We start from the raw sequence: 144179 nt of genomic DNA, 5'->3' as shown, positions 1-144179 counted from the left end.
TGCTACTGTTCTTAATATAAGACTGTCAGTGCTTGTGGCTCCTGGCTTCTGTGTCCTGCTCCTGCAGGAACTTGCTACATGAAGTCAGAAAAACTGAGGGTCTTTTTTGAAGTGACAAGATACTGTCCACCAGCTTCATTGTTGTCCCGATGCTTTAAAATTATCAAATACTGGTGAAAATCCCAGTTAAAAAGAAAAAATCTTTTCAGTAGCTTTGTTCTGGAAAAAATTAAATGCTTATGTTTTGCCCAAAGTCTCACAAAAAGATCAGAGCATTAATCAGGACATCCTACCTGGGGCTTCAAATCTGGATCCTGCTTGCTCCTATCGAAGCTTCCTTCTTTGTCACTCTCCCTTGGACTCCACAATGTCCCCATTCTCATGGAACAAAGCCCATCAGACAGCTGAAATGCAGAGGGCTGCCCATTCATCCTAAAGGAAGCCTTTATTCCCAAGACCTTGAGCTTTCACATGTTTCTGGTGCATGGATCAGTCATTGGCTGGGGAAATGCTTGCCTTGTCCTTGCACAAAGTGCACCCCCCTAGTGATGGCATGGGAGTATTTGCAGCATGTGTACAACCCTCGGCTGTGTTTCAGGCTACAGGAATTGCCCCAGCCAGAAGATCAGCCACTCTTATAGCAGAACAAAGAGCTGTACCCACAGCTTTTGTGCTATTGCCCTGGCCTTCTTGGTGTCCCAGTCAGCTATCCAAATTGAACCTGATAATTACAATGTTTTGTGTATCCATGAGCTTACGAGGAGTCTTCAGTGAAAACTGGACCAGTTTAAACATTTATGACCCAATTTTGTTCCTACTGGACTGGGCAGATTGTTATCTTCAATGGAAATAATCTTAGATGCTCTATAAGTGTCAGAGAACAAACAAACAGCTGCTGCCTCTAGAAAGGAGTGATGTATTTTGAGAATGGGGCTGGTAGCCAGGCATTCCAGACTCCTCAAGCGGGCCTTGGGGAGATCCTGTATTCTTGCTGCCTCCTAGTCCCCATGCAGCACAGACAGAATTGTTTTGCCTTCATTCATTGTGGGTGTGTGAAGATTAAATAAATCACATGAAAATTATAAGCAATAAAGTTATTATTATTTCACATAATCATCAGGAGCCTCTTGCTTCTAGTCAGTCCCCTGGCTTCTGATGTCTCAATTAAAAATTCATACTGGTGGGATGTTTTTTGCTGCATTTATGGCTCTGTACTTCATTGAGGATTTTGTGATCCTTGTTACCAATGAAGAAAGCTCCTACCTTACGTGATAGTCTAAAGATTAATTGCATACTTCATGGTAGTAAGTCGATATTGCGAAATGACAGGCTTTACTACTGTCAAGACTGCATTAAGTATTTAGGGCTAATAGGAGCGAAAGTGCCCTGCTTGCAGGGTGAGCTGCTAAGCAGCATCCCCAACTGGCCCGGTTGCCTGGTTTACAGAGGAAGCCAGCTGAGGCAAGGATGGGCTGGGAACCCAGATGCATCTCATTGACCTGGATGTGGCAGCTGTGCTCTTCTACCTGTACTTAGCCCACATTCTGGATATGGGTTAACCTAGTTGCCGAATATCCCTGTGTGTTTTTCAACCCACTTACTCTTTGTGAATGAGGCTACAGTGCTGATATTACCTGTGTTCAAAACACACTTTTAAAGCCAGAAAGAACAGTAGATGTGATCAAACATGTGAAATGACCCTGAAATGTTTTTGGAGGCCTACTTGTTCTTCCAGCATCCTTGAACTTTTACTTTCCAGCAGTGTGAAAACAGGTTTAGACATGGAATACTTGTTATAGAGATGTTAGCACAGAGTTTTGCTAAATAATCACAAATGAGCAGTTAGCAATTTGAAAGCACTCGAATTCTGAAATATTTATTTAATGGAACCAATATCCTACCTAATGTTTGCTATAGGTCAAGTGAAAAAATGTGGATAGAAACATCAGATATAATAAAATACATTTCAAATTCTACCCTGCTTTCTGATTTTTATGTTTATTTGCACTTTGTCCATGAAGTGCCATGTATAGAAGTTCATCTTCATAAACACTTAAACTTTGTGCCAAATTACATGCTACTGTAGTTACTCTGTATTCACAGTGATAAAACTGAAAACTGAGTTTTCCCTGTCAAAAACACTACTATTTATTCCCGCAATCATACATTTGTGCATGGAAGAACAGCATAAAACACAACTTTTGCCTTTCAACAAGAGAACAGAGACTTTTGGTCATTTTTTGGCACTTTTTGAGGAAAAGATCTCATGTATCTGTGATTTAAGTACCAAACATTGATCACAAGTGCACAGTCCCTTGGGTAGTAGTCCATAAAGATCCACCTGTCTAACTAGACTTTTGGAAAATACTTTGAGTAAAAAAATGTGTTTGTTAGTCAAGGAAAAGGCTCCAAAAAATACCTTATCTTGACATGCACCAACATGAAAGACTCATGCCACTGGAAATACAGTGTCCGCAGTGATCTTACTTCATTGAAACTTTAGAAGCAAACTAGTTCATGGCTTTTGCTGTAAATAGTGTAAACACCATTATCAGCACTGGTTTTGGGCAAAAATCTGGAAGCCCATGGTCCTTCCTGGGGCAGGGGGATAAAATCAATGAGGGGCAACTGTGCCCAGCAAGCACCAACAGAGCTTTGGAGGCACCTGAGTGCTCCAAAGTTTGTGAGACCTCTGGGCAGGCATATTAAAGTTTTGCCTCAGTACGTTATTGGAAATAGCTCTGTATGACTTGACCATGGCCACACGTGATAACCATGGGTGAGCAGGGAAGGAACCCAGGTCTTCTGCATCCTTGGCAAGGACTTCAGGTAATGCACCATCTTTCTTACCTTTTTCTGATGCTTTAACTCACAGAAGAAACTGGCACTGAGGAAACAGTGTTTGCTACAGCCAATGTGACACAACTATGAATTTCTTTGCTGGTTTGGTGATTTTTGTGTTAAAAAAAATAATAAAAATTAACAGTGCTGCAATTATGAGGGTTATAACAGAGTTAGTTACCAGGCCTAGGTTTTCAAAAGCAATTTCCTTAGTTTATATTATGTTTATATTTTTTTAGAGCTTGAAAAAATTCAGGAAATAAGACTTGTGCTATTTAAGAAGCCCAGTGTCTGATTTGGAAGGAAGACCCAGGCTATGCTACATTGCCATTAATGGAAATGAGAGTTAAGAGCCTAATCCTTTTGCAGCAGGGGAGATTAGAACATATTGTGAATATGATTTCAGTATATATACTAAGTTCCCCAAGGGTATCTCATCAACAGCAACTTCAAAAGTTACTTTTATGCCACTTCCACTCAGCTGACAAGAACACTTGACATTTTGAGAAGGTTTAGAATAGAAAACATTAGCAGTTCGTGTTGATCATGTAACTCATTGGCAAAAACACTACTGTTTAAATATCATGTTCAGTCATCGCTGGATTGCAATCTAATGAGCGTAAAAGATGAGTACTTCTCAAAAGTGACTTGTTTTGTAACTTTTACGGTTACAAACTTGCAAAATGAAAAACATGGACATTTACTTCCCCCCAGATATTATTTTCAATGACAGTGTCCTTTAATGCCTTGGAAAGGCACTCCAAACAGCTGTAAATAAATAGTCATGATTCTGTACTTTCTGCTTGGTCAAATCTTATTAGAAAATTTTCATTGTTATGAACAGGATGAATAATCTTACTAAAGTCATAGTTATCAAGTATGTTCTAGCTTGTCTTTGAGCACCTCCAGCTTTATGGATGTATTTAGCCATTATCAAGGAGTAGCATTCCAGGTAATCCTCAAAGTAAAAGGAAATGTAATGTCCTGTTTCCTCCAACTGACATAGTCACTGCTTGACTTTTCCTCTAATTGAACTGACCAGTTTTTGGAGTTCACTTTGGCATGGATCAAGGAGTGGGATTGCTGATGTCTTTAACTCATTTGTTTATTTAACTTCCCAGTGCATAATCAGTTGAATAAAAATGACCTTCCCCTAAATACATCTGAGTGGCTATACTATATTATACTAATGACTGTAATGTTCAGAAAGCCAAAGCAAGCATTTTGCCAGTATCAACAGAAATAATGAAAACACAGTTGCAGCAATGTACGAATTACTGCTGCCAGCTTGCAGTTCCCAAGTTAACTCCTGATGAAGTTATAAATTGTGACAATGAGTACTGTTTTCTGTCTTGAGTCACACTGTGGGCCAATTTCTGCTGTCATAAACTGAGACTAAAACCAGTACAATTAGATGGTTCTATTTCTATCAAACTAAAATCAGAATTTTCCTTCCAAAAATCAAGTAATGATGGTGTGAGATGGAGAGAGACATACATGGTGATTTCTGTTGCACGGTTTCAACCAGTTCAGAAGTTGGAAGGTAACTCAGTGACTCAGTCTGAGAATTAACTGACACCAAGATGTGCAGTTCAGAGCTTCATTTGCAAACAAGGAAGTCAAAGAAATCTAATTTCAAGCTCCATTGGAAATTGAGGGGAAGCAAACAATATCCGAGAGATAGAAAGCAAGGAAGGGATAGGATAAAAATTCATGGGAGATATAAGGGGTGGGGAGAGGAATGGAATTGTTTATCTGAATCCTCCCTAAATATCTTCAGAGACTTCATTCCAGACCATCCTAGTTTTAGCTTTTTAAAAACAAATCCTCCCTCTTATTTTAAGTAGGGCTATGCTAGAATTAGAAGCACTCATCCAAACCACCCAGGCTTTAACTTTCAGGGTTCAGAAAAAATGGGACCTGGAACTGAAACAGCTTTGGTTTGGCTTTTGCAAACCCAAACCACCTTTCTTTTTTCCCCCCATAGCTAGGCTAAAGCCTCAATCAGAGAACTAGCAGTAAATGTGTAAAAACAGCACACACTAAAAAGAACAACTGCAATTCAGCTGCCTCACACTATGCAGTGCTATATGGGATACTGGAAATATAGTTTCCACCCAGGAGCAGATAAGGAAGGAAGCAGGATCGTTTTGGGAGCATGGAGCTGTATTGATGTAACACCAGGGCTGTCGTCTCCGCAGACTTCCACTGACGTTGCATCCCAAATCTATCTGCACTAGATAGCTTGCATCTTGGCTGAGAACAGCTGAAAGTCTGAAACATTTTCAAGCATAGTATGTGTACCCTGTTTCACTTCATTGCTTTGCTTCATTACTGTGGTAATCTCCTTCACTGCGAGTGTTTATAGAAAGCTTGTTCTCCACGTTAGAAAACAAGAATTGCTTTCGTTGTTGGGCTTCTTCCAAGCTCCATCGTTAATTATAAACATATTTTCTTCAAATCTTTTTTCACAACCTTTTGTTTGGAAACTTCACTATTTAAAGACCTGGGTAACATCAGTTTGCCAAAGGCCGTATTGTCGAAGGGGAAGAATACCCAGGATGAAATGCTTATCTTCTTTTTCCCCTTGTGCAATAATGCCTCATTACTGCTCTTATTTGCAAAAGGGAGGATTTTTCTATTATCAGCATATCTCCGGTACTGCACTTTCCACATTTAATAGCTGTTAAAAGAAATAAATTTTAAACATGTTTGCTACAGATGAGTTTGGATTAGCTCCCGCTCAACCTCTAAAATCTTGGGGACTTTTTTAACAGTAATTTGCCAGGACTTTTTTTAAAGTTCCCGGAGCAGAGCAAGCTTAGTAACTCTAATCATAATGTAAGCATTTTCAAATGAGAGTATTCCTTCTGAAAATACGCCCACTAACAAACAAATTATGTGGAAAAAATTAAAAATATCTCAGAGAAATTCCAGGCAATCTTAGTGGATTTGTCATGAGATAAATCTCCATTTTGTAACTGTTCGACTGATGCTCTCCAGTTCTTTTCTGTAATGATTTGTTAGAGAATAATCACAATCTGTTTTATCTTTTCCAGGTAGAATATGGAAGGGTTGTTGCATGTATCCCTGGAGTGTCTTGGTCAGAGTTTTTACTGCAGAGAACAGAAGCCACATGTACTTCAAATACTTTCCTGCACAGGGTCAGCTGGATGCTCTGGGACATGTTTTGACATAAAAGCGTAGCATAAAATTGTAAAACCTAACAATGACTTCTTCACCATGGAAAACTTCTATACAGAAAGATGATGTGTACAGAACAGTGATTCAATATTAGTGTAATTTCCCGTAACAGCGAGCCAAATTTTAGGCCACTGCATAGAAGACAAACATCTTCTGATGACTCACCCTCATCTTGCTCTATCTTCATATATTACAATATCTCTGGTCAGTATCAGCCTTCGGTTGATGCTGCTGCTGACACATCTGTCCTGTTTTAATTCCCATCTATGGAAGGGGGTTAGGCTCAACTTACATGTGATGTGAAAACAGGTAGAATTCCCACCTGCTCTTTTACACTCTTTTTCCTATAGAGGAAAGGCTGGGGTTTGGTTTGGGCCTTTTTTTTGTTATAGTTTGCGTTAACATCACAGATAGACTCATGGGTGGGTACATATCCAATGTATATATTGCTCTAAGAGCAGGTGGGAATAGCTGTAGAGAATCATTAGTTTTATAGTTCCACTGCTGTTGCCAGAAAATTACATGCTGCTTTTCCCCAGCCCATTTTGTACAGGAAGAGCTGCCAGAAGCTTACCCACCATTTTAATGTAAGCTGTATAAGATCTTAGAGGTGGAAGTTTTGGGATGGTACATCCATCCACTGGTATCTTTGAAGGACAACCACTTGATTTCACCCAGAGTGGGTTTTCAGTCTCACTGGGGAAGGAGTTACTGCTACCAGTAACAAATATTAGTCCTGTTCTTTGTGGATACAGCTACACAGATTTGCTGGAGCCGGATGGATGGGTCTGTTCGTTCTTTGGTGGTGGAAGCAAGGACAATGCACGAACTGATGTGCCAGTACTTGGAAAATGCTAAGACTACACAGTGGCAGTGGTGGTAGGAGTCACACAGTAAATGTAGGATTACCTGATGACTTACCTTCTTGAGAAACCAGGATCACCCACTAGAACTGTAAAACAGGTACTCCAATCTACCACAACAGACAGAATTGGAATAGGGAATTGTGAGATTTTTGATATTCCATACAGAGGCAAAGGAAGGGACCTCAGACATATCTGATCTTTCTGCCTATCCTCTTTTTCTGCTGTAAGTGTAAGAGCACACTGTCCTTCTGGTGCACAATGAAATTCCCTCTCAAGTGAAGCATCTAAATCTACAGTGGTCTCAGGGGACAAAATATCTTGTGGGAGCTCAGTGGCATCCTAAGTGAAAAGAGTGAAGGTCTTGGCTTTGGTGGCAGATGTTTGGTGCTTTTACTGTTGCTGATGAGTTTTGGAGACTGGAAAACTTTCGGGCCTGGCCATTAGAATCATAGAATTGTCTAGGTTGGAAGGGACCTTTCAGATCATCGAGTCCAACCATCAACCTAACTCTTGACAAAAACCATCACTAAACTGTATCTCTAAGTGCTATGTCTACTCATCTTTTAAATACCTCCAGGGATGGTGCCTCAACCATTTCCCGGGGCAGCCTTTTCCAATGCTTAATAACCCTTTCAGTGTAAAAAGTTTTCCAAATATCCATCCTAAACCTCCCCTGCCACAACTTAAGGCCATTTCCTACCGCCTGTTACTTGGGAGAAGAGACTGACCCCCACCTTGCTATAACCTCCTTTCAGGTAGCTCTAGAGAGCGATAAGGTCTCCCCTCACCCTCCTATTCTCTAGGATAAACAACCCCAGTTCCCTCAGCCGCTCCTCATACGACTTATTCTACAGACCCCTCACCAGCTTCGTTGTCCTTCTCTGGACCCACTCCAGCACCTCAATGTCTTTTGTGGTGAGGGGCCCAAAACTGGACACAGTACTCGAGGTGGGGCCTCACCAGTGCTGAGTACAGGGGGATGATCACTTCCCTAGTCCTACTCACCACACTGTTCCTGATACAGGCCAGGATGCTGTTGGCCTTCTTGGCCACCTGGGCACACTGCTGCCTCATATTCAGCCGCCAGGTGACGAACACCCCCAGGTCCTTTTCTGCCAGGCAGCTCTCCAGCCACTCTTCCCCAGGCTTGTATCGCTGCATGGGGTTGTTGTGACACAACTGCAGGACCCAGCACTTGGCCTTGTTGAACTTCATACCATTGGCCTTGGCCCACCGATCCAGCCTGTCCAGACCCCTCTGCAATGCCTTTGTACCCACAAGCAGGTCGACACTCCCACCAACTTGGTGTCATCTGCAAATTTGCTGCAAACAAACTTGCACTTAATCCCCTCATCCAGATCATTGATAAAGATATTAAAGAGAACTGACCCCATTACCAAGCCCTGGGGAACACCAGTCATGACCGGCCGTCAACTGGATTTAACTCCATTCACCACCACTCTCTGGGCCCAACCCTCCAGACAGTTTTTAACCCAGCATAGAATACTCCTGTCTAAGCCATGGGCAGCCAGTTTCTCCAGGAGAATGCTGTGGGAAACGGTATCAAAACCCTTACTAAAGTCCAGGTAAACATTCCCAGGGAGTGGAGCAGATCAGTCTGCTGGGGTGGCACACACCATCCTCTATCATCCCCTGTTGCCTGCGGAGAGGCTGGGAGTACTGTCTTAGCATAACAGCCATGCACCTGGTTAGTTCCTAGAAAGGAGGATGCCTCACCGAGGAAGGATACAAGAGTTTTTGGAAGTACCCCCACCCTGTATTACTTCGGGGGCTGAGACTATGCATACCAGAGGGCCAGGGAGAGGAGAGAGGAAATGCAAGATGCTGTTGAGTGTTGCCCTGAGGGTGGAAAAGTATGTAGCAATGATAAATGTAGTTTGTCTCTGTGTGTAATGTTCTTTGTGGTGCGTGATATTTAAAGAATTACAAAGTGCACTTATGAATAAACAAATTGGAGCATTGCTGCGGGCATGTGGAGAGCACAGTATACGCATGTGATGCTACGTAGTAAATAGTACAATGTTGTCTTCATGGTATCAGGCCACATGCTTTGCATGGAGGACTTAAATATTTACTAGCAGTAAAATCCATTAGGAAAGGCAATTGTGTCTTCATATTTGCTTCCTCCAAAGCCATCCCATTGAAAATAGGCTGTTTCCTTCTCCAGACATTCCTTCTGAGATGACAGAAACTGCCCCCACCGCAGCCTTAGCACAGAAACATGTTGACTTAATGCTTTCTTTTCACTAATGATTTTGTATTTTGGACTTGTTGATGTATTTCTGCTGCTATCTTAATGCAAATCCCAATTTGATCTTCAATTTAGGGAATGGAAAATCCTGATAAACATCCGGACTGTTGTGAATGCAAAGGACAAAGCCTTTGTAGTAAAATGCCTCTGACATACGCCCATGAGAAGTGTTTGATGTGTTGTAAAAGGCATCTGTCTAAAAAAAAAATGTTTTTCCTCTTTGGCTTTGTTGAGCAGACTGTGGAAGTAAATGACACAAAGTAACCCTTCTTTTCCTCTCCTACTGCCCTCTTTTCTGTTTGATCTTGCAGTGATGTGATAATGGTGAGTCTGTAGCTTGAAAGTAATTTCTATAATGACTTATAGCATGAACAGAGGGGGGTTTATTTTCTGCTGCTAAAGGGAGATCAAAGTATGATCTAGAGATTAGACCTGTTTTGAGAGAGAATTGAGTAGCCTATTTCTACTTCTGTCACTGAATTGCTGTGTCAAACTGGGCAAGTCACTTAACTTCTCTGGGCCTTGGGCCTTTGCTGTGTACTATAGCATTCAGCTCTTGTGCTACTAGCAAATGTTTTGCATGGCTTAATCATAAATGACTGCCTGCACGCTAATTAGCCTCAGCCGGTGCAAAGTTTATTATCCTTCTTTTCAACCTTTACACCAATTCAGGGGATGTGATGACTGGTTGTCATTTAAGTTTGGTCACAGCTTGCAGGAGGGGAAGGAAGAAGGTGCTGAGGTCTGCAGAGGAGATGCAGGCAATGGCAGAGACTGTAGGCTGATGGGAATTTCTGGGCTCAGGGCTGTACTCTATGAAGGACACCGGCATCCGTGAAGCATTATTACAGCATTTTATCTTGGCCTGGATTAGTTTAAACAACAAGCTGAGCTACTAGCAGCAATATACACAGTGCAGGCCAACCTTCCAAATAAGTCCTGTGTCTCACATTGGCTGCACTTGACTTTTGCTCACCCCGTTTTTACTGTGCTGCTGCTCAAACTAGTTCAAATAACACTAGCTGAGGTATGCTGGCCACCTCTCGCAGCTCTAGTTTGGAGGTAGTGCATGCTCATGAGCTCAAACTGGCAAATGAAAAAGTAAGGTCTGTCAGTCTGCCAGTGTGCTGCATCTGCACGAATGCGCAATCCTCTGAAAAGCAAATGACTGGCCAAGCCCTCCAAATACCAGGGCAAAGTTGTGCCAACAGTTGTCTCCCTGACAACCGTGTGAGCACTCTTATATGTGGAAGAAATCAGTCACAATCAGTCTAGAAGGAAAAAACTTGTGGAAATCCCTTCTGCTCTAGACAAGGCTGCAGTTTTGTCGTCTGTAAATAGAGAAAATGGCCGGAGTGTCCCATCCTCTGGCAATACTGGAAATTTAATCCATAAGCACATGCAAATTAAATCAGAATTACTGAAGCTAAACAATGCTGTGTGCAAAAGCAGGCTCACTTCAGTTTTGCATTTTGTACGCAGGCAGCCTAAGAGAAAAGACTCCGTGCTACAAAACGTCTGCATTCTGCGTCCCCAGAGAATCAGCAGGAGCTGAAGAAGACTTCCAAATGTTGCATGCATCCATGAGGGAAACAAGGAATCTGCCTTCTCACAAGTTATCAACAGGGAAACTCAGGAATAAAGAGATTAACAAGTTCTCCGTGTGGTGCAATATGTTGTTTTTCTTCGTTTTGATGCACCTGAGAAAGAAGCAAATCACCCAAATATGCCTGTATGACCCAGAGGGCAAAGCAAACCCCATGAATCCCTGCAGCAGTTGCAACCGTGCCTTCTTGCCCCCTGCCCTTTGTCCTCAGGGGAAATGTTGGGTGGCATACAATTTTTAAAAAGTTAATGATAGGCTAGCACCTGAAAGCTAACACTGGGCCTTTGGGTTCCAGGAGCAGAGGAACAGGAGGGCAGCCTGATCATACCAAATGTCTGGGAGTACCTTACTCATGGGAAGCTCTGGCAGACTATAAAGTGCTCTGTTAATTATTGTTGACATTGCATAGAGAGCTTCATGCTGTTCTTTCTCTGCCTGCTTCAGCTTAATTTGTTTGAGAAAGTACTTTTTCTGTGCTGCAGATTGCGTAAATTCATATACTCTACTGCACTGACAGATGTGTCTTTGTTTTAGAAGAAGCCATTATTTTTTTCAGTGCTGAACGTGAATGGAGTATTTCACATTGGTGGCTTCCAAAAATATTTATAAAGCAAAGCTGAGCAGCTCAAAATATTTTGCCCTCCTACACTGACATTCACAAGCCTTTGTAACAGCGTTATCAAAAGCATTTGCAGTGGAACGTACATGAGTCGGCCACAAAGACTGTGTTAGTCAACAAATGACTGAAGGCACACATTTCAGTCAGCTCTACCCCACACATTGCATAGCAGATCCTGGTTAACACAACTGTAGCTAACGGGGCAATTATTCTATATTGTGGGTCAAAGACTATGTTATAATGATCCTTAGGTTTCGTAACTCCTGCTTATCTGAGGAAACATAGGGTGAAGAAGTAGAAAGGGACTAAAATTCCTCTTTCTCCCTCTTTCTTCTGGTAGGATATGGTTTGACTCTTCACCGACCTCCACGGGCAGTGCTTGCTCTGAGGCATGCCATAGCTCTGGTCATGGCATCTGAGTGGTGGCATTGTTTGCCTTACACATTTCACTACTGACGAAAGGTGTCCTTCAGCTCATTCTCCCATTCATTGATTCTTCCTGAACATGCTGCTAAGAAATGAAGCACGCTGCATCCACTTGAGCAGAGACAAATGTTGCCTATGAACATACAAATGCATCAAACTTACTCTTAGGTTTCATTATAAATTAAAATGACCTCTCTGCCAATTGATTGTAATGATTTCCATAATCTTCACCACTGTATTGAAACCAGGGCTTCCCACATATTTCTTCCCACAAGGAGTCATCCGAGTGAACTACATCTGCAATCAGTGCCCTCCAGCTGCAAGTAAAGAGCATGGCTGACTGACCTTGTTAGTACAGTGATGATAATTGACACTCATTGATTTGAATGATAAAAACATATGTATTCCATGTCCATTCTCAGTTTTATGCATTTTCATCTTTAAAGTCTTAAAATGTTGTATAATGAATAGCAGCAAGTCCAAGGAAAACTACTTGTAAACCTGCTAAATAATGTGTATCTCCATTGGCTTTGGTCAGCCCATCCCTGCCACAAGAAATCAAGGACAGCGAGGCTAAGTACCACGCTGGAACACTCTGATTCTCCTCGACTGACAAATGGTGAGAAAAGACATTTTAAACAGTGGGAAGTCTCCCTTGCTGAATAGTATAGCAAGGAGCTCAACAGGAGGAAGAGGCACTCCTGCCTTCCTAAATATGAGGCTGTGATGACGGAAAAAAGGTGGGCAGCTTTACTCAACAATGAACAGGAACTTCACCTAATCCCCCTTCTTCATTATGTAGGAGATAAAATATGCTAATATACCCAATGACTGTACTGTGGGTAGGATGCCATTTCCCTTTAATAGGTGTAGAAGATTCTTTCCTCATAATCCTTGCATTGTTTGGACACAATCCTTTTTCATACACTTGCATTTTTCCACTGCTAGGTGATTTTTTTTTCAACCTCTGGGGAGTGTGTGACCCTTTTGTCGTCTGTATGCAGTGTTAATTCTGTGGTATTTAAGTGTGTTAAAATGAACAGTGCCTCAGCTGAAGATCATTTTCAGTGGAGATCACTGATTGATTTCTTTTTTTTTTTTGTGAAAAGCCACTTATTTTGGTTTTGTGCATTTTGGAAGCTTGTGGATTGGAGTTTCTTCTAAAGCTTTGAATCAGGAAAGAATAGCACCCTTTCAAGCATGTGTTGCAATGTTTTTACTACCCTCTTGCTTATAGCTTGCAGCAGGTGAAAAAGCAGTGGGTGACCCAGAATGGAGTTAAAGAAAGAAATGTGGAGAAAAGTAACAGCAGACACATGCAGTCTTTTGTACCCTATAAAGTGCTAATACCCTTTAATGAATTTGCAACTTAATTAAAAGAACCAAACAAACTCAATTTTCCCGTTTGGTCAGTACAAAGTAAGAGGATATCAATCATTTTGATAAAAATATTATCGAGGAAGATGCTCCTTGAGTATTTTGTGGGCTGGGGTTGAACAGAAATGAGATACGGAGTTTGCCTGTAATGTTACCGTGCCAAGGGAAGCGGGAATTGATATGACAGATCATCTCAGACTATCTGAAGAATTGGGTTAAAGGATGAGGGTTGACAGGGATGCTCTTCTGGCACGAGGTAGCCCTCCAGATGAAGGATGACGTGTATCTGAGCAGAAGGCATTTGTTTTTGATGGCCAAGCCATGACTGTGAAGTAGTCTTCCTTTCCTCTGGGAGTTTATCTCAGATTTCACCAGCTCCTACTGCAAGTGAAGAGCACCTTTCTTTGACCTTGACATTTCTGGCATAAATGTTTAGGGGCATGTAAAATCCCAAAACAAATGCTCCTCTCCTTGGGGAAAGGATAAGTGAATGAACACATGATAGATAATAGTGACATTACTTAATGCATGACTGATTTGCACATTTATTCTGCTCTCACTCAGGTTGTTAGTAGCCACAGAAGAAAAACAGAGCATGTTATGACACCAGTGTGCCTGGTGCATTAGTGAGCAGGTACACAGGCATGTGCCTAGCCAAAGGCACAATGTTTGAATATGCTTGATTTCCCAAGGAAGCCTTGAACTGGCCTGCAAAAGTCTTGCTAGAGCTTTTGAACTTTGTAAAAATGCAGTTTCAAAATTCACCTCCTGCCCCAAAAGTACAAAGGAGGTTTTGCAACCAGGTCGTGAGATGCTCATCTTCCCATTGCAACATGGTGTCTCTGTCTTGAGAAAGATTTTTTTTTTCTTAAAAACATCCATGAGTTACTTGCTTGCATGCTTATGTTTGGTAGCTGTTTAATGCAGTACTCCTTAGGTGAACCACCTTCTATTGAGAACAGCATTGCCACTGTCCCTCACCAGGTGGGGACAACAAACACTGAGCAGCAGCCACAGGTGGGTAATGCACCCTGAGATGCCCAACTCCATGGAGAGACAGGAGAAACAAGAACTGGCCAAACTGGTTATAGAGGCCCAGATAGGGGCTCCCTGATGCTGGGTCTTGTTCAGGCAGGCTATGAAACCTGCTGTGGCAAGGTGGCTTCATTTAGAAAGAGCCTTGCCCTCCCATTTTTTTCATCCTTTCCCACTCCCATTTTTGTCCTGATTTCTTCTCCCCTCTTTAGAGCGTTTTGATTGAAAGAATACACTGGCAACGCTGAGTGCTGCATTGGAGGGAGGCCCCAGTTAAACTGGTTCCAGATGTGCTCGAACTGGCCTGGCGGTGTGCACTGGAGAGGAAAGTGTGCCTCTCCGGTTAGGAGAAGGCACCCATGTGCCAGGCGATGCACGTGGCTGCCTGCCACAGTTACTAACCTAGTATTAACTGCACTAATTGTGGACATAAACAGTGTTTAGTGCCAAGCATGTCACAAGCTGATTATAAAAGCTGTGGTGTAGGCAGAGTTTCAAATTATGCTTCACTTTTAATTTTAAGCGCCTTTCCTTTCCCCCCTCCCCCCCCCTCCAAATTCCTTGAATGTGCCTGTGTATTTACAAAAATACAAATGTGTACCGAGCGGGAAGGCTATCAGGTTGTAAATACCGTGAGAGGACCCGCTAATGGCTGGGAGCAAATTGCCAGCAGACGCCTAGAGCCGGGCCAGGAGCGCTGCAGCCTCCGGCGAGGGGCAGGTCCCCCACCGCCCCCCCAGTCCCCCCTCCCCGTCCCGTCCCGCCGCGCCGCGCCGCGCCGCGCCGCTGGGAGCAGCTGACCTACTTTTTCTGCATTTCTCTCCACACTGCCCGGACCCCTCCCTCGCTTGGAGGCTCAAAGGCTTTTAACCCTTCGGAGAGCAGCAGCAGCATCCTGCCCCCCCCCGGGGTGGGCGCCCGGGGAGGCGGCGGGCGCGGAGCGGAGCGGAGCGGGATGCGGAGCGGGGCGCGGGCGTGTCGGGCTGGTCCGCGGAGCAGCCTGTGGCCGCAGCACCATCTGTTGGAGAGCTGATGGTCCGAAGCACGGTTTCCATTCATTTGGTCATTGCTCTAAGCTTCCCCGGGATTGGTGTCTGACCCGGCCGTTATCTGCCGGTAATTAATCTTTAACAAAGCAAATAATACCCATAATAAAATATGACGTAACTGAAATTCCTTGTACGCACAGAAATGGTGCTGATGGCATTTCTGTCCCAAGCAGCCTCGCCTTCCTGCAAGGGGACAAGTCATCAAAGCGATTTGGAAAGGCTCTGCCCTTCGTGACTCATGTTCCGGCACTTTGTCTGGGAAAGGCTGTGCCGATTATCGTGACAAACCGCGTCCGGCGCAGCGTACCTGAACACTGGCTTGGTGCGAAGAGCACATGTAGGTGCTTTGCAGCCGGCCGTGTGCTTAGCATGGTGAAATAGTGCACAGTATGATTTTCGTTTGATTAATTGTAACTCACTTTTGGATTGCACTTTGCCTTTCTGTGTTTCTGGTAAAACAGTTGAGTCTTTTTTTCCTCTTTCTGGAAGAATGTGAGAGAAAAAGTTGCATGAAAGTTTGGAAAGGGAGGAGATAATACACTCCCAGTTTAAAATATAAAACTCTTCCTAAACAGGCCAGAGCTAAAATGTTCTGAAATTAAAAATTTGGCTTGACCTCACACCTTTTAGAGTATGAGAATTGTTGCTTCATTTGAAAAATGCATACTGGGTTTTAATAAAGATTATTGGACAACTCTGCAGAACTTGTCAGCTAAGCATTTTCTCAAGTGTATAAACACACCACTGAGTTTATAAAGTACATGCAAGTACATGCAGATAATGAAATGGGCACTTTGTCTGAAGAAGTTAAAGCTTCCATGGTGCAGCTGGTAAAACTTGGAACAAAAGCAAAACTGCTGGGGAAGGAGTTTCCTGGCAGCATGAATTTCATAGGTTCAGGGCCAATGGGCATCCATGGAGTAATTAAGCTCCATGGGCACTGTGACTCCAGAATAATGGCTGTGGGTCACTCTTTGGGCCATTGAGTTGTTGAAGTGTGGTGGGGATGGGCCCTGTTTCTGTCTTAGAGGAAGGCAAGTGCTTCTGTGTTTTGAGAGGACAGAACGTCTTGTGTGCTTGGCGGTGCTCCATTGCTTTAAAATACTTCCCACTGAGGATGTCTTGGCTGCTAGTGGCTGCTGGGGGGTAATGACCTATTTGTAACCTGTGTTTCACAGAAGTTTTATTTTGAGTGCATTATGTGGAGAGTTGCAGGGACATCTGGGCTTGATCTTCCCCTTCCTGCAAAGGAGGCACCCTCAGTCAAGCTTTGGGCTATCTAAAGGTGTTGAATTATCCTTAGCCAATGTAATAGTGTCCTGCTGTTAAGAGTAATAAACAAATCCCCTACTGACTGTCAGATCTTTCAGCAGCTTTGGTAGGAATAACTGCCAGGTGTCAGCGATAAGGCCATGGTCCTTGTCAGGACTTCAGGGTACTGTCCATGAGCTACTAGGGTAATTCCTGGAAAAGAAGGATTTTATAGAAGGGTTACGGGTATTTGTTCATCTAAATGGGTTAGGGTGCTTCTGCTTCCCGTGTGTCTTTCTCAAAACACAGTATGAATATTGGGTTGCAGATGGCAGTCATCCAGAGGTATAAATTAGAAGAACTACTGGGTACAGCCACATGCAACTCCCTGCCTCCTTTCCAGTTCTTTCTTGGTACCTATCTTGGTTACCAGATGGTTCAGTCAGGGTTTATTTCTTTTTTTTTTTATTTGCTTTCAAACAGTTGTATGCAAGTTGTATGCAGTGAACAGTAAGGTGCAGGAACAAGGAATTTGCACATTACATGGGGAGTAAATTTTAGGTACTTGTCTAAGCAGAAAAGTGAAGATTTTGCAGAGTAATTGGTAGGCAAAACCATCTTGGCTCGAATTCACTGATCAGTTTACTATCATAAACTGATCTTTAGTTTTCTTTTACACAAAATGAATTATTTTTTACTTCATTAATGATTAGGTCAAAACTGAGTAGTGACTGCTGGAGTTGGTCTTAGTGGCAGAGTTCATGGAATTATCTTATTTAGGGGAATTTTTCATGTTTAGGTTAACCCACAGAATCTGTGGTATGGGAAATAAAAATGATGTTGAATGAGTGCCACCAAGTGTCCTTATGCTGTATATGAAGGCCCAGGTCGTAAGTGGGAGAAACACAACATTGCACCACAAAGTTTTGTAGCTTTGAGAGGGACGTCACAGAGACAGCAAATTCTTAGAGTGAGAGGAGTTATAATTAATATCCCATTGAAGTGCAACAGTGATATCTGGAGATCTGATAAAGATGAAATGTCTGTGGTAGGGGCAGAAATACAGACATAACACTGGTTATCCATACAGTTTGTCTATCTGTTCCGTTTGGCGTTTCCTCTAAGTGACTGGTACTGCTCAGCATTGACACTGTGCTATATGTGACTGTGCTGCATTATATCAGATGATGGTATGATACACCTGATCTTCCTTTAGCAGGGCTGGTATGTGTCACAGGACTTCCTAACAGGTGACATAAGTTACAGATTTGGCAATTAAGATCTCCATTTTCGCCCTCCTTTTGCTATTATTGATCCCAATGCCAACCTATCAATAGATGCAGTGGGGGCAAGGCTGAGACTTGGTGTGTATGAACAGCAGAGTTTCAACAAGCAAAACAAGCTAAACATTGCCAAATGTCCTCCAAGACGGTTTCATCTCAGCTTCCCTGTAGATTAAAAGGATCTATATTAATATATCTGTACTTTTATAGGATTTATATTAGTATGTCTTTACTCTTACAACTTGATGAAATTTAGATGATTCAAGCAATGGATGCCTGAGTGTGCCAAAACTCCAGTTATGTTTCTCTATCCTGGAAGCTGGGGCAAAAGAGAGATGACAAAAAGCCTGCATCAATCACATAATCAACACAAAAATTTTGTGTTTCATGCTTGCCCATTGGAGTTCATTGTCTGAATTTCTACACTGCAGCCAGAGACTGTGTCTAAAGCAGCTACACAATAAGCATGAAGAATATTTTTCCTGTGATGGGTGGCAAACCAGTTAGCTTTCCTCAGCAATGTGAAGTGCCTTTTGTATTGGTGAAATAGCAAAAAGGGAGTAGACTAGGACAAAAGCCTAGCCAAAGATACTGTTTATTGCAGGGTTCTAGTGATGTACTTATTTGGAGATGACAGAAATATTTTAGGTCCCAAAATGTGCTGAAGTGTGCATGCAGAATTTTTACTTTTTTTTTTTTTTTTTACTGGCATATATTCATATATAGATAAACTGATCAGTGTTGTGGTAAGTGGCACCCATTAAATTCGGAGGAGTGCCAGGGAGCAAAAGGGAACACTGTACATTGTGGGGACTCTGAGGAATGAGTGAGCAGCAGACTCAGTTTAATCAGCAGCCCGTTTTATGTCTCATGGCCTTTCCACAGGAGTTAATGGGTGAACAGACTTCTGCTGGCACAGATTTTCCATTGTAGCACTTTCTGTTCTGCTCTGTTTTACTATTTTGCTGTAAATTAACTTTAAAAGGTCAAGTTTACCACTATCTGAGCATGCTGTGAAAAACCTCACTTTTGGAAAAGTGTGTAACTCTTCTTTGCATGATGAAGGGTGGAACTGGAAAGTACAGAAACAGGTATTAATGTAGTGGCCTTGAGCTATTTGGAAGGACTTTCACTTTTTGTATGGGTGATGTATATTTTGTGGGACCTATGGTATCCAAAGGGCGTGACACTCAAATCATTTTGTGTCTCAACATATAAAATATATGCTATCGATTTGGTATTTACCAGTATGCAGCGCTTTCTAAGCACCTTTGTCTGGTGTGGTAGATAACTAACCCCTCTGTGTGGCGGTAGGTAAGGCAAGCTGCTAGAAGTAATATGAGCAAGGTGAGAAGTACCTTTGTGGACTCAGATAAATGCCTAAGCTTTGGTTTAGACAAAATTACCCTTCTACACAGAACAATAAGGAAGTAGCTGTTCTTTTCCTCTTGTGTCCTTGCCAAGCATGATAGATACAATTATCAGTATTCTTGCCAGTAATTCACCTATTATCTCAGTTTAAAAGTATTTCATTGTTTCAAGGACAGTTTTTAATATACTGGAGAATATTCTTATCAGGCTGTGATATCTGGGCATGATCTCACCATTCATACAAGAAGAAAAATAATAGCTTCTTCTCTGAAATGTCCAACCTTACTACAGCTTTAGAAGCACTCTTCGGGGAGCTGAATATAAGGAAATGGCAAACTGAAAAGCGTTGCTAAGAAACAATTTCAGATGCTTCCAGATTTTATGAAAAGAAGGACACACCCACAAAACCAGACCAATCATTTACAAAAGGAAACTATCAGGTAGCTATTCTTCTATTAGATAACAATACTAGTTTACTAAACAAGGAAACAATTAGGAAATAAGAGCTTTGGGATCCAGTATAATTAATAAACATGAACGGAGAGGCTCCCCTGAGGAAAAGCTTTGCACAGGGCCTGAACTTTCAGTAAAGCTTCCACTTTAATAGCCTCATTGGAGAATCACTTAAACAAGTTGCATAGTTGATTGGACATGTTGCGTTGGAGAGCATCAGGTGGAAAACCCGCAGTAATGGTCTACTTTGGTGCGAGGAGAGTTTGTGCTGTCATGACAACCGATGTGTGATATGTGCAGGCATGCCCTGCAAGGCAGTCCCACACTCCCAATCCGTTATCCATAGCAAAAATATTCTCAGCTTCCACTTTTCAGCTATTAAATAGGTATAAGAGAACAACCTCACCGCTATAGCTGGTCCCAGATTTGTTCTTCCTTGATGCACACAGCTTCAGGTGTTTGGGTTTGTGTGTTATCTACCAGCATTTCTTCATGTCTCTGCTCAGCTTAGCTGGCTGTTAATGTTTGGTTTTACTGATGGTTTGGTTTTCCTTTGTTTCTTAGACTTTTAACAATGTGGCTTTTCTCATTCAATGTATGAAGGACTGATTTAATATATCTTAGTATCTGTCCACAAAAGGTCAGAAATGGTACAAACTGGTTCATTAATAGCTGACGCCCAAGTAAATGCCTTTTTTTTTTTTTTTTAAAATCTGAAATCTTGCACCGAACACAACTTGCTACAAGAAATGTTACCTGTGAACAGGTAAATGAACCTAAAAGCAGATCACTGGGCACAATTTAGCAGAGATGAAAGCCACGGAATACCTCTCAAAATGAAATGGCCAGTATGTTTTTGGTCCTGAAACAAACTGTGTTTACTTTAGTTTTTATTTAATTAAGTAACACAGGAATATATTGATGTCGTGACTCTATTTTCCCATGTTCTTCTTAATGCAATTATACTTTTATACATCTTTGTCTTTGTTAAATCTTTTGGTTTTTTTTACAAAACCAAGCAGTATATATTTTTTTTACACAGAATTATGTTAGAATGTAGAAAAAATTTTAAATAATTATCTGACACAGAGTTTCCCTCCTCCAACAATTTAAACATTTCCATTTTTAACTAGTAGCAACAACAGAAAATTACACAGGATGTTTATTTTGTTGAGGACAGCTTTAAAAATACCATGCTAACTTATGCTTAATCCAACTTCTTTTGAAGCATTTCAGTTAAGGGCTTTTGGAGTGGACTCTGAAATATTAGTTCACATGTAGGAAGATAGTTATTTTGACTTCTTTTTATTCTAAGGACCTCCCTTTGACTGTAGGGTGAAAAAAATTGGCATTCTTCAAAGAGCAGTTTCCTTTTATTAAAATCTTCAGCAGTCAGAGAAACAGCTTTCATTGTGCTTTATGCTGTCTGAGTCATGTGCTCAATGGATGATTGATCAACATTTAGTCAAGCCTGGACATGGTAAACTACAGAAGCAACATGATGAATGGAAGCTAAAATATGTTTCAAAACATGGTTCCTTCTTTATGATCAAAATGAAGGAAAATAATTCCATCGGGATCTCAAATCCTGGATAAAACTACCAAGTTAAATGTGACAAAGTTTAATTTAAGGTTACATTCTGACTGACACATAGACATCAAAGAGAAATGTCAAGCAGAAACAAGAGGTCGCCAAGTGGACAATGTTACACTTAACGAGCAAGTGAGCCTTTTGGATCCCAACATTACTCAAACATCTTGGAAAATTAAAAGGCAAGGGACACTACCTGACCGCACTCCTGCACTAAACTGACTCTTCTGCTGCCATCTACCTGAGCCCAGATCTTTGGGGACAGTCTCCAGAAGGAAAAAGGGAGTTCTGTCTCCTTGAATGTCAAGTTATTGACTGCTGTGATTTCCTCCTATCTTTGGCATTTTTCTGCTTTAATTACCTTTTCCTTTAATTTTTAAGAAACACCACATGGAGGTATGACCATATTCTTCTTCCTGTAGATGTTTTTCTTTTTACTAACTTCATATCTCATACTCCTTCACAAGGTGAGTACCTGCATTTACATGTAGAAATGGGATCAATTTATAGTGACCACACTTCTATATTTAATTATCTTTCATCTCCTTCAGTCCCATGTGTGTTCTTGTAGTTTTGGACTACAGACTTCCTGGGATAATTCCTTTCCCAGAAAATGAGGCAACATGAGCTTGACTAGGCTGTTAAACATAATGGCACAATAAATAATGAACAGCTTTTTTTTCTACCAGTAAGTAGATGCCTGATAATAACACCTTGTGATCAATGTCCCCAGGAGATAGCAGTTTCAAAGGTAACCCAGCAGAAACCCAATGGTTTCTTTAAAATATTTCTTCTGGTTGATGAATGCTCACAGCCTAGCACTGAGATGGGCGTTCTTACCATCCGTTGTGTACAACTTGCTCATTGCTAGGTTATGTGATTAATTATGTGATAGTGTGTGGCTCCTCAGCCTGACAGAGGAGCCCAGCATGCTGCTGGAAGGGTGGGGAGCCCCAAAAATCCCATGAGAGACCTGAGCCCCTGCCCCATCTCCCCTGGGCTGCTTGGGGAGCCAGATGCTGGAGGGATCCATATGGTGCATATATTTGTATATATTTTCCATTAACAGACCATGATTCTGACCATCCAGCAAGGGAACAGAACAGGGCTGTTAATAGGGTTTGTGTTGCATGAAGGCTGAGCATGCCTGTATATGTGGTTGGCCATGTGGGCATATAGCTATGCTCAGCCTTGTTGTTACTGGCTGGACCAGGGAACATGAAGTGGTGTCAGCCTGATCTCTATCAGGCCACCAGTTTTGTCAACGCCTAACTTTTCAAAAGAGCATGTCTGAAAGCTTAAAGAGCAAATCATATCTTTATACGCCTGGCTTGAAATTATATTTTAGTTTGCATGCATACAGTTACTGGAAGTGTTCTCTTGTATCTTGATTAAGAATAACTTTTAAAATAAGTGTGCTTTTAAATGAATGACAATTGCTTCCTTCAGTGTGTGCTCAAGGAGACTTGTCAGGGTTTGTATAGGCTACCTTACCTTTCCTGTATCCCAAGAAGATATATTGTCATGCAAGAAAATCCTTTGGTGGAGTTGAGATGCACATTATTTTGTTTGGTGGATACTGTTGCCCCCTGGAGGCCATTTCTCAATTATCACAATATTCGATTAGAACTTAAATTAAAACTTAGAAATGTTTGCTATTATAAACAAAATATTCCCCTTAGCAATTAAAAATATTGTGATTTTAATTAAAAGGGTTTATGAGCTTATCAGAGAAATAACTGATTTCTTACTATGCTAATTATTTTTCTGCATTTACTGTTTAGATTTGCAAATTACTAGACAGTGAAATTTAATTGCTTTTTAAGGGAAATGAATATTTAATTTGAATACAGTACTTGAGAAAAATAGTGATCTTGTGAATTTGTGTGTTTTAAGCAGTACAGATAATCAAACTAGGGAGTGCGAGTGTCTCCACGTGCACTGTAGACATGGTTCTACACAGTGCTGCTACTGTTCATGTAACTGCAAGAAAAAGGGTAGTGCAGGGCTGTGAGTTGTAGAGGCAGCCATGGACTGCATTCATGCTTTGTAGCTGCTGTATTGCCCCTGGTTGGAAACAGTGCCAAAGTCAAAGGCAGCTGACAGAGCTATGAGTTTTTCTTGGTCATTGGTAACAAAGGTTAAGCTGATGGCCAAGCAGGCAGTTACTCAAACTCACATCCAGCTCCTTCTCCACTGCATGGCTCCCTGGCAAGAGAGACCTCCTGGGTTCTGTGGAGGGGGCACACAATAAAGGTCACACCCCCAGGGTGACCGTCTCACAGGCATCCTGAAGCGGAAGCTAGATTTCTGCATTTGTGTAAAAAAGTGTGTTGTTTTTCCTTCATTTCTGCATCTTCTAGAGACTTTGAGCTCATTGCAACAGTTTGGTGGCTGACTGTCTGCAACTAACGTTCAGCCTAGACAGCAATGACTGTTAGTCCTTGGCCATTGGAGTCAAATCTGAACTACTGAGCTGATTGCATTGGTAATAATTAATTGGGCTCCCCATGCAGAACGATATTTCTCTATGTGAATAAGAGTCTGTTTCTAAATATTTAGTTCTTACGGGTGTTGCTAATCACTATCACTAGTGATATGAATAAAGTATTAATTTATACATGTCTACTTGTTTAGCTTTTGCAATTAGTCCCTTGCCTGCACTTGTAATTAATCTGTTTTTTCTTCATAAATGCTGTACCTCCTGGCCTTTTTTCTCTGCTGGTGCTCTGATTTTTGCTGCTTGCCCAGCCCCAGGGGGTGCTGGAGTTAGCTCTTGCTGTTCTTTGCTGAGCTTCCTGCCCCAGCAAGCACCAGCATTTCAGGAGATAGCCATGCCAGCAAAGCAGCAACCCCATACTAGCGCAGGGAGGAACAGGGATGTGTGTGAAGGAAGTAGGGCAAGGGCAATGCTTGGTACTGCTTCTCATACGTATTGCCTAACCCCAGTGGTGCTGATGTTAGGCTGGTGGAATGGTGGTCCAGCTAATGCTAGACCCATTCTCTGTATTTGACTGTCGCTTCCCATCCTCAAATCAATTCTATGCTTCAGGAAGGCCGGCAGCTTTCTGTCCAGGCATACAGAGAGCATTAATTTCTCCTTGCAAACTCCGCTTTGGCTGAAGGCTGTAAGTGTCCCTCCTTCTCCAGCTCTTCATTTGCTTCCTCTCCTCACTGTGGGTTCAGTACTCCCTCTTTGAGTGCAATCCATGTTATGCTTTGTAACCTTTATGCAAAATGTAATCCGGTCTGTTGCGCTGAGCTTCATTAGTGTTTCAGGTAAGCTGAGTGACAGTCTTAAGACTGATGAAAAGCATAGGAAGGGTGCCTGGTAAGGAGTGCAACAACTGGGCTTGCGCTCATTATTTTCTGTCAGTAATACCAGTACCACATGTGGTATGTTCAAGTATTATAATATAGCAGGGTAACAGCAGTTCAAATTATTATTGCTTTTTCTGAGCTTGGGTGTGAATAAAGATTTCATACAAGCTGAGATGCCAGGAATTTGTAGTTGAAGCTCTCTTGATGCATTCTCTAACTAATTAAAAGGATTAAATTTTCCTCAAGTGGAAATGCTCAGTCCGTGACATAGCTCAGCAGTGTTGATATACTGAAAAATATTTAAATTTTGGGGACAAGCTGACGGTTTGAATCCAATATGAGATTACTTACATACACCTCCACCTTGTTCTTACGTATCTCCTGCATACATTAATGATAAAGTTTAAAGAGTTACACCTAAACCAATGAGAATAGTCTATTGCTATTCTTTACAGAATTCTAGCTTTAAAAATAAAGACATACACAGAGAGAAAAGCATTTAGGATGCCCACAACAGTGAATGGAAAAGTCCTTACTCTCCAGCTTCTCTGCAGGTTTCTTCCTGGCAGTTCCTGTCCTGCCTTTCCATACCTAATCCTCCAGCTGGGCTCCTCCTTATATTATTTTCAGTAGACTTTTTTTTTCTTTTCCTTATGCTACTGTCTGCAGCTCCTGAGTGACTATACTTGTTGGGTGAATGAGGTTACACCCTAGCTGCCTCCAGCTGCAGAGGTGCTGGCACAGCCCGGGCAGATGGGGTCACAGCTGGGGCCCCAGCCAGTGGGCTCTGAGCAGCCACTTGCCAGGCAGAGGCATGGAAGAAGACCAGTGGAGCAGGAGGATGTAGCAGGGCATGGAGGAGGGCACTCAGAGACTTGTGGGCTGTAAACAAGCCAGTTCAGAGGCATGCGGGATAGGCAGCTCAACCTTCAGGGAAGATCTGGCATAACCCTCCAAATTTGTCAGAATAGGTCCGGTTGGTGAACCTTAAATCACAGTGAAAAGGGGCTTTCAGGGTTCAGGGAGGTTTCACTGAGTTAAAAATGGGTGAAATATGCATCTGCTGTCCTTTTGGAAAGAAAAAAAATAATCTGTGCATTATTCACAGGCAGGAGGCTTAAAATTGTGAGGGAAAAAACCAATATTTTTGCTTTCAAAATGTCATTTTTCTCCTGGTATGCTTGAGACTTTGGTCATGTCAACACTTGAGAAATAAAGCCTGCATACGAAACAAGGCCTCCTGTGAAAAAAAAGGGGCCCAGGCTTAGGACCAAAGCTGGAGGAGGGTGACTAAGGTCAAGTCGAATTAACAGCACCATCTGCTAGACGAGACTGGTCAGCTCACTGTCCAGTGAATGCAACCAGAGAGTCTTTACCACAAGCTTTAACACACAGAGAGCACTTTCCTCTGAAATTCTTTGAGAAAACTGAACAGCCATTATGGGGAGACTGAGGCACCAAAAGGCAAAGTCAGTCTTGGAGATAAATAATCCAGGTGTGCTATGTATTACTTAGGTTGGTTAAAAAAGAGGGAAAAAAAGGTAGATCTCAAAGATCTTTGGAGAGGAGAGGAAATTAAAATATCCATTTCTGTTTGAAATATACCTCTTTTTCCTGTTAAAACCCCCAGTTTTAGGAATTGGGCTTTAGTGGTGACCACAAGGAAGGTTTAGGCTAACCATGGTAGCACTGACAGCTAATCCCACCGTCTGTTTCTGCTTTGACCACAAAATGCAAACCCTAACAGGCCCAAAGGCAATGATGAGGCGAGGGCTGCCCTGCGTGCATGCTGGGTGGTATTTGCAGTTACAGGAATATGAATAAAGCGTGCTCCAGAGAGGCGTTAATTGCCGTCAGTTACAAATACCACGGCAGGAAAGAGAACTAAAACCGGCATGCAGTTTCTCATGTTGGTAATGGAGGGCAAGTATAGCCACAAACGGAAGATTTGAGAGAGAAAAAAGTATTTGTAAATAACAGTGAGGAGGAATTCTAAATTGAAGCAACCACACACTGACCACAGCATGTCCCTGGGGCCGTCCGCACCGCTGCTGCTGGGGCTGGAGTTTGGCTTTGTCTGCCATGGCAAACAGGTAGATGGATGGAGGATGCCGCTGCTCCATGTGTATGTGTGGAGCAGCTGGCCAAGGCGCTGCAAAAATTGGCGGGACTTCCACCACTTTTCTACAAAGTAAAAGGGAAAGGGAAAAAATTAAAAATCAAAAGGACTCTCTGACACAAAAAGGTGTCATGCATTGTGATGCACCAATAACCCCATCCTTAAAACCCCTGAGAATCTCTAGCTCAGTTCAGGAGTACTGCTCTTGCTGGGCCTGACTTGCTCAGGCCAGTAACCCCAAGTCTCTACACAGCTGTTCTGGTCTAAGTCAGTGTGATTGACTGGGGGAGAAAAACAAGCAAGGCCTTTGGAAGGTCCCTTCCATAAATTATTCCAATGAATTATTTACAGTTTACATTATCAGCCACACCCTACATAATATCATTAAACTTTACAAGGGTTTGGATGAACAGCTGCATCTTACACAGTATTTTTTCATCTTTACATGTGAGACACTGGGTCTTTCTAGGCTGTTCACTAGGCAATAACATTTTTTTTTTTTATTATTCAACCACGGGGCAAACTGCCATTACTTGCTTGAAAAATTGTACTTCTGTTTATAGTGAAGTATTAACAGTACTTCTTAAAAGCTAGCTTACTTTGGCCTTACAGGTGAGGGGGGTGTGTGTGTAAACTTGCTCTTACAACAATTTAGAAAATGAGTTTATTTCAGAGTTATGGTTACAGCTATAGTGCTAATGACTCATGACATAGAAATCTTTTGGGTGACACCTGTGATGGAAAAAGCTCCCTGCCTTCATTGTCATGTTAATGTGAGGACTTTTGCAGCAATTAGACCAAAGGCTCCAGGAGCTGCCCTTGTATAGAGGCTGGAGATGCTTTAAGCTTGGGCAAGTTTAGTCTGGTGGGGATATGGTGATGAGACTGGGTTTTGCTTACATGCAAGCTGACATAACCCAAGGAGAGTTGGTGCCTGGGGTCTGAGAGGACTTATAGGGCATTCCATATAGGGCTTTCCATATAGGGCCAAAGGTAGGCAAGGTCCTCTGCAAGGAACTTGGAAGAAGTCCTGTATCCCATAGCCACAGCTGGCTGAATGCAAAGACCAGTGAGAACAAAAGTAACATCGGATTTTCCTGTAATGCAAAGTGTGAGAATGTTAACCTGAATCCATATGCCTGGGTGCCAATGACAGGATGAATTTGACATGGCAAATGTACCTGGAGCAGCTGTTTAGCAGCCACACTTGAGCATCTGACAGGCTCTTAACCTCTCCCGTCTTTCAAACCAAGAGACAGAGCCTAGAGGTTCCTTTCCATCTCAAAACAGCTTCACAGCAGGGGGGGATGTGCCTGTGGTCCACCTTCAGGGCCCCTCCCACTCCTTGAAGAGAACCGAAGTAAGGATTTCCAAACCAGAGGCTGGATCAAAAAAAGGTGGTGATGCACTTGGTAGTGAGCCTGATGGACAGGGAGAGATAGCACGAGCCACCTGCATCCAGTGCTAGGGCACGGTTAGAGGCCTTTTCCTAAACTGTCTTGCACATTTGTGGTGTGTTTCTGATTTACAGAAAGGAGCAGTGTCCAAGTGTGTTTTGTAAATTGGCAAATAAGAAGAAATCAGGTGATTGCTGTTCTGACTTCTCATCCTCATAAGCAAGGCCTCCCTTTCCCCTGGTCCTCAGCAGAAGTAAACAGTATTCCCTGGCCCAAAATTTAACTTTCCTCTAGCTCTTCATAACATTTAGATCACGGCAGTTAATGCCATTACTCAGAGATCTCCAATTTAAGTGTCATAAAATACTAATTATAATAAGGCGCTTGATGTCTCTCCCTGGGTGTACCAGCTCAGGATGCTGCTGAAGTCCTATTGGGCAGGAGTTACTGGGACAAAATGGGAAGGGTGGTTTGTCATGCTACGGAGGAGGTTAATTAGAAAACTTCTCGCATTATTGGTGAACTTTATTCATTTCATTACTTTAGAAGGAAGTCCTGATTACATCTGGAAAATAGCTGATACCCCAATAGCAAATTATGAGTAATTTGATACAAGACCACTCAAGTTTATGGTTACGTGGCAACAGCACATCTTGCTGACTCCTGAGCAAGAGCAACGACTAAGACCTGGGCAGAGAGAGCAACACAGAACGTCCAGAGGGCAGAAAATGCCTTGTTCTGGTTTCCAGGGAGGAAACCTGAAGATTTCAGGGAGTAAAATTGGATGTTGCCATGGAAGGAGACTTACTGGTTGTTCCCCATTTCCACTAAGCAAATTATGTCTGGCGATCACCTTCCCAAGGATACTATTTGTCAAAGCTTACTTTTTGCCCTATGTTTAAACTCTACTGCACAGTACTAATAGGCTGCATTCTTTATTCTCTCTGTGGGTTTATAAATAAATAGTTCTTGTCAGAGATGTTATGCACATAGACTTGCATGAACTCAAATTTAATGTGGCTTTCAGCCTCCCTTCTGTACCTGCCCTTTGTGAAGATGTTTTTTCAAAAGCCATTTCCCAACAGCTGCTGAGCTGGTGATAGATGGGATTTCATTAGTAAGGCAGATAGATACAACTGACATCCTGGTTGAATCGGTTATTGGAGATGGGGGTTAGAGTAAGTCTTTAGAAATGCGTGTACAGGCATGTAAAAACACCAAGGTAAAGAGCAATATAAAGAAAGTCTTTATGTTTGTTATTGCTCTGAGCTGTGATAGATGTCCCAAAGGTTAGGCTGGCTTTGGAACTACTGAATAAATATAGCAGAGAAGCCCCCTTGAGCTAAACACACGCCTTTTATTTTGTTGTATCTCCTTCCTTATGCCACATTTATTAAACCTTGCATGTTAATGTAATAAACACAATATTACATCTGGCTTGCCTGTTAGCCTGTTGCTAAGTGATTGGGAGGCTGGCAGAGCTCCCCAGGAGTTCGCCAATGCTGGGAAGTCCCACTGAGATTTTCAGGGCGTTCCTCCTCCCAGCTGCCAAGCCCGGTCTGGGTTCTGGTAGTACGTGGTGGGGGAGCAGAGCCTCCTGCGCACCCGCTGACCCGTGCCGCTGAAGCACACAGCAGGGCGCTGGGCAGAGGGCCTGGGATACCCCGTGTAACTGTGACATTGTATATGAGCTTCTTGCTGCCTCGAATAGTCATACAGGGGCCCTGTAATGAAAGGAAGGAAAAATGAAGATGACATCTTGCCCACACTGAGGAGGTTTGCAAGTACAGATTTCCAAGGGATCTCTCTTAAAACAAAAGGGGATTTATTTTGTGTAATGTAGTTCCTCTTGGCTGTGTTAGTGATTGCGGCTTTTTTTGCCAAATGGATCTTGCATCTAAAGCTTTTGCCATTGTAAGCGTGTCAGGTAGGGAATGAAAAAGAAATCATAGCTGCGCTGACAGTACCTGTTAACACTGATGAGGAATGCCTATGATCACACACAGAGACGGGAGATGAGTAATAGACTTGAGGCCACGTTCTGCTCCAGCTATTCAGAGATGCTGAAGAACAATAAAGTGGAGCAGTTTGCTTAGGGAAGATTCTCAGGGATGCTGGATGTTGGATACATGCCCCTATTCTTTTGGAAAGTAATAGCATTAAGTCATGGAGAAGAGAAAGGAAGACACATACTCTTCTGAAAAATGACCTATTACGTCTCTGTTTTTTCCCTTTCAGTCCAGGAAAAATACTGTGCAATGCAGGTGATGGATGTGTTGAATTTACAAAATCAAAAGATGAAAAGTCAATTCTTGCAAAACTCGGACTTAAGATGGGTTGCATAAGAGAACAGACCTGGCACTGTGCATGATTCGATCATGAATGGAAAGTTATACATGTGCTTCTGTGTTTCTATAGATCAGGAGTTTGTAGTAAATTGTGTCCTGCCCCATCAAACTTTCATGCTGTTAGTAAAGTTAGGTGATGTGAGACAATTTCTGTCAGGAGGATTTGGCAGAGAGCCCAGCTGCTCCAGGCCTTGCAGCATCAGCCTGAATGTTTGTGACAGGCAACTGATCTACAAAATTTGAAGCATTCAGATTTGTGCGCAGATTATGTCTACTTGGAGTTTTCTGTGCCCTTTCTCATGAAGAAATCTGAAAATTCTGATGCTGCAATTCTGCTCGTTATTGCCTGGCCAACAGAAGTATTTTTGTTTGCAGTATCACTGCAGATACCTGAAGAAAAAGCTATTTGTCTTTTCAGAAGAGGCTTAAAACAGTTTACCCAATTTACTTTCATTTAAGCCACTGTAACAAGTTTATGTCTGGGTATGTTTTTTTTTTTTCTTCCCTATAATTTGACCAGCTTGCAGTCTTATCTTTATACCCTAGTTTAAAACTTGTGAGTAGAATCTCAATAAAAGACAAATGCCAAAACTTTTTATAAGAATTATTACTGTTTGTTGGATATGTAATGTAAGTGTTAAAGTCTGATAAGGTTCTGCCCACTATAGTATCAAACCCATTCCTGTGCTAAACCTTACGGCACACTGAACATTTACTCGTAATAACTGTCCCACATAAATTGCAGTAATGCCATCTTAAATACATTATTTTCAATGCAGAACTAACACAATTATAAAGCATAATTTTTTTCATTCAATTTCTAAAAGTCTGTCTGTTCTGTACCTACTAGTAAGTACTGAAGTGGCCTGCTCTCACAAACATAATATGTTCGTGAATGCATTGAAAAAGAGAAGATCAGCCCGCATATGGACGGCTGACTTTCCCTTTAATGTGTAGCCAGTGGAGAATATTTCTGTAAACACAGAAGAAAAGCAAGCATGTAGATGTCTGGGGACACGGTTCTTAATTTATGGAAATCACTGCTACCCAGCGGAAGTCAGTGAATCTATGACAGCTCATTCCCTGCAGCGGATCTGCCCTTTGGCTTCTACAAATGTGTGTTTGTGTGGGTAATGTGGGACAAGTTGAATGTAGCCAACCAACCACACTGACTTATGTTCTTCCATGGGAATAGGACACCACTCTCAAAAACATTACTTTTGCAAACTGTGTGCTGCATAGGAAATGGTTTCTTTCTGGCAACGCAATACAATGATGCTGCAGCCTGCACTCAGGAGGACTCTATTTCTTATCAATTATTAAAAGCTCCCAAGTTACATCAGTGGTAAGACTCCTGTTGCCTGAAATGAACTATCTGGCCAAACCAGAATACATCTAAAAACTTCAGCATATATTCTTACAGGTAAGAATATCAAACCTGGTCCTGCCTTTCTGGGTGTCAGGACTGAAGACCCCAGCAGGTCTCCAGGTGTTGCTGATTCAGACTTCTAACAGGGACACTATTAAATAGGTTTAGGAAAGATTTCAGAATTCCTGCCTATCTCCACATCTTTTCAGGGATTTACTGTTGCTGGTGGGTTTTCTGCAGCAAATCATTTTGCCAGCAATGTGCGTGTGGAAATGAATTTGGCCCTAAAGAAAGAAAAAGACATGAAAAAATTCCATAGTTTTAAGTCAGAACAATGTACAATGGACTTGTAAAGAAAAACCATTTTCCATCCCTTCTTCAAAACACAGTGTACTTTTTCTAAATTGATTCCTACTCATTTTCTTGTCCCTGGTGCATGTGACGTGAAGAAACAGACTCAAAGTAAGGGAAGAAAGACTTAGGCAAGGCATTTAAAGCAGAAATAATAAAGCACTGAGACAAGTTGCCTGGAGAGGCTGTGGAATCCCCGTTACTAGTGTTTGATGTTTGTCTTATCTTGTCTAAGATAAGACAAGCATTTGTAGGGAATGACAGAGATAGTGTTTTTGCCCTAAGAAAAAGTGTGGATGGCCTGTTGAAGTCCCTTCCAGATTTCTGCCATCCTCCCCTCTGTTTTCCTGTGATTTATGTTTCATTGAGGTTTCTGCCTGCCCTCTCCTATTTTCTTAACTGTGTATTATAGAGGACTTGCATATAATTGTTGCATATTTGAGTATAATTAGCTGTTTTTCATTTTCTTTGATTTTTCAACTACATTTTGGTTGTTACATATCTGAAATAGCATATGACCTTGTTAAACCACACTTCAGTAAACCATAGTTTGGACAAAGAATGCAGTTTTGGATTTGAAATTCGGCAAAGAACAAACCAATCTCATGCTACTGTGCTGCCAAAGAACGATGTGGTATGCTTGAGGTGAAGGTCCTCAGAGGTTACTCAGAGGCCAGTGAGACATCTCCTCAGCCACAAAGTATACAGGTTGGATCATAGGGAGGGTAATAACCCCATCCCATCTGGGTGGTCTTCATCCCTCAGCCTGGCTCATTTACAGACTATGCAAATCCTCACTCGGCAGATGAGCAAGTGAAAAGACACAAGAGTTCTTCTTTCCATGGTAGGTAAACCACAGATTTCACTCCGCCCTTCAATCGTGTTGCTTGAAGCCAAGCTTCTGTTGAATCATGAAGCCAAAGGGGCTGCTGTGTTCCCCTGTGATGTCAAAAAAAAAATGCTTTGCATGGAGACATTAGAATGCCTTTTCCTGAAGAATTTTACAAAACCTCCAGAGCAGAATTTGAGGGTTATTCTCTCTTTAATGTATGTATATGTATATATATATGCATACATATATGGGAATACTCCCACGGGTAAGTAAGCCTACAGGCCAGGCTTGGGTGCTGCAGCTCTTATGCAGGTAGTCCTCTGACTTTGGAATATTTGCAGATAAACCGAGAAGGCTTCAGGAGGACTTATAAATCTTGACCCCATGCTACCTTCTCATAGCCTCAAACAGCATTACTTCTGAACACAAAACATCTGTGTATTTTATCTCACTGCAGGCACAAGTGACAAGTATCTGCTTCAAGCAGAAGAGCAACTAGACCGTGACAAGTTTTTTCTTCTCTCAGCAAAGGTTGACTGGGTCAATTTGACTTGACCGGCCACCCTTTGTGCCTGAAGCCCCCATTGATGCTGACGGAGAGGTTAGCAGGTGGCCCTAAGTATTGGATCTCATATCACAAAATTGACCTTAAGAATCAGCTATGGAAGAGTTAAAGTGAAGTTAAAAAAAAAAAAAAGATACTTCAGGGCCTTCAAGGTCTATATTTATATCTTGTTGCCATGAAGGAACCAGTGCCTGAAATTAGCGGTTGAACGGTTGTATTCACAGAGAGTGAGCACGAATGTGTGCACGTGCGGGGTTTTTTTCTGCTAATACAGACCCGGATTCCCTATAATTAGAGGTGGCAGGTGGTGAGGTCCTGCCACAACCATGCGTTCACTCTAGCTCCTCAGTCAAAAATAGGATTTGGGGAAGCGGGGAGGTGTGCAGAGGGATGTCTCAGGTTCTTGGGTTTTGCGCAAGGCATACTTAACATGGTAATGCCAAGCATGATTGATATCAGTTTGAAGCAAGCTGGGTTTTATTTTTTTTTTCTGCCCTTAACCAGACCTGAAAAGCAGTCCCAGGTTGTGGCTTCAGCAACCGGCAGCATGAGGCCAGCTGAGTTGTGTAGACTCCCACAAAGGGTGTCTTGCTTCCGGCAGATGTCCCAGATACCAAGCCATTCGATCCCACCACAAAAATAGTTGCGTAAAATATTGTGCATTGGCTCTGGCCTGACAGTGATGGGACTGTTCCGCTTCACTGGGCGGGTGGAAACATCCCGCTGGGGCTGTGGCTTGTGTCCAGCAAGCCTTCTCCCTCCATGGGGCAGTGAGGTGCCTCTGTGTGAGAACAAGAAAGGGAAGAGATATGGGGGAGTTTTCCCTTCCCTTTTACAGTCGTGCTTTCAAAAATGGACACACGTTTTCCTAACCAACTGCTGGCACCTAGCTTTGCTGCCAGGAGGGATGGGACAGGGAACGCAGCAGGGCTTAAGGTTTCTGACACATTTTGAGAGGGTTGCTGTGCCTTCACGAAAATGAGGACCTACAGCCAAACCCTTAGCTGGTGTCAACTGGCAGAGATGGGTGACCGCAGTACTGGGAATCTGATTTATACCTGCTGGGGATCTGGCCCCTGAGAAGAAGCGTGGAGGAAGGAAAATGTTTTGCATTGCACAACACCAGATGGTGAAGAGCCCGCATGCTCAGGAGCATTGTTATTGTCGACACTACTGTTGGTCTTCTTAATGCAACTTTCTCTTTTCAGCGTCGTGTGCTTCCCACCCGTGGCCTTGCTGGGGCAGATCTATGCAATTGCAGAACTTGAAGCTGATAACCGCTACTGACCACTGCATACATATATTTTTCAGAAAATCATACCATAAAAATCATGCCACAAATTGTCCCAATTCCACAAAATAGTCCCATGTGGATGGGTCAATGAAATCATTCAAGAATGCTGCTTTTGAAAACAAAATGTTGTTAGTCAGAAGAGGCCTTCTGTTTTGTTCAGTGCATTTCAGACCTGGCTGAAAATTGGCTCTGTGCGCCTTGTCCTTCCTCCTGGTTTTATGGGATCTATACTGTCAATGTAAGCTGTGAAAGTGAGCCAGGCGCCATGCCCAGAGAAGCAATAACCTGGTACTTCATCGGTGAAGGGACAGCAGCACAGCCCAGCGGTGTTAGCACTTCTCCTGGGATGCTGCATCTGACAAAGCCTGTGCTGCCTGACTTGCAGGCAGAGTGAACTAAGTTAATCCCCCTTGGGAAGTTCAAGCATGTTGCAGCCACGCATGCTGCCCCAAGTCTCTGCCTCCATCGGCTTGCACTGCTTGAGTACTGCAGAGCATGCAAAACAGGTGTCAGCTCTTCTGACGCAGGCTAGAAAACGTCACTGCTGCTTAAGTCAAATGTAAGTTATTTTACAAGCTGTAAACCAGTGGAAAATGAGCACTTGCACTCTCCTGTTTTACATGAGCTGTCCTCTCTCAGTTTCTGGTGTCCAGGACTCTGGTAATCCTCTTCTGTGTAGCTGCAAGTGTGAGCTGCTCTCGCTCCCATCTGCAGCAGCACGTGGCTTTTACAACCTTCCCAGCATAAAAGAAGCAGTATTTTGTGGTGCGCTGGCAGTTTCTTTGTTTGTTTTTTTGTTTATTTGTTTTAGAAGAATCTCCAACCATAACATGTTTTTCCATTTCCTAGGAGAAGCACTGTAGGCTGAAAATGGAAGAATAAGAACTGGGAGAAAATATAACAGATTAATGTCTCCCTAGGTCTGAAAAGCAAGAAAACTAATTTGCCTGTCAGTATGAAAACAGCCATATAGGATCAGAAGAAAAGTTCATCCACTCACCTATCCTGTCTCTGGCGTGGCTTAGGGCTGAACAAGTACGTGCTCCTGGACCATCTTCCGGTATAAAACTTCCTGGCTACCGGTCAAGTTCTGAGACTTGCCATGCTGGAGGCTGTTGCCTCTGTCTTCAGTAGTCCCTTTAAGGACCGTCCCTCCGTAGATTTTCTTAATTGCATTGTGAACTGCTTTATATTTCTGTCACACAAAGCATCTCATGGTGCTGAGTTTCACTATTTCAAACTATGAGGACAGAGTGAAGGGCTGTCATTTCTCAGCCTGCTGCAAGAGCACGGGAGCGCAGAAAGCACAGGAAAAGACCAACCCCAGTGGACTGTATCAGCATGCAGCACTGTTGTGAAAATCACAGATGGCAGGTGGAGTGGGATTTGTCTGTGTCATGAAGCAGCAACAGTATAAATAGTACTAATAGTACTAAATAAATATTCTTGCTAGCCTCCATCCAAGTTAGAGGGGTATAGAGGGCCGCTGCCAGGTCCTGGTCTAGCTAGGTGAGGCCTTGACTGCTAGGATATCAGTTCTATTGATCAATTTTATTGCAGCAGTACCTAGAGTTCCTAACTTGGATCTGATCTGCTTTTTCAAGATGCTGTAAACAGGCAGCAAAAAGACAGCTCAGCTCCCAAGAGCTGGCCACTGAAATATTCAGTAAGCAAGAACAGGCAGATTCAAATGGGTGCACAAGGATGTAAATAGACACTACCTTTCTTCTGCCATTTGTAGATTTGCTAGATGCCTGAGTTGGTGCTAGACGGTGTAGGTTTTGAGAACACACGTCAGACCATCACCGGAAAAATGAGAAGGCCCAGTTGGTTTCTTGACTACTTACAATGCTCTTTAAGGAGCACCCTCTGCCCTGGGACAGAGCACAGGGCTGTGTCCGACACATCTGCCAAATTAATTTCTTCTCTTGATATACCTGGGAGGTGTTAGTTAAGTCAAAACTGACACTCTATTCTTGTCAACACTAGCAACTCAAAAAGGCAACAGAAGTGTGTATCTGCATGTTAGCCCACACAGTGCTTCCCTGCAGAGGTGTTTAAAGGGGGTGGTGCCCAGCTGCCTGTCTTTGTCTTTGCCTTTACAAAGACTGAAGCCGGAATTGTTGCCTGACAGTGAAGAAAAGACAGCCTTTTCCTGCAGTGTGTTTTGAAATAGGTTGTTAATTTTCTTAGTAGTGATAAAAACATAATGCCTATTTTATTTTTTTTATTGATAGATCAGAATAGGAACGAGTCTGTAGCTTTAAAAGTCTGGTGTTCTAGACCATCCTTATATCTGCTGTTGGACTTCACAACCTGCTGTTAACACAACAACTTCATTTACTAAATAGGATGCAGAAAAGCCAAGCAATCAAGCAGGAAGCTCTTAAACATAATGTAAATCCTCTTTTGTTGTTTAAGCCTGGTTGTGCTCAGTGCTTTTAGCTGAGGTATATTGTATGAGTGATTTCTTTGCTTTTATGGAAGGCAAGGTAGGAGAGAAGGTAAAAATATAGTGCAAGGACAGTGTAATACCAGGAATGCAGTTTGTGAAGGTAACCGTTGTATTGCTTAGTATCTCAGCAAATAAGGTCAAGTATGTGCTTTTAAATATTAGTTAAGCCATGGGCTTTATGGGCTGATATTGAAGAATATTGCTTTTTGACAAAATAAGGCACATAAATAATGCTGGTAATTAGTTATTACTATTTTTTATCTTCTTCTGCTGGAAACTCACTTTTAAATCTTGAAATAGCATTCTCTGGTTGAAACAAGCCTGCGCAACTGATCGGAAAAGGACAGAAGACTTGAGCCTATGATAATAGGCAAATGATGGGCCAACATCAGCTATGGTATAGATGAGAATATCTCAAGAAGCTCATTGAATTTGTTTGTAAAGGCGGTAGGTGATAAATGATGAGAAAGCGTTCTTGTCCTATTTGTACTTGATACATGCCAGCACCTGAGTTTCTGTTGGTCTGAATCATAGCACACAACTGATAGCTTGCAAATACCTTTCTATAAGGATTGAAGCAATTTAGGAGCTTAAGTTACAATAGATCTCTAGAGGTATGTTTCTCACAAGCATCTAAAATGTGATCAGACATATATTTTTTTTGAAAAGCATACAATACGCTTGCTTTCTATATGCAAGTATATGAGCCCTAAAAAAACTTCAGCTTAATATTTCTTGTACCTCCCCCCTACAGAATGTTTTGATATGTTGTAGAAAAAAATAAGCAGCAAAACTGTGTTTGTACAGTGGTACACACAAAGGATCTATACCTTTTCAGATAGACTTCTAGATCAGAGTTGAAGAACTGCCAAAGGACTTCTGCAGGCAGAAGGATGTTGTTGGAACAGTGTGCAAATGGCTCAACTTGTTGAAACAAGCCAAGCCAAGCTCATTTATTCCTAGATAATTGCATCAAATCAAGTTTGAGGTAAATGCAATTTTGCCTGTGGAGGGAGATAATATAATGTAGCTAATATAGAACAGGAGGACAGACTTCTGGAGCAAAATTAGTTCCTAATATAGCTTCAGTGGAATCAGTAGATATTACACTGGCAATAAATATGACTCATATTATCATATAGAAATGATATCTATATGAATACAAACTTTTCACTTTATGTGAAAAATTACCTTTTTTAATATGTTAGTACTCTTAATAATGCAATTATTAAATGCCATATTTCTCAATGAGTTAGCTAGAGTCTTTTAAAAGCACTTATCTAAGAGGTTTTTTGTAAGTTGTGAGGGAGGTTCAGCAAAGTGGCACATCTGCTTAGTACTCCGGCATTTTCCTGTGATGCAGTGGGCCATAGTCTGCTCTCACTTACACCAAGAAACCCCAAGGTAATAGGAAAGCAGGACTTCTAGGCAAGGAGAACACATATTTTTCCTGGAAGAACTAGTCTGAGACAGGATGGTTATTCTGCCAATATTCCTATAACAAACAATAGCTTCAAAATATAGCTGTAGTGTCCCTAAAATTAACTTTTGTGCTCTGATCAGAACACATTGACTAGGCTTAGCAGTTTATTTTCTTCTGCGTTTGATGCTGTTTGATGTCTTTAAAAGGCTTTTTCATTTTTTTTTTTCAGGTGACTGAGGTGATTCCTGAAATAAACGGTGACAACTGTGGGAAAAAAAATGTTCACAAGTTTTCATGAAAATAAGCAAACATTGTGTAAAACTAAAGCAACAAACTTATTCATAGAGGGCAAGATCATGAGGTGCGTCTAGACCATTCAAAGATTTCACACTGATTTTACTGTATAAAGAGAAAAGCGAAGGAATGACCCATGTGAAGACCAATAATCAGGAGAGCTGTGCCTGAGCCCTTCTGTGGGAATGGTGCTTGGGGAGCAACATTTCTTCAAGTCTCTGGCCAAAATCAGTTCCAGCCAACACTGTGATCCAAAAGGTATCAAAGGAGAGAAGAAAGCTGTGGCTGAAATTTGCTAAGGGAAGTGGTGTAGCCTCAGTTTATCTGTTTATGCACCTTTTTCAGTCTATGTCCTCCTGCATACAGCTTGAGGAGGACATTGAAGTTAAACTATAGGATAACATTTGTATAATATAAGGAACTGTACGGAGCTCTGAAGGGCAGTGGTGACACCAGTTATATTTACCTTATGTCTGTACCGAGCACTGAGCGTGACCTTGCTTAGTGCCTCCATGAACTGTTGGACCTGCAGTATGACTCTTAGGCAAGCTAGTAGCAGCACAGAAAAAAAATGAAAAATGTTTAAGTACTTAGAATTTGAAGGGACGGTAGTGAAAACTGATTATTGATTCATTTCTTCCTCAGCCCCCCTCTAAACAGAGGCAGAGTGCATGTGGGGTTTCTGTTAAGGGGATAATAATGGATGTGAAGCGTGAAAGAAATGCAGTCTGATACTGCTTTGTGCTTACTATAATCACCTTTCCTCCTTGCATGGCTGGTCCGCACAGCTAAGCTTTTGGGCTCAGTTTACCTTGTCCTCAGCCTTGCTGTGGACAAAGTGGCCACAGGAGCTGCAGAGCGTCACATCTGGGTCAGCCAAGGAAGATGGGGGTTCAGCAGCCACAGCGGCAGTCTGACTCAGCTGTCTGTGCAGCAGGTATTTCCCCACATGGTTCCTGGGCATTGGTGCTGTGGGCTTTGGTGTCTGTCCTCCATCATCCATCCCATCCCTGCTGCGAGATGCCTTGGGTCCTCCCACACCAGCATGGCCTGCCATGTGGAGAGCCTGGCTCCAACAGGACCGGGCATCTCCCATTGCAACGACCAGAAAACGTCACCCACCAAATTCCCATGAGAAGGAGCGTACCATGGGAGTCCCCCTAAAGCACATATTTCCTGGATGGATACAGATTCAGAGTGACCACAGGTCAAAGAAGAAACCATCAACTTCTCCTGTGCTTGGCCTCTGAAACTTGATTTCCATAGACAGAGAGGGAAACTGTTTTCTTCTAATTATCCATTTTTACTAGAGGGATATGTTCAGTAAGGTCAGGTGGTTCAGCGCAGGGGTAAGTGTGGATAAGTTCTTTATCTCTGTGGGCCCACTGTTGGGTCTGCAGCTAGCCAGGGACCCCAGGACATAGTTTTCCACATGTTGGTTTTCAAGGGAAGGATGAGAGCCTTGAGTTCATGTGGACTAGATTGAGGCATACAGAAGGTCACTTCAGTGCAGGATTATTAAACTTGTCCTAATTTACTTCTTTGAGCAACAGTTTGATCTACAAGCCCATAAAAGGTTTCCTGATTCTATATGTGTGTGCAGGCCTGACGCAAATAAAAGATGCACTGAAGAACTGAAGATATTGAAAATAAATCCCTTAAAATATTTTTACACAGAACAGCTGCATGTCTGGTCTCTCTAGCTTTATGTTAATTTTTGACAAGTAGCTTCAAATTTCTCAGTGCAAGATTCTTGTTCTTTCAGCTATTCTGTAAAACTTCTCTTTTGAGCCCAGGCACCAACATGTTGCTCTCTTTTCTCCCCTTTCCCCATACATCTGCATCAGACAGACAATATTCATTCAGCAAAACAGCTAAAGTCACTGCCGTTCAAACTGGTGCTATGTATTACATTTTCCTACTTGACTCTCATTTTAAATAAAACTTTGCTCTTCATCTACTTGGAGACCAGGAAAAAGACAATTTGGCTGCAAAAGGACATGCTCTGGGATCAAACGGCGGGGCTTGTGGAATGGGTACAGCTCCACATCTGAGTTTTGATTCACCTTCATCCTCCATTGTTTGGGGTTTTCTGGGTCTACCAGTAATCCGAGCAGCTCGTTTTGACAGATTTAGACTGTTTCATACAGTAATTGGAATCTCACTGCTTTAATGTCTTCATTCAAACAGTTTCTCTGATCATGGCACTGAAAGGGAAGTCTTATGCTATACATAGCTTTATGTGAAAAAAAGGAGGTTTATGTGATTATGGTAATAGTTCATAAAATCTAGCAGACAAAGAATAATTTAGAATTCATTTATTCATAACAGCAGAAGTTAATATCCTTCTTGCCTACAGAAGAGTTTCATACATTAATCTTTTCTCCTGGATTTCTGCTCTTCTGCAGAGCTAGTTTGGATTTCTTCAGTATTACAGATGTCCTAACTTCTTTTTTTGTCCTTTTTAGTCTCTTCAAAATACTGTTTTTCCTTAAATAAATAATGCTGATTCCATGAAGATGGTATCAAAGGTTTCTTCCAACTTTCTTTCAGATTTATGTAAGTATTTGAACAGAACACCAAATTCTGGTCTCCGTTTTGCAGCTAAGCATTTCACTGATAAAGAATAAATCACCTCCCTACAACCAACTGCAGATTAAAGATGTAAGCAACTTAGCATATAGTTTCATAATTTGAGAATTTCTTGTTAATGGTGCATTTGCTTCAGGAACAAGGGAATAGTGTGTTTATATGTCCATTTGTATATCTTATTTATATTATTTCAGTAGGATACTGCTTTTTCCTTTTTTTTTTTTTTTTCTGATGATCCTCTTCTATTTCTTCAGCATCTGTCTTATCTAAGATACTTCAGACCTCCCTAAATGTAATTTTAAACTGAGCTCATAAAAGGCTGGCAACAGCTTCAAATACTTAACTAGTTAGTTGGGACCAAATTGCATACTCCCTTGGCCTGACTTTGTCAAAAGCCTCGAAGTTGAAAGCAGAAAAAATCTGGCATGTAGCCATCAGTGAATTGAAAAGAAGAGACCGTAGGCACAGTGATTCAGATTAATCTCTGTATCAACTTCACTGAAGCAATACATCTGGAACATATTAAAACAATTTTGCTGTGTGATCTGTCAGTTATGTGCTATCATTCTAGAGAGCAGCTCTTTAAAGCCCTGTCCTCCAGGTTAAATGAATTTAGTGGCGGCAAACTGACAGATCACAGGAGATGCTTTTCCTTAGAGGTGTCTAGAGGGGAGAAATCTGGCGGTTTTGGTGTTAGGCCAAATGCCTTTTCATGATTTTATTAGGGAGTTCAAAATACAGGAAAAAATTTGCATCTGACAACAGGAACAGAGATCTTCTAGAGAAGTACGAATATAGAGAAGGCAGAAAATTTCAGAAGAACAGAAATCTGGCCGTTTGCCTTCTTCTTAATAAGTGTCTGATAAGAATCCCTGACTATACATGCACTAGAGTGTGTGTGTATATGCTGAAGGATGGAAATAACAAAGTTCTCTTTTTTGTTAAATGTTGGTTACCTCTGGTGACCTTGCATGCTCACGCTACCTATGAGGAGCATAGCTTTGAGTCAGACAGGGGTTGGATGAGACCACCCATTCTGGCTGCCAGATCCACAGGTGTGTGCCCCACCTTCACTGTCAATCTGTCCAGTTTTGGAAACTTGGTTGTTTTGAGCTGTTTTTGCTTATGGTTTTGTTGAGTTTATGGCTGGGGAGCATTGCCCTGAGAGCTTTAAGGGAAGTGACCTTTTGCTTTATTTGTTGTCACTTGCAGAATGTGAGGAGCGGAAACAAATAAGCTGTTGGCATCACATGACGAATGTGAAGAGTTTTTGAGTTAAAAGCCAAAAAAAAAGAAGTGAACTCCTGACCTTGAAATTTATGGGCACTTCACTACTCACTCTAAGAGAGTATTGCCTTCTTTCTGGGTCCTTCAGCTTCACCTAATCACCTACAGCTAGGAATATACTTTTGAATTTAAAAAACAAAAAGTCATATGCTCTAACTACATGGGGAAAAAAAAGTTCAGTTTCAACAATACTCTCTGAGACAGAAAAGAGACGCCTTCACAGAATATAAGAAAAATCTCCACCAACAACATGTACATCTGTCTCACACATCATCATTCCTGTGATGACAGCTGGTGCCTCATTTCTTCCCTGCTTTCCTTGCACAGACAGAAAGACTGGCATTCCTGCTGAGGCAACCCCAAAACAGGACACTTGCAACAAGGAAAAGGAAACAATTCTTTGGGGTGATCTGCACTTGTCTAAGAGGCAGAGAGGGCACTACCACCAATTGTTTGTCTGAGGTTTACATTGGCATCCTCAGTCTTTGCGCTGGCTCATCAGCAGCAAGTGCAGTGCTGCATGGCTGTGCCAGGGCTGTGACATTGTTGTCACCCTGCTGGGGTGGGATGCCAGGCTGTGTTCACCAGCAGCAGCAGGAGGTGGCACTGGGTGCTTTTTGGCCATTTCACCCTTGCCTGGACCAAGATCAAGGCTGACAGCTGTCCAGTGCCCCTCACGCCTTTGCACAAGACCTGCCAAGGGGCAAATAAGTTTCTCTGGGTGGCAGCGGAATTGGTGAAGAATGATGGTCAGCCCAACAGGGAGACCAAAGGACATGCAGAAGCGGTGAACATGCAGCACCATCTGCAAGGTTTTCCTCCTGAATGGGTAGAGCTTGGCCAAGCTCACCCTGCTGCTGTGGGCTTGCTGTGACCAACAGCAAGACTGGAAAGTACATGCCTATTAATTAGTGGAGAGAATGAAGTATTTCTGAAATAAGGCATATTTATACATGGTTCCACATTGCTAAATGCAGTTTAAGGAAAATAAATAAATCAACCAATGAAGACACATTAATTTAATCTTACATGGACCACAACGATGAAATGCCTTTTTTAATAGCACGCTATCACAGTGCCCCTACAAACATGGTACAACTGCCAGGGTACACACTGAGATTTGTTGCTGGCTGAACATCACAAACCTATTTTCCAGATACTTTAAGTTTGTAGGCTTATGAGTGAAGAACTGTGTTTCTCAAAGTTTTTTCACAAGTTATGTGTGTTGTGTCTTTTCCCCTTTGCACACTATTCTGCGTTTTAGAGTATTGATTTTTTGGTGACGCCCAAAGGTGTGTGGGCACATGCCCTAGACAAGGCACGAGCACACTGGTAGCAGATCAGCTCCTTGAGGAAGAAGAAGCAAGGACTGGCTGCTTTTACTGGTTATAGGAATAAATGCTCCTTCCCTTTGGAGTACATATCTCAGTACAGATGACATTCCTAGTGTGTAATGCCTATGTTAGCTGAAGAGTGTGAGGTATTTGGTTTTTTGAACTACAGTGGGCTGAAGGTCCAATAACCCCCTCAAGGGGTTTGGATCACCATGGCTCTGGTGGCACAGGGTTGTCTCCTCCTGTTCTCCTCCTGCCTTGTGGTGGGATTTCCGAGCTCTGTGACTTGAATGGATGCTAGGTGATAAACAGCCAACGAGGCACAAGGTGTGGCTCCGAGTGCCCACTGCCTCCAGGACAGAAGGGAAAGTGCCATCGCCATCACCACAGGCCCATGCAGGTGAGCTGGATCCACACCTCCCAGGGAGGGAGGGAAGGGTCCTGGGAAGTCCCCGCAAGGCCACCCATAGCTCCCTGCTGCCCCCTTCATGCTTACAGCACACAACCTCCCTGGTACAAGCCTGCCTGATTTTTGCTCTAAAGAGGTGCAGACCCACACAAGATTTACGTTAAATGGCAGCCTGCAAACAACCTTGAGACCCAGAGCCCTTGCGTGAAGCACAAGGCTGTAAGAGAGGCTGGGTATTTAAAAAGGGTTCAAGAGTGTCTCACGAGCAGCAGGAATTGGTTGCTCAAGTTGTGGTGGACTGATTTACAATCCGAGTGATGGCTTTTATGTTCTCAGAGATCCCCAACACCTGCTTGCAGTGGTCTAAGTTGATCAGTAGCCGAAAATTTACTGGTGTCGGGAGGAGGACTGCCTAATTCAGGGAGCAATTCAAGGGATGAAGTGTGATGGGGAAAGATGGGGACAACTCCTTGGTGACTACTTGCAACAAGGTCTGTGAGATTTAGGTGCTTATCTGGGGCCGGGAAGACAAATCTGGACTCAGAAGCATAAATCAGCTTACAAATGCAGGCATTTACTGTTATGTTACTCATGTTACTGAGACAGGCTAACCGGAACTTGTGTTTCAGAAAGGTTCATGAGTTTGGATGCCTCCTTCTTTCACATGCAGCAGTCATTAATTCACCTCAGAGCCCCACCTCCACCATTCCTTTGCCTTGTCTTGGATCCCAACCCATCCCTATCCCAATCCTGCCTGGATCCCAGGTGTTCTGTGTAAAAACCTGTGTGGTTGTCATTGTTGTCCCATGGTGGAGAGACACCTGTGGGTGGTATCCCTTGGTCTGCTGGAGACGGGGTGGGTGGGACATGAGTATGTGTCCAGAATCTGCAGGTGGTCCTCAGCTTCTTCCTTGCCAACTTCTTTTCCCCACAGCAGCAAGATGTCAGAGGTAGAAAAAGCTTTCTGTAAATCTGCGGTATACAGTGACACATCTGCCAGTGTATGTATTTCCCCTGTTTATCTAAACACTTATCTTTATTTCTCAATACCAGAATTGATAATGCAAATTTTACATTAGTTGGCAATAAAATAAACTGTGAAATTCAGACAAGACTGCTTCTTTGCCTAAGACAGTAGGAATGGGATATACTAAAATGGAAAGAATAGCACTGGAACATATGTAAACCCATAGGCCTTATGCCTGCTTTTTAATTCTTTGTGTTAACTCAGATCTTTAAAACATATACTCGAGGTGGCTGTCTTCAGCAATGCTGTCTTGGTACATCATGTCCTGCACAACAGTTTAAGCAAAGTACCCATAAATTAGGATATAACAGGATGTTGTACAAAAAGAAAAGCTAATGCACTCAATAAAACAACGACAGAATGTTCTCACATAGCTCTGCTTTTGGTGGCATAGCATTCCTTATTTAAATAGTGTCAGCAGGTATTTGCAACAAATATTAATATTTCAGAGCTATGATTGCTATTCCTGACGCTTTCCCTTATTAGTTCCTGAAGTGGCTCTAATCATCCTGTTCTTGAGATGCTCTTGCAAAAAACAAGGCTGAGAGGTTGCAGGACTCTATAACCATGCCCTGGACCTGGACTCAGCGCTTTAACTGTTTTCTGTGCTTTGGTGTGTAAGTCATGGTCCTCTGGTCTTCAGAGGATGAAGGGCTGATTGAATTCTTCCCCGCAACATAGCACTATGTGGGAAGAATAGCTGGTGTGTGTTACAGCGTAATCAAATATATGGGTTTGAGGTTCTCCCTGTGTTTTCTACACCCCTTCACCCCAAAAAGCTTATTAATGCATGATGGGTAGTAATCAGCAGGGTCCTGCTGATTCTTGATGGCTAAGCAGAAAGTAACACTGGCTTCATGGGCCCAGCAGTGTACTGACACCAAATAATGCAGTTTTCAAGCAAAAGATGTAGGTACCAGCAGTCTCACAGCTGTATCAGTGTCCAGGTTTGGTGTGGCATCTGATGTCTTCATTCCTTCTAGTTGCACTTCAAACACCTTGGGACCTTTTTATTTTGGGGGAAAGGAAGACAAAGAGTGCCCTCAATAACTAAACAAATGTTCAGTGCATTTCTTTGTTGAGTCCTCAGCTTCCTTGTAATTAAGTGACTCAAGAAACTGGTCACATACAGTTCTGCAAACAAACACAGGAATGTGTTGTATTACTGGTTTCTTTCATATTTTTATGTGCATATATATAAATATATAGCTGGCATGGAAAAAGCTGTGGGAGCTTTGGAAACAAACTGAGAGCTTTGTACTTGTGTTTGTGTAGTGTGAGTTCTGGTTTGCATTACTTTGGGTACAATGTGACACTGGAGGGTGAATTTCTGAGACATGATTCAATCTGTACTTCATCCTGTAATCTAACTTGTGTAGTACTCCAGCACCAACAAGAATCACTACTTGTCCTGCCTCTTCCTTATAAGTAGAAACCACAAAGAGATCAGGAATGCCATGCTCACTCCTTACAGCAGCAACAGAGTGGACAGATAAAAAGGAAGTCATGGATGACTGCAGAGTTTAAAAATAGTACCTGATTAATGCATGCCCCTGGGGAAGCAGTAATACCAGTGGACATAAGATTTTAAAATAGCCGAAGGCATGCATGTGTCAATGAGAGAGTCAACAACACATTTGCAAAATAAAAAAAAAAAGAAGTTTATGCTCTAGTGTGTTGGGAGACAGCAAAAATTGAGGTGGCTCCCCAGTGCAAGGTGTGTGTGTGGGGTCCTTTTATGGCACTGCCATCTGATAGTAAATATCCTTTTTTGTTTTTTTCCTTTTTTGTTTCCTCTCTCAAAGAGGTCATATTATCTAGAAAACCAGCCATACCAGGGAGAAAGAGGTTAGGAGCCTTCCTGTTGGCGGCATCTGAAGTTTATCACGTATCACTTCTTTGAGCTGTCCTTTGACTTTCAGAGGAAGCCGGAGGGCTTTAGGACAGAGCCAGCTGCTGGTGCTCCGGTTGCAATTTAAGCATGTGTTGGCAAGTAGTCAGGAAACCAAGGCCCATGGAAGCTGCTTGAAGAGAAATGTAGCTGCACACATATAAACAGCCCGGTTTGGGGGATTTACTGACAACAGCAGAAATGTGGTTGAAACAAAATGACATTGACAATCTAGTTGTTTATACCCAGCTATGGCTCGGATGTGTTATTATTGTGGAAAAATATGGAAGCATTGGCTCCAAATTACACATCTACTGGGAAAAGAAACATCAAACCAATCCAAACAGTCAATTTACAACTGCTCCAAAGCTGAGTGGAAAAAACACCTGTAAGTCCTGCTCTTTGGCAATCTCAGTGAGCTTGCTTCCCTGCTGCATCTCTTGATGTATCCCTGCCCCCCACTGCCATTCCCTTCCATGCCTTTTCCTTCCAATCTCCTAGAAATACAACTCAAGACCAACATTAGCAATTCTTTGCCAGCTTGTCATTGCTTCAGGGTACTGGAGGTGGGACCTGATACACCAGTCAGCCAGAAATCATTTGATAACAAAATTACAAATCAGAAGCTGCAGTGGCTCTGTAGTAAGAACTGGGGCAAGAGGACAGGTGTTATTGAGCACAGCTCGGAAAGAGTGACGAGAAACTACAGGCATGTGTGTGCATGTGTAATGTTTTTAAAGCAAAGTCTTCAAACTGTGCAAGATACAGCTATAAAAGGCCTCTGCTACCTGTTTTGCCACTTGGGCATGCAGTTACAGTCTTGGCAGTGTTGCTGTTGCTGAAACTGGCACAATTTCACTTTAACAAAGCAAGAAGAAGAAAGAACAGATGTTGATGTTCATGCATCCACTGGCTGGTGGCAATGCATCGGGACAGAGAAGTGAGTATCCATGCAAAGTAACACTTGCACTGCAGCATGGGCTGATGGCTCACACTATTTTCTGTGGTACTGAACCCTGCTTTGCGAAGTTGTTTCTGTTTTTGTTGTTGTTGCAGGTTGTATTTCTAACATGACAGAGGCATGAGGATCCCGGCACTCAGCTTACTGACCTGCTGTCACACAGAGGATGACAGGCAGGCAGCTGTAGCTGCACCAGTGTGGCAGTGGGACTCCTCCTTGAGGGCTGCATTACAGTTAAGCAAGGCCTGGACCTAACAGGGTCTTACCCTGACAGTTTAAGGTATTTGCAATAGTAGACAGGTTAGACAGGTGTGGAGAGTTTATGGTGTATGAATGTTTATACTGGACTGGTCATCCAGGTGCTATTTACATTTGAAGCTATGAATTTTAATGGACAGCAGTGAAATGCTCTCCCCAGCTGCCTCTTGTTTCCCCTGCTTCCCTGGTTATGAGAGATATGCACATACCCTGTGCAGTGTTAATTGTATGCCAAGGAACCCAGTGGGTATTTGCCTCAATTAACACATCTATGACAGAAAAGAAAAAATACCCATTTGGAGGTTGATGCACAGTACTAGCCTGGCTTCAGAGAGCTCTGGGTAGCTGGAGGACTGTTGTTTTCAGTCGGGTTTGTGCTACATCACTCTGTTGTTTCACAGGAATCCATGGTGTAATACAAGCCTGAAGGAAGACATGTATGCCATAAGCTTATCTCTTTGTTCCAGGACTATTAATCAATCTCATAGGAGACAAGTTCTTTCCTTACACACTTTGTCTTTCTGATGCGTTTCTGATAGCTCCACCCTCAGCCTTCTCCCCCTTTTCCAGATGCAAACCTTCACAGTTTACTTGGCTGCCCCCGTAAAAGTGTTTTGCATCTCAGCCTCTAGTTGCCTGTAGTTCCAGCAGAAGGCACTCAGCTATTTAGTCTTGCCCATCAGCCCTACAGCCACTCCCCATTACCACGGGGCCCGCAAGTTGCCCCTACGAGGAGAGCTGGGGTTCAAATGTGGTTGTGCCACTGTCTCACGTTGCACCTGTAGCACTGTGACACACTCCTGGGGAATGGTAATTCTAACTCTTGAAGTGTCTCTTTTCCATCTGAGTCTGGGATCATTTTAAGTTCGATATTGTTTTCTTCACTGCTGTTTTTCTTCACTGTCAAGAATCAGTGCATTTTTTTTCTCTCTTATTTTTGTTTCTTCTTCTTTTTCTGCATGACTTACAGGCATTCTGTCCTTACTAAACTGAGGGCTGGTAATGTTCCCCTGTACTATTCAACCCAGATGCCACCCTCATTCCCCTCTATGCACGTGTGGGACACATTCTGTATCTTTCTGCCTGCAATCCCCCACTGCTGGTACCACTTAGAAGACAAGCCGACACAGAGTCTTTGTTAATCATCCACAGCTAACCATTCATGATATAAATCATTCACGATTTGTCCTCACATAGAACTTTGCTTCTTATAGGCACAGCAGCAGCCTGGTGGCAGGGAGAGTGCCAGAACTGCTTGGGTGAGTGATTAGTCCAACGGCGTTCAAGGATTGCCACCTCCTGGCAGGGCCAGGGCACACAACTGCCTCAGCCCACAATCCGGCAGCACAGGCTGGGATGTGCACTTCATCAAACTTGCAGTTCTGACTGTGACGATTTCAGATGTGAAAATTATGTGTATTTTTCATTCTCTGATTAAAAGACCCCTTTTTTGCACAGTGTTTGAAGCAGGTGGAAATTGCACTGGGGTTTTTAAGAAGCGCGAGTGGGTCTTTATGGGAAAAAGTGTGCTCTGTGTGTCCTCCTGTGCTCTGAAAAAAATCCATGATTTGGTAGATTTGAGCCCTAACCAAAGCTGTAATTACCTTATGTTTTCCTTCACTGAAAAACCCGTTCAACGTGTTCTCATCTGCTCCTTCTTCCCTGAGTTACTCACACCAGCCTCCCTTCCTCCATGCTGCAGTTTGCTACCCCTTAACTCTGCTGTGACAATTACTTGTTGGGCTACACTGCCAAGTGGCATTTCTGATATGAGTCAATCTAAAAATAAAGACAACAAAATCCCAACAGCTGAAAGACAAAAGCCCCTTCATATCAGTTGATTGTGCAGTCCCGCAAGTGGGAATGTGTCACAATTAGGCTAGATTTGCTACGCAGGAAAACAACCACAGCAGTACAGTGTCAGTCAGTCACCGACTGGTCCCCTCCAAGGTAAGAGTTGTCTAGGTTTCATCCTTTGTTGTTTATTATTCATATTCACATTCAGTCCCATCTAGTCTTTGCTTTCCTGAGGACCTGAGCCTGCAGCAAAAGCTAAATGAAAGACTAAGATCTCCCTGTTGTTATTTCAGAATACCTAGAACAGTTGCTTCCACCTTTGAGGGAGGCTCCACGTGGTATAATGTGACTAAAATCCTGCATAGCTGATACCTGTAGTCCAGAAATCCTTGGATAGCTGATAAGATGCACTGACTCCTGACACCTCTAACCTTCCAGATCCAGCACAGTATTGTTGAAAACCAGCATCTTGGAAAGGCTTAGGGCTAATAACAACATGCCTGCTTTGGGACATTTTCCGGCTAGTCCTGAGTAGCTCCCAAAGCAGTCCAGGCTTCAGTGGGCTAATTTGTTGTGTCAGGTACCTTTCAGTGTCAACAGGAGAATCTCAATCTTCCACAACAATTGCAGTAATTCAGTAAATATACACACTCTGCACAGCATCAGCATTTTTTATAAAACACTTGAATATTAAGGATTCTTGTTAAAATGACATATTTTGTAAACCAGAATCTTTAATTTCAATTTTAAAACCTAATCCATTTATTTCACAATACTTTATGTTCTTATTGTAAACTTTTAGTACATAATAGTGAAGTTAAAAATAATCGAGTAACACCAGAAAGTGACATTCACTCAGAAGAGAGGGTAAGAAATATTTCTCCAGTTTTGTTGCATCAGGTAACACTTTTTTAAGAGAGAGAGAGAGAGATATAAATCTCTCAGGGAAATTCAGTACTGCCACCTACTGGCTAGTAAAGATTTGTGCAATTTGTTTATTACTAATATCCCCATGAATGTACTAATTGCACACATAGAGCTAACAATTTCTCTGCAAGAGGATTAAAGCGACAAAACATCTACATTTAACTATGGCTAACTTCTACACAAGATGTTTTTGTAGAAAAATGTTTCTTACAAACAGAAAATAGGTCATCTTCAATATTGGTCACATTTGAAACATGGTCTATTGCACTCAGTATCTTTCAGTAGCAAGTGGTTTCTGAAGTGTCTTGCATTGGACACCCAAGATTAAACTACCAAAAATCACCAGGTATTTTTTGAAAAATAGACCATAAGCTTAGTAAAGAGAAAAAAAATACAGTAACTCCTACATTTGTTTATAGTCATCTCTTACGAAAATTACTTCACACTTTCTCACTGTAATTGCCCACACAGTTTCTTTGCTAAAGAAAAAAATATTACTGCACCTCTAAGAGTACCCTGTTCACACAATTAAACACATATATTCTAACCAGCTGTATGCAATAAATATATCTAACTCTAAATCTTGTTCTTTACATTCTTCTAAAATCTCTATATCCAGTAGATGCAATGTATGTAGACTCCTGAGATATATGTAAATGCCAGTAAAGTATCTGCTTGTGAGAATAAGTAATAGAAATTCAGAGCTCTATATTATTTAAAATGAGACTGGACAAACAAAGCATAAGAGTAAAACCAGAATATTTGCTATTGCTATACTTGCACATTAATGGACATCCACAGTGCATTACAGAAGAGTGATAAGACAAATAGCTTTTCCTGAGATGCTCACAGGGATTAATAACAGTACAAAACCTAACATTTAGGAGTGGACAAGAGTGAACTCAGTGTCCATATGCCTATTTTAAAATATTTGAGATAGGGGTGAAATTTAGCTTTAGAGGCGATAAGGTGTGGTGAATACTAACACTGCTTTTCAAGAAAGGTTTGAAAAAAGGTAGAAATGATTGCTGCTCAAAACACAACACAAGGAGCTTTGGTATACCCAAAGAGACACGTGGAAAAGATATCTCTTGAGAAGGCTGAAACACCACAGAGAAAGAAAGGTGCTGCTCCATCACCTTTCACTGTACAGCTGTCTTTTCAGGAATGCAGTGATGGAATTTGTGTTGAAACCAGAAGCATTGTCTTAGGTGCTGATATGTTGTGTTCCAAGATGAGAGAAAGCCCCTGAGTTCCCAGGTTTCAACAGGAAAAAGAATAACTCCCTGAGGGACAGCTGGGCTTCCACATGAGATGAGGAATGAGAGAAGTTGGTCACATTTAAAGGAGATGATGATGTTAGAAATTCACACCTCCCAGTTCCTCTCTGCCTACATTACTACTGAGAAGAATACGATTTGGTTTTAAAGGGGCTTGGGGGTAAAATCAAACATGCTGTCAGTCAAAGCGACTGACACACTTTCACAGTGAATTTCCTTCACTGTGAGAAATATTTATGCTATTCTTCCTTGGGGAGGGGGGAAGGCTGGAACAACTCTTAATGTATTTGAGGGCTAAGAATATTAATAACAAGAACCTAAATCCCAATTCAAATACTAGAGATGAAGAGGGCTGAAAGACTTTAAATCGATCTTACATGACCACAAAATGTAATGCCAATAAAGCTGTAACTAAAATGAAATGGAATGTAGCAAAAGTATAAGCATCTGCTCTGACGTCCTTGCTGCTCACTTTGGGGCCTTTCCACTTTCAACACTCTATTTTGGGGCTGGATATTGCACAGAAGGCAAGAAAAGGCAATCCTACAGACACAGGGCTTAGCTCTGAGCTTTGCAGGGTGAAAGCGGCAGTACACAAATCAAAGTCTCGGTTTCAGAAACTGAACTGCTTCTCAGAGGGTGCTGGCTGGAGTCACGCAAGCTGCTGTTCTTCATGCTGTTAGTGGGAAATGTCGTAATAGTAGTTACGTAATCTCAGCTCGACCACAACAAATCCTGGTCGGTCATCAACACTGTGGAAAGACGAAAAATATCACCGTGTAGGAAGGAGACAGCTGTAAAAGCGCGTGGGACTTGTAATGTTTGGGAGTTTACCTCAGTGATAGTTAATTTAAAGCTGTTCACGATATTTTAAGACTACCAAAATGATGATAGAAATTTATACCAAGTGGCAAATGTTACTACAGAGCACGCAGTCAGTGGATTTACTATCATGCCTATTACTTTGTGGTTAGTGAAGGTACTACAAGAAAGAAATGGTAAATCAGCTCAATTTCATTTTCTACTTCAGTAATAATCTAGATAAAAGAATACTTACAATACAGTGCAATATCTGCCTTATAATTGGTACTACAGGCATACAGAACCACTTAGCACCACTGAGAGGAGCCTAGGCACGCACTATAAGGCTGTCTTTCTTTCCCCTATACTTGCAACTCTGTTGATTTAGGAGAACACAATAAAACTGACAACAAGCCCTTACAATAATACATTACATACTGAGACAGTTACACTGCCACTTGAGCCTTCTTTTTAATTTTTTTTCTTTTTCCTTCCACTACTAAAGATATTTGAGTACAAATAAAAAGCAGCATGCGTTATATGTTTGTTAATCATAATTCAAAAAATGAACCCTTTCACTCTAGAACTGTTACGGCATTCTTTGAGTCAAACCAAAAGATGAAATTATTTTATGGCTCCACATTCTTTCTAGAATACTAGGTGCAATAAAACTAACAAAGAAGCAAGGTACCTAGAAGTGAAGTACCACAGCTCCTTAAATGGAATCCAGAGACCTTTGTTGGACACACATATTATTCAGATAGCGAACTGGAAGAATAAGTGACTTTGGGTGCTTTACGGAGATCTTCCTCCAGCTAAAAGTAACTTCAATGAAACAGTTTAAAATGATAAATCGTGAAACATTTTAAATATTTTTTTGCAATATCCTAATTGAAAAAGAGTTATCAGGTAGGCTTTTTTTCTTTTCTTCTCTATATTTCATAATTCTAACTTCTGATTTATTATTGATCGGAAAAAATGTTTCTGACATATTAGGTATGATCTGAAAAGATGTTTTACCTCTCATTAATAGGAAGTCAATGTAGATCCAATTGGAGTATATTTGTAAATGAGAGAAGAGAAAAACAGGTCCAAGCAAGTAATTATTGAGGAATGGAAAGAATAATTTGGCAATATGACTTTGAAATTTCAGTAAAGTCTTGAAAATGAAAATTAAATAAAATATAACCCAAAATGAAACAAAAATATTTGCTTAATTTCAAAATTTCTTTTCAAAATACATCACACTGACCTTCTTCTGGAATTACTTCTTTTTTATGATACTCTATTTTTTGTACATAACTGTTCCAGCAAAATGAGCTGCACACAATCAGCTTCTTGTAGTACACTCAATAATTTTCACTTGAAAGTGCAACTGAATCTATAGTTTGGAGGTTGTTTGTAAGCTAAAGACCAGCTGAAATGACGTATTTTGTAATACCCTTTCTGGCTATTAACTAATTAGATTAAAATATACTTATATTAAAAGAGAGAGCATCACATCACACTCACTTGTATGTCCAACACAATTTCATTAGATCGTAGACTTCTGTTGGACAGACTTCAGGACGTTCCATTCGTTCTCCTCTTTCAATCATCTGTGCAACTTCACCGCCTTTCATTCCCTGGAACAGGGTGACCAGAACAGTCATCATCAATCATCAGTTGCAAATGATTACAGCATACATGCCAGTAGAAAACAAATAGAGGCTTGGAGTTGATTTTTGGACTATCCTTTGAGTCATTTGTTGCAACAGATGGGGTGCTAAGGCCTGCCCTTTGTAGGCAGGAAAAGACATTGGTTAAAATTTGCTCTGAATTTTTACAGAAAAAAAAAAGCTAGATAGAAATACTCACCTTATATGGTTTTTGACCATAAGAGAAAGCTTCCCACATTAAAACCCCAAAGCTCCAGACATCACTTTTGCTAGAAAATTTGTAGAAATTCATGCATTCTGGAGCATACCACTTGACTGGCCATTTTCCATGACTTTGTGCCTAAAATAAAGTCATAACAGAAAGGAAAAAAAGCAGGCTAGAGACAGCGCTAAGTAGTAAACAACATCAGAATTGATATAAACCAAGTTAACTTAAGTCTGCACACATTTGTACTAAGTACTGTAACATTTCTTATGCAGTTGGGATTAGAGAGAGTGGGTAGCAGCTTCTTCAAAAGCTTTACAAAATTGTTCCTAATTTTCCACTTTCAAAATAATGCACTGAAATGAGATCTATGGTAAAGCAAAGCTTAGATAAAAGACCTGGAGTCATGTTTTTAATGTCATTTAATTTAAAGTTGCTCTTTAAAAGTAAGATTTTTTCATCTAGGCTCTCCACAGCAGGGAAGAGATACCCACCCAGCTGCACTGAGTCTCATTATTACTTGATTTCAAGGTACAGCGATGGCCTTGTGGCAAACTGCAGTTTGATTAAATTATGCCATAACACTGTGTTTCGACAATGCAAGTGTCAAGTTATCCCAGCACAGTGCTAGATGTAGTGAAAGAACCCCACTGCATTTTGTGGAGTTGTAAAGGGAATGGGCCTTTGATACCAGGTTTCACACCTCTGACAAGAAGCTCTGGCTAGCTAGTGGCAGTGATTTAAGATGTTACAGTCCTTTCTGGCAGCAGTTACTATTCCCATAGGAAGGTCATCAGAAGGGAGTATGTGCTTGCCCCTCTTCTGCAGTGTTTCATGGTCTGACTTATTAGTTTTGAACAGCCAATGAAAGGGAACAGGCAGAAAGAAGAAATAATTTGAACTGTAAAAGCAATAGATCAGAAAAAAAGCTGCAGATGTGATTAGAGCCTTTGTCTCCCATGGATGTTTTTACGTTATTAAATGTGGGAGTTATTTCAGTCCTTTTAGCTGTACAGAGATCCAATGAATTTAAAACCAAGCTAAAAAGATTCTGCTTTGATCAAATGATTATTTACCAATTATATTCTTTCAAAAAACTTCCCAAATTCCGTTCTGTTCGACAACAATACAGTGTGCCAGACTAAATTTTCCTTGGACATGGTGAAAACCATAAGTCCCCAAAAATTCCCACCTGCAACAAAGACATTTTCCCCCTTGTATATAAGGAGGTATCTCACTCCCACCATAAATTTCAACCTTCTAATGACAAGTTTATCAAAAGTAAATGAAAGAAGTAAGCAAATAAAAGAAGGGAGCTTTTTTGTGCCTACACATGTCTTGATGTTGATCACACATTTTGAAAATCAGTGACCTTACTATCAGGCTGTAAAATAATGCATGATACATACTATTTCTAATTTTCAACTTTTAAAAATAACTGCACTTCAACTGAAAAATAACCTTATTAAGCTATAATGCTACTATGCAACTTTCATGTCTTGTGCAAACCTTACCTTATAATAATTTTCATCAGCACTAAGAGCTTTAGAAAGTCCGAAGTCGCTAATTTTGGCATAATGTTGGGTGACTAATAGCACATTCCTTGCAGCCAGATCCCTATGAACAAAGTTATTTTCCTCCAGGTATTTCATCCCCATGGAAACCTGATGTACCAGCTCTGTTATATTCTTCTCTGTGACATGTCTGAAAATCATAATTGAATTTTTAAGAGGTCAAAAGTTTATTTTCATGACTTTTCATGGAGTTCAAGTACAAAACTTTACTCTGAACTTCCCCACATCGTACTAGGAACCTGACCCACTTATGTTTAGCTAAGCTTTAATTAGAACAGGCAGCATAAGAATGTGCTGAGCAAGATGATGTGTAATCATATCAACAAATGAGCAGTTGAAGGACATATGAAAATTCTTTCATTTATACAAAATGCACTTATTTACCAGAAATATTTGACAGTTAAGAGTCATGTACAAGATAATTATGTCCCAGTGAAGAGTAACTACAATCAATATTACATTAACAACATGTCAGTTTAAAATTGCCCTTAAAAAAAAAAAAAAAAAAAGGACCTCTATTGCCTTTGGATAAACCCTATGAAATAGAATCAAAAACTTACATACCTGTTTTTTTGCAAAAATTTGTTCAATGGCCCAAGTTCAGCCATTTCCATTACTAACATCCAGGCCTCAGCTTCACATATGCCTATCATTCGGACAATATATGGGTTATCCAGTTGCTGCATTACATTTGCTTCTCTCAGTAATTCATCCTTTATGGCTGGATCGTTACTCTCATTCTTAAGAATTTTTACAGCCACTGGCTTGGCACCCCTATAAAAAAGAATTCAGTTTTGGGATTAGTTGCTGAAAAATCTGTGTGCAAATGTACAAAATCTTCAGCTAATGTTTCTGTGCACATAGTACAAACCGTGACAAAAGACAGAATTGACACTCAGAGGGGAAAAAACACAACTGTAACAGGAACATCTCTCTATGAAATGCTCAGAAGACAACTAAGCAAAAGAGAATGGAAAGAACCTGAGAAAATTATAAATAGTCATAAAAATGTCTTCACAAGTCTGAAAACAAATGTACTAGACAAAATTTTCTTACCCATTCTGGCAAGAATGCCATAAAGCTTTTCTGACAAGAAAAGCTATAAAGGCCTTTCTAAGCCCTGGGGCGTTTTGGGTGTAAGACTAGAATACAACATTGCAAGGCCTCATGGTAGTGCTCTGAAATCCTGAGAAACTAAGCCTACTCCTGCAACCTTCAGCTCATACGGCTGAGTGAAAGAGTGACTGATGAGATCAACAGAGCTCAAGTGTGAAACAAGATTAGCAAATACATAAGCTGGGACCAGAACCCTTTAAATCCCTGCAGACCATACTGGAAAAAGAAAAACCCTTCCTGGCTCTGAAACCCTTGGTTAAAGAAATGCCTCAAGCTTCAAGCGGTGAAAGTGTACACATAATCAGCCTAGCCACTTAAATAACATACTGATAACATTTTACTGTGAAAATGCACGAACAGTCAGGTGCTCCTACTTTTGCCAGTATAAACAGGGTCTATTCCTCTTGCAATTACATGATAAAAAAGGTCACAGCATATTCTGTGTTCTTGAAAATCAACATTGCAGCTTCATGAAACAGGTATTTGTCACACTTCTTTTAGGATAAACTCTCTTTTCTACAAGTAAACTGTCCGTGGTACTATGCTATTTCTCAAAAAGAGTTTGTGCAGATGGGAAATACTGAGTGGAATGACTGCCCATACAAACTATGAAGGAAGGCAGCGGATTTCCCACTCTACTATCCCTGACAGAGAAAAAACAGCCATAAGGGGCACTTTCCCACTTTACAGACAAAAAATAACAGCTGGGAGGTGACTATGCCTGGAGGCAGAGGTGTCTGCAAACAGAGGAAAAGAAAATGATTGTATAGAAAATGAGTGTATGTACAAAGAGAGAAAACAGTGAATATTAGCCCAAATGACTTAGAGTCTGTCAACCCAAATGACATGCAAAAATTACTGCTGCTCTGAAAAATAAAGGCTAGAGTTTTTACATATTAGACTCCATGAATATAGAAGGAAACGCTTACTTTTTCATCTTATAGAACCCTTTCTTTACAGTACCAAAGTTGCCAGAGCCAAGTTCTCCTTCCTCCAAGGTTAACAATTTCCTGTCAAGAGTGACATTTTTTGGTTTCATTTCATCTGGATCAGCATATGGACTTTCATAGACCTCGGTATCCATGGGTAAGGCATCTATTTGATCACCTGCAGTTCAATCAATGAGAAAATTAGACATTATGTGAGACTTTTTTGCTGCCATAGCTACTATATTCACCCTTTCTATGTTCAGGAACATCAGTGTGTTTCACTTATGAGGGCATTATAAAAAAACCACATGCAATCCAGCTACAGGCTCTTTAGAACACCCCAAAACAGAGTGAACTCCACCTGGTGACATGCTCTAACTACTGAGCACCTGCGTAATGAGAAACCAGGAGGTTCCTTGACAGAAGGAGGGTTAAAGGCTTCTCCTTAGTTAACTCAGACAATTCTTCAACTCAGAATGCTGCCTTATATGTAGTTTATTCTTAGGCACTCGCCTTTAATTTCATTTTACAGAAAGCCCAAGCGTCAGCTTGGCACTGTGGATGCAGCAGGGCACACTTCTTTTTATGAAGTGCAAGGATGCAGCTTTTTAAGTCAAGGAAGTAATAATCTTTTACTTCAACATGGAAAAAGGGATTTCTGCTAAATGGCTTTTATTACAGATGGTGATTTCCCAGCTAACAGACTTGAGCTATGATAGTGGCTATACCAATACACAACATGGTGTGAAATATATGCAAGAAAAAAAGAAATATGGGTTGAGGAGAAATCTCTGGCATAAAGAAGGAAATTGTTTTAATGACATAAATTACACTGCCTACCGTTTTCTGCTCCTGTAAGACCTCTCTTCCTTTGCAGCACATAAGGATTAAAAGGTGCTTCATCAGGTGGGTGGCCAATAGATGGCTGAAGCTGTAGCACATGGAGTTTTAATATTTAACAATGAATAGATAAGTTAAAAGCACTTTTTTTCTCTGAGAATTATAGCGTAATGATTGCAAGAGACACACAGGTGAGAATCAGAAAGCAAGAAAGGGATCCAACAAAGTATTTTTATTCTGAAGGTTATTGCTTGAGTAAATATGCAGGCCAAATGAAACATACACTGCTAAAGCATAAAAAGTTATTACAAATATTTCAGAGCATTTGATCTGAGAGAATTAACTGGAATGGGTCATGCACAAATCTTATTCTGCAGATACTAATTTTACATGCTTTTTTCAAATCTGCTTTGTAACACAAGTAGTCTATAAGGATTTCTCTTTAATCTGTCCTTCCTCCCTCTGCAATTTCTCTCTCTCCATATCTAGGCCATAGAGAAATTCCTAGCACAAATGAAAACAAAAAATACTTCCCTGTTTTTCTTGTGGATGTTATAGAGTGACTCCATTTGGAAGAAACTGGGGTAAAAAGTAATTATTTTAATAGGCTTGTGTAAAGTCATAGACAAACATCATGGACCAGATACTAGGCCTGTCTGCCTGCTCTGAGGAGGGAGAAAATGACCTAATTCTTACTTGAAGATCCGGTTGAAATACAATCCCTCTGCCTTTACTTTTTGTCAGAAGAATATTATGGAGCACACAGACCACCCCAGCAGAAACATGGTGTGTTCTGGAGCTCCTTGGCTGAAGGATGAGGCTGGCACAATAAAATATAGATGAGAGAAATTTATGATCTGCTCTCTTCTGTCTGTGAACTGTCAGGAACAGAGAATTACAGAACTTTTTTCTGCAGTTTAGTCCCCTTTTCTTTCTCAATGTAGAAATTTTTCTACTCATGAGTGACCTCAGCCTCCTGAGAGAGTGTTTTAAAACCAGAAATTCAAACATCAACATGATTCGGTCAGCTCAAATAGGAAACAAAGGTATACTGTACTTGCAAAACACTGGATAGGGCTATTTTGCAAATATTTGAGTATATAATTCTTCTTTTTAATAACTGAAGCTTTCAGTGGCATAAATTTCTGCCTGAAACACTTGCGGTTTTTAAGTAAAGAGAAACAGCTTGAGAAATGTCCAGGAATGAATTACTGGGTGCAATAGAAGTTTTACCACTTGGGAACTGCATTTTGTAGGGCAGATGCCTGACCTGGGTGGTACAGACCTTTAAACTGTAATGAAGTGATATGCCCAGCTGGATGAAGCAGAAAAGGTTTCACTACATAGATTTTACAGCAAACCCTGACTAGGAGGCCAACACTTGTCAACATCGTGAACTAGCGGGGTGAGCATGGTGGCCTCAAGGATGGTAAGGGTAATCTTTCTGACTTGAGTCGCTCATTCTTGTGGAACAGCGTTGAAAGATCATTTGCTGTCAGGGCAAGCCACAAGAGCCCTGAGACAGTTCCGAGATAGGTCAGGGACCAAAGTGACCTGCCAATCTCAAGAACAAGGAGACAAATGTAATGACTTCAAACTGGAAGAAGGTAGAATTAGATTAGCTATTAGGAAGAAATTTTTCACTGTGAGGGTGGTGAGGCACTGGAACAGGTTGCCCAGGGAAGTTGTGGAGGCCCCATCCCTGGAAGTTTTCAAGGTCAGGTTGGATGGGGCTTTGAGCAACCTCATCTAGTGGAAGGCATCCCTGCCCATGGCAAGGGTTTGGAACTAGATGATCTTTAAGGTCCCTTCCAACCTAAGCCATTCTATGATTCTATGAAATGAATGGTATAAAACAAGATCCTCAGCTCTAGTTTTGTTTTTCTAGCCTGGCACACCTTGTCAGGTCTGCAAGTTAAGAACTGTATTTCCAAGACCCATATCATTCTATTTCACATACAGGCCATTCACTAACTCAAAAAAAACCCCACTAAGATTGGATCTCAATTCGAAACCTCTTAAGTGATGGGCTGGCAGTTTCACTGTGAACACTTATGACAGTCTTTTCCTATACTATGTCACAATGTATAGGGAAATGCTTATGTTCAGTCAACAATATTACTCATCTGTTGCAAAGCAAAAACAAATCAGATGGAATTACAGTTACTGAGACCACTGTAATTTTAGTTTTTTATATTTCATATATCTTGTATTGCTTCAGAACACATCACGGCTTCGTAGGGCTTTTCATCTTATTGCTAGTTACTATGACCCATTAAGTATTACTGAGAATTGATTATAGTTCTACTGGATAGCTTCCTTGATGTATCCTTCCTTCCTACGTTAGGAATATTTATACTTCAAAAGGGAGATCATTTTACATTTCAGAAGGTAATTGGAATCAATTAACTGAGTGGATACAAAGCAATATGGACTGAAATTAATACCTGTTTCTAGACAGATACAAGTACAAAGGAAGCAGGTGCAAATTGCCACACTGCATGTATTTTATGGAAGTGTCTGGTTAACACTTCTTGGCAAAGGGGTCAAAAAGGAGAATGTGAAAAAAAAAGAGAAAAATATGGTGACTACGTAAGAAAGGGACTGAGATTCTGAGTCTTCGGTGGCAGTTTCCAGGATACTGGAAGGAAAGTTGTGAAATGCTTAGGAATGATAGAATCACAGTTTCAAAGGGTATCTTTTGCATACTTTCCCCTTAAAATAATCTTTCTGATAGAAATGCAAAGTGTTCAGAAAATGACACCTAGAAGAGACTGCATTGCTCTGGGGCACCTTTGCTTTTTGAAAGCTTTGATAGGATTATCAATTATCCTCTGTTCATTGTGGGGAGTACCTCAACTGTGCACCAAAAAGCGTGATGGGAGTATCTGAAACAGTCAGGTGCTGTATAGAGTTTGTGTAGTTGCTGTTACATAATGAGGTATATAAAGCCCACCAAAAGGTACATCTTCAACAGATCTTCCTCATTTTTAGATGAGTAAATAGATTGCGTTCCTCATCATAACCCAAGCTTACAAGGAATGAGATACAAGCTCTTTGTGAAAGGCCTTTGAAAATTATAAGCTCAATATTTCAAAAGAACTTGAACTTATGAACTTATGAACTTGAAGAAATGATGCTTTTTCGATGGAAATATAGCCCTGCAGGCTGAGTCATAATGATGGAAGTTACCAACTCCACTGCAACACCTTGTATAGGTCTGATAAGTAACTTCATTTGATTGCTGTTGAACAGGGCAAAACCACTTAAGAAGTACTCAGCCAGTACTGCATAACCCTGCAAATTTTAAAAAACTTGGAGGGTATAAGGTCTCCTGTGATTAGTATTAGTTGCAGACTAGACAAGTAGTTAAATACCCCTGATCCTAGGTCTCATGGTATGAACTGGCATACTTTGGACTGGCCAAACAGAACTCATGTACACCAAATTCATAAATCTTAAGAATACATTCACTAGAGCAGAACAGCTGCTAAAAATATAGCTCTGGCCATGACATAGCTGACTCCTCAAATGGGACATATAGAGACATTTCTGCTCTTTGCAATTCAAGAACAAAACAGAAGAATCAGAAAGGACTGGATGCTCTTGCTCAGGAACTGCATTAAAAAAAAAAAAAAAAGAGTGCATCACTCCTGTGCTTGTGAATAAAACTCCGCAGCTGTGGAGTGACACAGTGACACCAAATCTAACAAAGCAGGTTCTCTTTCTCAGAGAGCTGCTCATGTTTAAGATGAGTGATAATGTCTTACATATTATTCGTGTTAGCTGAGTTAACTCATATGCAGGTATGTGTGGAATGATATTCCCCATTGTTGCAGTTTGATTAAAATGCTTAACAATAGTTTTTTCATTAATATTTCTGGTTGAATTGCAATTTGATTTTTCACAGGCACATTTTCAGCTCATATCAGTAATCTGGGAATATTGTGCAGCATTCAGAAAACCTTATACGTTTTTCTTTAGTCCTGCCAGTTATGGATTTGTGGCATGTGGCAATGCCTTTGAATAGGATTTTCTAGCAGAAAGATAGAAGTTGGAAGTTTGGTTAGAGGTTTTCTCTTGAAGTCATGCAAGGCTGACTAGAAATGGTGCACGAGGCATGTACCATTGCATGTACAGTGGTCTGGGTAACAGGACAATAAAATTTCCCTTTTATTTAATTGTTGTTTAAATCCAGAGTCCTTTCTGCCTTACACTTTAAGCCCAGCAATTTTAATCTGCAGATAGTTTTCTGACAAAGGGAGGTTTATCTCAATACAACCATGGTATAGGGTAGGAGATTACTCCTTGTATTCTTACAAGATGCAGAGAATGGGCAAAATGACCATGGACCATACAAGAAAAGAGTCCACTAGAGGAGCATCTTAAAAATGGCACATACTATCTGACACCTTGTGGTATGTACGCTTGTAAACTATGGGGCAGACTGTCATTTTATGCTCTCATACTAAAAAGGTGTTGTAAGCCTGTCTTGTTTTCACATCAACTTAGTTTTTTTCTTCCGCTAGGATTTGATTTTCATTGGTTAAACTTCTCAAGTACCCATAGTTAAGCTAATCTAGATGTGCCGTTCTTCCCCTTATTAGGAACTGGCTGTACTTGTGTGGCAGTTTTATTGTAATATAGCCACATCCACAATGAGAAGAAAGCAGGAGGCAGGGAGTTTGCATTGACCCAAAGATAACTTTCTAGTAAAAGGAATACCACTTTTCTATGCATGGATAAGGCCTTAATAGGATAACTCCTAAGCAGGTTTGATAGCATCTAGTTGATGCAATGAGAACAGGACCCACTTACTGTTTGCTTTAAAATAGGAAAGAAAAGGCTATAACCTCTCTAAGTTTGATTTCTATAGTAAAGATTATAATTTTATGGTAAAGGATATATTTATGAAGGTAATTAGTACAGCAAGTGTGATTTCTTTTCAGATTAATAATTCTGATTTTCAAAAACGCAAACGTATATGTAAGACTATAAAGTCGTCTTATTTTGCTAAATCAAACTGAATAGCAAAACACTGCATGACAAAGACCTTACTAGCCAAACCCTCAATGAGCTTTGGCTAAGATATCGTAGTCTCCACTAGGTGGCAGGAGTTCATTTAAAGTGTCGTCTAAATTGCCAATTTTACATTAGTGAGTATAACAGCTTGAAAAATTTTGATTGAGTCTAAAATTACATCCAAATAACCAGTTTATGAAAATTAGAAGACCCCATAATTTTCAAGACTGAATAAATATAATAGCGTAAATTTTCTGTTTTACAGTCTGAAAGTTTTTGACGTAAGAGAAGTAACTGCCTAATTAACCAGGTCTAAAGTAAACTCTGTATGTTGGAATTAATGGATCGCAAATCTTGGAAATGTTCAGAGCAGGACTTTTGTTTAGGGTCTAACATTTGGCAGGATGATGAAATTTGTGGGTTTGAGTATTCAGTGTTAAGTATACGTAAATGGTGATCACACCAGGATTCTGAAATTATTTTGCTTAAGTGATTGGTCTTTCTCTGCCAATATGCTTCAGTCTGTACTCTGTGTATGTTCCCCAGAAGGCAGGAAACAGGTATTTGACTGCAAAAAGCAACCAGAAAGAAGCATGGGTTTTACCAAGTGAACAGACAACAGAGTGACCAAAGCCACGTCTAGAGAATTCAGACCCCGCAACTCACTTTCCTGAACGAAACCAAAATACTTTTTTTGTCTAATGTGTGATAGTATGGCATTTTTTTTCAGATGGCTTTAGAACATGCCCTGACACTGTATATGTATTTGTACAAGATTATACACACTAAAAATGAGACGTGGGTCCTGTAAGGGTATACAGATGATAACAGCTATTGGTACTTCCATCTAAAAGTGAACTGAAGTTATAAAAAATGAATAATTATTATTTAACAGGATTATAAAATGCAGTATATGTCAAACACTGTTTTTCAGTCTGAACAGCAGTGTACCTCTAGGGCTTTTTATGCCTGCTCATTTTTGTTGAAGAACAACTGGAAATAAATAAATAAATGAAAAGAGAGACTCATGAGTGGAACAGGGACACACATGTTATTCTCAGCATGCAAACAAAGATCCTAACTACATGCTTCACAATACGTCAATTACTGGACAGCATAATTTCCTGGCCATGCAGCAACATTTTCATTAGTACAGGGCTGGATTCCCCTTGACACCTTGACATCTTACCCTCTTTCCCATTCAGCTTGGCCTTGTGACATCTTACATTCACCTAAATGTAATTAACGTCAATGCCTAACAAGATTTGTGCATACAGATTCCATCAGAATATATTATGTGTCTGTTTTTAACAAATTGTTCCCTAAATATGCTCAGTAATAGCATTGTGTAAGCAAGCTAATATTCTTATTAGGAATGATATTTCAGAGTAGAAATATCATTTTGTTCTGCTGGAAGTGACTGTTTTTTGAAAAACATTCTATCACAACTTATTTGCACGCATGTTGAAATCCGCACTAATATTTTGGGATGTGAGAAATTACTTAAAAATAGTCCCTCAATTTTAAAAAAATTCTTTAAAACCATTGCTTTAGTTATAAAATCAAGGCCATAATTGTGCAGATAATTAGGAAAGAAGCAGAAAGCTTATAAAATCTGCAAAATATGATTGTTAGTAGCTGAAACACACGTTTAGTAACAGCAAGCCAAAAGGGGGGTGGGGTGGGGGATGGGTGGGGGAGGAGTGAAATTAGTCAAGTGTAAGTCCTTTTAACTCAGTCAATAACCTAAAAAGACTATATGAGGCACCTTTTTGCTGCCAGCCTTTGGAAAGGTGTACGATTTGAGTCTTGAGATAATTCCACCTCCTGCCCAACTCTAGAAACCACAATGTCAAAGAGGAACAGTAAATGTGTCAGAAAAATAGTTAAAGGTATTTTACAAAACAGATGTATACAAGAACAAAACACTCCCGACCTTTCTCTTGTGTGTGCCTGCAAGTACACATATGATGCATCAAACAAGTATCATATAGAAAATATTAGTACTAAATTTTCTTTCAACTATATTACTATCAAACCATCTTCAATCTGTAGATAGACCTTAAGACAGTTTTTAAATTCAAGCTCATTGCCCTTTCCCGAGATCTTTTACACAGTATGTTTCTCCTGCCTCAGTTGTTGAACTTCAGCCACCCCACAACATATCTAGCAATGTCAATTAGTTGATAATGTCAGTGTCTTGAAGTATGACAAATGTATCAAGCAAGATTGAAAAACACCTTGGTCTTACAACAAACAATGTGGTTACTAAAGCAAAAAGCACACAAACCGCTATTAATTCCAAACAAAAATGAACAGGCTTTAGATTTTACATGTACACTTATGTTCTGTATTAAAGATACTTTTAAAAAAAATGCAAATATGTTTTACAATAATATATTAATTTAATTAAATGTGACCAATTACCATTTCTAGGTGTTACTGGGAGATTACACCTGCCTAATCAAAACTGTGATGCAATACGTATTGACCAAGTGTTTAGGCTGATATTGAGGTTGAAATAATAGTCTGAGCCACGTTCTCAGGCACTTTAAAAAGCGTTTGAACTGACTTACAGTTAGATGTTCTGAACTTTTAAATAGTAACCTATTTGGATATCTTTTTTTTTCTGAAAAGACAGCTTTTCTAATTTATAGGATTGATATTTTTCCTAGCTTTCTTTTAAAAAAAAAATTGATTTCACATAAAAAGGTATCTTTTGTTTTAAAATACCACAGATAGCCATGCTGTCCTTATTGCTGCTGGAAGAACAAAAAAAAAAAAAAAAACACCCCAAAAAATTGGTCTGGATGGGAACATCAGTATTAAATTGTCCCTCAGAACAGGCCATTCCCCTCCTTTCTTCAGCTGTTAATAATGTCCTGTCCCACTACTGTCTCTCTTTTGCTTCTTTATTCTAAGTCATCTTTTCTCACAAGTCATGATCATTACTGCTGTCTTGCTCTAGATTATCTCCTGTTGGACAACATTATTTGATGCAGTGCCAGAAACTGGTGAAAGTATTCCAGCTGAGACTTTACCAGACTTGAACAAGCTGGAAACACTCTTGATGTTTCCCTTTCTTCTACCAGCATGATGGTTGCTGGTCCTTGTTCCTGTTCTGATCCATTACAGGCACCACATCCTCTGAAACTCCTCGCCATCCTGTGTTCTACAGCTGACTATTAGAAGTGCAATATCTTGCACTGATTTCTATTGAATTTCACCTTGTTCTTTCCAGGACATTTCTCCAGTTAATCACAATCATTTTGAGTCCCAATTCAAACATTCACAATCCCAATTCACATACTTAGGCAATCCATTTTGTAAAATAAAAAAGATGCAGAACTTCAGAAAAGTCAGAAACTCTTAAACTTGAATCTTAATTATGTTGGTGTAGATAATGTGAAGATACGTTACACATCTTCTACACAAGACTGTGATGGTATTTGTTCTTTTCAGGTTGCATTTTTGGTTTTGCAATCTGAATTCATTGTATTTCAGGCTTTGCATACAAAAAAAGCTACATGAGTGGTCTTTAGTGAATTACAGCTTTTTCACAAAGATATAAATGTATGAGAACATGGCAATATTAACTAAATTCTTTGAGCTCCATAAATAGTAATATTAATTTAAAATTTTTCATTTTCAGTTTTTATGTTTATACTACAGGAAAGTAACTTAGCAGGCTTGTTTTATAAGACTCCTAAAGAAAATAAAAAATTCACATTTCAGTGTTAAGAAGTTCAGAATGTCAAACATATTGTAGCTTTAAACAACATTTTAGGAGAATATTTGCAAAATATGCACTCAACGCATCTCATTCATAAGTTCAGTGCTTTTCCATCTATCCATTATGACCAGTCTTAAATGTAACTACTACCGATCAATCCTGAAAACAGTAATGGTTGTATGTAAAACGTGCAAGTGAACAACTGTCTAGCTACTTACTAGACAAGTACGTGTTCAAGGGTGGAATTAATCTCATCTAACTATGGCTATCTAAAAGCAAGGCATATAGTCTTGACTAATCGCATAGGCCCCTTCTGAGAGGAAAGACATAGGCACATATTGGTGGAAAGTCATTCCACCATTTTTAGGCAGAAGTGACACGTGGATGGTATGTGTCTCTGTCTTGCTTCAAAATTCCACAAAAGTCAGCCTTTGTGATTTGCTGAATGACTGAATGACTGGCTCTTCATCTGAGTTCACTAATATTAGGCAAGATTAATCATACCCTGTTAGCATGACTGAATCTTTCACCTGTAAAGCATCATGAACAACTAGGGTGGTATTACTGCAATGCATTGATGAAAAGAGAAGAGGTGGGCCTATTTGCTTTCATTGCACAGTCCTAAACATCAGTCATCTTAGTCAGATATATTTTTGTTTTGTTACTACTTCTTTGATAAGTTAAATACCTAAAAGTAAGATTTCTTGAATTTGCATTAATATAAACTTAAACCACAGAATCTTCTATGGATAAACTCAAACCTATGTAGTATTCCCACACTGAATGTGCTTGCTCCACCACTATAACAGTGTGTATTCCAGATAACATACAAGTGGTTTCATGTGCTTAAACTTCATGGTTGTCCTTGTAAATGGGATAGGTCCAAACTTCAGGACAACGTTTTAAAAAAAACCAATGGTACCAATTTTCATTGCATCATTTTCAATGATTTAAAAGAGAACCTGATTTTCAGAAAGTGGTGGTATGAGAATGGTTGTTCACGGACCCACAGGGACTCAACAGTACTGAAATAAATGTAATTGCCTATTTGAACAAAAATATTTTTTTCTATAACATGGGACTGCATCAAGATAATGACCTAGATGATTAGGCTCTCCAGGGAGTGGTGAAACAACTAAATTAAACTCCCTATTTCAGATGAGATCAACTACAGCTGAATGAGATGGTGTTACGTATCACACCTCAGGTGGCTCCTCTAATCAATGGACTCTAAGAACTTAGGCAATTATAATCACAGATGTGCTTGCTCACTTTTCATGGAGTTGATGAAAGAACTTCCCCTAATTTACTGCTCAAGGAATCAAACCCTTGTGCAAAGCCTGATGTTAACTGCACACACCAAATATGAAAATAAATGGAACCTCCATTTCTGCTTCAGTCAGCAGATTCTCCAAGTGGACAATGTAAATAAAGTAGTATCTCTCCTCCTAGTGTTGATACAGTCACTACAGAACATGACCATCAATGAGGCTAGAAAAATAAATTCACTGCAAATTCCAAGCATTAGAATTCCTAGACCAGTATGTGACTGTAAGCCTTCTCAAATGGATGCTACTGTTATGTCACCACCTACTCTTACCTTAGAAGGGGTTCCAGGAAGAGGAGGACGAATGTTAAAAACAACATTATCTGTAAAAGAACGAATTGTAGAAGGATACTGAGCAAGGTGAGAAGTGTACTGTAAGAACACAAAATTTAACACAGGGGACCAACTTCCTAGCTTTTAAATCATATTGCGGTGTTTCTCCTGGCCCACCTTCTTTGCTTTTGTCTCTGATGTGCCTCTAATGTGACTCTGGTACTTGCTGCCACAGAGACAAAAGTATGTGCACTGCCTAAATGATTCAAAGGAGTGGATAAAGTACAGGCATATCCTTTCACCATGGCACTGGTACACAGTTAGATTGACAGAAGGTGGCCTTAGAGAAAGAACACCACTTCTGCAATAGCACAAGTTAGACGAGGACCAGGCAGAAGCATCTCTTTTCCCCTAGCAGTCAAGGCAAGAGAGAGGACAAGGCCTCAACAGTATTTAACATGACATTAAAAAAGAAACAGGCCAAAGAGCATACTGGATCTCAGAACACTCCCCTTCCCCTGCCTTGCCTCAGGTTATCAAGGAATGCCTCTCTGACTCCCATTTTCAGCATCAGGTGTAGCAAATCCCTTGTTCTGCCCTGCTCTCCCCAATGTGAGAATTAACTCCTCATCTACCAGCACCTCACCTGCTGAGTGCACCTCTCACTACACCTCACCCGAATGCCTGTAGCAGTGCAGCTGATGTGCTGGCCTCAGCTTGGAATAAGGACCCTTGAAGGAGTGCCGGGATGACCACCTTGTCAGCAAATGTGGGCCAGGTAACACACACTGACACTTTGAGTGGCAAAGCACATTTTTGATCTGACATTAATTTAGAGCAAGCAATAACTGGAGTTGGTAGCATCCCTTAAGCTGCAGGGTCTGCCTCCATCAAGCCTGGTCTGGCTGATCTCAACTCATTTGAAAAATTGGAAATGTAACATTTAGTCTTTTTTTTAACCAACTTTAATCTACTGTAATCTGCACCCACCTACAGGGCAGGTGGAAAAAATAGACACATCTTTATCATCGTTAGCATGGCTATTTATAGATGCAAAATAATAGGAATAACTCACCATTTTCTGAGCCAAGCTGTGGACAGGGAATGGTAAGAACTCTTAATAGTCCATCTGGTTTGTATGAATAATGCTCAACTAACTACCAGAATAAGAGGGGAAAAAAAAAGGGAGAAGGAGATAAAAAGAAGAGAAAAAGATATGAAAAGGTAAGGGAGGCATAATAAAATATATTGTCTCTTTAAAATTGTGTGCATAAGTACAATAACTGGTATATATTACAGCAAAGTAACAGGGTATACAGGGGATCTTTACTGCACATGTTCTTACCCCATCTTTACTTCTCTTTAGCATGTTTCTGAAGAAGCCTTGTGGATGAATCTGGAACCTGATCCAGTAGCTGGATTTGTAAGACTCAGTACCCCATGCTTGGTTCTGCTGCTCACCAGCCTTGTAACTCTGAGCAAACAGCTACTTTTTATATCTCTGAGTTCCCGCCTTCTTTATTTATTTTTTTGTTTGTTTGTTTATTCAAGATGGGCATAACAGTGCACGAATTGTCCTGATACGCAATGCTTTCTTTGGACCTCAAAGCCACAGAGGGATGTTAATAAATGCATAGCACAAATAGTTGTGGCCATTTGTGTTCCTGGATTGTCCTCTCCATGCCATTTTATTACAGGTTTGTTACTGCTATTTTGGCTTTGGTGCATTTGGGTAGAAGGGCGGGGCTCTGTGAGTGAAAGGGTTGCAGACATATTAAAAAAGCTTGTAAAACAGCATAACAGCTCTTAAACTTCCAGTGGCTCCAAAAAAAAAAATATGCAGGACATTTACTGGAAAGGCTCAGAATTAATATATGCAAGTAAAGACACATATTTTATATTTGTGACTCATTTTACTTGTTTTAATAGAATTTTCAGCAAGAAGACATAACAGATTTCTGCAAGGTTTTCAATTACCTTACCATTTTCAATTTATGCAGTCATTTCTCCAGTATTCAGTTTTATTATTGACTATGGCACAGCCAACTATGCAACTATGCATTCCTTAATTGCTTAATCTTCACCAGTGTTCAGACACATTTTGGTGGTAACCCTCATCCAACTATGCTTCTTCAGTCTTGAAGGTAGAGAATTTCAAATCTAAAGAATGCAGTATGTGTACAGCATCTTAAACTATCCCCTTTGTGCTTCCTAGAATTCTGTTTATTGCTGTCATAAAGGACATCAGCAAAAGACTATATCTTGCATTGCTATTATTGAATATGGTCACTTAACAAATGCAAACAGCCTTCCATTCTAGAGAACCTTCAGCTAACTGAATAATAATTACATCAATTTTGACTTGGCGAAGCTACAACATCAACATTTAAAAATGATTAAACTGTACACTTATTTAGCTTTCTACATTAACATATGTTTTCTTGATGTATGGAAACCACATAAAAACAGAAATATATGAAAAATAATCTGCCAAAACAAGCTGCTGTTCAGCTAAAGACTGTTGTCGCACAGCGAAGTAAAGCAAGCTGCCTTAGTCAGTTATATGGAAACATGATATCCAAGTGATTGAAATTTAACAGACCTGCCAGAGGGTGTCAAATCTTTTTCCTTCTGGTATGGAGAGCTTTCCTGTCTTATCTCTGTCAATACGGTAATGCAGTACTTTTCCATCATTCAGCAGACACAGGGCATAGGAACCATTGCTATCCCTTTCGCGGATACTGTAGGAATAAGAGAGATTTTCAGGGTTAGTCTTTACTAGGAATGAGCATTTGGGTTGAAATTTGTTTTCAAATCACCATTTCTTTAAGCTTTTGAATTAAAAACAAGGCAAAATCAGCACTGCATGTTCTGAAGACATTTTGTTAAACCTCTCATTTATTTCTTATTTATTTCTATTATCTTTTCAGATAGAATTCCCTCGAGTTCCTTTCCCCCCTTCTCCCCCCCCCCCCAAAAAAGGCAACAGATAACAACAGAAAATCCACAATGTGGAGCTCTCTGCCACAGAACAGTGTGCAGTGCACAAAGTGCTCTCTGAGCAAAGAAGCGTTTGAAGGCTTGTATGCTGCAGGCCTACAAAGCCCGTGGAACTCCGAGGCCAGGATCCAGCATATACAAGCAGCTACACTTCAACCTCCTCTCCAGCTGACCTAGAATTACAAACAAAAGGTAAGTGCTTTCGTTAAAGCAAGTTTTCTCTCTTATATCTTGTATTTTGAAATAAAGAGATGACAGTAAGGACAGAAGATAAAATACTAAAAGAACGTGAAATACAAATAAAGGGAGAATCTTTGTGCACTGAAACAGATTGTTGTTTGGCTGGGAATTTAAAGTAAATAATCCATTTCTGTAATCATCAATTCTTATAATTTCTGTAAATACACTAACACTTTGTTGCAGATTGCACATACAATTTACATTAAATTTCACATGGTATTGGGGTATATATCTAGTCTTAACTTCACCAGGGAGAGAATATGGAATGTAATAAGAAACATTGTCTAAAATTCACAGGTAACCAGGATGATCTCCTCCTTCCAGGAGGTCTGCAAGCAACATCTGTGATGCCTGTAAAGTGTTGCAGGGTTGTTCTACATGTATTCAAGGTAGCTCACACTGAGACCAGCATCTTCTGGTGACTGGACCCAAAGTAGATAGGAATTTGCTACTAGCTCCATCATAGCTGGTCTAGTATTTCTGAGGTTGGAAAACAGGCTTTTTCTTGTAGTTTGAGTTGCCCATGTTCACTTGCTGCTGACAATGAGACAGCAATAGAGCTACATTAAAATTTTCACAGAATCATAGAATCGCTAGGTTGGAAGGGACCTCTCAGATCATTGAGTCCAACCATCAACCTAACTCTTGACAAAAAACATCACTAAACCATATCTCTAAGCACTATGCCTACCCATCTTTTAAATACCTCCAGGGATGGTGCCTCAACCACTTCCCTGGGCAGCCCGTTCCAATGCTTAAAAGCCCTTTCAGTGTAAAAAATTTTCCAAATATCCAGTCTAAACCTCCCTTGGTGCAACTTGAGGCCATCTCCTCTTGTCCTGTCACCTGTTACTTGGGAGAAGAGACCGACCCCCACCTTGCTATAACCTCCTTTCAGGTAGCTCTAGAGAGCGATAAGGTCTCCCCTCACCCTCCTTTTCTCTAGGATAAACAACCCCAGTTCCCTCAGCCGCTCCTCATATGACTTATTCTACAGACCCCTCACCAGCTTCGTTGTCCTTCTCTGGACCCACTCCAGCACCTCAATGTCTTTTTTGTGGTGAGGGGCCCAAAACTGGACACAGTACTCGAGGTGGGGCCTCACCAGTGCTGAGTACAGGGGGACGATCACTTCCCTAGTCCTACTCACCACACTGTTCCTGATACAGGCCAGGATGCTGTTGGCCGCCTTGGCCACCTGGGCACACTGCTGCCTCATATTCAGCCGCCAGTTGACCAACGCCCCCAGGTCCTTTTCTGCCAGGCAGCTCTCCAGCCACTCTTCCCCAATCCTGTAGTGCTGCATGGGGTTGTTGTGGCCCAAGTGCAGGACCCAGCACTTGGCCTTGTTGAACTTCATACCATTGGCCTTGGCCCATTGATCCAGCCTGTCCAGACCCCTCTGCAATGCCTTTGTACCCTCAAGCAGGTCGACACTCCCACCTAGTTTGGTGTCATCTGCAAACTTACTGAGGGTGCACTCAATCCCCTTGTCCAGATCATTGATAGAGATATTAAAGAGAATTGGCCCCAATACTGAGCCCTGGGGAACACCAGTCATGACTGGCCGCCAACTGGATTTAAATCCATTCACCACCACTCTCTGGGCCCAACCCTCCAGCCAGGTTTTAACCAAGTGTAGAGTACTTCTGTCCATGCCATGGGCAGCCAGTTTCTCCAGGAGGATGCTGTGGGAGACTGTATCAAAGACCTTACTAAAGTTCAGGTAAACAACATCCACAGCCTTTCCCTCACTCACCAAGTGGGTCTCTTTGTCATACCAAAACCTCAAATTCAGCAACACAGAAACATTTCTTGTTCCAGTCTGCACAGAAATCTACTCAATCCCCCTTGAATTTTCCAAAAGCCCTGAAAAGAAATATAGTAGGATATGCTCACTAAGGTGTGGGAAGCTTCACTGATGCAACACTAGTACTTGCTATCACATCCCAGAAGATTGCAGAGGCAACTCTGCTCCTCATCTGACACACAGAAGGCTGAACTAAAACTGTTTTGTCTGGACTACTCATGCAACGATTTTTTCAAGCAGAGTGATTCTTGTTGCCTAAGATGTAAATGGGACACTGGCTAAAGGAAAAGGGAAGTAGGGTCAGTTTTTTTTTCTGAAACCAAAGCAACTTGCCTAGTGTCTCTAAAGCAACTTGAAACACATTGTGGTTTTTCATGACATGCAGGTATTTTCTCAGCATGGTGATTTCCTGTGCTGACTGACCAGTGGAAAGCAACAGGTTCTGCTAAAATGAAGACTTTTCTCTTCCTCTGACTCGCTCTTAGCAAATAAGGCTTGGAAAAATATTTTCAGAATAGAACACATTGTTTCTGAAATGTGAATGGTATTTCATTGCATTCAGACTTCTGTTCAGAATACAGCACAAGTAAGATTATAAAAATGCAATGGATTGTTTGCCAGTAACAAATGTCCTTCCTGTTTCACATGTGGAAATGGCAGTGCCAATGCAATTAGCTCTTCTGAAACTGATTCTCATTTGCAAGAGTTGTTTCTATCACAAAAGGCATCATAAACATTTCTTGAGAGAACGGGCATCAATGGCAGAAAACAGTCCTGATTTCTAAGGATGATGGCACAGATCTACACAGCGCTATATCAGTATCCAGTACAGGATTTAGGCAGAGATCAGGTTTATAAGGTTGTAGTTGCATTTCTGAGCTCTTCGTTCCCCCAACCTAACAGCTACGTAACCCTGAAGATATCTGCAGATCACAGTCATGGCAACTTCTGTCAGACAGCTCTATTACTGCATGTGAAAAAAATCTCCATTCTAATATTTATGATGGACCAGAGTTCAGAGGGAGACTCGTTCTCTTGGGGTTATGGTCCAGGTGTTTTAAACTGTAGCCAGTCAACTCCAGCACAATTTGTACTCCTACAAAACACAACAACAGGAAGTTCTGCTATCTTCTAAAACTTCTGAAGAGCAGAAGTATCAAGAGCATTGAAGCAACAACTAAATGATAGCCTAAGTCTTAGTTTTGGCACCCAGATCCCTTACTGGTCCAAAAAGGGCTCTCTCAGAACTTACCATCACAGTCCAAACAAAAAACTTTTACTGCCTCTGGTGACAAGGATTGTCACAGGTCATGTTTCACAATTTTGTTTTAGTTTTGTTGACTGTGGTAATGGCTGTCTACATTACGCTAAGCCTCCAGAACTCCAGCTGGGTACACAGTACCCAGTAGCTTACAGTTACTGTACAAAATGGAATCAAAGAAAAAGGCTGCTCAAACTGAAAGATTATAACCTAAAACCTCTTCAAATGGAAATCAAGGTTTTCACATCTTCTTGATGGTGATGCCTGTTCTACCTGGGGTCATCACATCAGGTTTGGGGGCTCTTTTCGTATATGTAACTTTCCTTCTATGAAAAATAACAATTTTCAGAAAGTTGAGAAAAAAATCTAAAATTCCAAATGCAATATCTGCTTCAATGTGTTCTGAAATAACTCACAACATTTACTGTTCTTCAATACAAACTGATTACAAAAAGAATAATTTTAAAAAGCCATATTTTTTTAAAAAGCATTTTGTCAAGGAAGGAATCCAGCAGTGAAATATCACCTGGTCTTCCATTTCATACCATTGAAGAGAATTACAGATCTACAGAATAAAAACATAAAGATAATAAACACCTGTAAATAAGCAATATTGTCCTTTCATCCACTGAGATTAATCAGAAACATGAACAATAGATTTTCTACGATATACATTTTAAAATGGCAATTTTAGCAGGAACTGAGAAGCTCAAATTGTTACGTGATGCAATGTAAAGAAGGTTTAGCTATTGGTTTTAATTTTCATGTAATCTATGTTTCATGATTTTTTTATGGTTTTGTGAATTTAACCCAAATAGCAACCAATAACTATTTGGAGTATCACTACAGCCTGTATAAATAGCTATCCATCTCCCTTTATAAAGTCTCTATTTTTGCTTGGAAGCAAAAAGAACAATGATGTCCCATTTTTTTTCTGCTTCTAAGTGAAAAGTCAAACTTCCTTTCTTTCTAAAGGAAAATGTCCCTGAAGGTAAAAAAAAAGAAATTGCTATTACAACATGCCTCACTGACTTTGTAGGAAAAGAAGAAGTCACAGCATTCTATGGTGGACAATAATGAAGGAAATAAACTAGAAAAATATTTGCTTTAGGAATGGTGTGAAATTATTCTTACTCCTAAATCCAAGGGCTTGTTAAAGTTTGTTCTTGGGCTTGCTTTGCCTTCTCAGTGATAACAGCTTCCTTGATGCCAGAGATAACAGACATTCCCCACTGCTGAGCAAGCTCCAGCCATTCCCTGATTGTCTGCCCTTATGGTCATCTCTCTTGTAATGTTATTAACAACGTGGCTATTCATTATCACTTCAAATATCTGCAGCACAGTGCGCACGTTCCAAATTTGAGGACAATAAGGAATGAACTTGGTGCTTGATTAACTGCAATCTTCATTTACATCATTTCTTCTCCCCTGTTAAGTAACATATTCAAAGCTGTTTCAGAAATGTCAGCGCACTACGGAATTTAGGAGCTAGCTCTGCCACACACTATTGCTAGTTACAATGGAACCTAAAACTTGATTTCCTGACAAGGCTATTGTGGTGTGCTGCACAGTTACGAAACACCCTTGCGAGAAGGATTGCATCAGTATAGTTTATTTTGCTGGCATTGCCCTGCCAGCAAAATATACTATGCTCCACCAAAACCCTAACAAATAGCTTTGCTGTATAACTGCACCTGCAACAGGGGGTCTTCCGAGTACAGCTCTCTCAGTCAGGAATCACATCTTCACACCTCCCTGAGATGAAGACCCACTCTGCTGCTGAAGCACACAGCGTAAAGCTAGTCTTGAGAAGCCATAGCCCTGCTGCAGTGGTCTGCAAGTGGCACGTAACTTTGCACCTAACTGAACATCAGTAAACAGCTCTCCCAAATTGCTGTGGGCATCATCCAGGCTGCTGTAGAGAATACAGCCCCTCCAGAAACACGGCTCACTGTCTGTGTATCATTTATCTTGGAAAATTTTTACGGTGAGCAACTGCCTGGTATTTTGAAGAGGAACTTCATAATTAATTAATATCGCTGAATTAAGGTCATGTTTAGTAGTATTGTTTTCACCTTGTCTGATGTCAACAATGACCTATTCCATTTATGGATACAAACATAATACTGATAGTTTTATTTAAAGAACACTCTACAAGGTCAGATAAATCACCTAGCTTAGTATGCACTCCAGTACTTGTAAATTTCCAGAGGAAGACAGTAAGATTAATATAAATATAGGCTGCTACATGTCACAGAAACACAAATTTCTGTGTCTCTTATGAACAACTGCACTTCAAAACTTGTTATTTTGAAATGGCGTTACTAGTGGTAACTATTGTGACATATAAGAGACAGTTTAGTCTCTAGATGTCATAAGATGCCATGATGGGTAGTGCTGTGAGTCATTCTAATAGTCTAAATCAGTTTTGTCCTCTTTAGTATATCTTGTTGCATATTGAAGAAATTCTTATGATACTGAAATTACTTTTTACTTTCCTTTTACACAACTGTTCACATTTTATGTGAGCTAATATGGCTATGAACCCATACAAAAGGTTTATAGAGACTAAACTGTTAATTATGCAATGCCTTCATGTTCAATTTCCTTAATGTTGCATTTTTAAGTTTAACAGTATTTCTGAATATTGTTTATCTCCCTTCAGCTTCACAGTTTCTGGTTCTTAACGAATATGCAAGATCACATGTTCGTATAACTGAAGAGGTCACTACTGGTTACAAACCAAGACGTGCTCTTGAGCTACCACACACTTACCAGAGTTGTTTCTTATGTCAAACTGCAGAGAAAACTAACATTTCTTATACTGCTGGTTTGTCACTGTTAGCAATTTTTAAATTTATTTTTCAACTGGTCCACACATGCATGCACTCACATAGATAACATTAACAATATTATCAATATTATTATATATTACCAATATGAATATTACTACAATATTAATAACAGTATTAATAATATTAATAGTATTAATAGTATTATCTCTGACCATCTACACAATATTGATCATCAATATTCTACAATTATGCCCCGTACCAAGCAAAGTCTAATGAAAAACCAGAAGTCTGGTAAGAACCACCATCCTAATACAGCATGAAAAGCAGTGTTAATGAAGCTAATCGGGGCTTGAGACTTAAATGAAGTTCTTCATTTTCAGTTGCTCTTCAGGTCATTCTAGAGATATCATATTTTCCTTCTATTACACTAGTAATGTGTTTTACTAGTGTACACTAGTAAATTACACTAGAAAACAGTGTTTTCTCCAAATTTTGTGGCTAGAGTGGCAATCTTTCATGAGTGTTCTTCCTGGAAAAGGTGGGTACTGCTTCCTATTTCACGTCATTTCATTACATTGTTTCTATAGTTGTCTTTGAAAACAAGCTATATAGCACTCACATACATATTTGTTGCATTGACTTTTCAGTCATGACAAAAACTTCAAAAAGACCTTTGAAAATTCCCTACTAAAACACCCACAGTTATCTCAGAACTTTTCCAGCAGCTTGGATAAGTTGTGGTGTTAGATTTATTATGCTATTTGTGACATTTTGAACTGCAATTAGGAAGTTTTTCAAATATTTCCATATTTATTATATTAAAAAAAATCTAGATTTGATAATCTTGTAGTGGTGCAAAGCAGTGCTAAAGAAATCCAGGCATTAGATGTGTTCTAAAAGAGGCTGCTGTACTGGATTTTGTTTCAACGTCGGCAGTTCAGACAGTTAGCAGATTTCTAGTATAATGAAGTTTGAGAGACCCTTGTAAAAGAATATACAGAAATATTCCAGCCTTTGAAAATTTATTATTTTCTCCATAATAAACAAGATGATTTTTGTCATATACCAGCACCTACTTGTAGACAAGCCTTGGTGTACTTCATGTCATCAAAAATCTAGCGTCCCTCTGTGTTCCCAGGCTCCAATGCCTAACTCAACAAACAAACTCCTCTTAGACACTGAATGTTTCCAAGTTTTACCTTTCAGTCAACTATCAGGCTTCAGTGTCTTGATCAATGTAAGAAAAACAGTCTCTGAGCAGCAACATTCACAAGCACAAATTCACAGTCCACAGGGGTACAGAAGATTCTGATATGCGCTGCTGCTGAGTAAGGAAAAAGCATGCGATGCCCATGCCTGAAATGTAAAACAGTGCACCACTCTATTTTGGTGCATTGCTCAACAATTTGGCTGCTACTGTTTTAGCTGTCTACCAAATATGAATGGTTTATTTCTCAACGCCTGCTGAGCAAGCCCATGTTAGGCAAACCACTGCAGAAACCAGAAAACCTTTCTGAATTAGACAGTTCTTTTGTTATTTGGTATAAGCCTCTAGGTCCACAGATCGGAGAGCTAGAAGAGCTCTAGAAGGAAAAATAACAGATTTCTGATATATATGAACAACATGTTATTTCTCTTGCTGCTCTGGCTGCTGAATTACGGGGCAGATGAAGATCTCACCCTGTTTCTTGTCTGGGAGCAGAAGAGTAAATGGCAGATAAGTGGTTACTGAGCTTTAAACCTGCCAGATAGGCAGTCTGTGCAAGAACAATTAATGCATCGGAAAGGACCCTACAGGTGCAGATGTAAACAGTGTTGTCCTTAATAAGAGGGATGCAAGCTCAACATACTATCAGTTATATTTCCATATAATTTAAGCTCCAGTGGCACTTCTTATGGTTTAAAGACAACCTTGAAGTTAGCATTTTCCCCTCTGTAAGTTTATCTACCTGATGTGAAAGCAGCCACCTGAGTTCCAGGAGAGCTATATAAGATATGTACCCACTGACACAACTAGTTCCACAGGAGGAGGTCTGACTGCTCCCTCCACAGCTCATCACGCGTGTCACTGCAAACAGAAATGCCTCCTAGCCCGAAATGCCTCCTAGGCCATCTCCAAGGGAAACAGGAAAATACTGGGGAACTGCTTCTATTTAAAGCTGTAGGAATGCTTATAGAAGATTAAACAGAGACCAGGGTCTATAATAGAGACTGAAACTGTTAAGTCTGCTAAAAAATTGCACACCCTCACTCCAAAGCCCATCCTTGTTGTTAAGAAATGTTAGCTAAGGGATTAATTTCTTTGAAGAAAAATTAGTTTCCTTTTTTTTTTCCCCAAAGAGAAGCACTTTGACCACATAGAAACCGATGTGTGCAAGAGGCAAACTGGAAAAGCTGCAAGCTTTAAGACTCAGCTAATATAACATTGATTTAGTAAGATATTAATACAGACAGTAATAAAGTTTTAAAAAAACTTGGTCATTAAAAGAAAGGGCTGCTGCTTTATTTCAGATTACACATCCACCTGCCCCTACATCTAAAAAGCAGGAAAAGAAGCTAGCAAAGTCACAGGGCAATGAAAACGAGATGTGGTGTGGTAATCCATAATGGCTGTACTGGTAATCTATGACAATGACTACGTTCATCAAATCGATGAAACCTTTCCTGTGCTATAGGAAGCAGCATTCAGAAAACATGAATCTGTGATAAGGAAAATTTTAGGCTCCTCAGACTTTCGTAACATTTTTTAGTTACAAATGTAACAAAAATTGTAACAAATTTATAACAATTTTTTTGTTAAAAATGGCAACAGAACCAACTAGGTAAATGACCCTCTAGATGTGATCCCAACAACTCTGAAAATGTGAAGACTCACGGTGACTTGTGTCAGAGTGACCATGAAACAGAAAAAATTCAATGGCTGAGGGAAGGTGATCTCAAGAAATGATGTCAGTACACCTGAAGTGTTTGTAGGTAATACCTGATAAGAATTAACTCTGCTGGGAATAAAGATTTCAAGGAGTTACTGGTTCCTGATGTTTAAGATTGAAACATGGAAACATATGAAGGTTGTATCTACATTAGTGATTACTGTGGCACAATTACGGCAAATCAGTCAAGTGTAAGAGTTGGTACTGAAGAAGCATATCCATCCCACATTCACTCCTGGGGTTTTACTTTGGACTAGCTTTAAAAAAGTCAGACAGTTGAATGTTGAAGGAGGCTATGTAGGTAGTAGTTAGACCTTTAAGCTTCATTTTCTACCATTATATCAATACTTCTATTTGGGGGTGGGGGGGGGAACAGACGGACACAAAAAACGGCTCAGTGAAAACACTGATTTTTTTTCAAATGAGGATTTTGCCAAAGAAAAACTCTTTTGTTAGAAGGCTTTGGCTGGCTCTAATCCTCACGAGATGATGGCTGTTTGTCACTATCCTAAATAACACATTTGCACTCAGAAAACAAAAGATCATGACGCCAAGTAAACACAGACAGAGGCAGGCACAAAATGGCATTACCAAGGTAAAAGCAATTCTTTCTGTTGCTTAACTGCAAAGCAAAGCACCACCACCGCCCCTGGGAAAACTGACAGTTATGGATGCCAACAGTTGTTAACACACGCTGTTTGTTTGTATTTTTACCACTTTGGTAAGTCAGATTATGGGGTGCAGGTGGCCAGATTTTGGCAGTGGGGCTGCAGAGGCTCTGTGAGGAGGCCAGGGGCTGGGCACGACTGGTTCCAGCTGGCCCCAGTGGACACCTCTGCAGGGCACCAACAAGCCCCCTCCACCTCCGTGAAAACATCCTTAAGAAAGAGCAGAAAAATGCATAGTATGTGGCAGCCAAGAGAAAAAAAAAAAACAAACACAAAACAGAAGGAGCAGCGCAAACACCAACGGAGGAAGAGGAGGTGGGGAGGAGGCGCAAGTCCCCTGCAGCCAGTCCGTGGCAGAGGCCACGTTGGAGCAGGTGTCCACACTGCACTTCTCCAAGCGGGTGGATGTTTTCCTGTAGAGAGCCCACGTTGCAGCAGGGAACAGCATAAGGAGGAAGGAGCGGCAGAGAGAAGCTGTTACGGACTGGCTCCAGCCCTCATCCCTGACTCATCCTCCCCAGCGCTTGCTACTTGGTGGGGAGAGGAGTTGGGTGTGGAGGAGTGAAATTGAGCCTGTGGAAGCCAGGGGTGTGGCTGTGTGAGGGAAAGGTGTTTTTTGACCTTTTTGTCTTTGTTTCTTACCATCCAACTCAATTTTTGTTGAGAATAAATTAAATTACTTTTCCCTTAAGTGGAGTCTGTTTTGCCCATGAGATTTAGTGGTATGTGATCTCCCTGTCTTTGTCTTGTCCCGTGAGCTTTTCCATCCTGTTTTCTGCTCCTGTTCTGTTGAGGAGGACAAGTGTAACACTGGCTAAGGTTAGCTTACCACTGTCACTTAGTACTGCTTATAAAACATAGTTAAATGAATTTTTCTTGGTATTGAGTTTTGCTGATGCTCCCTTCAGGATTAAACCTAGTACTTGATTAAAAACCAATGACCCACACTTTTGGTGTAGTTTCCCATCTTTAGTTAAGCAGAAACCTAATCTTGGAGACACTTACTTAGTACAGGAATGATTACGTCACATACAACATGGACTGGGCTGGGCTCTCTCATTGGGAATGAGCCACCTTTTTGGGCATACTGTCATTTGAGATTCATTCAAGGGAACTGTGTAGGAACACCAGTGGCAAACAGCAATACCACAGAAAAAGCACTCACAGAAATTTTCCATTGTTTTTTGACCCAATGAGGATACGGTGTTCTGACTCTTCCCGAGAGATCCTCCCATGGAACCACGGCATCTTCTCATGGGCTGTAGTGGCAATCAACTTCTCCAGCTGAGGCTTTTGACTAATGATAGCTTGTTCAAGAGCATGCCCCTAGAGTGATAAAAACACAGCAGGATAGTCAAACTGTCTTCTGCACTAAAAACATGACAGGTAGACTCACAGTATTGGATAGCTTTTGGGACATCCAAAATCTGCACATATTTATTGTATGTGAAGAAAAGATCCAGTTGCTATAAAGACATTAAACCAGAAGCTAATGTATGGTAATCCAAACACCAAAAAGCTGGGATTCTTCCTTTACCTCTGAGAAACAGAAAGAAAAATAACGAGTGAATTAAGCCCTTAATATATCAGTATTTCAAATGAAAATTACATCATACTTTTATGCTAGTGAGACATAGCTAAATATACTTATTGTCACTCTGAGATGTCATAACATACCTCCATATTACATATCCTACAGTAGTTTAATGAAATAAACTGAACACACTTTGTACTGTTGCAGCATGTCTATGTTGAAGATATCAATGCATATTTCCCCAAAGCAGACAGGACAGTCCCAGTTTTAGAGTGAACTACCTTAATATTTTAGGTATAACACAACCTATCACTTCTAAATTTGGCCCAGAATCTGAGCACAAAACCCCTTACTTTCATCAGCTTTCAACTTGAGTTCAACTTCCTCCTCGATTGGGCTCAGACTCATCAAAAAAACTACAAATCTCAGCACTTGTAGTAAATAGAGTGTAAGTTTCAGGCTTTTCTAGTTTGGGCATTGCTCCACATATTTTACAGAGCAGAACACAGAAGGCTACTTGTTAGTGCCAAGAGAGATGAAAAACTTAGTTTAACTCTATGAGTTCATAATGGTAATTAATGGCTTCCCAAGGTGAAATAATATTCCTGTTGCAGCCTCCTACACTAGTTTTACCATGTTAAGACTGGCTTCTTCACAGTTATTCTAAGGTAAAAATCCAGCCTATCTTCCTCAGCATGGAACATTCCTGCTTGATATGTGCAGTACCGAAGACGTATAGACAGTGGTGTGCAGTTAAGAAACCAAGTTCTGTTATGGACATAATCTAAATAAGCATCACAAAAACAAGGCCAGCTAAGAGCTGTAGATGTAAAACAAGTCACCATGTTGTCAAGGTGCCGGTACATCAGTCCATAAAAATTCAGAATGAAAAGCAATCAAACAAACCATTTCTGTATCATATTCATTACACCTATTAATTTTTGATGCATGTGGAAATCTGATGACACAGGTTACTGCAGTGTAACACAAGGCTATGCTAGCCCAAGACACCACAAAAGTCTTGAGTTTTGTAAACACGTATGGCCAAGTCACTGCATGTATCAGGGGTGAAAAAATCCCCACTGTTCAAAACCAGGCAGCTATGATTCCATTATGAAAAAACACCACATAGCAGCAGCAACAGATGGAAAAAAACACTGCAATCTCTTTTTCTCAAAACCACTTTATGGAAAAATCAGCCCGGATTTACCTGCAAATTCCAAGTTTGTTTGACATACTCTCTGATGAGGTTCTCTTTTAAATCTTCAAAGGGTCCTGTTTTGGGTTCAACGCCTGGTGGTCGGTTGAAAGGTTTTCTCAGTAGACAGATAAGGCCATCTGCTTCCTCTGAGTGATAGCTAATGAGTTCAGCAGGACTGGCATGCGACTTGCCTCCTGCAATAGCATATGAGCCACTCAGCTCCCTCTCAATTGTATAATGATGAACCTTCCTTCCATGGGCCAAGGATAAGGCAAAGCCACCCAGGTAATTCCGGCTTTGGCGGAGCAAGTACAGTCCATCACTCACTCCTCCTTGCATCAGATACTCTTCGGCTTCTTCACGTGTAATATTGCCAAAGAAGTATGGCAAATGGTTAGCAGGATTTGCTGTGTTGGAAGCCATGTTTTTTCTTTTCCAAGTGGCAAATTTAGTCTTCTATATCTGAAAAACAAAGACAGAGACATGAGTATCACTTGAAAAAAAAGAGGATAAACCAGTAACATGCCAGTTCACATGGTATGTCAGTAATACATTTTAAAAGATACTTTGGTGTGCAGATCACATTTTTGTTTTTGTCTTGTTAGAAGTTGTCTTTCTAAATCCAAATAGAAAGTTTTTCCCTGTTATGCATTAATATAAAAGTTCCTGTAACTGCAAAAGTTTCTTTAACCCTTTTCTTCTCTATATGGCTCCTTTGCCTAGCCATATAGAGGTCCTGACATTTTCACTTGCCTGAATGCCTCTATCCATCCTTTTGTACTGGCCTTGAGGTGTTTCCCAATAAAAGGAAGTAGGTAGGTAAGAAAGATTCAGGGAGAACAGTTTTTCTTTCCAGTTTTTTGCCATCATAATTTTGCTTATACGATTAGCTTATGCCAGTATGTGGGCTGAGTATGGACAAAAGTCTTATATTAAAACAGTCAACATTCTTCTCCACAGAGATTTCAATGGAAAAAAAAAAGAAAGTGGTAATCTATTTTTGAACAGTTTTCATTTCAAACAACTTATATTGAAATAACACAAAGGCGCACTACCAACACCGCCACAGAGGAGAATCAAGTTCATCATCTCTGAAGGATAATAGTGAATTTAACATACATGGCTTCAATTCTTTTATTCTTAATTTAACAATAAGAATAATCTCATATATATTGAATATATATATCTTTTATATGTATGAGATTATAGTACTATATATTATTTTTTGATACATTTTTAAAAAATTATGCACAAGGATTCTATAGAACTCTAGCTACAGGAATACTGTTCTTCTTGTCTCCTGTGTTCGCTGAGTTATCCCAGCCTCTATCCTACATTGTCAGCCCAGAAATTTATTTTCATTAAATCCCATGTCAGTTTTACGCTGCCTGGACAGCTAAGTATTGTGCTGGAATTACTTTTGTCTCTTTGAAGTAATTGAAGAGGAGATATCAGAATGCAAATGCTGAATTTTGTTTATTATTCATATTAGTAGCAATTAAATTACTATCTAATAGGTACTGGGAAGAATACCCCAGCTACCTGCGGATAATATTTAAGTGGATAGGAAGTGAATATGTTGACACCAATGAGACCATATTCTTGCAAGAGTATTTGCAAGCTTTTTTTGTCAGAGGAAGTGGTCCACCACTGCAACTACTTATATAAAGGTAATTTCCTCCAAACGCTTCCCCAATCCAATCACTATTTAATCAGGACTGGCCATAGACTGTTACATCTACAGTTTATGGGGCATAAGGAGGAAGCAACTCCATTTAGGAACAGCTCACATCTTCTTTCAATCTAGAAAGAAAAGAAAAATCCCACTAAATATTATTGCCTGCGCATCTGTAAAATTACTTCATCATCTGAAAAATTACTTTCAGAGAACACAGAAATGCTGAATCAAACTAGCAGTAGGTGCTTATGTTTGTATTATTTGTGTGTTAGATTAAGATTATTCCTTAGGAAATTTCTCACAGCTTCACTGCCAAAATTTTTATTTCCTCGTCTTTTGAGTTCAGTTGTGACAATGACAGTGAAATACTCTCAAATATACAAAATAGGTGACAGCTTCTGTCATGTGTAGTGCATTATGCGGATTTTAGGCTAACTAGATAACACTACAAGTATATCAAAGGAAAAACACTGTTGTTTCTCTGTATTTACAGTATCCCTGCACATCTTGTATTCTTTTTTTTTTTAATGCATATTTTCTTAGTAAAATGTATACATACTGAATATGAAACCCATGAACCCATGAACCTACAAAATACTGTTATCTGTATTTTTTTCAGGTTACTGCAGCTCTCTTTTCCCACCTTCCACTACCTTGCCTAGAAGCAGACAAAAGGATCAGAAGTACAGTTCCTGTTTCTATTGCTGTGCAGGATATAGTGTTTAACTGTGCCCTTCACAGTTAAACAAAGAGCATGATTTTAGGGAAGTCATGCAGCAGTCTACAGAATCATCATTAAATTCAGGATGTATGTGAACGGGGGTAAATGGACCTCTCAGCTTGCAGCTAGCCAAAGTAATTAACTGAGATACATGAGCACAGGTGGAAGACCTGTGTAAGAAGGGAGGGTCCATAGTGCAAAGCTGCAACCGAGGAATGGGCATCTAAAATTAGGGCCTTTTGGCACACAGTACTTCAGGCTGACACCTCCTCTGGCAGCTCTGCAGCAGGCAGAGCTGTGGTATGCCTACTGCTTAGTTCAGATATGACCTATCAGTGGACCATAGCTGATCTGCTGCTCTTATGCTTGGGTCAAGAAACAGTAGAGAAAATCCTCTGCTGCTCTGTAAATATGTGAAGAAGATGAAGGAGACAGGGGTGGAACACACAAGTCAAATGAACAAGGCTCATATGGTATAGAAAACTAGACAGGACACAGTCAGGACAAACCACACGTGCAGATCTTCTGGTCTCTTCCCACCTTCCCAAAGAAGGGAGACATTAAAGCTGCACAGCTATTGCAGCCCTACAAAACAGAGCTGTGTGCAGCATGTTATTTATTACTCTTGTGGTTTGCACCCCAAAGTTACTGGTTTAAGATCACATACTATAGTCAATCTTTCTGGCATTTTTGTTGACAAAATTTCCCTCTACTTTCCCATTTACATGTCTCCATTCTGAGAATTCATGTTCTTGACCCAAATGATCTACTAATATATCTTTCGGTTATTAATTGCAAAAGAAAGCTGTAATTGAAGAGACAAAAGGTGGTAGTCCTCAGTAAGTAACCACCAAACACTGATTTGCATATAAAATACTATATGCAAAAATCATATGCAAGATCATGGAGCAGATCCTTCTGGAAACTATGCTAAGGCACATGGAAAATAAGGAGGTGATTGGTGACAGTCAACATGGCTTCACCAAAAGCAAGTCATGCCTGACAAATTTGGGGGCCTTCTATGATGTTGCCACAGCATTGGTAGATAAGGGGAGAGCAACCGACATCATCTACCTGGACTTATGCAAAGCGTTTGACACTGTCCTACCTGACAACTTGGTCTCTAAATTGGAAAGGCATGGATTTGATGGATGGACGACTCCATGGATAAGGAACTGGCTAGATGGCTGCACTCAAAGGGTTGCTGTCAACAGCTCTATGTCCAAGTGGAAACCAGTGATGAGTAGTGTTCCTCAGGGGTCAGTACTGGGACCGGTGCTGTTTAATATTTTTGTTGGAGACATGGACAGTGGGATTGAATGCACCCTCAGCAAGTTTGCCGATGACATCAAGCTGTGTGGGGCAGTCGACATGCTGAAGGGAAGGGATGCTATCCAGAGGGACCTGGACAGGCTTGAGAGGTGGGCCCGTGCAAACCTCATGAAGTTCAACCAGGCCAAGTGCAAGGTCCTGCACCTCGGTCATGACAATCCCATGCACAAATACAGGTTGGGCAGAGAATGGCTTGAGAGCAGCCCTGAGGAGAAGGACCTGGGGGTGTTGGTGGATGAGAAGCTCAACATGAGCTGGCAATGTGCGCCTGCAGCCCAGAAAGCCAACCGCATCCTGGGCTGCATCAAAAGAAGCATGGCCAGCAGGTCGAGGGAGGTGATTCTCCCCCTCTACTTGTAGAAATCTAAGTACTGTTTTTGCAAAGGAACAACTTGGCCAGCCTGCAATGATGTAGCTAGAGAATGATTAACAACACAAAGGCTGATCAAGAGACATGCAAGAATGCTCATCCCTTAGACAAAGGTGAAACTAGTCTATGCCAGATCAGTAATTTAACGGGAGGATGAACATTTAACTGAGACCAGGTACCATGGGCAATAATACCAAAAAAGGGAAGAAATAAACAGGTGAAGTAAGGGGTTTAGGAGGGGTGATGGGGAGAAGTAAACAGAGGCGGAGTGAACAGAAATAGTTTTAGGCAAATCCGATAGGCTGTAAACCCTGGAGTACCTAGCCAGTGGGGAAACAGGGGAGGGAAATTTCTGCCTGGGATAGGAAATAAAAAGAAGTTATTTCGGGACCTCAGGTGTGCCTACCTGCTAAGTCACCCATTCTTGCAAGAATGTTTAAATACAATGTGCTTTGTATTGTTCGCTGCCTGAGCCGTGGTTATTGGATACGGAGCGTTTCTCACATACTCTGCTCTGGTGAGACCCCACCTGGAATACTGCGTCCAGCTGTGGAGTCTCAGCACAAGAAGGACAAGGACCTGTTGGAATGGGTCCAGAGGAGGGCCACGAAGATGATCAGAGGGCTGGAGCACTTCTCCTATAAGGACAGGCTGAGAGACTTGGGGTTGTTCAGCCTGGAGAAGGGAAGGTTCTGGAGAGACCTTATAGCAGCCTTCCAGTATTGGAAGGGGGCCTACAGGAAAGATGGAGAGGGACTTTTTAACAGGGAGTGGAGCAATAGGACAAGGGGTAATGGTTTTTAACTCGTCCTGGTTTGAGGTAAAACAGAACCAACTTTCTGTTCAGTAATTTTATTTCTTAGCTAGGCCTCTTCTACCTCTCTGAAATTAACAGCATGTTGTGTTGAAAGTGGTTCATTCAGAGTGATAAGACAGTTTGTGCCAAGCAATGGTATGCAGCGAGGCTCTTGATTATACTTATTGCTATAACAACCAAGGCCAGCTAATTTTGTTATTTACCCTGTTAGAGGGTTGGAAGTGGAAAAGTGCAGAGGGGTCCCACCTGCAGAGAGGAGCAGACAGGACAAGAGACCCAAAACTGACCAACAGGGTATTCCATCCCATCTGCCCCAGGCTCAGTATAAAAGCTGAGGGATCAAAGGGTCAACTCTCTCTCTTCCTTCAATGGCTGATGTCCGAGGAGGACCCTGTCTGTTCATCTGCCTTTGATCCCGATCGGTCTGTTCCTGACTCCAACTCTGGAACCCAGTTCCCACCCGTCGCTAGTCCAGTCTGGGACTTCCCCAGTACCTGGCGGTGACATCATCCTGGGAGCTTAATATGGTTTTGTATATACTGTATCTGTTTCATTATTTTCCTTTTTATTTCATTATTAATATTTCATTAAAGTAGTTTAGTTTCTTCTAAACTTGTAAATCTCTCTTTATGTCTCCCCCTCCTCCCAGTGCACAAGAAGCTGGGGAGGAGCACCTGTCACTGGACATTGGCCAATTTGGCCAAAACCACGACAAAACTGAAAGAGGGGAGATTTAGATTAGATATCAGGAAGAAATTTTTTACTATGAGGGTGGTGAGGCACTGGAACAAGTTTCCCAGAGAAGCTGTGGATGCCCAATCCCTTGAAATGTTCCAGGCCAGGCTGGATGGGGCTTTGAGCAACCTGGTCTAGTGGGAGCTGTCCCTGCCCATGTCAGGGGATTAGAACTAGATGATCTTTAAGGTCCCTTCTAACTGGAACCATTCTATGATTCTATGAAAATGACAATTTCAATTGCACCAGATGAAGACAAAGACACCTTTCCTTAAACAGAATGGCATTATTTCACTAACATAATGCATTGCCAGAAGAGTGTAATCAATAGTACAAGGTCCAGTTGGAGGCCAGTTAATAGTGTTGTAACCCAGGGTCAGTACCGGGGCTGATACTCTTTAAGATGTTCATTAAGGAGGTGGACAATGGGGAGAGTGCACCCTCAGCAAGTTCACAGACAATACATAAAGGGAGTAGTGACTGAAACACCATAGGGATGTGATGCCATATCATCATCCCACCTCTGGCAAAGTGTTCGTTGAAGGTAAGCCCCAAGTCTTCAATCTTACTTTCAGGAAGAATAGAAGAAAACATTTTCTGCTAGGTTTCCAGTAAGAGCTTAAATCATGTTACACCACAACTAATAAAAAAGAACAATAGCTATAATTTCTACTCTACATGAATCTTTGTGGTCCTCAACAGCAGAGGGAGCTGGGACACAGAGGGCACAGCTGCCAAATGGTAATCCTAAAACTGCAGGAGGTTTCCATTGGCATATTGGTAGGGAGGTTACCCTGGACACAGACACATTGGATGCATGGATGGTTCAATGATCCACACTGGCTCTTCACCAGCACTGTACAGCTAACTTGGAGAAAAGGCTAAAACAATCTCATACAATTCTTATGTCAAGAATACACTACAGTACTTGTTCAAAACACCTCAGTAATGTTGTAGTGAACAAAATTCAAGTAGAAAAATGACACCACACTCTATCAGTGGGAATTTATTTTTATGGAAGTATTTAATGGAAGTTCTTTTTCTCATAACTTCAGTTTCAGACTTAAGAAAATGTTAGGAACTTCATGTCTAAAAAGAATAAAGAATTTTAGAATGAAATTAAGAGCTAATAAAAGTGGGGTGGGGTGGGAGGGGAAACTCACATTCCCTGGCTACAAAAGATCCTTATGCAATGGCTACCGAAATGAAAATTCACTTTGACTTTGATGTGTTTCAGATCAAGGTACTCCCCAGTCTTAGATGAGTCTCAGTATTAACTATATGCTCTCCAGGACAAGTTGCCCAGACACAAGTTGTCTTTGGTGGTCTGCTTTTTGTGCAATCTGTAATTACAAGTTTTTCCACTGATGACAATTCAGTATGTTTCCAAGTATTAAAATAAATGTTGAAAAAACTCATATATATTCATGAAGAAATCACAACATACACACAAAACAGAAGTGATAGGTATGCACAGCAATTGGACCAACAGCCTCTGAATAAAATCTCACTACTCTTTCCAAAAGATATTCCAAACCACTCTCCAAAGGGGGAGCATATACAGGCATACCAAATTAAATTGGACAACTCAGCTCTTATACAGAAAGCAGAGAAGGTGGTGCATCAGGACATTCACTGGGGTTTAAATGTTGACCTGGAAATCTGACTAAATGCCGAAAAAACTAGACAGTGCTGAGCTTCATGTTGCTGTTCTGGCAGTGCTGTCACCAAACTATTAGATTTGAAAATAGTTCAAGTATAACTGCAAAAGGTGTAGCCACACCGTTGGGGTGGATCGCAGTAAGGTTGAAGCTGGAATCTGCCCAGTCGGAACTGAGATACAGTGTGTTCCCAGAGGGTCCTCACCTGCATGTTCATCATTCAGACTGTGGGACAGGAACTGGTCCTCGTTACTTCTTGCTGGAGCTTGAATTTTAGTGACCTTCATCTGTCTGACCTGCTAACACACCATGGTGTTGGCCTGGACTCTCTTACTATCCACTGGCTGCAGTTCTACACACAGTTCTTCAATTTCCTTTAAAGCCCATTATGATACATTTTACACTGGAAGGAAGTAATCTGTTGTCCTGAACAGTCAGGTTCAACTCTGCAAGTGAAAGAGTACTGGTTTTGACAAATTCAGTCTTTATACATTCCTTTCCAGTAGATGAGTTATGGATGTTATGTCTGGATTGAATAGTTAACTTTGTTAATACAATTAGATTTTTGTGTATTTGAGTCAGAACTCCACTCTTAACTAAAACAAGGCACTCAGAATGCCACCATCATACACAGGTATAGCACTGCTGAAATAAAATACACAAATTTAACTGCTGCTAAAGATCCTTCTTTTAAGGGTTGCTTGCTTCTATTTGAGTGATCTAGGTTAGTTGTGTTTGTTTTTTTCAAGTTGTATTTAAACATGGCAAAGGAACAGAAATAAAATATTTTTTAAAAAGGGTTTAATTAAAATTCCACAAAGATATTGGCTGCTGTAGAAGCCATTGAGATGAATTCTGTAGTTATTTAATGACATAGATTGGGTTCTGTCCTCCACTTCATACTCTTTGGCACAAAACCAAAATCTTTCATCCTGAAAAAGTATCATCCCCGTTGGTAAATGTGCAAAGCAGAGTGAGTGACTCAGCACTATGTCAACATAGGGGTAAAGACATTGGGCAAGTGGTTCAACCATTCATCACTTATCAGTTACACTGATCCATTGGACCTATTTTTTAAAAGCAGACACTGTCTAGAAGCTTGCAAAAAAGCAAAGACTATTTTTCCTTTCGATCCTCTTTTCTTTTTCATCTCTAACTCCTACAAATGAAGACCATGCAAAGCCCTCCTTGAAACAGCAAATTGCTCTGTGAACAAGGCCTAGTTTCCTATGAATTCATACACTGCAGTCTTCAAGTAATAAGCCAGGGTCCTCCTATTAGACTTGCACTTGCTCCATCTTCCAAAATTCTCACGAGCACAAACTCGAGTACCCTCAGCTTCCTTCTCATCCATTAACTACTGGACAGCAGGAAAACACATGGTGCAGCTACTGCTTGCAGGGTTATAAAAACAGGCATATGTTGAGCTTATGCTTTCATGCAATGGAGGTACTGTGTTGGCTTGCTCTCCTCTGGGCACATTTATTTATTTCCATTTATGATTGATCAGACTATCCATGAGACCCTCTCTCCTCAGAGAAATTAGGCCAAAAGTAAAAAGCTATCAGGAAGAGCCTGATGGTGACGGCATGAGCCAGTTTCTTTAGAAAACCGGGAAAAATAGTTGAAATATCATCTAACAGTTCACAGGGAATTCAGAATTCTCTCAAGTACAAGAAATACCACAAAAGCCGAAGTAGACTCTGGCCCCCAGGAGGACAATGGTACAGATGGTCAGATAAAAACATTTTGAAGAAACAGTAGATATGAAGGAGTCTTGAATGGTAAAAAGTAGATGTCTGTGATAGGTCTGTATTTAGGCATCTTGGATTCCTTATTGACGCTATTGCCTCTTTTAGCAGCAGCCATGGGCAATATACTCCACAATCCCCAGTTTGTGAAGAGTCTTCATTCCAGCACAGATAACGACTTGGCTGCAGCAACTTGCATAGTTGCAGGACCAACTTGCCTATGATGTACCAGAATTGCTCAGAACAATTGTTCAAAAAGTCATCATTCTTTGGTTAATTTTAGTCACCACAAAACGTTATAATACATCTCCTCTTTAAGGTGCTGGATGCTCTGAAGTAAGGGCATCATAAAGACTTCTTATAATTCTGAGATGAAGACTGTGGGCAATAATGCACTTCTGGCACCTCTATAAGGAGATTAACATTTTCCTGATAGAAGCCTTGAACAACGCATTTAAAGAAACAGCAGTAAAAACGGCTGTTCCAGGTGCAAGATTAGTTTCTTTGACTTTCCTTACCACACCTACAAAATGACCTCCAAAAAGACCGCAACAAGCAATTATAAGAACAGTCATGCCAGCTCCTAGAAGCCTATCAACATGTTATGTGTGCTTCTCACTTGGGCCAAAATTGAGAGAAAAAGTAACACTTTGTAGGTTTAGTCATGCTGCCTATGCCCTAAATTAGAGTTACTCGTATCTCAACGTCATGAGAACAATGTAAGTGCCACCTCTGGATTCCTCCCCTTCACCTGGCCACTTTAGGCATCTATCTGATGGTACCCAAGAGGACAGAAACTCTCAGGCATGCTCCATTCCTATTCCCAGGTCCTAGAATACAGGCAAATGTTCTATTGTCTTAAAAATAACCAGTAAGAGGCTTTTGGTTTATGATGATCTTGAGACACAGTGTTCATTAAAAAACTGCTCCATTTCACTGGCGTTTGTTGAAGACTTATTTGGAGTTTGAGTTCACACAGATCAGAAAGTCCATGAACACAAGTCAGCTCATATGCAGGAGACTTAATCCTTATACTCCCTACAAAAGTTAAACTAAAAACATACAGCCTTCCAGAGAGCTAATATTTATGTATACAACTAAACAGGCAGCAAATATAGATAAAACTTCAAGTTCTTTCCCAAGTATTACCACTTCTTACAAAAAGGCAAGCGTACAGCCTTTTGACTGTTAATGAAAATATATGTCGTTACATGTCATATATAAAATTACCATATGCTACTCCTGTAAAATATCAATTAAAAGTTTGTGATTACATAATGAAAAACATCAAGGCAATATTTTGGAAGGTATGCTAGAAACTTCCACTGGCAATGCTCAGTATTGGTCTCCTCTAGCTGGGTAAGAACTGTATGGTTTCAGCTGCTGACCATTCTCTGCTACTTCAACTTGAAGTTTTATCTGGAATGGGGCAAATTCAGTAGTCTGAATTTATGAAAATTTTCTTCTATAGAAATCCACATTTCACAGATCAGTCAGAACAACTCTCACATCTGATTTTGTTTTCTCATACTACTATGAGTTTATAGTCAACATCTTGGCTCAAGGCCAAGGAAAAAAAAATATATTTTCTTCACTTTTTTTAAAGGATGTTATGACACTACACCTAATGCCTTCCTCTGACAGATACATTTAAAAATGTTGTTCCTTTTTACAAGTTATAGTTCCTAAAACAGAGGAAAAAAAATCCAGCGGTTGCAATTTAGATGAAATGGCAGTGGCAGTGATGAGGGACTACCTCTTAATTCTTCAGAATGTAAAATGGAGAAGTTCAAAGCTCAAATAAATAAGAAGGCCTGCTCCACCAAGTTTATAAAATATGGAGATTTCTCAATTATCATGGAAAGAAAAACAGCAGGATCCTTATGATCTCTTAGATTGCACAAGCAGTTTATTTATAACTGCTTCAGACAACAAAGGCCTGATTTACTTGTGCAAAACAGGTTAATGTTGATGGATTTCAGGCAAGGTTTCTCCACCATGTCTAATATATGATGAATATTCAGTATGTAGTAACATTAGGAGCTGTTTGGACTGATGGACATGTCCCATGGACATGCAAGCACAAAACATTAGATAATGATTACAAAATTCTTATCTATTTTGGAAGAATTCCTGAGTTTGAGATGGCCATTCTTTTTTGGTTGGACTTTCGAAATCTTGCCTTCCTTTTGGGAGTTTAATACCCTTCTAGGATCAGTAATAGAGTAGAAGAAAATGTATTTGGATTCACACTTTTCTTCTCCTCTATATTCCTCCAGGGACAAATAATGCTGAGCTTGTCAAGTCAGCACAGTCACAAATGTGAGGCTGTAAGATGGAAATTAAGTCCCCAAAGGGCTGAATGTAAGGGTTTACCCTTGAGAGGGCTGAAGGAAGTGCAGCTGGTTACCTGAGAGATTCACTTGAGTGTAACAGTAAAAGAGGGTCTAAAGTGCAACTCTCCCCATAGCCATTAAATTTGACTTTTCAGGAAGCTACAGATGTACGCAAATATCACGGTTATCTTACATGAAATAAAAAAAATATTACGCAAATACATAGGAAAATTAGGTACCCACTTCCCCTCAGGTAGCTTCCTCATCAGTGTTGCAGACAGTGGGTGCCCCAGACATAATGCAAGAATTTAGCATCTCACACATGTCATGCATGTAGGGAAGTGGAACATTCTTACAAAACAGAGGAGTGTAACTCAGGAAAACTCATATGGGATGTGTTAGAAAGAATCTGTGCTGACCTTTCTGCTACCCTTAGCTTGCTTCTCCTTCATCTCTTATATTTAGACAACGATAAAGGTAGAATAATTGTTTTATTGAAAGGTTTGCATAGCAGTAAGCATAGTGTTATGGAGGTACTGATTTCCACTCTAACATAAAAAATTATAAATAAGAGTATGAATCTTTCTACACAGACCAAACAGGAATGTGTAAGGAGACTTCGGGATGGCTGATTGATTAGCTATTTAATGACTATTTAATGACTATTTAATGACTAAAAGGACTGAAGTGTGACAAAAGATTAAAAGCCATATAGTGATGAAACACTGTTCCAAATAAGCTCTTTATTTGAATAGTTAGTTTTTCTCCCTTCCCTTGTTTTTCAAAGTAGCATTCCATGAGGAATGTATGAAAGTAAAGGAGTAAAGTTTAGAGCAAGTGTCTTTTGCTTGCAAAAGACATAAGAAAGGCTCACTAGACAGTGCAGAATGATGAAAATATGCCAACCGTAACAATTTGTTCTACCACAGGGTGATATTTAAGCGCCCAATTTGTAACTTCAACAGTTCTCTGGTCATACACAGAAAAAAAATAATATTAAAACAATGATAATATGCACTTTTTTTCTAAAATTCTTGTTTAAATAAGAGTCTTGAATCAAGATGTGTGTCCCTGTGAACAGCACTACAATTTTTCATTCTAAGACTCTTTTCTACATTTGCACCTTATGTAACACACCTCAGAGCTGAAAGGAATTAAGCACGCATAGAATTAGAAATAAACATTTGGTGGTGACTTCCTGTAGTGTATTAAATATTTTGGTACTTTCAGGGTCTAGTATAATCTTAATGGTATACTCGAAACTCATGTAAATTCTGACCTATTATCATCAAGGTATAAATTCATTATTATTGCCTCACATTTAATCAGATATTTACATTTTTATAGTATTTGAACACATAAAATGAATTTAAACAATTACTGTATTCTCATTTCTTGACCTTTAAAATCACCTTCCAGTCTGTCTTGGCAGCTGAATGGTGGTCTTAATTCAATTCATCAGATTACCTTTAAATGTCTTCTTTAGGTTCCTGCATAAACATGAACATTTTGTTTCTATCCCGAACTTAGGAGAAGAATTTTTATGAGAAAATTACATAGAAACAAAGGAAGAACACAGTAAATGCTTAAAAGTAAGCCATTAGGAAAGGAAACGAGGCAGAATACCACTTTCTCAAGTCAAACTAGAGCTTGATTGGGACACTAGGGCGAACCTTCTGACTGAAGGTTTTTCCTACTGAAAAAAATTTGAAATCTTGTGTAATTCAGATGGTAACATTGAGGATTTTTACAACTTTTATAGAGAGTGACAATGTCACATTCATCATACTGAAAGAGATGTGTGTACTACCGTCTCAAAGGGAAAGGTGACGTACACGGCATCACCAAGATGTCTCTTCCAGCGTGCTGATCTTCCTCAGAGACGGGCCCTGGCTGTGTACTGATGCCAAAGGCAGCATGCTGCCAAAGGCAGCATGTCTCAGCCTCCCCCTACTGCATCTGAACCAGCTTACAGCCTACAGCAACCTTTCCATCACTCATGCTTGGTCCCCCTTCTCCGTGTGTTTTCTCTACCTTCTCCGTGTGTTTTCTCTACCTTTCTCTACCTGCAATCAGTCTCTGATCTCTGCACACTTTTACCGACAATCTAAGCATTACACTGCGCTGTTTTTTTGCCTGCACTTCAGACTCTAAAACACACGTTCTTTCATCTCTAGAGGCTTTCCTGTTGTTCCACACACACCCAGGCAATGCTGATGGATACACAAAGTGTATCTGTCAGTTTTTAGCCAAATTTCACTTTTATTATTTTGTCAACATTGGTCTCTCTCCTTAGCACTTTTATCAGACACACCTGTCTTGGGTGCCAAGTTCCATATTTTACTTTGTAGCAATTCAGCTTCAGAAGCATTTTCTTTCTTTCAGGTATTTCTAAGTTCTCACAATGCTTTTAGGATAAAGTGTTCCTGCTAGGATTTTTGAACACTGAGACGTATTCTTTAAGAGAACTGTCACTTAATTAAAGTCTGCCTGGGAACAAATAGGGGATGTGGTAGCTTTGGGCCCAGAAGACTTTTCTCCTGGCAAGTTCACAGCCTGGATAAATAACACCATCAGTGACCTGTGGGGCAAGTTTTGTGTATTCTTATGATTCTGAAAGTTAGTGGCCTTGCTAGCACCTTTCTCAGTTTAAGAGAGCAATATTTCATAGAATCATAGAATCTTCATGGTTGGAAAGGGCCTTTGAGATCATCGAGTCCATCCATACACACATAAAAACAAACAAACAAAAAAACCAAACCAAAACAAAAAAACCCTACAATCTCTGTCACTAGAGCATGCCCAGAAGTGCCAAATCTAGATGTTTCTTAAATACCTCTAGGGATGGTGACTCAACCACCTCCCTGGGCAGGCTGTTCCAGTGCCTGACCACTCTTTCAGTAGAGTAATTCTTCCTAATATCTCATCTAAACCTCCCCTGCCCCAACTTCAGACCATTTCCTCTGGTCCTGTCATTATTCACCTGGGAGAAGAGGCCAACACCCCCCTCTCTACAACCTCCTTTCAGGTAGTTGTAGAGGGCCATGAGGTCTCCCCTCAGCCTCCTCTTGTGCAAGCTAAACATGCCCAGCTGACTTGGTCTCCAGACCCCTCACCAGCCTGGTAGCTCTCCTCTGGACACGCTCCAGCACTTCAATGTCCCTCTTGTACAGAGGGGCCCAGAACTGAACACAGCACTCGAGGTGAGGTCTCACCAGTGCCGAGTACAGAGGCACGATCACTTCCCTACTCCTCTTGGCCACGCTATTCCTGATACAAGCCAGAATGCTATTGGCCTTCTTGGCCACCTGGGGACACTGCTGGCTCATGTTAAGCTGGCCATCCACCAGCACCCCCAGGTCCTTTTCTGCCGGGCAGCTTTCCAGCCACTCTTCCCCAAGCCTGTAGCGTTGCTTGGGGTTGTTGTGACCAAAATGCAGGACCCGGCACTTGGCCTTATTAAACATCATACAGTTGGCCTTGGCCCGTCAATCCAGCCTGTCCAGGTCCCTCTGTAGAGCCTTCCTACCCTCAAGCAGATCAACACTCCCACCTAGTTTGGTGTCATCTGCAAACTTACTGAGGGTGCACTCAATCCCCTTATCCAGATCATTGATAAAGATATTAAACAAAACTGGCTCCAAAACTGAGCCCTGAGGGACACCACTGGTGACCGGCTGCCAAGAGGATTTCACCCCATTAATCACAACTCTCTGGGCACGGCCATCCAGCCAGTTTTTAACCCAGTGAAGAGTACACTTGTCTATGCCATGATTCGCCAGCTTGTCCAGGAGAATGCTGTGGGAGACGGTGTCAAAGGCCTTACCAAAGTCCAGACAGACAATGTCCACAGCGTTCCCCACGTCCAGAAGGCGGGTCACATGGTCACAGAAAGAGATCAGGTTGATTAAGCAGGACCTCCCTTTCCTAAACCCATGCTGGCTGGCCCTGATCCCTTGGCTGCCCTGCACTTGCTGTGAGAGCTCACTCAAGATGATCCTCTCCATGATCTTTCCTGGTATCGAGGTCAGGCTGACGGGCCTGTAGTTCCCCAGATCCTCCCTCTGACCCTTCTTGTAGATGGGCGTCACATTAGCCATCCTCCAGTCATCTGGTACCTCCCCTGTTGACCAAGACCATTGATAAATGATGGAGAGCGGCTTGGTGAGCTCTCCCGCCAGCTCCCTGAGTACTCTTGGGTGAATCCCATCCAGCCCCATAGACTTATGTGCATCTAGGTGCAGAAGCAGATCATTGACTACTTCCTCCTGGATTATGGGTGGGTTGTTCTGCTCTCCATCCTTATCTTCCAGCTCAGGAGGCTGAACACCCTGGGGATAGCTGGTGTGACTATTGAAGATGGAGGCAAAGAAGGCATTAAATATCTCAGCCTTCTCCTCGTCCTTGGTTGCAACTTTCCCCCCCACATCCAGTAAGGGATGGAGATTCTCCCTGGCTCTCTTTTTGTTGATGTATTTTTAAAAGCTTTTTTTGTTGTCCTTAATGTTGGTGGCCAAATTGAGCTCCAGCTGGGCTTTTGCCTTCCTAATTTTCTCTCTGTATAACCTAACGAGATCTCTGGACTCCTCCTGAGTTGCCTGTCCCTTCTTCCAAAGGTGGTAAACCCTCCTTTTATTCCTAAGTCCCATCAGAAGTTCCTTATTTATCCAGACTGGCCATTTTCCCCGCCCTTCAGACTTGCGACACTTGGGGACAACCTACTCCTGGGCCTTTAAGATTTCCTTCTTGAAGAGTGTCCAGCCTTCCTGGACCCCTTTGCCCTTCAGGACTATCTTCCAAGGGACTCTCTCAACCAGTGTTCTGAACAAGCCAAAGTCCGCCCTCCGGAAGTCCAAGGTGGAGGTTTTGCTAACCCCCCTCCTTACATCACTACGAATTGAAAATGTGACCATTTCATGATCACTAAACCCAAGACGACCTTTGACCACCACATCTCCCACTAGTCCTTCACCGTTTGTGAACAGTAGGTCTAGCAAGGCACTTCCCCTGGTAGGCTCACCTACCAGTTGTGTCAGGAAGTTATCTTCCATGCACTCGAGGAACCTCCTAGCCTGCCTGCTCTCTGCTGTGCTATATTTCCAGCAGATACCCAGTAGGTTGAAGTCCTCAACCAGAACAAGCGCTGGCGATTGCAAGACTTCAGCCAGCCGCTTATAGAATACTTCATCTGTCTCCTTATCCTGGTTGGGTGGTCTATAGCACACTCCCAGCACAAGATCTCCCTTATCTGCCTTCCCCTTTCATCCTCACCCATAAGCACTCGACTTTATCATCACTGGAATCTAGCTCTATACAATCAAAACATCCCCTAATGTACAGAGCGACACCCCTGCCTCTCCTTCCTTGCCTATCCCTTCTGAAGAGCTTATAGCCATTCATTGCAGCATTCCAGTCATGACAGTCATCCCACCACGTTTCCGTGATGGTGACTACATCATAGTTGTTCTGATGCATTTGCCCTTGTTCATGTAAATTTTCAGCATTTTGGCCACATTAGAAGAAAAATCTGCCTGCTGAACAGGTGGTATTGATGCTTCATCTACTAGGTTTAGGGAAAACACCATTTATCTCCCCTCTTGCATCAGAGTTATTCATCCAGTGAACTGAAAAAAAATCACAAGCACACCTAAAATTATTATTAGCTTCAAAAAATTGTGATTTTATAAATATTTTTCTTTGGATTTGCTTTCCGGAGTCATTTTTATCTATACTGAAGACAGTTAGATAGATGTTTTTATCTCCACTGAAACATGCCAGAAATGCCCTCATTTATTCTAAATTGCATCTGACATTCTGATATCATCAGGCTACTCTAGGCACTCTAGCTATTGAAATATTTCCTGAGGAAATACTACTTGACTTGGCAACACTATTACTGACCTATTATAAGGCAAACAGATGCTTAGAAAAAGCAGCACAGTGTTCACATGTTATTCAGGAGTTTCCTATATAAGCTTCCATACTAAGGTCATGGAGGGGTATCGATCACTAAAAAACCATTCTTCACTGATGCTAGGAATCTATTGTCTATCTTCCACAACACCTTCCTTTTGGGACTCTTCTGTCTTTGGTAACCTTTCCACATGTCATAGTTTTCCTCTAAAAAGGTTTTTCTGCTCTGATCTTTTAAAAAGCTCAGAATGCTACTGAAAAAAAAAAAAAAAAAAAAAGGTCAAGCATCTATGGATTAGAATTATTCCTTCCCTGGCAGTAGAAACCCTATGATTTTCACATATGTTTAAGAAAAACAAGAAAAAAATTGTTTCTTCTTTTCCCTTTAGAAAAAGAAATAAAAGCCCCATCAACACAAAAATATCAACACTTCCTTACACACCCTCACAATGCTCTGCTAGTAATTCCTGTGCCTCCTTTTCCAGGGAACTCTTACACTGTCAAAAATGCAACCATTGCCTCTGGCTAAAGATGCCTCTTGTCAAAGCAAGCATTTCTGCCTTAAAACAGATGGTACCATTTGTATGGAAGCCTGCTCCCTTTTGGGCAAAGTACTTTACTGTGATTGGTACCTATTAAACCACGATACAAAAAGTGGAACCACTGGGGATGCGCTAACATCCGAAGGAAAGCATTCAAGATACTACTGGCAGACTCTTCTCTAATCTCCCATTTTCCCTGCTGTGACAAGGTGTTGACAAGGTTGCTGAATGGATGACTCAATGGACCGGCCTCATTGTGACTTGGAGTGGCAAAATTAGGCAGGTTCCTCTTTCAGACCAAGGTTATCTGACATCTGAAATAGCCTGCGGTATCCTGCTTTATATAAAGTAATTATTGCAGGAACAAAAATAACTCGCTTTTCATACTCCTAGAATAGGCAAGTTTCTACAAAACTTATCAAGACTTCTCAGGGCCACTTTTAGTGTCTATAAAAACTGTGCCACATTATTCTTTAAAAAGCTTCTGGTAGGAGGATATAGCAAGGTTAATGTTCTGTTATAGAGGCACTATAACTGACAATGGCTCATCTCTTGCTGGCAATTACACTCAAAAAGAGTTCACAGCCATAGAGGTATGAAAGAAAGGACAAGCATTTTTATTTTACTTTTTGAAAGCAAGATGTGATACTAGCTCACACAGCCAGACTCCCAACATTAAGGATCATTTTCTTAAAATCTATGCAATAGTTTTCTAATTAGAAGCCAAATCAAAGGAAGGCATCTCTCCAAAAATAGTATCCTCCAGCAATGGAGCCAGCTCTTCCTGCCTAGCTTTTGTGAGAACATGTACATCAGAAAGGTGGACTGCATGGCAAAAAAGCTCCTAATACCAATTAGTGCATCAGTGAATCCATAGTCCAGAAAAGACTAAGTCAGTGGCCTCTCCCCATACCACCCTGCATCCTCAGAACAAGCAGCACAGCTAAAACTTACTTCTCATTGCTGTAAAGAGAGGATCAAATAGTCTCTCACTGGGCAGGAATCCCTTTTAGCCAGCAAACGACCATTTGGATTAACTGTAACCTCACCTCTCATGTAAAACATGAGAATGTTCCAGAAATGCTACGCAAAGAGAGGTATGAGCCTTCTCCACTCCCACGGAGGAAGCCTATTTGCTGCACCTGGACCAGTGAAATACTCTTGACAAGACCCGTTTATCACTCTGGGCGCAGAGAGGATGCACCTGGCCTCAGCGCGTTCTGGGCCAACAGGCAGTATTTCCCTAGCTCTTGCATGACAAACTGCCAGCTGAAAAAAAATAGCTCGTAGTCAGGCTTCTTTTCTCATGTTGTGTCGCTCTCTGCATGGCATCAAGGGTTACATTGCTAAATGGTCCAGTGGGAGTTGTCACTACAGATAGTTGCTATACCAGGATACCAAAAAGCTGCCTCCATTTGATGAAACTTCTCCCCGGGAGTCAGCTGCAACTGGATTTCACACTAGCAACATCACTCCCTCAACACACCACTGCTTCCAAGTGAACACTGTTCTGCATCCTTTGTAGAAAGCAGGCTCCAGTGTGTTTGAATTCACTCTTCCCTTACTGGATTTTTTCCTGCACTTTTGTGCATAGCAGTACCTGTGGACCAGATCTTTGTTACATCCACTGGATGAAGACTGTCACAGAGTTGTTCAGCTCACCAGAGGCAGCATGAGATTTCATACTAACTGCACGTGACAACTGAGGACAGAATAGTCACTCAAAGCCTCCCTGGATCCCCGCTTCAATCCTGGGATGTCCTGCTGTGTGCATTACCAGAACTGTTCAGAGAAGCACTCTTCCTCTTGACACTTGTTTTAAATACGTCATCATTCTCAGAAACTTGCAAGATGGTCCACTGATTCAAAAGATATCTAATCCCATTATCTGTTTTACAAAAATAATCCTTACTTAAGCACCCTGCTTGCTTTACTAACTTTTGAGCACAATACTGTGCAAAGATGTGTCAAAGATGACAAAAGTACTGTGCTTCCCTTACTTACATTTCCTATATTTTAGATATTGAATATTTTCACCTTGCCAAAATCTTAGTTTGGGGTGGGTTTTTTTGTTGTGGGTTTTTCTTTTTCCTTTTTTTTTTTTTTTTTTTTTTTTTTGTGCAGAGTGAACTTCTTTTCTTTATTCAAGTTATCAAATTTGGTCTGACTTTCCCAGAGTAGGAACTTCTCTATAAACAAGTGCTTTGTACACTTACTAGCTTCATTTTCTGTGTTCTCTCCAAAACAAAATGACAAAAAGGATTTTTTTGGTTAAAGTTTTCTGGAAACATATTTTTAAATTGTTTGTGGGGGAAGGGATTGTCTTTGTAACAGGTTTCTAATCTCAGTTTTCCAATCTAGACTAAGAAATGAATTTTTCAGGCAACGCCACAAAAATTCAAGAAAAGTAGTTTCTAAACAACATTAAGACATTCTTTTAAACTGAGTGAAATTCCTCTGAAATTTGTAGACCCAATTTTGAAATGAGCACTAGAATTTTTAAAAGCGGACCTACCCACTCCATGTGTAGCAGCAACACATATTTTAACATTTTAGCTCTAGCATCCCACATATGCTCTCAGTCACACTGGCTTTAGCTAAGAAAGAAACAGCACACTGGCTTCTGCGTGTCATAGAGGCTGTGGTCTCAAAAGTTTTGTGGTTCTTTCCTTTTCTTTTCTCACTTACTTCATTATTTTATCCAAATAGGGGAGAAAAATAAGCAAAAGACTATCCAAGAGAGTAGGGGCAGGCTGCGGCTCTGGTGTATTTAATGATGACCCCTGGTCCTTTTACTCATTTTACTGAATCTGTTGCACAAGATAGGGATTTTTAAGCCTCTAAAAAAAAAAAAAAAAAGAGTCTCTATTTTGTTTTACTTTATGATGTTAAAATATTCAGGCAATTGTATGCCCATTTCCTTGGTACATATTCTACTCTAACACTTCCTGCCTGTGTTTTCTCTAGCTAACTCCAACCACACTTGTGATTTTATCCCCAGCCTAGGAGTTGCCTCATGGATTTACATGTCTGGATTTACATACTCCAGTGCCAGCAGCCCTACTTCTTTACAAAAGCTTTTAGCATCTCACATCTTACCTCTACTGAGGGCCAGTGATAAACGACTGGAGTTGTCTCCTTGCATTTTGAAAGGAAGATAAGTTGTCGGACATATTGCCGGACATATTGTCCATTCAGGACAGCTGTTCCAAAGCAAATTAGGACAAAGCTGGAGAAATGACAGGGTAGTCGTAGGTGGTCAAATCGATACATTCCAACATCAACTAATTACAAACCCAGTGACAGTGAAACTGCACAAACTATCTGTATCATACTTCTGTACAATGGTTATTTAGGTTCTAATACTTGTTAATTTATTATTATTTGCTCTGCTACCTGTTACAAAGGGAAGGCTTGCGGTATTTTGCATATACTGGAGTCTCCTTAGAACATTAGGATCCCTGCAAGTCTCAAAAATATTTTTTGCCTTTCTTTCCTTTTTACAACAACCACATTTGAAGAAGTGGTCATTTAGTCATTTTATGTACAGGGACAGGAAGTTATGACCTAATTTAACTTTGGAATGTAAAGACAAACTACAACATTTTGCTCTATTTCTTTGAGGCAGGTGATATTTTGTGTCAAACATTTGAATATTTATCAATTATCCTTTCCTACAGCAAATCCTGGAATCATTTCTTTTGATGCAGAAGCATACAGGCTTCTTCACACTGCTTGCACTTGCAATGCTGATGTTTCCCCATCACCCTGACAAGCAATGCAGAAGTCAGCAGCAAAAGGTTTTCTTCTGCCTAATTGTAAGCCTCCACATTACCCTGTGTCATGAAATTAAAAGCTGGACAACATCAACAATGTAGCATTGCTGCTGGAACCTTAAAGAAAAGGAGGACAATGCAAATACTAAGAACTTTGTGATCAAATTATTTTTACCATGCCCCAAATAAATATTAATAATTGTCTACTGTATTATTCTCTACTGCATATAAGAACAAGGGAATGATCCTGCAAAGCCCAGGGCTTCTTTTTGTCACAGGAGTGATCAATGGGCATAAATTAGACTGCAGGAATAAATAACATTTTTCTGTGAAAGTGGAGCAAATATTAGTAATGTTTCTCTATAAATGTGTTTCTAGAAATTCCAGCTGAGACACAAAGTGAGCTATCATCACCTCCTCCCCCAAGATTTTCTTCTTTTGTCAAATGCAAGCAAAATTACTGATAAATTGGATTACAAAACTGTTTCCCTGTAATAAAATGCTATTTTTTTCCTAAATTAGAAATTAAGAAGCTGATCCTGCAAATCCTTGCAAGGTGATAAGTTTTCATTCTTATGACTGTAGATTACTACTCCCGCTCACAAACTCCTGCGAAACCATCTTCAGCTTTTAAATAGGCACCTTGAATGGTCCAAGTACTCAAGCCCCAGTGGAGTAACTCATTTAAGCACATGTTTACCTTTAACTAAAAAAGAAGTAATTTTAAACAGCTCTTAGAACAATCTTTTTGTAACTATGACTCACATTTGAATATAAGTGTTGTATTGTAATTCTGACATAAAAAGAGACAAGTTCCCCTTTTCAGCTGTGTTATTATGGAACTAAATACATGCAATTGAAAGATGATTCTGGCACAGCCTGTGTAATATGCACACAACACATCTTGAGGTACTCATCCAAAAAAGCTGGAAAAAGGGTGACACTGCCTAGTTTCTTCGGTGGATGCTGATGCAAATACAATTTCTTACAGTCATGACATTCAAACCAGCAATGACGACTGACTCATTGCTTTCTGATAAATACTGTGTGTTGGAAAAGCATTAGGAAGGAAAAAAGAAGTGTAGTTTGCAACAAATAATTATGATTCTCATGACCATGACCTCTGAACACAACACACATTTTGGAAGTGACTTCTACTTCCAAAGCCTCTGGTATAACAACCAAAAGGAAGGATGGCAGACTAAGGAAATGCCCCTTCATAGTTACTTTTTTTGATCATCAGTATCTTCAAAAGTGCTTAAGTCCAGCTTATAATTTTACCATCAATCTTCTAAACTGTTATTTTGTGCTCCACTTTACCCACTAGCCGCTTCTAAAAATAAATTTCACTGTTTGTCTTCCTGCGACTTCAGATCAAATTCTGCTCTTACCAGAATCACACCACCATGCAAATGGAGAGCTACACCTTTGCTTTGACAGACTTAATATTTTTAAGAGAAGTAAAACAAGAACACTCCAATCATAGTTTTGCAATTTTTGCAGTCATTTCAAGTGAATGTGAAAACTGAAGCAATTATTTACATTAATCTTTATCTATTATCAAAAATAGCCATTTTTGAGCACCCTAACTGATTCCAAGCCCTTTAGTTCAAATTATTTTGTCTTCATCAGACTATAATCTTTCTCCCCCATGGGATAACTGTCAGAATATAAAGAACATTCAAACTTCCTTATTTGTCTGTTTATCACTCAATGCTCAACAGCGGGTTGAAAAAAAAAAGAAGTCACAGTTCCTCTTAGTGGACGGCCTGAATGTACGCTACGCTGCTACAGTTTATGGCGTCCATGCCTGTAAAAATGCACAGCTTTGCATGCTGATACTAGCTCTACCGGATGGCTGTGCCCATGGATTAAGCTGCAGATTCAACCCAAGGACTCAGGAGACCTAAGCTTCTGTAGACAAAAAGCGCATTAAGGAAGCCTAACAGAAGAGAACATTAAAACAAAATTATGAACAGTTAATTCCTTTAAAAGGAATAATTTTGTTTTAAAATGGAAGTACTTTACAATACATGATGTAATTTGGCCAGTCTGGGATACCACTTGCCACTCTTCTACTCCAGCCTGTGTCACCTAACAAAAGTATTGCTTTTGTTTGTCCAAAGTAACACCATTTCAAACTAATCCAGCCAACTACAACACAAAGTTTATGCAGTACAGTGCTAAAGAAGAAAACAGAATAATTCTGGCAGAACACATGAAATTAAGAGAAATGACTCTGGCATGAGCCTCGTAGTATTAAACTACTTTCAGCACCTCTAGTAATTCACTACCGTTGATTTATCAGAATCAAAATAGGCAAGTTTGATACGAAAGAAGCACATTTTTAAAGACATTTTGTCAGGCATCAAATCTTTGACATATTATGCACCATTCAGACAAAAGCCTTACTTGCGTGTACACTTTGCTTTTTTTAAAACCTATTACCACAATAACGTACCAAGATATAATAAAATATCATCTTTCTTTTTTTATTTTTTATTTAAGTTCTATATTTAAGTTCCTCAAACGCTGGCCTAGTGGTATTTACTTTCAGAAACACTGTAATACAGGGAGGTTTCACACTTGCTTTTCAAGCTGCTGCGTTTTTAACTGGCCGCTCCGGACCCTCCCCGACCGCTGCCCCTTTCCCGCGGCCGCCGCCCGCGCCCCCTCCAGGCCCTTCCCTCCCTCCGGATCCTCCGCTGCTGCGCGCCGTGCACTGCCAGGCACCCACCGCGGCCGCCCACCTCTTCTTTCCGCCGGTCCCTCCGCGCTCCCCGGCAGCCGCGGACCCCGCGGGAGCCAGCAGCAGGGTCCCCCCCTCCACCCAGCTCCGGCCGCGGCCCCGCCGCCGCCCGGCGCAGCGCTGGCGGGGAAGGGGCGACGGCGTGGGGCCAGCCGCCGGCGGGGCCCCGATGCGGGCGGACCCGCGCCGCTACTCACCGGTCCCCGCGGGTCGCTTGTCACCCACGCCGCCGCCTCCTCCCGCTGACCGACGACTCCTGCCGCTGCCGCCGGGAGAGAGCCGGCGGGGAGGCAGCCCTCGGGCGGGCGGCTCCGCCGAGCCGGGCCGGGCCGGGCCGCGTCGAGGTACGGCCGGGAGCGGGACCGCTTAGATCCGCGCTTAGAGCCGCCGGTGCTGCCGCTTCCTCGTATTCTCTCGCAGCCGCGGCTACTTCCTCATCGGGGTGTCGGTGCGCACTCCCTCCTCCTCGGCGGGCGCAGCCGCCGAACCCCCGGCCCCTCTTTGGGGCGGCAGCCGCGGCGGGAGGGCGGCGGGCCCCGGCGGCGCGGCACGGAGCGCTCCTGCGGGGAAGCGTCCGACTCCAACGCACCCGGCGGCGTGGGGCTGCTCGGGACCCTGCGGGTGGGTCCCCTTGGTGCCGCCTGATGTGGCCGTCGGTGGGACCCCCCATGGTGTGGGTCTCCTTGGTGCCCTGCGTTTTGGGTCCCTATGGTGGCCGTGTTGCCTTGCAAGGCAGCTGGCTTTATACGATGGACATGCCGCTTGCTCAGCGCCACTCTCGTGATGGAGGATCAAAGTGTATCGAATATGGGCTTCTCTTAAGGAGAAATGGAGTATGCACCCTTTGGTGAATGTTGAAGTTGTGTGTCTTTTGGTACATCTAGGTACTTTGGTGAGAAAATGACTCTTGGAGGGTTTCATTTTGAAGCAACACAAGGGCCTACCATAGTTCAGTATCTTCCCTTCCTGTTATATATCACACCAAACCCCTCCATATTTCAATCAAAAATAGTGGAGGAGACTCCAGTGTGCCTACGTGTTGAGCTGAAGAATCATCCCTCTTCAAGGTCTCCTCAGCACCCTGTGTGACAAGGAATTACTTCCTGCTGCAGATGCCCCCACACAGCCAAAAGGTGGCAACTATCCTTTTCCAGGGACTGCCCAAGAACAAAGTGCTCCTGCTGTGATCATACAGGGCTGATGAGTGGCACGAGGGGCCTCAGCTGGGGCCTGAGTGGGCAGGTCTCCTTCAGCTGTGACTGTGCTGCATGACACACCATCATATCCCGTGATGGGCAGTGCGAGTGGGAGGGAAAGTCCACTTCCTTCTTCCCTATAATAAACCAGCGCTAGCACTAGTGTGGGACACAAGATTTATTTTCAGTGGCGAAAATAAAGCCTGTGTTTCCTCATTGCAAAACGGACCATACACCCTTTGCAGTTAATAGAGCTGCCAAAGTACAAAACTGTCATGTTTCATACCAGTTAAAAGGGTCTCTAGTTTTGGTCCGTTTCAGTGAGACTTTTGGTAATTGCAGTATGGCAATGCCTTATTGGCACTGCCTACATGTTAGAGAAAAGAGAAGAACTTAGAAAACCTAATTCTTGGATGTATTTTGATGGCACAGTTCTCTTCCTGTCAACATCCAAGTGTGAACAGAGCATAATCCGCAGGAAATAGCTTTTCGAAAATCAGTACTGACTAGGAACTGGTTTTTAAGGAGAAGTCTCATCTTAAATCAGTGAAAAAATCATCAGTACTGCCTGGCTTCAAATCATACATGAGCAGTTGTACTGGACCTGGCTGGGATGGAATTAACTTTCTTCGTAGGAGCCGATATGGTCCTGTGTCTTGGATTTTGGTTAGAACAATATTGATAACGCACTAATAATTTGTCTATTTCTGGACACTGCTTGCACAACATTGAGGCTTTATCCATTTCCCACTCTGCCTCTGTTCCCAGCATGTAAGCTAGAGGTGGACAAGAGGTTGGGAAGGCACAAGGCTAGAACAGCTGTCCCCATCTGACCAAAGGGATATTCCATACCATACTCGGCAATCAAAACTGGGGGTAGATGAAGAAGGGTGGAGGGGTGGGCCACCACTCAGGCACTTGCTGGGCATCACTGTGCTTGTGGGAGGTGGTGAGTGACCACCTGTGCATCACTTGGTTTTTAGGGTTTTTTTCCTTTCCTTCACCTATTGAAGACACCTATGTGTTTTTTTCTTGACACATGACTTTTCTTGCTTTTGATCTTCTTATTCTGTCCTCAGTCCTGCTGGGCAGGGGGAATTGAGCAATTGGTTGCGTGAGTGCTTGGCTGCTGGCCTGGATCAGCCCATAATAGCAGCAAAGGGTAAATCTAGTAAGGGAAGTAAATGTTTTTTGATGCCATCCATGCTTTCCTTTTTATTTCATTTCATCTGAGATTTAATACAAATAATTGTGTTATGGGGTTCTGCTATAGTGATTTTCGGTAAGGGACTCACAACAGTGGCATGTACTATTTAAAGTGTTACATGAAATATTACGTGTTATCATAACATACATGTTAGCATTCTGAAGCTTTTCTGTGACAAGTGGCTGACAAGTAGTGGGTAAAGTGAAATAATTCCTCATTTTCTCTGGCAAAATTTGATCAGAGTATATTTGGGGTTTCTGGAAAGATTCAGTGTATTTGTGGAATCTCCTGCTCAATATGAATGCATTCAGTAGAAACCAATAGTTTGTACATAGCCTCCCACTAGTTGTGCTGTATAGTAACTACAATAATTAACTTTTTAATCCTCCCTACTTCTGTGGAGTATCTGAGGGAATTTCAATGCTTTCATTATTGCAATATGATTTGAAAGACCTCTGCTTTAAGGAGCATGACAGTTTGCTTAAGGCCAGGGTACATCTATTGTGGTGGGAGGCTTTACAACCACATGACTACCTGCCACCCCAATCAATGCTAGTAGAAGAGGAGAGAGATGGAGCCTGGGTGAAATGCTGTGTCTCTTCTGATAAAACTTCAGCCCTGAAGTTGACTTAAATTTTACTGTAGACCAAGTCCAGGTTTCTCCCAATATCAAAAAACTGAATAATTTCTTACATACCATGACACTAATACAATCATCAACTGCTCCGGTGGTTCCACATGTGATCTGCTAGTTTTTTCTGCATAGTGAAAGCAATTTGGACGACCCCTTGAACTCACAGGACCTAACACATAGAAACAGAGGGGTATTGTTGTTGGTAATGATGAAATTTAAACCACTGGTTTATTTCAAATCTATTTTTTATCCTATTGATGTACTTTAATGTACATTGTGACAACATTATCATGAAACACGATAGAGTTGATTAAATGATATATAAGAATATTCCCAAATTGAATTTCTTTACTATACTGACTCTAGGACCGATATAATTTCTAAAAAATAATTATGTAACTAAGCCTCTTCAAAATTCAGAAATTTGGAGTTATGAAGAGTCTATTCTGTTGCCTTCCCACTATCTGTCTTCATTGTTACAGGGAATAGATGGTTAACAGAAAGTAGAAGTATGTATGTTGAAATAGACCTTTTTTCAGCTAAGCTACCATACTGAAGCATTATTATTTTTTTCATTCTTCAGAGGGAATTTTTAGGTTCGTTTGTGGTTTACAGGTGTAGTGGAATTTACAGAAGTGTTTTTGCAGACGTAGTTTGCCCTGCGCAAAGGGTACTACTGCGGTTTACTCTCAAAGTAATTACAGGCTGAAACTGAGCATTTTATAAAATCCTGTCTCTCTTTCTGTAGTAGGGAATGCTGTAAGCTAAGCTGATGCTTTGTTGTCTGATTGAATGTTAAATTCTTTAAAATACATAGCAACAAAATATACAACCCCACAGACAGATAATCTCATTTGAGGTTCAAATTCTTGACACTTGACCACACCTATGCTAAAAGTCCAGGGTCTCTGTGATAGAACCAATTGTGTCAGTAAGATGGGACTCTACATCTATGCAAAGGGAAGAATACAGAAGTGACTCATTCTGCCTAAGGACTATAAAATTTGTTCACAGATCATTGAATTCGGTCGTGATTTGAACAAAAATACATGCTATTTGAGAGTTATTTATTATCTACTTCATTTTAATTTGTCAGTGATTCAGTGTTAGCACAATAGTCGTAAACAGCATTTAGAGAAAATCAAAAGCCAATAGCCTGAAAGCAGTGTTGTGACACAAAAGCAAACGTCCTGTATTACAGTTGGGAAAAATGGAGCTGGATCAGAAGCTTCAAAAAGTAAGGACCATAATCTCATATCCTTCGGCCTCTTTCTGTTATCCAAGGAGTAGCAAATACTCCTATTTTACATAAGAACCAGGCCTGAAGATGTTTCATACATTGTAAATACCAGCTATTTTTGTTTCTGTAAGTATTTCACTTATAACTGAATTTAAGTGGAAAACAGTAGTGGTGATCTCTAGGGAAAACTGAGTACAATTACACAGAAATAAACTGGGGGACATGTGCAGCAAATTAATTGATCTGCTTGTTCTTTGTGAGAATCTACAAATTATGACTATTTTGGTTATATACTGATTTACTGCTTTGTCTAGAAATGTCAGTAGGAATATTCTTTGCTTTATGAAGTTAAGAGTAATAATTAGAAAATTCAGAGTCATCAAGGTATTTTCTTTATCAATGTAGGCTAAATGTAATATCTGCATTATTTTTTGTATATATAACAATTTAAATACCATAATTTTGCATGCAATAGCCACATTTCTCACTTTCCCCCTATATTTTTACCTTAAAACAAAAAATGGATCACACTCATTATATATGTCTGTTACAAAACTGTTGATCTGCTCACTAGTGATTAAGAGTAGTCTCAGGATGTGTTCATTACATGTGAAAGATCATGATCTGAGGAGGTATGATATCTATGTTTTTAAATTTATGTGGGACAATGCAGACTAAGATTGTAGATTAGTTTAGAAAAGACATTTTCTGAATTTATATCACTTTAAAAAATACATTAAAGTGAAGATGTAGGCTTAGGCCAGTCCAGTCTTTATGACTTCATATACCACACACCCAAGGCTAATTATCAGTTCTAGCTTTTGTTTTTATAGCAACTATATGTCTGTTTAAACCAGTATTAAAGAATGGCACATTATTTGAGAGCAATGGCTGAAAAAAGCAAAAGCATATACAATAGCAAGTCATGACAGGATAAAAAGCAGGGCTTCTTAAAAATTGTTTTTAAAAATAATTGCCTAATCGTAGCACAGAAAATACACAAGGAAGTGGGTAACAAGGAAATGATAATCAGATTTAAGAAGTGTTGGGCAAAACTCTTAAGAATTTAGGAAGAATTTGTTAGCAAAAGAATGGGTAAGCTCTGCTTTGGATGAGAACTAGCATAAAGCTAAAAAAAAATAAAATAAATCAATTGATCACGTAATCACATAATCAGTTTTAGCTGTCAGAAGATTGAGCAACTATGAGGGAACATTCTGTTTCAGCACCATTTCCAGAAGCATTTCAATCAGTAAAATGCTGGATCTGTAGTTTTCTGAGAGCCGTCTTGGACTGTCTCAGCAAACAAGAACAGTGTTGGAAGCCAGTATGTCAGAGATAGGGGTTGCATTGACATTAAGTCATACCACCTATGGAAGACTTTTTTTCATCATTGGTTGTGTACTGGCATGCTAGAGAATGCAGAGCACAGTTTCTTGGTCCTGTTCCATTTGGGATTCCCCCTGGTTGGGGGATCAGTTAATGGATAGGGTAATCCACCTTTCCACCTCTCGTATACTGTAATGATTAGTGCCTTGATAGGCATTCCTGTGTGGTCATCCTAGGAATATAAGAGCAGAGAGCACTACTGGATGGCTACATACTGTTAAGAGGGACTCCATTGGGTGAGACATTGGGTATTATTAGCTTCCGTGCCTCCTGATCATATGCATTGGTATTTAAGCATCTAAAATTTCTTTCTAAGACTGTTACATATTCATGTGGATAATGAAAGCAGTCACACTTGTACTTAATCTAGGGCATCAGTGAATAGAGACAAATTGACAAAAACTACAGATCCTTAAAAGTATGTAGAAATGGAAATAGAATAAAATGTTCCAAGTGTAAGCCTACCAGTGGCATACAAAACTCCTATTTTTTTATTTTCAACTGAAACATCTTTGTACTTAATATAATCTATAAAAAGTACAAAGTATTTAAATAGTTATGTATTTATATACATACTTACAAATAGTATGAAGCTAATTCAGTATAAACCAAGCTTATAGGACATTTCTGCAGTATTTCTCCCAAATTCCATGCTGCAGAGAGACTTTTATTAGTTGGGTGTCTTATGTCATGTCTTTGTTAATGAGGCCTTCTCTAATCTCAAGGACTGGGGAGCAGACATGAGAGAGGGAGAGAGAGCATGAGCAAGAGTCAGCTTGAATCCAGCTGTAGTTTTATTCTGTCTGTAACATTTGTCAGCTCTTCCCTATCGAGCCAGTCACTATCTTTGCACTGTGGTCTAGGACCTTGTATTTGCTTAGATGCAGTGCTGGCACAGTCTGCATCTATGCATTTATGCTTAATCAATTAAACACTTCTAGAAGCTGAATTAGCTGTCATCCATGGTGCTCAGAGCTGGACCCACAGTGCTTTCTGAGAAAGCAGAAAGAGTGTTCTCAATAGCGACAAGTACTCCTTTTAGTGAGAACAGGTTGTGGAGTCACGCAGTCTGTCTCTTCATGTTTATAAATGTCACAGACTCTGATCAATGCACAAAAACCAGATGTACTGGTTCTGGATTAGTGTGAGCCCTGGAAGAGGTGTGATGCATTCACACATCACTGCACCTGAATTAATGTGTCCTGTCAAATCTCAGCCTACCTTGCATCCCAATCATAGATATTCTTCCAACCATAGGCACCTCTAAGTCAGGATTCACTGTAAACGAATCAGGCTATAAAATATTATAAAATACTTTTTATAATGCAAAATGTTAACTATCTGTTCTCATAACCTACTTTCCTGCATTACTGTCAGAGTAAACACTTCCTTAGCATCAGGGTCCTCATGCGTAATTTAGTTTTAGTTTGTTTGCAGCTGCAAGGTAGCTGGGGCATTCATGCTGAAGTGGTATACCTGACATGTTGTAATCCAAGGAATATCTTAAAGCTGCACAAGTAGCACTTTTCATTTTTCCATCATATTTTGTTTTCTAAGACTTGATTTATCACTGATGTAACTTTTCCACAGCCTGTCTCTGAATAAAAAAACCTAAAGTTAAAAAATAAATATCTGAATTGTCCCGAATGATTTGAACACCACTGTCTCTTCCGTGGTAGAACTGATTTGGGAATCCCTTCCTCACTGGATTGCAAGAATGTTAACGTGCCTTCTAGTTTATAGAGAGAACAGAAGTATGGCTCTTCAAATGAGTATGCCATTTATACTGGTACTCATTTCCTACTTTTGGACATACAGTAAGATTTTACCAGAAAGAAACTGTCCTTCTAACAGCTACAATAATGCATGTCATCAAGAAGACAAATTTGTGCCAAAAAGCAGAAGGATTTCACAATCAGAGGTTACTAACCCTGAAATTTTAAGCTGATTTTCTTCTTTTTCGTTTAATCCATACCGTAAGAAAAATATAAAACATATGCAAAATTTGGTAGAGTCTAATAACATTTTTTTCTCTGTACGTGTATATATTTACACACACGTACATGTTTTAAATATCTTTACAACAGTCTTTAATGGTATATCATGAACTAAGCCAGTTTGAACTCAAGCATGCCTTTAAAAACATCCTTGCCTTTAGAATTATGCAAAGCCATGATAGAGAATTAAATCAGCATCATAATAGTTTTTTTTTCATCTGTGACGCTACAGATAAGGTCCAGCTGGTCTGTGCAAGAATGGAAGCAGCACATGGCCATACAAAACCTTTAGAGTTCTAGGGGACAACCCAGGATCAACATCCACTTTAAATTAAAAATGAGGCTTCAGAAAGCAAAACAATTAAAAAAGGCGTAGCATGAATCATGAATATGGGACAGCCGAAAGATCTTTTTTATCTTCCCTTCAGAATGTGAGCATGGGAAAAATTTTCTCAACCACGTTTCTGCCAAAGACGATGCAAATGCACATATAAAAACATTTGTAACTTCTTGAGAACTGAAACTGCTGGGGATCTCGTAGCTTTAAAACAGAAAGCAGAAGTTAACTTGATTTTAATCTTATTTACATTGATTTTAATCTTATTTACATTGATTTTATACAACAACGACTTCTCTATGTCTAGTAGATGTCTTGATTAATGCTGTCAAAATTATCCTTTATGCATATAATATATGTTGTTTCTAGCCATGTTCATAGTGAAATAAAACTCTTAAGAAGCTGCAATGAGAAGCTGAATGGATGAGCTTTATATGAAAAATGAATATTTATCTAGATTATTTTTAAAATGTGGAAATGATGCTTGAGTGAAAAAGAAAAAAGCACTAGTTAAAGGGTAGCAGCACTGGAGGATCTTAGACACTGTACTGCAGGCAGCCTGCATTAGGGGTGGAAGTAGAAGTATGTCCACAACCTTAACCACACATGAATAACGACTTTTCAGATGTGTCATGACCACAGCACTTCTAATAGCATGTGAGTGGTAAAGAACTAAAGCATGCTTTATCCTAATTGTCGAAAGCTTGTTCTTTGCTGGTTAGCCTCTTTCTTTTTTTTTTTTTTTTTTAATATTCTAAATGTGTGATGCATCAGGCATGGGAAATCAAAATCAAACAGTTTGAAATTTGGAGTTATTTGAAAGAACCAGGTTTCTTCAGCCTCTGCTGTGTAGCAAGATGGGGTGGTATTGATGGGGTGTTGAGCAAAAGCTACTTTTCTTTATTTAACATTTTTCAAGCACAAATCTTGAAGGCCCAAGTGTGAATGCTATGCTTATGTTCTTAATGTTAAAAAGGGGGAAACCAAACTTTAAGACTGGAGACAGTTGTGCAATAGAAAAAGTTTAAAGGCAGATGCATGCAAAAGACTTCCAGTAGCTCCAAATACCCAAATAACACTCAGATTTGGGCTGGGGTGTTGGAGTCTCACTGAAACACCCAGAGAGCTTGATGCTTGGTCCCTAGTCCCTAGTCTGATTCATCTCTTGCAAGTCATACAGCAGTGTAGAGCCCAGGTTGCCAAAGCAAAGTCTGTATCTGACCTCCAAATTACATGGTTGCAAGGGTGGAAGGCATGGACCATGGAAAACAGAAATCATTGAATCTCACCAGGTTTTTACAAAAACACTATAAACAGATACCATTGCCCTTGATTGTATTCAGTTACTCTTCCATCTTGCAGTTTTTCAAAGAAATTAAAGGCAGCTCCATTGTGGTTTCTCCCTTTATCAATCTCACCAGCCAGAAAATAAAAGGTTTATAAAGAGATGCTGATGGATGAAGGAGACTGTGATTGCAAGATTAAAGGTTTGAGAAATGTTTATGCTGTATCAGATGTCCTTGGACTCTATTTTAAAGAGGTAGTATTTTCATTGCATTTGTGAGATGTAATGTATTCTCCCTGGGCACTGTATTTTTATTCAGACCTCACATCCAGGCCTTTAGAAATCCAGCTAGAAGAACATTCTGGTTACTTTTTCCCTTACTTTTTTGAAACATACCACTTTATTTTGTCTTAATGAATTATTCTTTCTACCTGCACTGCAGCAGTTACAACCAAATGGATATTGCTTTCCCAACCTAATTCACGCACCTTTTAAAGCTTGAAAAATGGATGAATAGGGAACTGAGAGAGGTACTCCTAGGTGGGCTGTGGAGCTAAGGAGCCACACATGTTGCTGACACCACCAGTTGGGTATTTCAGGAGGATACCAGACAACTGATCAGGAGAGAAAATGGGAGATCAGGATTCAGGACATCCCAAAGATACCTCCAGGTTTCTTCATAAAACGTGTTCAAAGACACAGTAGAATTTTGCGGTGATTTTGATTGCATGGAGTCAGCATTTTTTATGAGAGATTTTGGTCAACTTTGAGGCTAACCGTGTGTTAATATTTTTTAAAACTCCAAATGCTTTAGTTTACAACATGTATATAGTTTGTAGTTGTTTCCATTAAGTCATCTCAGCTCATTCATATTTTAACACTTAGAAATCTGTGATGATCATTGTTTTGAACACACTAAGAGTTCATCTGTACGTATATATATTGATATAAGGCAGTGGTAGAGTCTATGCTTCTAGGCAGAGCTGATTTTCTTTTTATGTCTTCCTACATACAAACACACATGTCGACATTTGGAGTTCCCAGCATTGTCTTCTTGCTTGTGGTCTCTCTCTTTATATGTAGCCACAATATATATATTCTTCTTTTGTCATAACTGTAACTATTGTAAAAAGAAAAAATGAGCTTGCATCTTTTTCAGTAGGGTAAATGTCAGTGAAAGGACAGCATGGCGTTTTGAACAACTGTGCACTACACTAACACATGCTACAAGTGTTACTACTTCTGAACTTCTGTCTCCTTAGTAGCACCATGTGCTGCATTAAACCAACTCGGGAGAAGAATTTATTTTGTATTGAATACAATAAAGTAAGATAAATGTTATGACAGAGCATCAATTTTTATTGTACCAAATTACAAATTTTATTGTACCAAATTACCAAATATTACAATTTTTCATTGTACCAAATTAATAAACATCTCATTTAGAAGTGCTGCAAAACATCATAATGTGAGTGCACAAAATAGGCTTCTGATTTATTTTTTCTATTTATTATTATGATGATTATTTATGTAACACCACAGAGGTCTATGGCATTTCAGGGATTTATATGGCAAATCCCCAGCCCTGTGTGTGTAAAACCAAAGATGAAAAATAATAATTTTGAGATGTGTGGATAGGAATAAAGTGAAAATAAAAACTAAAAAGAAAAAAGGCAAGAAATGTTACCTAAGGAATCAGTATGTAAGAAAATGTATCTAGTATGCATTGACACACATATAAAAATAATTCAATAAAAGAACATTGAGGTCACAAAGTTAAATAATTGGAGTTATGAAATGCTCAAATTTCAGGTCATGTGCAGAGTTTTATTTCATCCTTCTTGACTGTGCCTGTCTTCTGAAATTATATGGCCCGTAAGTCATCTTTTCTAGGAACCCTGACTCATGGCATAGACAGGGTAGACATGCTCTGGCAATGAATCAGGTTGTGTAGAGAAGAATTCTGCTGATGGGATTCCTGTGTTATTTTTATATGGACTGGACATTATTTCATGAACAAGAGTTTGGCAGTGAAAGGAGTGCAGTACCTTATACACACGTGGTTGTTTAAAGTACAGTAATTCTATAGTGAGCCTCCTCTGTGGATACTCTCCACTGCAACTGAGAAGGCCTTTCTGTGTGTTAGCTTCACGTATTTGCAGAGAGAAAGGCCCGTCCTCTCATCTCCCTCCCTCCTCCCTCCCCGTACTGGGCAGGTGGTTGTGAGTGCCTGCACAGGGAGGTTGGGAGAACAGCTGGTGCCCTGCCAGCCTGGATTATAGTTTACTGCAATGAACATTTTGATTGTAGACGGGCATTAAGCAAAAATTAAATATTAATGAGTCACTTATTAAAAAACTGCCAACCCCCTTATGAACTACATGAAGCAGGGTTCTTGTGGAAAACTAGTTTGTGTTGTTTATACAATTAGCAATTGTGTACTGTACAGCATACACACAGTGGAGTATATTATAGTTACACATGACTTCAGTCCTGATTTTTAAGTTTTGGGAGCCTAACTTTGCAACTGTTACACAGAATTTAGCCAGACTAAGATGAGAAAACAAGTATCTTTCTCACAAAATAACCCATGCCATATATCAAATGTTTCACTGCACAGAGGTACTAAAATTCATCACTGAATGGCTTAAAAAGTTTTTTATCATAAGCAAATATTTCTTTGTTCTAGCATTTTGAGGTAAAAAGGCAAGCTGTTTCTGATAAAGTGATGTGAAATTATGAAAGATTCTGTTTTATGCAGACAAGGGACAGCACAAAAAATCACTCTTAGAGGTCACGGTCTGATGAAGTTATAAGCAACTGACGTCAGAGCCTTCTGGAAAGGTTGTGAAACTCATGTTTATATAGTGCTACAACTCCATCTACAGCACTTGCCTTCTATTTTTTGATTATATTCCTGTTTCCCAAAGGCTAAAAATATTCAGAGATGATTTCTGGAATAGAAAGTGAGAACGGGGAAAAGCTAAGCAAGTGTTTAATATTATTTTCTTTTATTCAAATGTTCATTCCTGTTTTAGAAATGTTCTTGAAAGCTCTCCTTGTTAATTTAAGTGTCAACAAGAAAACCTGTGAACCATGTGATCAGCTGAACAGTTTCATCCCAGGAATGCAAACTGAAGAAAGGCAATGTAGACATCAGATAAATATGAGTAACATGAAATGGATGGCTGATGACTGGTGGTTTATATAGAAGTGGGGGGACTTCAACCACCCCAATATCTACTGGAAAGACAACACAGCGGGGCACAAGAAATCCAGGAAGTTCTTGGAACGTGTTGATGACAACTTTCTTCTTCAAATGGTAGAGGAGCCAACAAGGAAAGGAGCCATGCTGGACCTTGTCCTTACCAACAAGGAGGGGCTGGTGGCGAGTGCCAAGCTCAAGGGTAGCCTTGGCTGCAGTAGTCATGAAGTGGTCGAATTCAAGATCCTTAGGGCAGCAAGGAGGATGTGCAGCAAGCTCACTACTCTGGACTTCAGGAGAGCAGACTTTGGTCTCTTGAGGGACCTGCTTAGCAGGGTAACATGGGAAAAAGCACTGGAGGGAAGAGAGGTCCAAGGAAGCTGGTTAGTATTCAAGGATCACCTCCTCCAAGCTCAGGAGCAGTGTATTGCAAGAAAGAAGTAGTCAGGCAAAAAATGCCAGTGAGGCAGAGAGCTGTATGACACAACAGTGCCATTCACTGCAGTAAATCTCTGTCTGCTCCTGTTTTATCTTTAAAATGCGGCAGCTAAAGCAAAAAAGTAGTTTGCACAAAAAAGAACATAAAAAGCCATAGGATGGTCCAAACTTCCCTAATAACAGTGGAACAACTTCTACAGTCCTTACCTTATACACTCAGAGATGTGTGGTTGAACATGCAGTTACACAACAGCGCAGGTTTTTACTCAAAAGACAAAGTACAACACAGAGTTCATGGTATTGTAATTTTTCTGCACAGAATATTTATCCAGCTATGCCTGAATACATAGTGTCCTTCATAAAATTGAAGGTGAAATGAAACTGGGAGGCATTGCATGTTGGAAAACAGTATTAGAATTCAAAATGGAAAACAAATTGGAGAAATGTTCAGGAAAATTAACCCAAAATTTAACAGGAACAAATACAAGGAACTACATATAGGAAGGATTATCAACGGCATAAATAAGGGAGAAGAGTCAGCGGGAGATAACAGTCCTTCTGAAGGTGATTGAGAGGTTACATCTTATAACAAGCTCAATGTGGATTAAAAATATCATGATCCTACAAATCACCCCAACCATTGTCCTGGAGTTTAGGAGAACAGCCAGTAACACATGTGAAATCCTCCTTCTGCTCTAGGCAGCATTACTAAAGCTGTGGTTGGAATGTTTTTTTCAGTTATGGGCACATGCATTTCTAGAAAAGTGTAGGGAAACTGCCTATAGCAGAAAGATTCAGAGATGGTCCAGTCCAGTCTACAGAACCAGTGAGAGGTCCAGGAACCGTGCCCTGTGGGGCTGTTAACGTGAAGAATAGAAGACTGAACAGAAGACATGATGGTGACCTTTATGGAACAAAAGGGCTATGGAAAAAGGAAATAATCTGTTCTCTCTGCCCCTGAAAAGTAGCTAGGACAAGAAATAATATGCTTAAGCTGCAACCACAGACCTCCATGACAGAAATGAGGAAAATAATTCTAATAAAGTGGGCATCAAGTAACTGGAATAAGTAGTGTGGGCAGGTTGTGTAATGATTGTCTCTGAAAATCTTGAGAAACAAGTCTCTGGCATATACCTCATACAGTCCTGTGTTGGGAAAGAAGCCTGACATAGAAGTTCTGGGCAAAGAGGAACCTTATGAAATCCAACAAGGGCAAGTGTAGGGTGCTGCACCTGGGGAGGAATAACCCCATGCACCAGTACAGGTTGGGGGCTGAGCTGCTGGAGAGCAGCTCTGTGGAAAGAGACCTCGGAGTCCTGGTGGACAACAGGATGACCATGAGCCAGCAATGTGCCCTTGTGGCCAAGGCGACCAATAGCATCCTGGGGTGCATCAAGAAGAGTGTGGCCAGCAGGTCAAGGGAGGTCATCTTCCCCCTCTACTCTGCCTTGGTGAGGCTGCACCTGGAGTACTGTGTCCAGTTCTGGGCTCCCCGGTTCAAGAGGAACAGGGGACTGCTGGAGAGGGTGCAGCAGAGAGCTGCCAAGATGATGAGGGGACTGGAACACCTCTCTTATGAAGAAAGACTGAGGGATTTGGGTCTCTTCAGTCTGGAAAAAAGATGACTGAGGGGGGACCTTATCAACACTTATAAATACTTAAAGGGTGGGTGTCAGGAGGATGGGGCCAGGCTCTTTTCAGTGGTGCCCAGCAACAGGACAAGAGGTAATGGGCAGAAACTTGAGCATAGGAAGTTCCACCTAAACATGAGGAGGAACGTCTTTACTTTGAGGGTGGCAGAGCACTGGACCAGGCTGCCCAGAGAGGTGGTGGAGTCTCTATCTCTGGAGACATTCAAAACCTGCCTGGACACGTTCCTGTGTAACCTGCCCTAGGTGACCTTGCTCTGGCAGGGGTGTTGGACTAGATGATCTCCAGAGGTCCCTTCCGACCCTATGATTCTATGATTCTATGATTCTCTCAATGTTCCTTCCAAGTCTAGTTTTCTACAAGTCTGTACAAGGGAATGTATTAAATTTTACTTCTATGGTGAAACTGAGGTTAATAGAAATCCATGCTAGTTTCTTTTGTGTTTTCAGCCGGTAGCTTGTGGCACCGGGGGAACTCCTAGCCCCAGCCATAGGCAAACATTCACAGTCCTTAGTTTTTTCCTGATTGCACATTGAGTAAGCTTTTGGACTTCCTGGATTCAGAAGTTCAATTCAAAGTCTCATTTCACTAAAAATGTATAAAAGGTGTAGAAAATGCCCCCAAGATGATGTTTTGGTAACTGTTATTCAGGAAGTTATAAATGGCATAAAATAAGCTGGAAATATCTCTATCACTGTACACTGGTAACGTAATTTTTTTTTTCAGATTTCTTCTATTATCATCATATCTTCCAGCAATAGTTGTTCTGATGTCCTTAGCTGAATCTCTGTAAAGAAAGGATATTTGAAAGATGAAGCTTTATTTGTACAGCTTCTCAACAGTTAAGCTATAGTCTGACATTGTTCATAGTATCACCTAATGCTTTGAGTTTGCCTTAGTTTATTCATTAGGATGTTTCATATAAAAAGAAATTAAAGGTCAAAGCTACAGGTAATGGATTTTGATGGTTGATTTTCATTCAAAGGTACTATATTAGAATATTTTTAAAAATATAGATAAAAAGGAGGCGGCTAAAGAGCCTAACTAATAAGTTTGAAGTAATTCTGGGAGAATCCACAGGTGAATTCACTAAGAAGGATTTCAACAGTAGTGTACTGTGTGACACTCTGGCTCTAGGACTCAAACTGTCTCTCATGGGTTTGCTTTCCTCAGCAAGCTAGCACAGCCTTTGCTGGCGGCTCTCACAGCCATATTTTTGACTCCCTGATCACTGTGAAACCACTGACATTTTTTGCATTGGTTCCTTTCCAATTACCCAGATTAGTAGTCCAAAACCAAGAGTTTATGCACAGCTTGTTTGGCCAACGTGGATTTAAATGTGAATTCTACACAGTTTCAATAATACGTTCAACTGTCTGTATGAACCAGCTTTTTTAGGAAGGAACAACAGGATTACTTTGTTGCCTAACAACACTCACTTCCACTTCTTGGCCATTCTGGAGGCATCAGTGATGCCTGATGTGACAAAAATTAAAACACTTTAGACACCTGCCAGTTGACAGTCATATTGAAAACACTCCCCCATTTCACACAAAGCATTGATAAGTCAGTAGAAGATAACAATTTGAAGCTGAATGAGGTTGAAGATTGCATAGTGATGCTCTGGTGACTCATTTGTTATGAATTCAAGAGGCATTTAGTTTCCCAAAATTTCACCCACACCTCACATATTTACGCTGTCTGTTATGCAAAAGCATGAATTCCACTGCCTGCAAAGTGGAATTGAGATTATGCATGGCTCAATCTTTTGAAGTAAAATGCCCGAATGAAAAGATGAATCTGTAGGGACATAATTCCAGGTGACAGATGAGTGTGTCATGCTTGGAGGTAGGCTACTTGAGGAAAATAGTTTGTGTTGTGTTAAGATGCAAGTATATACTATGCAGTTCGTACTTTGCATGAAGACTCTATGTTAATCCACAATACACAGAGAGGGTGAGAGTCATCCCGTGTAGTTTCAGACATCCTTCATCATCTGGTTGGTATGTATATTTAGTATATGTCAGTCATCTAGAATCCAACAAAGAGAAAAGCAGTGCTGAAAGACGATTAATTATATAGCAAGGTAATTGTCTAATGTAAGCAGAACAACTCATCCTCTGTGTATCTCACTCTCTCTTTAGACTGTGGAGACAGTTTAAGCAAGATGTCTAGCTTCTGAATGGCTGAAGCTATTGTGAGTGGTATGCCACCTGAGAGCTGTGATTCTTTCTTCATTGCAACTGTCTTAATGAAAGCCTAACTGAAGGTTTACATGTGGAGCGATCTCAGTTGTAGCATTACCAACTTGTAAACATAGGTCACACTGTTGGAAGAATACCAAGCTAAAGTTACTGGACCTACATTTTGACAGGTGGGTTTCAGTTTTATCAGTTTCTATAAATCACGTCCTAATTTACTTAGATTTTTATATATAAATGGCTAAGGAAAGGGACCAAACTAGAAGAACAAAAAATGCAAACTATTTTCTTACTCTTGGAATAACATACTGCAGATAAATATTTGCTCTCATAAAACAAATTAAGTTTCTAACAACTCAGGAATTATTTTTTCAAATAACCAGGAGATTTATCCTTAATCTTTGTTAGAGAAGGACTGTGATTGAGATGACAAGACTGCAGCTTACTTGAATTAATGAACTTAACAGATGTTAGAATTTCTTTCAGTGAAGTGTGAGAATATTCACCAATAATTAAATAAATCTGCATGTTTTGTTGACTACATGCATTTTTACAAATGACCAGGGACATTTATATATTTAGTTAAAGTTAAGGGTTATCACAGTATCAATTTATCTATGAAGAAAGCATATATGTTAAATATTATATAATGTGTTTTCCTTAATATTGGTTTAGTTTTCAAGACAAGCATGCAACTTCTTTTTAAAAAAAGAAACTTATTAATCTCTTCAATGCCCAAACTAGTTTGTATTATCTAAAAACAAAAGACTAACTTCTGCTTTGGGCTACTTTTTTTGCAATCCAAATGAAGGTCAATGGAATGATATGTAAAGTCAGATGGGTTTTACAGAGCTTATTTTGACACTGCATCTGCTGTCTTGATGTCTTAGCTGGGAGGTGTGTCAACAGCAAATGTAGTTTCAGAAAATTTTGCAAGTATCAGCGTGACAAGCCTCTATTCTGTTGTCTTTTTTTATTATTATTATTTGTTCATTTTTTAACATGAATAGGAAGTTCAGTCAAGAATACTGTCTTCCAAAATATTTGGAGAGAAAGATGTCAGTATATTTTAATACCCTGTTAATTAAAACAAGTCATAATGAGTAAAATGATGTTAACATCCCTTCAGGGACAGACGGTAATGGCTGCTATTCTGTAAAAGATCTGAAGCAAGGACTAAAAAGTCACCAATTCTAAGGGCTATTTCTTTTTCAAATGGCTTGAAAAATTCTTCCACAATAAGATGTCTGTAACAGTTTCATATATACCATAGCATTTTACACCACTGAAGTACCACTTAATGGGCTTGAAGGAGTCTCCATCTTTCCTGTCAGTGGGAAAGCACCTGCCTGGAGTAAGTTTGTTTGATTCCTTTGTATAATTTTCTTTGGGGGCAAGCATAAGCTAGTATTCAAGCAGGGGACATCATACTGAGACTTCTGTGGGAAAACTTGGATATAGGACTTGCTGCATTTTTATCCAGTTACAGCACGTTGTAATAACTTGATATCAATATTGCTATAAAGTATGACCACTGTAAATACATTCCATTTACTTAATCCATGTCTTACCACTCTAGACTGGTCAAAAGTTAGATTAATTTGCTATCAAAATCTGTATTCAGAGCTTCATAATATAGGACATAGTGTTTGGGAAACCCTGAGTAATCCTTTTAAAATAAACACTGCTTCCTAGCACACCATATTTCAATACTGAACAAAACTTAGTGGGGTATGCCTTTAGTAAGCTTTAGCAGGATTAAGATGTCACATTGAATATCAATAGGGAAGTTCCCACTCACCTTAAAAGACATAGGAGTCCACTGAAAGCCCTCCCTTCCTATTCCTCCTCCATCTGTCTGCTCTTTTCTGAGCAGTGTCACAGAGGCAGATTTTTCCTCTGTGTCCTGTGTATCCATTTGATGTCATTTAAGTAATGTCAAATACTTTGATTTTCAGGATGGTTAGAGAATTCGCTACTGCATTTGACATTTGGTAACTTGGTAACTTGGCAGCTTGTCAGTGCTAGGTTAATGGTTGGACTTGATTCTGTCATTCTATCTTGCAGGAGCAGCAAAAACATTTCCTGTGATGCTTCAGAGGAATTGTCAGAGATCTTAGTACAGTGCTGTTTGCATACATCCGTGGTGGAATGAACGTTAGGTACCACATTATTTGGTCCATTGCCTACATTCTGCCAGGCCAGGTGCATGCACTGGAAGATAGCTCACATGCCAGGTTCACAGGGCTATTGCACTCCGCGGCAGTAAGTGGTGTCAGAGCTCAGTTCCTCCCTTAGCGCTAGATAAATACAGTATTAAAGGAGAGGCGAGTAATTTGCAATCTCACTGTAAGCAAGCCTCAACAGAGAAAACTGGTAGTCTCCACACCTCACTGCCTCCAGATTGCTCCTGGTGCTGTACGGCTCAACAGCATTTTAAAAAGTTTCTATTCCTTTCTCCTCCCTTCCCAGTTACAAGACATATTCTTCTCACCCCTCTTGCTTTTGTCTCTACTGCTGACAACACACAGCATGGAAATCTCAGCTTGACCTGACTAATTGTGTGTCTAGGGCTTCCTTGATGGCACTGTCTCCGACCCTCCCAAAATCCTGAGTCCTGCTGTACTGTGCAGCGAGATTAGCTTGGATTCTGTGAAATGTCCCAGTGCACCAGCACTCTGTTGATAAGTCTAACAGTCTTCTTGTATACACAATAGCCAAAATCATGTTTGGTAGACCAGGCTGCCAAGTAATCTACAAAAATTTAATTGTCCACATTAGCCTGCAGTTGATGTATCGGCATAATGATTTTGGATTCAGTTCCTGCTTCTTTTTTGGGTTTTCTTCTTTAGCTACATGTTCAACAGCGCAAAGCCTTTCTCATCCATGTTTTTAGGTATGTGATACAGGATATATTCTGGTCTGAGTGATAACACGTAGGAGAAAATGAAGGTTTTCAACAACCTGGACAAAGATCAGTGCACCACAGTGGAGGCACACTTTTTTTCCCTGAAAAAATAAAGAAATGGGCATTTTTTTGCACAATTTTTTACCCATTCTAGATAGAAAATTTTATTTCATGCTCTGTCTATATTGTATTATATAGTTTATATTCCACATCTGGCCTATAATATAATTTTTGTAAGGCCTGTAGAGGAAGCTGTGCCTTATATTTTTCCTTGAACACTTTGGATTAATTCTTATTTTTCCAGGCTTTTGTCTAGAATCTTTAGACTTTTGGTCTTGCATCTGTTTATATTGACCTCATCAAAATTATCTAAGGCTTATTTGCACATAGGTGCTTATGTATGAGCACACAATCTACTTTTTAGTTACATTTCTTGATTTTCATTTGCCAGATGGAATTTATCTTTGGAGATTTTGTTTTGTTCACATCAGAAAATAAATTCACGTTCCACATCAAGAGGGATTTTTTTGAGAAAATGATCTACCAACCAGAGACTTAGTCACAAAAGACATTGTTGTGACCAAGGAGTCTAGAATGACCATAAACTTCTGTGTATTTGGAGGAAAAATTGTGAGTCACGTTTCTTTTGCCATAAATGGAGAGAAAATATTATTCAGTGCTTGTTGAGTGCAAGTGTGTGAGGTGTGTGTGGGACAGCATTGTATCCTCTATCAGTTGCCCTGATGTCATGGTGATGGACACCATGCAAAAACTAGAAGAAACATCCTGCTTGTTCCATAGCTGGAGTTCAGGGGGATCTCTGGCTACAAAAAATCATAAGGTGAAGTAGAAAGAGGCATGAAAGTAGATTCTGAGGCAAATTTATTATATTTTCTCTCTCATGGTTAGGTAGGTCAGGTAGGGGGGCAAACACAGACCTTATGATTTTGTTTATGCATTGCTGTGTCACTTAAGGGGAAAAAAATGCTTTGGCCAAGAATAATCCTGTGTCATATGATTGTTGTAGAAAAATATTCTATATTGCCACTTCACTGTTTTATGCTGGGTCCTTACCTTTGCATTGAATTTGTACTTTAAATGCAGCTGCTTGCACTATGATAGCTGCTGCAGTGAATGGTTCTATTTTGAAAGCAATAATCAAGATAGAGAGGAAAACACTAAGCCTCTTGAACCTAGGAAACAGTCAAGCAGGAAAGATTTCATAGAGGTCTATAAAAGAATAAGTTGCATAGAGTGACTGGGTAAGGGCACCAATTAAAACTGAGAAGACAAGTTCAAAACAAAGGCATAGCTCTTCACACAGTGTCTAGTTAAGCTGTAGGAGGCCTTACTACATGTTCCTCTAGACTTCAGATTTGGTGCTAGATTAAGAGGCAAATAGCCATGCTTACAGATGAGAAATCCTCTCTTTTTATAGATCAGTTTACAGTCTTCAGCTGAAATCAATATTTTTAGTATCTCATTTTACTCTACCATGAAGTCTCATGTAATATCAGCAAGACAGAAGAAAATGCTCATCTGAACGGTTCTCAATACAAAGATCTTTCTATTTGAAGATACCATGTACAAATCAGTAGGTCCCTCAGACTCAAGTAGTTGACGGGAAAATATTCAGCAGGTTTGCCCTTTTCTTAAAGTCTTCCTTTGTCATTTGCTTTTGGCCATTATTTGAAACAGGATTGTGAGCTAGTTTTGTCTGGTCTTGTATATTCTTGTTTTTAAAATATATAAACTGCCATGTAAAATATTAGTTTTAATAGCAGAGGGAAGCCTAACAGTCCCTGAATCATTTTCTGCTAGGAGCAGAACTTGTGAAAGAGTAAGAGAGTTTGTGAGTGAATATATACAGCCTGAGACCCTTGAAAAACAGAGCACAAATATTGCTTTTATATATATGCAAAAACATTTTTCTTAAACAAAGGGTTAGATGTAGACAATTCTACTTCAAATACATCTGGCTAGCTCAGTTAAGATGGTCTGGCGCAGATGTGTGCTACTTTGAGTAAGACAGACCATAGAGCCTTATGTGCAGATGCTGTCACTGGTGTCCTAATTGAGAATAGAACTACAAAGTTCATGAGGCCTCTTGAAACTCAGTAAGGAATGAAAACAATAAATAAATGATGGTCATTGCCACTGATATTAAGGAGTAACCTTGCTTTCTTAGACACACATAAAACATTCTTAACAGCTGAGTTAAGTTAAAGGCTCTTTGCAGCTTCTTTTCAGAAGTTTTCGTTTGCAACAATATACACAAAATGCATTTATGTTTTGAAAAAAAAAACATTCATAAACCATCTGTCAGCAAATGAGTTGTCTATGCAACTGCTCGCTGAGACAGAAAGTGTGGTATAGCATTCTGTCAATAATTTACATTTATAACTTTCCTTCATAAACTGCATGTTCTCTCAAGCCTTGCAAGTGTTGGCAGTTTAGTTTTAGGACTTTACCTTTTGACCATCCTGCTGATCACCATAATTTCCTTTAGTGCACTGAGATTTGTTAGGTACTTCCGAAAATGACAGTTGATAGCAAAAATCTTACAAAAAATGTAGCATAATGTAACAGAAGGGTAGAAAGACAATGTGCACAAGGTATGAAAGGAGAATAATGTAAGAAAAAACCTGTTATGTCACTTCCAGCAAGACATATGTGGAAGTTACTCAGAGGGAATGGTTTTGTTTCACTTTTTAGGGCATTGGGATTTTTTACTGAAGGCCGATTTTATACTGCTCTCTTTGTAGAAGAGGTTGCAAGGAATGAAAGAGAGTTGAGCTTGCCTCTGCAATGCTTCTTGCACACAGCCTGTCATGGAAAGGTAATAATGTTAACAGGAAAAGATAATTAACTATGCATCAAGGAGAACATAGGAACAGGAGAAAAATGTAAGAAGAAAGCATGTCAGCCAAGAGTAAGACTCGAGCAAACTTCTGGAGGTCCCTCTCTGTATTGCTTCTGTGTACAGTTCCTTTCCGTTGGGCACTAATGCGAGATAAATAATGAGGAGAGAAGGAAGTAAATCATGTAATGTTTTGAAACTGATGTTAACATTTGATGTGGTGAAAAGGGGTTTGAAAACATAGTGATGACCAAATTTGCTATAACAGGGTATATTCACACACGGTCTGAAAACTTGAGTTTGTAATTCTTTATAGGTCATAAATTAAAAGGTATTTGCTCGTTTCTTCCATGGATATTTTTGTTTAAGTTTTGGCTTTTGATTTTTTTTGTCTTTTTGTGAGTTTTTGCCCACATTGCATGCTCCTCTAACAGTGCACCATGATGGATTTTCAGCTCAGGAATCTCAAACTGTGAATTGGGGAGGTGTCATGTGTAGCTTTAAGTAGTTGTGGTAGGGGTAGATTGGGACTTTTTATACAACAGTTTACAGCCTTCAGCTGAAACCAATGTTTTTAGTATCTCATTTTCCTGAACCACGAAGTCTTATGTAATATCAGTAAGACAGAAGAAAATGCTCATCTGAGATATAATGCGAAAAGAAAACAAAATATGGAAGTTTTATATTAAGCAAGTCTATCAATAATTTTTATTGTTTTACCAACTGCACAGACTTTTTGCCCTGCCGACATTTTCTGGAAACTTCTAATTCTCTTTTGTTTATTGGCTTTTTATTTACTGAAATTTGATTGTGGAGCCTGTATATCGTGTCTTCCCTTGATACTTAGGAATTTGTTAGAGGATGGATATTATAAAACAAAGAACTATTTATTATTTTTTTTTTCTACTCTTTCAGTTTAAAATGACTGTTTTCTTCTCTTTACTAATAGTGTCCAAGCTGTGTTCATATCCTACTTGTGATGGCTGCTGGAAAGAGCCTTCAGCTGATCGCCAGAAGAGATTACACTGTATCGGTACATAGCGCTAATCGCTCAGAAATCACACAGCAGATATAGTAATTAAATAACGCGTTGTAAAGAAATAAAAGGTTATGTTGGATTCTTACCTGCACTGTGCTGCTGTTTCGAATCTTCTTTCTTCTTTTACTTTTCTGTATACACAGGCCCAAATGCTATTGTCTGTACTGCTGAGGAGATAACTGTGCTATTTTTAGCACAGTAAAAAAAGCTAATTTTTAATCTATTTGACACCAATGTCAAATTCTTGCTTCTCAAATAAGCCAAAAGAATTGCTTTCAAGCTGTGGAGGAAATGGCTCATCGGAGCTTTGATTATTACTGATTTGGGAAAAAACATGGGAACGAAGCAATTGAAGATTGTTCAAAATGAATGAATGAGGGATGTCTTTCATATTTCTACATTATAAAATGATAGACAAATTATTAGTATTTATCATTGATAGCAATTTAGAGACATTATTAAACCATCAGCCTGGGACAATTACTGCATACAAATCTTATCTTGTTGGTGTCAGTCTAAATGGACAAGCAAGATAGTGATGCCACACCTAATGCGATTTCCTAATGAAGAAAATTCATGTCTCGCGTTCCTAGCTGCATGATTATTTCAGAACCACAGAGTAACTGATGGCTGCTGGAGACATGTATCTCAGTGATGCTCACAGCCCTAAAGATCCCTTTTGTAATTAGGTGGAGGAGCAAAGAAGCATAAAGTAGTCAACCTGAAAAATCCTGATATAACATCATTCTTGACACTGCATCCCTGTGTTGGAGCATTCTTTTATAGTTGTATAACAATTTGCATGTTATGTCTCTCTGCCTGTCAGTGTGATTTCCTCTTCTGATCAGGACTTAGGGTGGGTCTGTGATGCAAACTAGCTTTTATAGATTATAGATTTCTCCGGTTCCTACAGAGAAAAGAGGAACAAAGTGGCAAGGAGAGCATGCAAGCAGCAGCAGCCTCTGCTGCCTCTGGTTCCCCAGGCCTTTGGCTGCCTGTCCTCAAGGCCGACCTTGGTATTGTGTGCCCTTATATCATGCCTCTGGGAAAGAGCTGTGTGAGAAAGAGCTGGGAGATACATCAGTAAAGCCCTCCTGCCTTGGCTTAGGAGCCAGAATGGAGCTCGGGCCCTTGCCGAGGACTGCACCACAGCCATGACCATGGCCATACCCAGCCACCCATCTGCCTGGTCCTGGCCACCAGACCTGATGTCTCAGCTTGGCCTCAGACCTGCCTAGAGCTTGTGAGTTGCCCAGCCACCACCGGCCTCTTGGCTGATCCTGATTACTGTAACTAGCCCTGCCCTGCTCTCGCAGTGGCCAGGGAGGCCACTGTGTGTCCTGCCCCCATCACCCCAGCTGTGGGGCATTGCTGCCCATGTGGAGCAGCTGCTCCTTGCTGCTCCCTGTCACTACAGCCTTGATTTTCAAGGAGAATTGCATGTGTAAAATAGTGCATGTGGAGTACTAACTTTATTAATAGAGTTACTTGAAACCTTACTGGATGCAATCATCTGTCAGAAAAGGCATTCTTGTCAAAGGCCAGCTCTACTGCCAGGAACTGCCAATAAAAAAGGAAATATTAATGGAAGAAACCAAACTCTCTGCTTCATTAATACAAAACTCCTTGACTTCTAGAAGGTATTAAAGCAAAAACTCCTGAACAAAAATGACTGAAAGACGGCACTGGCTCACCTTTCAATAACAGAATATTTCAGTGACTTCATTCTGAATTTAGAAAATAATTTTCTCTACAATTGTTCCTATTTCATTTTTTTCTTCCAGTTGAGAAAGGAGAAAGTAAAAAATAAAAAAGGAAATAAAATAATAAAAAAATAATGAAATGGTGGAAATTCTAGAAAGCAAGAGAGATATCTGACATAGAGATATTCCAGAAACCATAACAGTGGTATGCCAACATCGGTTTCCATGAGTATTTTGAGCAAGGAAAGAGTTATTGGAATTTAAATCTTTAGCTTCAGCATTGAGCACAAAAAATCATTTTGTTGTGCAATGCACATCATGTAAACAGGAATGTAATTTTAAAATATCAGTTTTCTATTTTTATGTATTTTCTATTTTCTTTAGAAATTGGATTTTAAACTAGTGCCAGATACGTTTTTTTGAGAGAGAAAAATTTAGAGATGAATCACTGACCTGCTGTAGCTGATAGCAAAAGCCAGTAAGTTTTATTGATTCAGTGTTGTGAGAAGAGTCATGGTGGACATACACATCAGGGTCCTTTCTGCTTCTGTCTCTATCGCTAGAACTCTTCCCAGGACAGAGTTTCCCCCAGTATGAGATGTACAATGCAGCTGTTTTCAGTGCCCTAGTATGAAAATGTGGGAAGAGAAAAAGAGAGAAAAAAATCTTGGAGATATTTTGTCATCAGCGACCGTGAAAGTCTGTCAAAACATGTTTGGGATCAGCTGCTCCAATGTGAAGAAAGAAAGACAGCTGGTGAAGAACCAGTGCCCAGACTGCTACACCAAGGGCTAACAAGATGGCTTAATCAAATCATAAGGTGGAGGATGCCAGAGCCCAAACCAGGATTTAGTTCATATGTTGTCACAAGGGAAAAGAAAAAGAGGGTGCCAATGACTAGCTTGAAGAATAGCCATTTGTTCAAACAACATGGAAAATACTGCTCGCTAAACTTCAGTGATAACTCATGAAAATGGTTAGAGATGAGTTCTAAAGAAACAAAGACAACTTTGTGGTTCTGGAACTCAGCAATAAAACCATATGTAAACAACCACAGCATTAAACATCTTCATCTGTCTGTGATAGGGTGAGATAACAATTTCTCCAACCTCTGCCAGGCTCTGCCACTGATCTGTGTGATCAAGAGTGGACTAAAGTAACCTGTGGCCAATCCGGTGCCTTTCCTCTAATGCATTTTAACTTTCATGGAGGAAGTGCTGGCAAATTCTATGAAATTCATAGGCTTCGCAGAAGATGACCTTCATCAAGAGAGAACCTTGATCCTACAAAATCATTAAGTGACATATAAAAGGGACTAGGACCCAGACTATTTTATGCACATACACAGAAACAAAGACACATACACATTCACCAGTATTTAAATAGAGAGTGGGCAATATTGAGGATGCAAAAGATTTCTTCTGAAGAATGTGTCAGGAGAAGCAGCAGACGCTCTTGAGTTTAGGGGAATGAGGGCTCAATATTATTTATACCTCAACCTTGTTCAAGTGATTTGTTGACAGCAATAGGACTTCTGAGTATCACTTCTCTGCCTCTTAAATATAACATTTGCTGGGAAGAACATTTGGGAGCTGCAATTATTATTTAATCTGTGTCTGGTAAAAGACTCTTACTGATACTTTCAGGATGTCAGTGGCGGCACTCTGCCATGGCCAAGTCGTGTTATGATCAGGAAGATAATGGTGACTGAAGCCAAACTGTCTTAATATGCAATGTTTTAGCACTGAATGTAGTGTCCTGAGATGTCATCATAACCATTTTAAGGCAGAGACAGATGGAAGAGAAACAGCATTTTCACAAGCTGCAATGACAACAACATGTCCACAGACTCAAAATCAGAGACACAAGGGTGTCTGTCAAAGAGACATTTCCCACACAACTATTTATCCCAGATGAAGAAAGGGATTCATTATCATTTCCTTTCTGTGCTGGAAATCAGAAGTGAAAGTTCAGTTTTCAGTGCTCTTTTTTTACTGCACGAAGCATAAGTTGAGAATTATTAACAGGCCTGTGTGCTTGGAAATGGGCAAGAATTCACACTGTCAGGACTCGTCACTCACTTTTCAGCTTTCCTTCCATGAACTTCAGCTTTCCTTCCAGAAGGCCTGGAGTCACTGGACATGACAGTAATGGAGTTATTAAATAATAACAGCAACAGCAAGCAAAACACTTTTGATACATGGAAGTAAATATAGCTTGTTTGTTTCCTTTTGTGGATTAAGAAACTGTTACTTCAGCTGTTTCCCTTTGTCTGGCTTTCCTCTTTAGCGCTGACTCAGAAACAGGTAGGCCAAGGGTGGATTTGTTCCACCATGTATTAATGACTTCTCTTTAATATTTTCTTTATTATAACAAAAAGACTATTTTCTTTTTTTTTTTACATCTTGAGTTATAGTCAACCTTTTTGCATAAAAGAAAAAACTGTTTTCAAAAATGTCATTAATTGATAAGTAGCACTTTGGCAACTTAATGCCTTTCTTAAAGAGAACTCTTGTAGAAGTGATAATTTTTCATTTCTTGAGCTGGATATTTTACTGGGTATTTTTTTGTTGTTACTTTTGTTTTTGTTTTTAATGGGGGGAGAGAATGTTACTTTGCACATCTAAGGGGAGACCTTATCACTCTCTACAACTACCTGAAAAGAGTTTGTAGAGAGGTGTATGTCAGTCTCTTCTCCCAACTAACAAGTGATAGGACAAGAGGAAATGGCCTCACGTTGTGCCAGGGGTGGTTTAGACTGGGGATTAGGAAAACCTTCTACATGAAAAGAGTTATTAAGCATTGGAATAGGCTGCCCAGGGAAGTGGTGGAATCGTCAGGTAGACAGGTAGACATAGTGCTTAGGGACATGGTTTAGTGGTGTTTTTTGTCAGTGTTAGGTTCATGGTTGGACTCAATGATCTGAAAGGTCTCTTCAGACCTAGCCAATTCTATGATTCTGTGGTTCTATGATTCTATCTTACACCTGCTTAAGCTCTTTTACATACAGGATTTACAGATTCCACCACAGGTCAATGTGAATTCATTAGGATTCATTAAGAGATTATAAGGCTGCTTGCAAATAGAAGGTAAATCAATCCATAAAAATAGTTGTCTCATTTTATTTTGCCAGAGTTAAAGATTTTCCATGTTCCATTTACATAATCCTTTTCTTGTACTGTAACATAACAGTAGGACTAATATGTCCAGCTTAATTGTACTGAGTTGATATGGGTGAGAAACATGTCCTAACCCTCATGCCACTTAAATGAACTGATGCTTAAAATCTATACATTATAGAATCCAGAGCTTCCTTGATTCTTTTTATAACCATTTGTAATGCTTACTCTGAGTCAGTCACAGAACACGAATGGCCATAAACAGAGACGTGCGTAACAACTGGCTCAACCTGAAGCACACCTGTTGCACGTGTTTGGTTGTTTCCCCACTGAAGCTGGATATGTACATTTTTGTCTTGTCACAGAAATATCTGATTGAATCGGAATATTTCAAATACAGACTGCAATTGAAGGGGGGTAGTTACCATTAGGTGCTACATGGGCACCTGAGAATATGCTCAGTAACTGCAGTTGCAGGTGAGTAAAAAGTACAGTTTCTTAAAATTTTCACAGTTAATTGGAGAGAAATGAATTTTACACTGGGCTGATGCACTTTAAGAGTACTTAAACTTTTACCTTTAGAAACCTGAATATTCACCTGCAGTAACCTCAGGCGATAAGGTGAAAGCTGAAAAGCACAATTTGAGCTCCTAACACCCATCTGACTTTTTAAAACTGACTGAAGGAGAATAACCCTGTTTTGTGCCAAAATATGTAAATGTCACTGAAAGGCACAATAATATGTTTATGGACTTATTTGTTCATATAGCTTTACTTTAAATAGAGAGGGCCATATGGGGCAGTTTTGACACACAAATAGTATCTGTTTCATGCAAAAATACCCCATGGAAAGTAACTAGTTGAATGTTTTGTCATCATCATCATCAGTTTTAATTCTGAAATACCATTCGTATCCAAAAGTTTCTGATGTTTGGTACACATAGGTAGGTTTGATACAAGAGAGTATGGTGCTTGTCCCCGATACTATCTAATCCTAAAAGTACCCACAATTGTTTTTTGATGTATCCTAAACATCTCCAGTATAGCTGGGGGAGTAGAGGATTTAGGTTTTTTGTTTTGGTTGTATTTGCTGAGCAAATTTCCAAAGCTTCAGGAAATGTTATCTTATGACTGTTTCAGTTCCTGAAACTGTTCACCTATGATCAGTTCTCAGAAGCCCATGGTTGGCAGCAGCCCACTGTTTTCAGATTCAATTACATCAGTAGTGTTGCACTGCTTGAAGCAGAAAAAGCAGAAAAACAGTACATTTTCTTACGTTATCACCATCCTCTCAGAGGAAATAAACTGGAAGATCTGTGCTAATTAGATTTTCTGGATAAATTTTAAAAATTGCATGAAAAATCCTTTCAAAATGTATTTTTTTATTGGTTGGCCTGTGGAAATTAAATACATAAACGCACAGTGCACAAATAAGAGCAAGCACTGTGATGTGGCCAGTAATCAGCACAGATGCAGTGATCATTGTAGCTGAGATTCTCGAAAAAATCAGGCAGCAGCATGCGTTTAATGAATGAGCAAGGCACTGGGAATTTTGGCCATATCCTTTAATTTAAATGTCTCTGCCCTGAATTTTGAAGTGGAGGTAGGGAACTGACAAAGTAGCTATGAAGAATGAAGACAAAGAAGTGGGGTTTTTTTGCTACAGTGTTTTGAGCCTAATAATTACTAACTGAACATACTGTGGTACCATATATTGGAAATAATGGATAATTATCTGACAGATACATTAATTTCTGTTATAGGTACTGTTGCCTAAATGAAATGTCTCATTTTTCAAGCTTCAAGTGTGTGTGTCTATATATAAAATATATTTATTTTTGTGTTTATATATAAGTACATACAGTGAAATGTATACACAGAGAGCAAGAAATACATAATTTAAAAATGCGGTCTAATTAAACCACAAATTTAGACAGCTATGGGGAAATTATTGTTGCTGGATTTGAGCTGTCTAACTATTACAATACATGAATGTAAAAAATAAGTCTGTTCTGAAAAATAATGAAATTAGCGGAGCATACAGTTCAAGTCCCCTTGGTGACACACTATGGTCATTTAAAACTCTGTAATTCAGACAACTGCAGAAGAAACTCTATCTATAGAAAAACTATTTTAGCCTACATGCTTCCCTGTAGAGTAACCAGACAGGGCATTTTTTATACTGCTTTTCAATATTTTTCTATATCATCTTTTAAACCTGTGGTCAACTCTGATTTTCTGCAGCTCTTGTACAGTCTGTTGAGGCAGAATGTCCTTTACCACAACACCAGGGTTGAAGATTTTAACTTTCTTTCTGTACTCTTTGTCCTCCAAAGGTCTACAGACACAATTGGGTTTTTTAATTACTATTTCTATTCCATTTTCTGATTGACTTTTATCACATGTCCTCCCGTTTAGTACATTAGACTGATCTTTCTGGGGGCTGGACCCTGAATTTCTACCATGTTTGAAGCAACTTAGTCTGTCCAGCAGTAACCTTTCCTTTTCCTGTTATGCAGAAATCTGGTTGCATTTAGTAGGCTCATGACTATAAATTTCTGTTCACACATGCTCAAAATCTGTACTCAATGAAACAAAGTGGATGAAGAATTTTCTTAGAAAATAATAATTTTTATGACTAACACGGAAATATTTTATGATTAAGCTTTATTCATCAAACCCAGTAATAGGTGTGATTAATATTTACAGAAAACTCATTTGTACTATTCTGTCAATGAAAAGAGCTCTGAAATGGTTGCAGGTATAACTTGCTCCACTGTAAGGCACTTTGTTACGTGAAAAGGCAATTTAAATATAATTTAAAGATACCTGTAATGAAATTAGTACTCTAATAAATTACAAAGATAATTTGTTTGCTTGGCTTTGCCTTGTCCAGGTTTGCAAGGCCAGAGTTGTGACAGTAGGGCAAAAGGTGAAAGTATCACTAGGAGACCAAAGTTGTTCAGCATTTGGTCAACTATTCAACTACTTTTTGGAAAGGCTGCAAAAGACAAAGAAAAAAAAAGCAAAAACAACCCCCAAACCAAAACTACTGTGTTTTTGCCTACTGTGTAGGCAATAACCCTTAATGACAAGAAATCAGTGAGAGGGCTGGCAGTCTTTCCTGTTGTAAAAGATGCACCCAATTTCAGAAGCTGAGTTTTAGGGCAACTATTTTGACATTAGCAAGTAGTATGTGCCATAAGTTATCTGTGCTCTCTTGTATCACTATTCTTTTCCCTGTTTCTGCTCGGCATTACCCAAGAAAACACAGAACGGAGCACCGAATAGAAGATATTTTAATTTCCAATGTTACTTAAAGTGGAATCTAATATTGGCTTGAGTCGCATCTATTGGACTTCACACAGACCATAGTTAAAAAGACAAGAAAAAACCCCATGTATTCTGGATAATTATTTTTAACACAAAGAAGGATATTTACTCTATCAACAATAGACATGTCATACTATTTCTTAATCCATGTCAAACAGGTTTTCTGGGAGATGACATAATGGCATGGTCTTCACAAAGTGCCAAATACAAATCCTGAGTTCAAATGCATGAGAAATAAACATAAATTGTGAGCCCAGGAAAGAGATACAAAAGTCTTTTTCATATCCCTGGTTTTCACTGGATGAAAGCAGTTACCCTTGGTACTAGGCAAAAGGGAAAATGCAAACTAGATAATAACTAAATAGGAAATATTTTGAAAAAATGGTACAAAATATCACTGGAGTCTTAGAGCTGTATGTTTGGCCTTGACACCTCTTCTGTGACCATGTGGTAGGAAGAGAAGGCCATAGTGCCAACTTAGTCTTTTATCTGCCTGGTGATAAAAACATTCCAATGACTGGAGCTTGAACTGGGCTCCCCAGTTCAAGAGAGACAGGGAGCTACTGGAGAGAGTCCAGCGTAGGGCAACAAAGATGACAGAGGGATTGGAGCATCTCCCTTATGAGGAAAGGCTGAGTGAGCTGGGACTCTTTAGCCTGGAGAAGAGAAGGCTGAGGGGAGACCTTATTAATGTTTACAAGTATCTAAAGGGTGGGTTTAAGGAGGATGGAGCCAGACTCTTTTCAGTGGTTCCCAGTAACAGGACGAGGGGTAACGGGCACAAACTGGAACATAGGAAGTTACGATTAAATATGAGAAAAAACTTTTTTACGGTGAGGGTGACAGAGCACTGGAACAGGCTGCCCAGGGAGATTGTGGAGTCCCTTCTCTGGAGACTTTCAAGACCCACCTGGATGCAGCCCTGAGTAACATGCTCTGGACAAACCTGCTTTAGCAGGGGAGTTGGAAATAGACAACCTCTAGAGGTCCCTTCCAACTCTGAAAAATTCCGTGATTTCGTGATGGTTAAAAGCTGAGCAGCAAAGTCCCCAGTGTCCCCAGGGATCCAGCACAGGCATCATAAAGGGCCTAAAGCAGGAAAACTGGGTGGCTCAATGTCCAAGTGGTGAGCAGTGATGAGTGGTGTTGCACAGGGGTCAGTACTGGGACTGGTACTATTTAACATTTTTGATGGTGACATGGATGATGGGATTAAGTGCACCCTTGGCAAGTTTGCTGATGACACCAATCTGTGTGGAGCGGTTGATAACGCTGGAAGGAAGGGATGCCATCCAGAAGGACCTGGACAGGCTTGAGAAGTGGGCCTGCGTGAATCTCACAAAGTTCAATAAGGCCAAGTGCAAGGTCTTGCATGTGGGTCGAGGCAATCCCATGCACAAATACAGGCTGGGTGGAGAATGGCTTGAGAGCAGCCCTAGGGAGGAGGACTTGGGATGTTGGTGCATGAGAAGCTCAACATGAGCTGGCAATGTGCACTTGCAGCCCAGAAAGCCAACCATATCTTGGGCTACATCAAGAGTGGCCAGCAGGTCAAGGGAGGTGATTCTCCCCCTCTACTCCACTCTGGTGAGACCCCACCTGGAGTACTGTGTCCAGCTCTGGAGCCCCCAATGTAAGAAGGACATGGACCTGTTGGAGCTAGTCCAGAGGAGGGTCACAAAAATGATCAAAGGGTTAGAGCACCTCTCCTATGCAGCCAAGCTGAAAGAGTTGGGGTTGTTAGCCTGGAGAAGAGAAGGGTCCACAGAGACCTTACTAGCTTTCCAGTACCTGAAGGATGCCTATAAGAAAGCTGGAGAGGGCATGTAGTGATAGGATAAGAGGTAATGGCTTCAAACTGGAAAAGAGTAGGTTTAGATTAGGTATTGGGAAGAAATTTTTCACTCTGAGGGTGGTGAGACAGTGGAACAGGTTGCCCAGGAAAGTTGTGTAACATCCCTGGAAGTGTTCAAGGCTAGTTGGATGCGACTTTAAGCAACCTGGTCTAGTGGGACTTGTTCCTGCCCATGTCAGAGGATTTGAACTACAGGATCTTTAAGGTCACTTCCAATTTAAACCATTATATAATTCTATGATTCTACTATGAGATACCTTATATGTGAGCTTTATGCTCAGGCTATTCAGCTGTGTCAAACAGCAATTCTCTGAAAGCAGTGTCTGCAGAATCAAGTCCTGTATAGCTTTATTGACTTGAAAGGTGGTATTTGTGAGACAAGGTTCAAATGGATAACTGGAATGTGGAAATCTGCACCTAAATGCCAAGAAACTCTGAGCTAGAGCAGAGCGCTAGTGATTTGTTGCACCTGAACTTCTGTCTGTTTTCACTTACTTTGCTTTGTTCTCA

The 144179-nt window shown here is 40.4% G+C and overlaps 1 protein-coding gene and 1 long non-coding RNA gene across 3 annotated transcripts; one reads left to right on the top strand and one right to left on the bottom strand.

Annotated features, from left to right (window-relative positions):
• Window positions 1-48334: 48334 nt before the first annotated feature.
• On the top strand, window positions 48335-50592 carry LOC141736430 (uncharacterized). The gene is made up of 3 exons (XR_012584961.1): window positions 48335-48492; window positions 48609-48793; window positions 49986-50592. It is a non-coding gene; the product is annotated as an uncharacterized LOC141736430 (long non-coding RNA).
• Window positions 50593-51288: 696 nt separating this feature from the next.
• On the bottom strand, window positions 51289-110507 carry SYK (spleen associated tyrosine kinase). 2 transcript variants are annotated; one of them, XM_074570580.1, is made up of 14 exons: window positions 110271-110491; window positions 85702-86154; window positions 84123-84283; window positions 72856-72994; window positions 71329-71410; window positions 70254-70303; window positions 66689-66757; window positions 59899-59989; window positions 59059-59236; window positions 57578-57787; window positions 56954-57143; window positions 55434-55574; window positions 55089-55201; window positions 51289-53527 (listed from the first exon to the last, which is right to left on the bottom strand). In XM_074570580.1, exons 2-14 carry the CDS (start codon window positions 86113-86115, stop codon window positions 53455-53457), a joined length of 1911 nt encoding a protein of 636 aa, XP_074426681.1. In that variant the 5' UTR covers window positions 86116-86154; window positions 110271-110491; the 3' UTR covers window positions 51289-53454. The 2 variants fall into 2 exon arrangements, with proteins under 2 accessions (XP_074426681.1, XP_074426682.1); XM_074570581.1 differs by lacking the exon at window positions 66689-66757 and having other exon boundaries at window positions 110271-110507.
• Window positions 110508-144179: the final 33672 nt, after the last annotated feature.

Source organism: Larus michahellis, chromosome Z (assembly GCF_964199755.1).
Source record: "Larus michahellis chromosome Z, bLarMic1.1, whole genome shotgun sequence".
Taxonomy (NCBI): domain Eukaryota; kingdom Metazoa; phylum Chordata; class Aves; order Charadriiformes; family Laridae; genus Larus; species Larus michahellis.
The sequence above is the reverse complement of the archived record's forward strand: the minus strand, read 5'-3'. Positions and strand labels throughout refer to the sequence as shown.

Coding starts and splice junctions, on each gene's coding strand:
- SYK (XM_074570580.1), bottom strand. CDS start 86,115: ATGGCTTCCAACACAGCAAATCCTGCTAACCATTTGCCATACTTCTTT. Junction 57,788..59,058: donor GGGTTCTATAAGATGAAAAA/GTAAGCGTTTCC, acceptor TCTTTTTTATAG/GGGTGCCAAGCCAGTGGCTG. Junction 55,575..56,953: donor CTGATGAAAATTATTATAAG/GTAAGGTTTGCA, acceptor ACTTTATTTTAG/GCACAAAGTCATGGAAAATG.